The sequence below is a fragment of the Buteo buteo genome, chromosome 19, assembly GCF_964188355.1.
Source record: "Buteo buteo chromosome 19, bButBut1.hap1.1, whole genome shotgun sequence".
Lineage (NCBI taxonomy): Eukaryota > Metazoa > Chordata > Aves > Accipitriformes > Accipitridae > Buteo > Buteo buteo.
Window position 1 is genome coordinate 8,100,181 of NC_134189.1, and position 144,179 is coordinate 8,244,359.

At 41.8% G+C, this 144,179-nt stretch overlaps 2 protein-coding genes and 1 long non-coding RNA gene across 6 annotated transcripts; 1 reads left to right on the forward strand and 2 right to left on the reverse strand.

The window, feature by feature from the left end:
• The first annotated feature begins 5,292 nt into the window (after nt 1-5,292).
• On the forward strand, nt 5,293-18,096 carry SVOPL (SVOP like). Its single transcript, XM_075051859.1, has 11 exons — nt 5,293-5,364; nt 5,470-5,594; nt 7,028-7,091; nt 8,568-8,693; nt 10,107-10,235; nt 11,916-11,989; nt 13,524-13,726; nt 14,882-14,993; nt 15,875-15,956; nt 17,485-17,574; nt 17,944-18,096. Exons 1-11 carry the CDS (start codon nt 5,293-5,295, stop codon nt 18,094-18,096), a joined length of 1,230 nt encoding a protein of 409 aa, XP_074907960.1.
• A 2,420-nt stretch (nt 18,097-20,516) lies between these two features.
• Nucleotides 20,517-86,221, reverse strand: TRIM24 (tripartite motif containing 24). 3 transcript variants are annotated; one of them, XM_075051829.1, is made up of 19 exons: nt 85,757-86,221; nt 58,904-59,022; nt 50,797-50,944; nt 48,314-48,446; nt 46,880-46,996; nt 45,607-45,721; nt 44,760-44,906; nt 41,889-42,006; nt 38,919-39,184; nt 38,105-38,269; nt 36,366-36,545; nt 34,390-34,525; nt 32,526-32,598; nt 31,069-31,237; nt 30,281-30,594; nt 27,399-27,531; nt 25,923-25,997; nt 24,472-24,621; nt 20,517-22,841 (listed from the first exon to the last, which is right to left on the reverse strand). In XM_075051829.1, the coding sequence occupies exons 1-19, from the start codon at nt 86,151-86,153 to the stop codon at nt 22,632-22,634; spliced, it is 3,165 nt and encodes a 1,054-aa protein (XP_074907930.1). In that variant the 5' UTR covers nt 86,154-86,221; the 3' UTR covers nt 20,517-22,631. The 3 variants fall into 3 exon arrangements, with proteins under 3 accessions (XP_074907930.1, XP_074907929.1, XP_074907931.1); XM_075051828.1 differs by having other exon boundaries at nt 38,105-38,272; nt 85,757-86,218; XM_075051830.1 differs by lacking the exon at nt 58,904-59,022 and adding an exon at nt 52,136-52,340 and having other exon boundaries at nt 38,105-38,272; nt 85,757-85,886.
• Nucleotides 86,222-96,997: 10,776 nt separating this feature from the next.
• Nucleotides 96,998-123,102, reverse strand: LOC142041783 (uncharacterized). Of its 2 annotated transcripts, XR_012653549.1 has the most exons (8): nt 118,833-123,102; nt 118,533-118,730; nt 114,518-114,655; nt 109,106-109,226; nt 108,843-108,955; nt 106,063-106,216; nt 103,287-103,360; nt 96,998-102,504 (listed from the first exon to the last, which is right to left on the reverse strand). It is a non-coding gene; the product is annotated as an uncharacterized LOC142041783 (long non-coding RNA). The 2 variants fall into 2 exon arrangements; XR_012653548.1 differs by having other exon boundaries at nt 103,287-106,216.
• Between the last annotated feature and the right edge of the window lie 21,077 nt (nt 123,103-144,179).

The following is a 144,179-nucleotide window of genomic DNA, read 5'->3' on the forward strand; positions in this document are numbered from 1 at the left end:
ACAAATAGCGGGAAACTCGTGCCTCCCAGAAGAGGCATGATAGACACTAGCTACTCCATCAAGGCAAACAGGGCTGCAAAGATCTGGGATGAGCAAACCGTGGGTTCCATAGGAACCGTTAGGAGGTTTACTGAAGCGTTGCATCTAAATCTTTGTCTTTTGGACATAAATGCTAAGGCAAAGCGTACAGTGCCAGGGACTTATCTGAACAATGGCTTCTTGTCTGTGTATGGGTGAATGAATTTTGCTCCAGCTGCCCCAGTACCTGGACAGAGGGGGATGCAGGTGCCTGCACAGATTTCTGGTGTTATTTGAGATGCTAGAGAAGGTATCCCACCTGCTCACCTGCTGCTATTTGAGAGTAGTCTGGGTCTCCCATAGGTGCCACCTGCCATCCTGAGGCCTCTGGGGATGTCTTGGCTACTGTGGGGTGTTGGAAGTGGCACTGCACCCTTCTGCTTGAGCACCTGAGCCTCACTGGGGGTTCCGCATAGCAACACCAGGGACTGGGGTTTCATCCCCTTTTCTGGAAGAGCTGCAGCACTTCCCAGAATGATGGCATGTGGCCCAGAGCAGGTGAGCACCAGTGAAATGTTCCAACACCTCTCAGCAAAAATTAACGGAGTATTCCAGCATCAGGATGGGTGGGCAAGGGCCCAGGGCTTGATCCTTGTCCTGGGCATGCCCCAGCCTGGCCTGCCAGCGCCCTGGGCTTTGCCCACCACAGGCTTCGGAGGACAGCAGATGTTTAACCAGACACAGGCGTGATGTGGCAGCTTAGGGCAGAATGTGTTTGCAGGTCCCTAATCATAAAGGAACAGAAAAGGAGAAAGACAGGTCCCCAGATTCTGTTATTGCAAAGCTCTCTGTGATTCAGCCACACAGTAAAGCTTTACCTCTTCTTGCGGGCTCTTCCAAGCATCTTGTGTGGTTGCTCTTGAGCTGGTTCCACTTGGAAATGGTCCCTTAGCTGGTGGCCCGCATGGTCAGCTGGTGGCACCGTGCGCTGCTGGCAACTATTGCTGCCTTCAGGGACACCGCTGAGAGACAGTTGTAAGCAACGTCCTACGCATCCTCTGGGATGCTGGACCGTAACGATCTGTAACGGCAAGGTCAGTGTCTGTGATCTGACCGACTAATCTGCCGTTAGCCCTTGATGACCTCCTTAGAGCTGTACCTCAGTATAATGCTTTTAAGGTATCCAGCCTGGGATTACTGTAACTCTGTGCTTCCCGTGTTCGTGCTGCCCTCTATCTCAGCTGGGATTTTGTATCTTTCATTAGATGCTCTTGGTCATTAATTCCCTCAAGCAGTCACCCTACTGCAGCCTCCCTGATTGCTGCTGCGTGGCCGTGAATGCTGCGTGGGCCAAGCCCAGCACCCCTGAAAGGAGATGATCAAAGGAGAGTGTGTCATCAAATTGAAGACGGGTTGAGCCCCCCCACCCCGGTGTCTGAGCATGCACTCGGCAGGAAAGCTTGTGGGTTAAAGCAAGCAGCGTGCTTAATCTGTGCCCTGGGATTAAGATGAGCTTTTCTAATGAGAAAAGTGGCTGCGATCAGGCCGAGGGATCTAGCATTGGAAACCAGAAACATCGGCGGAGGAAGCCAGCTCTCCCCTGTTGCAGCCTGGAACGCGTGGCTGTGTTTTTGGCTGACCTGAGTGGACGGGGATTAGCACGGCAGGGGGGGGGAGGCAGAAAATCAGGTTTGCAGCGGGAAGCACTATGCTGGCAAGGTGTAGGCTGGGTGAGGAGGAGTTTGGTGCTTGTCTCTCGCTAGCCATGCCATCCCAGGGCAGCGGGGATTAGGGGAGCAGGCTGGGCCACCCTGCTCCTCGGCACGGCTGTTCCTACCCAGCGGGTGCTCCTGTAGGGGTGAGCAGTTACAGAGTGCAGCACCTCGACCGCTCGCGCAACCCCAGCTCCCGAGGGGCACCAATTTCTGCCTCCGACAGGGACAACCTGCTGCTGGTCATGTCTTGGTCCTCTGGGGGGGAGGTAGAGAAAATCGGGAGTGGGGTTGAGCCAGGAAGGAGGGAGGGCTGGGGGGAAGGTGTGCTAAGGTTTGGTTTTACTTCCTAATATCCTTGTTTTGATTTGATTGGTAGTAAATTAAATTGCTTTTGTTTCTTTCCCAACTTAAGCCTGTCTTTTGCCCATGACCATAAGTGGGGAGTGATCCCTCCCAGACCTTATCTCGACCCACCAACCTCCGTTTATATTTTCCTCTCATCCCACCATGGCCAGGGGAGGGGAGTGAGCAAGCGGTTACGTGGCACTTTTTGTTACCAGCTGGGCTGAAACCACGACAGTGGCTTATTCCTCAGAAGGCTTTTTAACTGTCCAGAGGTTTCATAGTTAAATCCCAGCCTTGCCTGACAGCGACGGTGGTTCCCAGCAGGAGCTGAAATGGCCATTGCACCTAAAGCGGCAGAAAACGCCATTGGCTTGGAGGAAATCCACACAGAGAGACAAGAACACCCAAAAGGTGGGTTTGTATTGGCAGGACTAGAAATTTGGGTCATCATTTAGCCAGGGCAGAGAGAGGGTCCCCAGTCCTGGCACTCCAGCTGCCTAAAACCTCCGTTCATGGGGTCACAAGCATCAGCTTCATACTGCCCCTCTCCCATCACAGCTACCCAACTGGTGGCTGCTGCCTATGGTGGGGGGAGGAGCTGGCTGGCTTGGTTTTTCTCAGGCCTCTGCTTTGTGTAAACTTTTTATTATACCTGTAATTCAAAGATTCTTTAATTTTGGATAATTCAGTTTCTAAAAGAAAAATTTATTCTATTTCAAAAGCATTTTAAATTGAAAGAAAATGTAGAAAAGCATAAAAAGAGAAGTTCTGCATCTGAAAAAAAAAAAAATTTCTCCCAAATTTCTGCAGTAAGTTCTGTTCCATTTCAGAGTTCATGTTGATGGGTTTGAGATGACTTAGCTGGGAGATAAACGGCCTGACAGAAAAATTTATGCAGCTATGACTTTACTTAAATAAGAGCTTAAAAGTATACATATATACTGAAAGCTTTCTGCCAGGTCTGTTTATAAAGCCAGCCCAGCTCTGATCTTGAGATGCTTTGTTTGGTCCTGAAATGCGGGGGGAAAGCCAGGAATAAAGGCTTAGGAGATGAAACTGAGCCCAGGGTCCCTGGCTGTGCTCATCATGCGGGGCTCGGACCCGGGGCAGCCCCCAGCTCACACCACCCGTGCTGGGAGCAGACCTGTACCCCAGGGGTGCAGAGGGACTGAGCCTCACGGCAGTTTGGGCAGGGAAAGCGAGTAGACCAGTGCCCAGATGCAGTCCCAACCATGGGTTTCTGAAGCAGCTGGGGTAACTCAGTACAAGGCTGTCCTTCCCCCATGCCCAGCCTGCCTCTTCCTTGCTGGCTGCTGTTCCAGCAACCCCCCGACACGCCTGGCCACCAGTGTGCCCAGTAGCTGGTCAGTGGACACACAACTGGTAGATGTTTCCAGCCTTTTTCCTGGTGTGGTCGCACAGTAGCGTGAAAAAATGTTGACATTTCATAAAAAGGAGGTACAATTTGACTGCTGAGGGGTTTTTTTTGCCTCTGTCTGTCTTTCCCTTTGGTGTTCAGGGCAGAAGACGTTTACAGTGGAAGAAGCGGTGGAAACCATTGGGTTTGGGAGGTTCCACATCATGCTTTTCCTGATCATGGGCAGCACTGGGGTAGGTGTCTGCAGCCATCTGCACCGGCCTGAAAAAACACTTTTCTCATTTTCCTTATTACTGTGTAATAACAACCATAAGCACCATGGGCACATATTGCAACCCATTTTTTTTCACTCATACCTTCTCAAGCACAATTTCTGCTGTTGTCGTCTTTGGCCAAAATCAATATGGGCTACAATTGATTTCAGACCTATTTCAGGCCAAAGCTGAGCAGATTGGCCCAGAGCATCCTGGCCTGGCCCCTGCCCTGGAGCACCGTCCCACTGGGCAGCACTGATGGGGCACGTCTTCGATAGTGCCTGAGGGTTACGTTCAGCCTCCTGACTCCATTTTCCATGCCATCCCCAGGGCACACAAACCCTGTGCAATCTGGCATGGGAAGGCTACCCTCCTCTCACCCTTGGCTCCCTGAAAAATTTCCTAACTAACTGGCAGGATCTTGTGTTAATGGTGTATCTGGTTTGGGAACTGGGGCAAAAGCCTGAGGCCAGGCTGGGGTAAAGATGGGATGGGGCCATATCCATGAGGATCACTGCAGCTGAGGTGTAAGAGCCTTTAGCTGTGTGTGATAGGTTCATTTCTTAACTGAAGCCAGCTGCTGGGGCAAACAGCCAATGGAGCAATGAAGTGTTTAATCAAAACCAGTTTTACGACGTCATCTTTGTGTTAGATGCCCAAATTCACAGCAGGGTACCTAACCAAGCAGCTTGGTTTCCAGAGATAGTTGAAGACCTTCCACTAGCACAGCTGGGCAAGAGTGTCCTCTGCAAAGGCTGAGTCTTTCCAGCCTTCCTAGATACACAGTCTACCCAGATACCTGCTTTCTAGGTGCACTTTCTCGCCTTCCCTCCCTGTTTCCAAGCACCCACGTCTTCTAGATCAGGCACAGGGCTCAGACCACTGTGGAGGCCCCATGGCTTCACCGCGCTGTTTTGTCACGGTGGGACTGCCGTGGCTGCAGGTTTGGTAGGACTGAGGGACTTTCCCCCGTGGGCTCCTTGTGGCTTCCCGTCTTGCTTAACGTGCACATTCGTTCCCAAAGGTGGCTGAAGCCATGGAGATCATGCTAATAGCCGTTGTGTCCCCTCTCATCCGATGCGAGTGGCAGCTTCAAGACTGGCAGGTGGCTTTAGTGACAACGGTGAGTGACTTTGTGTTCCCCTGACGCAGGTTATCCGCTACGTGGTCGTTGTCAGCGGCACCACGATGGGCTTGCTTTGTAAAGTACATTTCCCAGTGGGTCAAATGAATTCCTAGGGCCTCCTCTCAGGTGCAAGAACACCACCGCAACTGTAGAAAACCAGAAAGCGAGCTGACATGAGCACACGTCTGTGCCCAGAGCTGTAATGCCAAAACAAGCCCCCAGTTCCGTATTCTTATTTTGAAGTCCTTGCCATCCAAACCCCCAGCTTTGAGGGTTGAAGCGCTGAGCGCCTACATGGAGGAAGTCAACCCCTGAAAGGCGCCTCGCTCACGGTTCTGGGCGCTGCAGTTCATCCTGCTGTTTGGAAAACACTCGACTCGCCCACAGTTCAAAGGGCAGAGCTGCCCCGTCCTGCTGGGAGCGGGGTCTCCGCAGCTGTGCTTCAATTCCCCTTAGATGGTGTTTTTTGGCTACATGGTCTTCAGCGTAGCGCTCGGGCTCCTGGCCGACAGGTATGGCCGCTGGAAGGTGAGTGAGCGCCGGGGGCCGCACGTCCTTTTCCTGAGCCCCCCAGGAGCCACGCGCCTGGCTGAGCCCGTGGTTTGGTGACTCTGATTTTCCCCCCTTTTGCAGATTCTGCTGCTCTCGTTCCTCTGGGCAGCCTATTTCTCCCTGCTGACCTCGTTTGCCCCGTCCTACATCTGGTTCGTGTTCCTGCGGGCCATGGTAGGAGGCGGCGTGTCGGGCCACGCGCAAGGGTAAGGCCGCAGGGAGGTTAGCGAAGGCACCCGTGGACCCCAGGCAAGAAAAGCCCTTCGGCTCGTTTTGGCTGACACTGGCGGAGTGCCCGGTTTCCCTCGCGCTGAGCCTGATAAGCCGTGGCTGCGCCGTGACCTGGAGGAGATGGAGGGGAAGGGGCCTCCACGGGGGCTGGAAGTGGAAAGGGGAGCAAATTTCCACAGAGCCTTAAAACAAAACGCCGTGCTGTCACTTTACGGAATCCCGGTCGATCAACCTAAATTGCAGTTCCCAAGGACTCCTGAGCCCTGGAATAGAGGGGGCAGCTGGTTTATGTTAAGCCAGTGACAGAGGGATTATTAAGAACATATATTATAAAAACAATTAGACAGGTAACAGATGAGCAAAGGCTGCTTCCTCATAAAAAAAGTCAGAACAATTCTGCTTAACTAGCAGATTCTTCTTGAACTGATGTAAAACATACCCACTTAAATGAAACTTTTTGCCCTGTTGGGGCGGAAAGGGGACATGGAGGGAGGGGGGAGAAATCCACAATATTAACAACCACTTCACTAGGAGCCTAGCAAAATAAATTATTTCTTTCGACTCTCTCAGGGAAACAAATGCAACATTTCAGCATCTTCCATGGTTCCTCGAAGCCTGGTTGCTGCCTACACAGGAAAGCCCAAAAGCGGTTGTGCTGACCCTTTGCCGAAGTGAAGGACAGGAGGGAGATGGGTGCTGTTGGGAGGAGAAGGCACCCTGTGCCTGGGTCATGCATCTGCCAAGCTCCGGGCATTGCCTCCCTCACGGGAGAGCCCCCATTGCCTGGCCATGGAGGCTGCTAATGAACCTAATGAGGATGGAGGGAAACTGCACATTTTATAAAACACTTCAATAGCTGAGATAGAAGGAGCCAACGTGGGTGTCTCCCCACCCTTCTCTCTTTCCAGCCAAGGAAGCACAAGTCATACCTGTGAGCTTGGGAGATGCCAGGGCCAGGCCCTCCCCCAAGGGCTATCGAACCATTTGATAAAAAGTGGAACAGACTGTTTTCTTTATTTAACAACAACAAAAAAAGATTCACTAAAAATTGTTCATTTCTACAAACACACTCTATGCCTGTGCTAATGCCTCAGTCAACCCACAGGACCTTCCCGTAGGTTTCCTGATGCACAGACTGCAGCGTTTGCCTGCCTGTATCCTACAGCCGTGGCCTGGAGAGGATTCATGCCGTGTATCTCCCTTGCATGTAATTTGGGCTTGCCTGAGTGGAAGGCATATTGAGCAGGGATCCCCTGTCTCGGGGTGCTCAGTGGTGGAAGAGGGATGGTACTCTGCCTACGGGCAGCAACGTCCAGCACTGACTGAGCTGAGCTGAACTGCTACTTGATTAGTATAGAAATTCTCATTGTTGCTGTATTTCTGCATTTTTTTCCCCCTTTTTTGCTAGGCTTATCATAAAAACGGAATTTTTGCCCACCAAATACCGAGGATACATGTTGCCCTTATCTCAGGTAAGAGTGAGCACGTTACTGTTCCTTCTAGCCCTGAGTCCTGGGAGACTTGTCCCACTGCTGTTTGGAAGCTGGGTCTCCAGCACATCAGCCTTTCTCCCAGATTATTCACACTTATCTGGGTCTGAGCAAGTGCTGCCTCCTGCACCCCGAAGCACGGCACCTGTGTTATTAAAGGTGTACACAGGCAGCTGCCTGCAGAAGAGAGGCAATATCTTCTCAAATAATTGGATGCTCTGAACATCGCATGGGGACTGCGATTGATGGCTGGCACTCAGCCTCTCAGATGCCCTCTCGATAACGGTGCTGCCTGCTCTAACGGGGCCAGTGCCGATGGCCCTTTCCAGCCAGCCCTGGGGCTAGCAGCACCACTGGCCCCCTCCGGGCCTGGGCTCATCCCTCCTCTCTTTGGACTTGTTTAATAACAATGTATTAATAAGGTGATTCCCAGATGAGATCCTAGTCTGCGCCTCTCCCTGTCTCTGCTCAGGGATGGCACAGAGCTTTGTGTAGGATAGGGTAGCGTAGATAGTCCGAAATTCAGCCTGAGATGTGCTGGGAGGGTTGCGCCCACTTGCTGGGCAAAGACCACAGCAAGCGTGACTCGGGTTGTTGCTTACTTCTGCAACGGGCACTTGCTGCATGTGCAAATGATCTGCGGAGGCCTCCTTGAGCACACAAATTCATCTGACTGTTGAACCAAAAGTGTTTGTATATGGTCTTGGTGGCAGGGCTAATTTGCTTTTCATTACTGCCTGTTTGATCCCAGGGCTTCATTACCAAAGTATCATCAGAAACACAAAGAAGGTTTATAAAAAAGAATGATCGTGTATTTCTCCCCAGAAATTTGTTATTTCTGCCCACAGATTACTCATAAACTTGCTGCAGCTTTTATATATTTGTTTGTGCTTTGTGTTGGCTGAGCTCCCTTGGGTGGTCCCCTGGAAAGGGATGCGGCCCCTAATGGCAACAAGTGAACTTTGGGGAGGAATGTACTTGGAGATCAGGGGGCCAGATTCTCCATTGGTATAACTTGGCATTGAGTTTACTGGAGATCCACCAACTTCCAGCAGTGGAAATCTGGCCTGTTTTTGCCTTCGGTGCTTGTAAATCTGGCGCTCCCCTGCAGAGATTTAGACAAGAGGAAAATTAATGGGCATGAGCATTAGCAGAGAAGAGACTGGAAGGACAAAAGAAGTGGCTTTATGTACAATGGTAGCCACAGCAAGTTATCTGTTTTCATGTGGAGCTAATTAAGACTATCTTCAGCCGTCCCTCCCCAAATCCTTGTCTGTCTTTCCCTCTTTCCTTCAACCCAAGCTCAGCTTTTCAGACACCCGTGGGATGGCTCAGTTTGAACCACAGTGCTCCCCAACACAGATCCCCACCTATCCATGGAACCAGACCAGAAAGGGAGAAAATAAACAAATTGTTGCCATGTGTTCATGTTTTAACCCCTTCCTTTCCCTCGGAAAGGTGTTTTGGTTGGCAGGTTCCTTGTTAATCATTGGCCTGGCATCGGTGGTGAACCCAACCATCGGCTGGCGGTGGCTGATCAGAATTGCCTCCATCCCTGGGATCCTTCTCATCTTGGTGTTCAAGGTAGGAAGAGCTCGTCTGCCCCCTCCCCGCCACACCGCCACGGACCTGGCATCTCTGCAGGCACCAAGAGGCATTGCCCTCCACCCCCTGCAAGCCTGGGGCTGTCCTTGTGTCTTCCTTTCACCACCGCAGCCCTCTCACCCAGGGGGCTTGGGAAGGTCCTGATGGCCTGGGGGGGCTGCAGACCAGCTGCTGGGGAGACGTCACCCTGCGGGAGATGGTTTGGCTTGGCTTTGCTTTTGCAGAGCCTCTGGCTTTGCTGCCCTGCTGTATCCCTCCAGCACCCCAGGGACAAGGTGATTGGCCAGGCATCGAGAGGAAGACAGGCTAGGCAGAGTATAGAAAAAATCACAAGTAAAATATCTTTGGTCTAGTGCTGGCCACAGCGTACCCTCTTCGGTCTTTACATTTGCTAGGGCTGAGGAAAGAAGCCTCAGTATAATATTCACAAAGCAAATGGGTGTCAGGGTCAACTGCTGCTTCCCCAGGTTTGCTCATGCTTCAGAAATATCAGCCTTGGACATGAGGGTCGTCTTATTTGTGGAGAGTGATGTGGAAAAGCCCTATTACAGTGCTCATGGGCACTGCAGTGCTGAGCTGTGGCGGGTGCAAGCCATGCAGATGCGAAAGCTCTTCCTGCAGCTGAATGAATGCACAGGTCCATTTGGGGTGCTACCCGGGCAGTCAAATCCAAGGTTGCTGTGAACATCCACTTGTATAACTTTGACGTTTGGTTTCCCTGATCATTTTTGCCAGAAAAAAATGGGTAGCACAAGTTTTTAGTCCAGAAGAAAAAAAAGACACAGTCAGCATACATACCTTTAAAAAAAAGAGTCTTTAATTCATATTTCAGTGATAAAGATGAAATTGTTTATAATTTAATAGAGCCATCATTTAATGAAAAGTGATTTTATTTTGGAAAGAGCACAGGTGTGGGTGAACATTGCAAATGCTAATGATGTGTGAGTTTGCTCCTAAAGTTCATCCATGCCTTCCTTTTTTTTTCAATGGCCTTGTTAAGTCTTCCAAGACTTTTGCTTAAGTGACATGTGCCTCATCCCTTTTTAGACTTTCAATTAATTAAGGGTTGTTTTTGTTAAACCTGTTACTTTCTTTGGCTTCCACCTCTCATGAGTGCTTGCCACAGATGGCTCAGTAGCAGACCCCTGGGAGTTGGACCAAGAAATGGGTTTGTTGGGCAGGGTGAGCCCCCTGACATGGGGTACAGGGAGCTGGGTCATGCAGGGGTGCCCCAGGGCACGGCTAGGGAGGAGAACAGCCAAAAAGCTGCTCCACCTTGGGCAGTGCCCTGTGCTAACCTGGCCGGGCTCCTGGGCACGACGGGAAGCTGTGAGTAGGGTTTGCGTGGACAGAGAGGGGCAGAAAGGCTTTCTGACACCGCTCCGCTTTCAGTTCATCCCAGAGTCAGCGCGGTACAACCTCTCCACGGGAAACGTGGCGGCTGCCCTGGCCACGCTGCAGAGGATAGCCGAGATGAACGGGGCGGTGATGCCCGAGGGGGTGCTGAGGGAGCCCGCCAAGGTAAACCAAACCCCGGCGCTGCCAGGCCCCTCCATCCCAGGCAGGGCTGCGGCATCAGGGGGTTGGGGTGGGAGCGGGACCACCAAGCACATCTCGCTCTGCCTCTTTCCCCCTCCTCACCTGTTTTTTCTCCAAACAGCTATTGAGTGTGATTATGAAGATGTCATTTTTCTTTTATTTTTCTTTTGGAGGGACAGTAATATTGGCCTTCAAAAGGAAACCGAGTTTTCCGTTGGTTTTTTTTTTTTTATTCTTTGCGTTTGCTCAGAAAAATACCATGCTGAGAAAAGATTTGCTTCCTTTACCACAAAAAGGGCTCCCTGCAAAGCGCGTTCTTCCTTATTGCCCATCCATCCCCCAGGGGTGTCCCCTGGGCCATAAGACCTGGGACCTTCCCCTCGGGGTCCCTCTCGGGGCTGTGGCCGGTCAGGCTACAAGGGTCCCTGCCATCAGGTCAACCCACTGCTCCCAGAGGCTTCTCCCAGCCCCTGGTCGGGCTCGTCCGTGGGGTCCCAGCACCCTACGTGTGGAGTGTGGAGCCATGGACTAGCAGAAAAAGGTCAAAGCAGGAGAGGCCGTTTCACAGCTTCCACCATTTCCACCTGTAAGCAGCTGAGCAGCTCAGGAGTTGATCACTACTGGACCGAAATGCCCAAAAGCATGTGTGGGTGTTGCTGGTGGGGCAGGAGAGGATCTGGGGGCCAGGCCCACCCCCAGGCTGCTCCCCCTTACCCCCAGTCTGGGCCCTGCTGGCTGCAGGGTGGGAGGACTTATTCAGGTGGCTCCTTTCCCCAGGAGAGGAAGATTGGGTGAAACTATTGTCCAGGGCTTCAAAACTATTATCCAGCTCTTTTAAGTCCCTTTCCTGGACCTCTTTGCTGCTTATTCAATCCCACAGGCACCAAGCATTGTCCTTAGCAATTCATGCAAGATGGTGCTATTGTATTGGAATTAATTAGGATTAAAGCTTCCCTGTAGTTTAATTGAATTTATGTAATGGACCCGCATTGGCTGTGGGAAGGCTTTTTGTTAGTTGTGCACCCTCTCAGGCTTAACCAATGATGAGGAAAATAAAAATAAAGGCAACCCAAACCATCCATGTGAACTTGTGTCCCCTCAGCAGTGGGATGCTGGGGCAGCTGCTGGCTCTTGGGGAGCAGTGGGGCAGGCAGGGCCCCCCGGTGCCTGCTCGCCTCTCTGCTCGCTGGCATTTCAGGCCTCCTGGCAAGACGTATATGGCCACAAACTTGCTTCACAGGCAGAGCAGCGGATGCTGGTCGTCTGTCCCCAGCACGTGGGCAATGGGAACTGCCAGCAGCTCTGGCAGTGCTGGCCCCCCCAGCAGCCACCAAGTCCCCCTCCAGCGCCATGATGTTCATGCTGGGGCCAGATTACAGGGAGCCGGGAGGTCGTGTGTGGGCTGGGAGGGCTCGGGGTGTTCTCTTCTCCTCCCCTCCATCCTTTGCAGCACGTCCTCTTGTGGGCATCCTTTGGGAAGAGGGGCTTTCCTCTCCGGAGGGCTGATGGGGTGCTGTGTTGCACCATCTGTCAGTCTGTCCGTCATCGGCAGCCTGGGGTGAGGGCAGGGGGGCCTGGGGTGCCAGCTGCTGCTGCAGAACACTGGGCCCTATATAAAAGATGCCTTTTTGAAACCTTCTATTTCTCTCAAACAATTTGCAGGAAAGGAGAGGAAGATTCAAGGACCTCATCCACCCCAAATACTTCAGAACCACTTTGCAGATATGGATCATATGGTAAAAAAAAGCTTGCTTTTTTTTTTTTTTTTTCCTTTTGCCTATCACCTCATTCTCTCAGTTGAATGTGTGCAGAGAGCAGAAGTCTCCCGTTGACTTTGCCATTACAAGGCAGCACTTCTGCCTCAGGAGGTGGCTGCAGATCCTTGGCAGCTGGAGGGGGAGTATGTGGGCATGGGGCACGCTCGGCTTCTCCTGATCTCAGACCATGCCTCAGGCACCCTGCGTCGGTCGGTGTTAACATAGGCAGAAAAAGGCTGGACATCCAGGATGGGACAGGGCGCCGTGAGTCCTTCCTTGGGACAGGGCAGCTCAGGGGACGTGGGGTGGGAGCCAGGCAAGAGCCGCAGGAGGAATCCCACAGCTACCTGCAGTGCGCACCAGCGACTCCGCTACCCTTCTTGGTGTGGACTTGTTCTTCCAGAGAGGAGCAGAAATGCGTCACCTTTGCAGGCCAGCCAATATGTCAGTGAAATAGGGCTCCAACAGAAACTCATTAACGGTTACCAGTGCCACTGGCCGGGGAAAATTAAGATTGAAGAGAGACAGGTTTCATATGCAATGTTCCTGGTAGCTGTATGCAAAGGTAATATAAGTTTCATTGACTTTGCTGTCTGGAATGGAAATGTATAAATAATGGCTCCGTGGGAACTCATTGACCCAAAATGTTGCTAGGCAAGTCAGGCCTTGAATTTTTAATGTTTTTTTTCCCCCTCAACTTGTATGAGTATTATGAAATATCTTTCTTTTTGTTTTTTAATCCTCCTTTCTCCCTTAGTCCTCCCAGGAGTTGCTGGCCTGTTCTTGGGTTTGCATTCTCCCCCCCCCACCCCGTGCCCTAAGCATCCCCCACCTCCCCAGGCAGCTCGTTTCCTAGCACAGATTCTGCTGCTCGTTTCTGAAACTGCCAGGGGGGGATGAAAAAGTGAAAATTACTTCCCGGCCTGCTTATGATTAGGTGTGTGCTGAATTACTTGATAATGACACAGCCAGGCTGCCATCACCAACGCTGTGCTCTGGACAGCCAGCCAGGGTGCGACGTGAGCCTCTCCAGCCAGTTAATGAAAACTCCTTTTGAAAATCCCTGGGCAGAAAGGAGAAGGACTGAAAAAAATCTGGACAGTTGCTTCATGAAAGCTGCAAGCATCGGGGCCTGATGTCGAGAATCCCTGGTCCACAGGGAAGGGGCGGTTTGGAAATGTCTCCGCTTACAGCCCTGCGTGAGGGAAGGGGCACGCTCTCCCCTGCTGCAGAGCGAGAACCAGCACGAAGGGACAAGCAAAAAGACAAATTAAGAGAATTAAGAGCTGAGGTGGGGTCCCCTGAGGAAGAGCGGTGCACGGACACAGGTGGTAGTGGGGTGACCAGTGACCTGGTGGGTACCCGAGTCCCTGCTAGGCTCAGGCTAAGGGGGTCCATCGCGCAGAGCTGGTGCACACAGCGGGGGGCCCAGCGCACCCCAAACCTGCTGCATTTCAGTTTCCTCGCTTTCTCCGTCCTTGCTGCCGCTCACTGCAGCGTTTCCCCCCCACAGGCTTGGCATAGCATTTGCTTATTACGGCGTCATCTTGGCCAGCGCCGAGTTACTGGAGCGGGACCTCGTCTGCGGCTCCGCGGCACCGCCGGCGCAGGACTCCGGCGATGACTCCGAGGAGAGCCGCAGCCCCTGCCGCTGCCGCTTGTTTGGGCCGGCCGCCTACCAGACCATGATCATCAGCACAGTCGGAGAGATCGCACGTAACCTCTTCTCCCCTCCCTGCCCTGCCTTCCCCTTCTTGCAGCCAGCCAATGCTCCCTGCAAAGCTTTTAGCTGTGCGTGCGCTTCGTGATGTGCCAGGGGTCCAAATGTCCTCAGCGTTGCTGGCAAGTGCCAGGCGCAGGCTCTTCAAATGAAGGTCCAGGGCACAAGCCATGAGCTGGTGGTAAGGTAGGGCATTGCTCCCCAGGTGAATAATTCAGCTTCTGATGACAGCATGGGTCCTTCCAACAGCAGAGCCAAGGACCTCCTTTGCAGTTAGTACATACTAAGAGTCTTGGTTAAACTCCAGGGGAAATTGCTCCTAACTTACCCAGAACTGAGCCTGGCTTCCCAAATTCCCAGATGTGTAGTTTTTGGAAAGTAAGTCATAAACAAGCAAGGATTGCAAATAGTCAGATTGATGTAGTTGAATGCACCACGCAAGTGCCCTATTTTCCAAGAGATGGTGGCCTCAGGAGCAGGTCCTGTGCTGAGTACTACGGTGAAGGACAGGTAGGTGCCCAGGGAAGCTGCAGCTAACCAAAATGCTTCCCAGTGCAGCCTGCCTGGGAGTGAAAGAACCTGGCACTGCGTGTGGGTCTAGCATTGCAACACCCCTGGGAGGTGAAACGTTTTTCCCTGGTTCACAGCTCAGCAACTGAGCTACAAAGCGACCGGTTGTTGGATCCTGCAGGCGCAGCCGGGCTGGGACCAGTCCAGGGATGTGCTCAGGGGTCTGCTTGGCTCCCGGCTCATGGGGGGACTCAACGGGGCAGACGCTGCGTCCTGGTGTTTGGCTGGGCTGTGGCCAAAGGGGGCAAAACCACCCAGGTCTGCGGTGTTCACCCAGTGGGTGCCTTCCTTGCACGGCTCAGGACAGGCGTTGGTGTCCTGCCGGAGTACAGCAGGGAAATTTCCGGGAAGGACAGGCTCCAGCTTCTGAGGGGAAGGACTAACAAAAAAAGGGCGTAGGGGCAAATTATAGGGTTTGGGTACAGGAAGAGAATTACAGCGTTTGTCCATTTTATAGAGCATTTCATAGGTGCTGGACCTGCAGAGAGGTATTTTTGAGGCACACTGCATAAGGTCTGTCAAGACAGACAATCGTTGCAGTTAGGTCATCTAACGTTTTACGTTTTCCTTTTTATCTCCAGTAAATCCTTTGAACATTCTCGGCATCAATTTCCTCGGAAGACGACTGAGCCTGTGTATCACCATGGGATGTACGGCCCTATTCTTTCTTCTCCTTAATATCTGCACCTCGAGGTAGTCTGGATCAGCACGCGGGTCTTGTTGGGGGGTGTGCAGTGCCAAGGGCAGTACCTAGAGTATTCTCAGGTCACCGGTAATTCTTGTACATCCGAAAAAACCCTCTGACTGGTTCCCTCCTCTTCCTGGGAAAGCTGTGGGCACTTCAAGAGGAGCTCAAGGCATCAAGAGAAACGGTGCCACGAGTGCTGTAATTATCAGGTTGATTTGCGAGGATGTGTAAGAAAGACCCCTCTCAAGCTGGCAGAGCTTAATGGTTACTGAAAATCAGGATGGTTTCAAGCTGAAGATTCCTCTGAACTGGCTGGTAGCCTGATGGCTGGTCACCAGTGGTGTCCCCCCTGCCACCTGCCCCGTGGGCTACTGGCCCTGGCGGCTGGCTAACTACTTGGGAGCTGAAGTGGGAGGCTGCAAATAGGCGTTAAGCTAAATAAGACCCTATCAGGAAGCTTACAGTCGTTCAGTAAGGCATTGGCCTCTGTACTGCTATTATTATTATTTTCAGTTTTCCCTGAAACTGAGCCTGGCCATCATATTTGCTTGCAACAGTTTTACAGCGGACCAGAAAGCGAGGGCTAGGCTGGAAGTCAGACTTGACCGTAACGCTGAAGGCACCAGCTGAGCCACTACGGTCCTGTTCAGATAATTCCCTCCAGCCTCTAACACCAGCCTAAAGGAAACCTAACATCCAATAACAGCCCATTGTCAAACATGTCACTGGACTAGAGAAAGATTACACTTGTCAGCAACCATCTTTTCCTTATGCTTTCCCTTACAGTAAGTTGGTAAAAGTCTTAGCACAGTGAATATATTAGGCTGTGTCTCTGCTGATCGTCGTTCAGTGATACTAACTCTGCTCCACATGGCTCTCTCTCTAGCACAGGCACGATTGGGTTTCTCTTCATGCTGCGTGCCTTGGTTTCAGCAAACTTCAACACCATCTACATTTACACAGCAGAGGTAGGTCCTTCTGAAAGTACGTTAAGCTGCTCTGGGGCATGAAAGCCCGTTTGCCTATACCTAGCAATGCTGCCGTATTTATTTTAGAGTCATCTTTCTTGAACAAAGTGTCTCTGGCTTCCCTGCCGTGCTGTTTTCGTATGCAAGATCAGAGAAGAAATCAGATCATTAGTAGGAGAGATGACAAAAGGAGGTGGAAGAGGAATGCCCTACTGAGCCACCTCTTGGTCAGCTACTACAAAATGTTATTTTTTGAGGATGTTGTGCACCACTATCTTCCAAACCCCACAATCTTTCCCCTCACCAACCCCTGCAAAGTTAGAAAATAGGCTACCGCTGAAAGGCACTTTTTCCAGCACTTACATAAGGGACTGATATCATAGTATAAGGTAGTATATGAGGTTATAAATATATTATTTATTTCACTTACTTAATGGAAATTACTGTGTTTTGTCTGTAAATAGTTTTAATCCTTCAGAGAGCTTGTCCTTCATAAAACGTTGGAGCTGTGAGTTCTGGGAGTGAAGTATGCATTGTTGGGGTTTTTTTTTGTTCTTTTTTAAACAATTGTGTAGAGTTAAATGTATTACCCTTCAGATTGAGCAAAGTGATAAAAAGCAAACTGAAGTAGCTCCCTGTGTTGGCCTGATACTTCCTTTGATAGTACACTATATTATTTAAGCATGCACCAGCTTTCTAATAGTCCTGGACTGGATGCTGTTGACGTAAAGACCATTGCTGCAACGGCCATATCATAAACCAATACTACTCAGAATTTAATCAATGACCAAAACCAAACCTGGAAATCCCCTTTCGGGCCACATGCCTGGACTCTTCTTGAATTACCTCCATTGGCTTGGCCCAGTTAAAGTATTTAAACAAAGGCTTACAGGGGTGTACTTGCTAAAATCTATTGATATTAACAGGACTTAACTAAAGTTAAGCAAAACACATCCTTAAGTGGTTTATTGGCACAGGTGTTTGGGAGACATGAAAAAGAAAATACACAAAAGACATTCTTCTAAGCCTGGAGGTTTCTTACTGGGATCTGTTTTTCTTTTTCCTCCTAAACAAAAGTGCTGTTGATACAAATAAATAGGCAGTCTTGAAGGCTGCAGACAATATCCTTTCTTCCTGCTTCCCAGATACAGGGCCTGGTAATATAAATTGAATTCTTCCTTTAGCACCCAGCCTATCTTCTGTGACTTTGATGTGCGCTGCCCAGCCCAACTGGGAGAAAGGGGGGTGGTGGTGGTGGGGAACAGACACAGGACAGGGAGCAAACAGCAGGGGAATCACATCCAGCTTTGACTGACTTGTCCTAAAACTTTACTTGGGGCAAAAAATGGCAGATTTGTAATGGCACAAAAGAGACCCAGAGGAGCCTTTCTTTCTTTTTATATCTTAGCCCACTAGCTGCCCTTGATAATATAATGGGTGTCTCTGAAGAAAAATAATAATAAAAAAAAAAAGACACATATCACAGATCATTATTGCATTAATCCGATTTCTTTCTGGTCTGTTTTAGGTTTATCCCACCACAATGCGAGCCCTGGGGATGGGAACAAGTGGGTCATTGTGCCGTGTTGGAGCTATGGTGGCCCCATTTATATCACAAGTAAGAGCACGCTTGATAATGTTGGTAAACACTGTGCTGATCATTGCTATCAAATACACAGAGAAATGTCCCTGAAGTTCACCAAAAAAAAAAAGTATTCAGTTCCCTCTCCAACTCATTAGTTCTTTATCTGATGTTTTATACAGAGTACTTGTACTTACGTGGTCTTTGGCAGATGCAGATCTGCAAAATTCCCTTCCCAGAGCTTAGGCTTGCTAGTAAGTTCCTTTCTGAAAGCTCATAGATACACAATTTTCTACTGTTGAGGCTCACAGGTGTTTGTGACCCTTTGTCCACTCTTTAATTACTAATTAACTGCCAGCAGCCCCATACACTGAGCTGATGGTTGAACTGTTCATTTCCCTGCAGGTTCTTATGAGTGCTTCTTTCCTTGGGGCCCTGTGTCTTTTCTCATCCGTGTGTGTCGTGTGTGCCATCTCTGCGTTCACGCTGCCCATCGAGACCAAGGGCAGGGCACTGCAGGTTTGTATCACCCCTCTTGGGTATCTAAATGCTCTTTAGAAACGAGTAGGTTATGATTCAGCCAGAACCCAAACCAAATCCTCCCGAGGGTTCATAACCCAAAAGAAGGCCTGACAGGCAAGCACAGGAATGTGCTGCTGCAGCAGCTTAAAGCACTGTCATCGCAGTTGCCTAAAGCTCATTTCTCATAAAAGAACAAAGGAGAAGGCCTGCCCTAACCCCAGCTCCCTCAGGCCAGCACGTTAGCTTCAGCTAGCGCAAGCCCCTCTTTACTGGTGTCTCCAGTCCTGACTTGAAGTTGCTGCTTCACAGGCACATATTCTGTTCTGCCTGTGCTGTAAGGAGAGAGGACAGCAGATGGAAGTAATACCTTGAACTAATAAAGCCTTTTCTCCATCAAATTCAAGTCAAAAGCCCCAACTGCATCAGCCTGTTAGCTAAGCCATTGTGGCTAGTGTTTCCTATAAAGCAATCAGCCCAAACACTAAGCACAAAGATTGAGGGGGAAGTTTAAATTCAGACATTCTCCCATGCCCAAGTTGCACTAGTTTAATTACAGGAGGTGGTGAGCAGTTCTGTGATTCTAGTCGATTCAGCTATACCAGCACGGTACTTCTCATGTCATGCATGCAGCGTGCCCACATCGCCCTGCATATTATTCTGCAGTCTTACCTGTATAAACCAGAAGATCATAGGCTCAAATAATCCACATTCTTTAGCAGCCTAGAGCAAGACAGATGTTTGATCAAACTGGTTTAGGTGGGCTTCAGAACCAAACTTTAAAAAAACACATATATACAAACACACACATATTACATACATATAGACACAAACACACACACTTCATTGGGTCACATCATTTAAAGTTTCCACAAGGTGCACGGAACAGTTAACCCTAGGGTTTTCAGAAAAGCAACATATTAATCATTACCTGCTTCTTTAAATGCTTATGTCTTTATGCCATTTAAAATATCTATATGATATTCTGTAAAAGACTGGGGAAAAAAAATAACCGAAGTTTAATAAGGAAGTGGACAAAGCAACTTACTTACTTAATCTTCCCTTGTCGGTGAAGTTCAATCCCTTGCACAGAGGCCAGAGAGCCACTTAGGCCTTCAAATGGTCAGATTTACAACAATTACTAAGCAAAACACTTCACTGAAACTGCTTTAGACTTAAAAGGAAAACTCAGATTCAGCTACAGTTGGATTAACTTTGGCTAACAGTGGTCAAGAAAATGGGAGTGTAATGATTCCTTAATGGTGTCCCCCCCTTTTCCTGGGGACTTAATAGCATTATTATCCTCCTTGCTACAAGTAAGAGTTATAAGGTCCAGCTGCTGGCCTTTACATGCACAAGTCAAAAGGACAGAAAAACAAAACTCTGCAGAACTAGCTGTGTAGTTGGAGAAGCCACCATTAGATCTACAATTCAACTTGCTAACTCTTATCTCGTGGTCGTTTCAGAGATTACATTTGTGTACATAGTCATTCAGGGATTGCTGAATCATGACTGTTGAACATACTGTCCGAGGCTCTCAGACAGTACAGTCATCCAATCCGTGCAAGAATTTAAATACATGACATAAAAGCTCTTTTAACATGGCAATATTTAGTTCTAAGGCTCCAGGCAATAGCTGTGCTCCTTAAAGCTAGGTCTAAATGGACCAACTAAATAAAGAATATGTAAGTAACTTTTTGTGAAATCTAGACAATGCATTTAAAAAGCATATCTACTCATTTCAGTTTATTAGGACAGCATCAGTCCACTCTCAAAGCAGTCATGGGGATTGCCTGTCAGAGGCAAGATCTTTTGGACATATCCAAATGCATATTATTTTCCCCTGTATCCATTTCTGTTGGTTTTCATGTGCCTTTTATTAATTTTATGTACTTTTTTTTTTCTCCCCTTTTTAGCAAGTAAAATGAAAGCAAGTGTTTGATGTTGGATTGGGTAGGAAAGAAAAATAAACCTTTGGAATCTGTCATTTCCTGTGAGCTGCATTTGATGTTGATTGTTTCTCCATATCATTTCCATTATTAAAAACTGCAACTGAACAGTGTAAGAGCTATGATTTGTATAGACAAATGGCAAATTTCTCAAGGACGTTCCCTTTCTTATCATTCAATAAATAGATGCTTTGTGCCTGTCCTGTGAAGTGAGATGAAGACTCTTTACTACTAGTGCTGTTAGTGTACACACACCCCCACCCCCCAAACCAGCCACCACTCTGTGGATTGAGGCAAAGGGGGGAAAATACACAAAGTAGATATGGTCTTTGCCATAGCAGCTTGAAAGAATATAGTACTTTCCTTTATAAATAAAACAGCATTCCTCAACTATTTGTGCATATTACCATGTGCATTAAAGTAGTTAAATTTAACACCTCAAACCTCATTGGAGTGACAATTTCTGAAGATTCTTAGGGTGACATTCAAGACCACAAAATCAAAGTCGAGTCAGATTTTTCCAGTGGATTGTTTAAACAGAGACATTTTCAAACATTTTACAGCAGACAGATAAGTAACTGGACACACTCCTCTCCCCAGTATTTTACACTGGGAGAACAACTTTAGTCTGAAGATGTATAGGTGTTTAACTTCACCTCTAAATGCACTAAGCCTCCTAATAAATCTGTGCTTGCAACTTACGGTCTGGAGAACCACAGAGCACCTTCCTCTGGAAGCACTGTTAAACTTGGTGACAAGGTATCTAGGACTTCTAAGCATTGCTAGATCTTTAAGACTTCAAATGTTGCAATGGCAGTGCCTCTTATTTCTTAAGTCTGTGCTACTGTAGTGTGCACTGATCACACCCGTTTTGTTAGAATGGTCTCCCTCACCATCTTGTTCTGCTCCTTCACCTCTCTTCCTTTTTTTCTGGTACTCTGGGATAGCAAAACTCCTGCTACAAGCAACTCTCTTCAGGTGATAAAAACCTTTGCACAAAACCCCAAACAACCCCTCCCCCCAAGCCCAAAACAAAACAAAAAAGAAAATAAGGAAAAAGGGAAAAGAAATGCATTACTCTGGGCAGCTTAAAAATCAACCACGTGACCATGGCATTTCAAAAGCTATGTCAAAGGCCTGCTGCAAACACAACTGAGTGTTCTTTTGAAGTGTCCACTACGTTTAAGTGGGCAGTACCACCCTATGACAAAGACAGGTGGGTAGTATCTCATCTGCTGAGAGGCAAAAAAAGGGCCTTTTTCTGACTGTGTATGTACACAGCAGGGAGGCACAAGCAGCACTTGTATCTGGTCTCTTCAATGATCTATCCACAGCACCACATCAGTGCTACAAAGCAAGTCAAAAGCAGGCCTGCGTACACTCGCACGTCTTCACAATTCCATCTGCAAAATTCTGGCACAATCAGAGCTCAATTAATACAAAAGACTGCCTGCTCACCCAAAAACTCAGTTTTCATTTAAGGTGACATAGATGAAGAGCGTAAACCAACAGCTCCAGCAACCATAGACAAATACTTCTCTAACTTTGCAATCTCTGAGGGCAGAAACAACCATCTATATTGTTGTCAGTGCTTCTGGAAAGTCGACAGAACAAAAAAGGTAATTTGTCCTCACCTTCTGGTGATTTTAACAGGGGCAGATGAAGAGTTGAAGAACACTATCTTTTCTTTTTTCCCCCCACCTCTTCAAACTTGTGTACTTCCAAGTGAATAACAATACCAGTTGCATTCTGACAACAATATATTTAGAAATTTGGAAAAACAGCAAGAGCTGCTTGTGGACAGAAAGGATACTCTATCTCCTCTCTAAACACACACAAAGACTGAGTGATAGTTGCAAGCAAACATTTTTCCCCTTGAGACTTTGTCATCAACTCCATTAAACAGAGGTACATCAAACTTGAGACGCCTGTTAAACAAAATAGTACAGGAATACCACTGTTTCTTGCTGGTGGTGAGAAAAATGGCACAAACCAAAGTATTCTGTCTTTAACTTCCTCCATTAAAAACTCTCAAATTCCTTTTTTGTTTTTGGTTGGGTTTGTTTGGTTTTTTTAAGTTATTTTTAATACACTCTCCTTTACATTTTAAAATTACCAGCAACTTCTTTGGGGGCAACTACACTTTAATTATACCAGTCAGTATTGCAGGACAATAATATTACACCATCTGTTTTCATGGCTTGTGTTAAATACAGTACAAAGAAATCAAATTATGGCCAGCCACATGCCTTTGGTAAAATTAAAAGTCTGGTGAGATCACATTTTCTTCAAACTCAGGAAGCCACATGTTGAACCCATGTAATGTTTTAAAGTTCAATTCTATACAAACTTCTTTTCTTCCTCAAAGTAAAGTTAAACAGCTGTCACCCCACGCAAATGGCAATTTCTGTGCTGCTCCAGAAGTACAATGAAAGTTTGGAACTTCAGAGAAGCTCTCCATATGCCTTGATCTCCATTAGATTTGTGTTTCAGACAAGGGGTAGAAAGTCTAGCAAATATCCACAAACCTACAAGTCAAAGCAGTCATGATTCTTCCCCTTTTTGCAACTAACAGTGATAAATATTCTTAGTTTTTAAAAAACGTTCCATTGTAACACATGCAGCTCATTTAAGCAACTGACGGTCTTCTCCTTTGAGGCGTTTTTTCCGGGGCTGTACAAAGTCATCATCTGACTCATCAGTAAGTTCTGGATTATCTTTTTCACTCTGGCAGTTGGGTTGTACAGGGAACTTTCTCTCAGGATAAAGGTTGCTTAGAAGTTCTTCAAAGTACGCTTCAAGTTTCATGCCAGCATCGGCCACTTCTGAATCAGGCTGTTGGGTGAATTAACAACATCAGTGCATCACAAAACAGCTTTATACTTAAATCACATTAGGTCTTTTAGGTGCTCTTACAAACTACAAAAAAAAATCAATCAGCAGTAAGAACGGCACCTGTGGAACACATGGTCCCAAAGACAAGCCTGCAAAACAGAGGGCAAGGATAGATCTTTTGGCCAACACCCCCAATGACTTTTTTCTCCCATGGATTATCAGAGAAGCCAACTGCAAAAGCCATACTGCCTGGGTTCTGAAAGCTATATAAAGAGATTCTAAAAACTCTTAAATTCTGACACAAAAAAGTTGGGTTATGCTGTGAAATATATAAGTATGCCTGTAGGAAGTTAAACATGTTTTGGAACAACTGCTTGAAACGCTAGAATTTCTCTAGCTTATAGACCTTTTTTAATTACGGTGAAACTAGGATAGATGATGATTGTAACGTGGAAGACGAGGCAGTCCTAAAGCCCGTCATAGCCACCACGGCTGATTGGTGTCCTGAAGCAGAGGTCACCATGGCAGGAAGTATTCCCAGCTATCAAGGGTGACTGGATGAGAACCCCATTGAGGCCACTTAGTGTCGTGGTTTAACCCCAGCCAGCAACTAAGCACCACGCAGCCGCTCACTCACTCCCCCCCCACCCAGTGGGATGGGGGAGAAAATCAGGAAAAGAAGTAAAACTCCTGGGTTGAGATAAGAACGGTTTAATAGAACAGAAAAGAAGAAACTAATAATGATAATGATAACACTAATAAAATGACAGCAGTAGTAATAAAAGGATTGAAATGTACAAATGATGCGCAGGGCAATTGCTCACCACCCGCCGACCAACACCCAGCCAGTCCCCGAGCGGCGAAATCCCTGCTCCCCCCTTCCCAGTTCCTAAACTAGATGGGACGTCCCATGGTATGGAATACACCGTTGGCCAGTTTGGGTCAGGTGCCCTGGCTGGGCATGAGAAGCTGAAAAATCCTTGACTATAGTCTAAACACTACTGAGCAACAACTGAAAACATCAGTGTTATCAGCATTCTTCACATACTGAACTCAAAACATAGCACTGTACCAGCTACTAGGAAGACAGTTAATTCTATCCCAGCTGAAACCAGGACACTTAGAGACGTCTTTATTCCCAATGTAATTCTCTCTCATTTCGTGGTCCACTCACTACCTGCATCCCTTTTTCAGCAGTGTTCCCTTAAGTGCTGTGAGGGATAACAACAATCACTCAACATGCAACTAGAAATCATAAGGGTGAGTACAGACCTCCCAGAATGAAAATTTCACTGAATTTAAGATTTGAGGCAAGGGGAATTAAACCCAATTTTTAAATCAAATGCTCACAATTAACCTCTATGATAAACAATTGTCCTATTCTTTACCTGCTGTCCTGCCATTCAGCTGGCATGTTTGTTACAATCCTCCTTCCTTCTATGGAAGGATCTACACTTCACAGTCATCTAACACCACAGTAGTTTCAAATGTGATCTATGTTTTCACTGCAGTCTCATCATCAAAATAAGTTTAATACAATAAATTCTTGTGTTGTAAGTTCTACCTCCGCTACATTTTTCCTGAAAGGAACTAAGCCTACAAAATCAGATAAATTATCTACATTTCTAACCTCATTAAATTCAGCACAGTTTTGGAAGATCAGTCTGAAATCAGCCACAAAATCTTCCGGCTTTGTGTAGAATGAATTGGTCTCTTCAAGTCTTTTCTTGATGGTTGACAAGTCCATAGGCTTTTTGATTATTTTGTAGTAATCAGGAACCTACATGGAGAATACATTTTTTTTTTTACTGAATGCAGTCATGTACATCACTTACTGTACAAACCTTTAGCTCTGAGGGAGAGGGCAAGATTTAGTCTCATCTTCAAAGTAAGATTCTAAGATGTAAGAACTGTACTTTTAACTTACATGCAGACAGTTTCTGGAATAACAGTGATGTATGCTAGTTTTGCTAGCTAAAATATACTCCTCCCAATGCTTATTTTAAAATAAAAGAAAAACAAATAAAAAACCCACCTACATTGACTACATATGATAGAGCAAACAATTTAGACATTATTTTTGGATGTAATCAAATGATCCATGTATTAAATTTCACTCTCAAGACCACCATACGATAACTTTGGCAACCCACTCAAATGGAGATAGTACATGGGTTGCTCAAAAGGAATTTTGGTCATGGAGTATGTCCTTGGAAACAGTGGAACATTCCAGAGTTATCAATGATTTTGGCATCTCAAACTGTGGTTGTAGAATTAAGATTTATTCTTTCTTTAGAAAGAATTAGAAATTAGAAAATAAGATATGAAATCCAATGATAATATTTTTATACTTTCTTTCTAACTAGATTCACATTTTAAGAGAAATGCTATAATACCTGAATTTAGTAATACATGACCATCATATGATTAATCAATTAATCTCTTGTGCCCTTTCTTATTATTGAATTCTATGAAATGTTCTTCAAAAGAAGAATTCTTATTCAAATGGAATAAAAAGGGTGCATAGGAGCATATTACTTATTCATGAATTCTTTTCCCATTGACTTGTCTTGAAGAACATGAGAGGTACTTTTCATCTGATCACGCTGGTAACTCTTCTGTGTATCCTTGGACTTCTAATGCACCCAGGTATTGTTTACCATTTTAAACTAATAAACTTCAAGCTAATAATAAGACATTCAATTTCATATTAGTACTACAGAGTACTCTCAAAATCAGGTAATTTTTAAAAAACCCAAACATATCCCAATTTACCTTTTTAGTGGTATTACTCAGCATTATGAAATCAGCAGACAGTGTTAGAACTTACTTTCTGTGTGTATTTTTGAAGTATTAAGCCAAATCAGTTCTTGGGGAATTTTACTAGCAAATCTCCTTCCAACCCAATGCTTCATCTTTTAACTCCCCTTCAGACAGTTTTAATAAAATTAAACATGTTTAATATGCTCAATGTCTGAGAACCTTAACTTCTGATAATGGACCGTGATGGGACATAAAAAATCCATTAGAAACATGCCAATTATGCTACTAACATAAAATGGAAGGAAGTGAGGTACATACTGTGGGAGGAACTGGATCTTGAAAAGCAAGACTCATTTCATGACAGTAGAGGTACAGCAGCAGCCTTTCACACTTCTGTGTCAAGAAAAGTTGATAGCCAAGTAATTACAGAATCCTACATGATCTGTTCTAAAATAACAAACTACAGAAAATACCAAACAGATGCTCAGTACTCCCTCAGTCCCCAAGCAGGACAGTGAGCACGGAAACTCTATTTGGAAGCAAGATTAACTGTCATAAATAGTGGCCTACAGTATTCCTTCTCTGCAATAGATATATCATTATCAACTCTCAAATGCATGCTATGAAACCTCATACAGTAACTAACAGTGTTATTTGGCATTTGCTGAGCCCAGCAGACATTCCAGGGAATAAAAGAGCATGCATGGCTCTCACTGCTTTACAAATATTCAGAGATAGCAGTCATATTATTCCTCATCTGGGTATAACTGCTCTGTAACTGCAAAGGCTACGGTGCTTTTTGTTAGCAGTGGGAAGTGGTATCTTTTCTTTGTGTATCCAAATACACTAAACCGGATCTTGATCCTTGAAAGAGATTCTAATAATAGTTTTGTGTGATTTCATGCTTGCTGATCGTTTATCAGAATATTTACAGCACTTATAACTTACATTTAAAGCAAAATACAAACAGAGCTACCTTTTTTCCTTTTAGATAGCAGCACATGTAAATAATGGTTCTACAGGTAGACTAAGACTGCCAATAAATTACTAATTTCAGTGTATTTACAGCAGTTGTCAGGTGAAACCAAGTACAACACTGCTGAAAGTTTCCAATACAGCTCAAAATTGCTTAAAAAAAGTTTTAAATAATAATAGAACAACTACAAAGAAAAAAGAACAATAAACAGAAAAACCCCAAGAATCCAAAAGTTTCTGTCAAGCAGTTCAACTGTCTGCTCAAAGGCACAATTTTTTCTTTTAACTCTGAGGTTTAAGGGAAAAACAAAAGTTGGAGACCCACTGCTTGCTTTGTAGCTTTTCCACCAGACTATTCAAAGCTGCAAAAGGATAGCTGTTATTTCCAGAGACTTGTGTTAATCTCTGCAGGATCAGTATTGTATCTCTGTATATCTTCATTGTGAAAGAACCACCTTAATTTTTTAAAAGGATGTTGACAAAGTGCTTTAAAGACCAAAACCATTAGTTGATAACGTCAATCTATGCCAAATTTGGAAAGCACAAAGAAAAAAAATTCTCAGTGCAAGCTCACTGTGTACAAAAGCTCTGTTAGAAACAGCACTTGGTAATTCCTAGAACACAGTCCCAGTTCAGAGCACCAGATCACAATCACTTCTCAGACATTCATCACGTGTTGTTCAGCATGTTTACATGAAGGCTGTTATCATCTCAGAGCTTATTTAAGAAGTTAATTCTTCTTTTCTACCACCACTTTTTAAAAGACACGTACGTTTCAGAACACAAGCAGCAAGATGACAGTACTCGTTTTATCCTTACCCTGCGGTCTATTGGCGCCAAACCCACACTGTCTTCCAATTTTCTTTTTTCAGAGCTGTGAGCGGGTTTATCACAGTCATATTCAACTTCTGGCTTGGACAAATCCCGACAGAATGTACAAATCCACTCTCCACTAAAGAAGACAAACAGACACATTGACCTCAGTGATGTAGCACACTCTTGACAAAAGGCTTTCCACATTTTTCTGGATAAGTTACTCATCTGTGGGGTGTTTTTTCCTGCATTGTGTGTTGTTTTGTTGTTGTTGGTTTTTCAAACCCTACAAAAGGCAGAGACTGCTGGTAAAAATGCTTTATTAGAACTAACAGCATTGGTGTCATAACAGAAAAATGGTTTGTCATAACAGACAAACAGTGTCTCTTGTTGTTAGTACTGAAATTTTTCACTTGAACTTATAGGATTCAAGCAAAGCACTGTTAGGAGTTCTGTTTTCTAACTACAGAGAGACTGAAGGAATCGTATAGGCCGAACAGAAGGAAAATTGTTAGTGTTACATGGTGAGAACTATATATTCTTTCTACAAGCTTGATCTACAACACATTACTACTCTACATAGATTACCCTTGAGAAAATTTTTTGGAAAACTGGAAATTCGTCACTCCCTAAAACTTTCAGATGTTCCCAATTTTATCAGTTAGTCTAAGAAAACCCTATAGATTTAAATGACAGCATAAGATTATGACAAAATTGGTTCTGCAAGCTATGTTCACTGGTGCTCTGATACAATTTGTGAACCTCCAAGTTTTTAAAAAACCTATGAAGAGTCTATGGTTTTAATATAGTTCTCCACAAATGAAGAAACTTGCATGCTTGCAGATAACCACAAGAGGGCTGAATTGTACTTCTTAGGTAGCAGACAGAATTCAGCAATAACCCGTTATGAGATCTAACTGTGTGTATTTACTCAGAGGTATGTTATTATTATAAGATCTTTGTAAATAGGAAATAGTTTCTGCAGCGCCTTTTAGTTCATTTCAACAGTAAGGCACAAGACCTTCCAAGTTAAAAAAAAAAATCTTACTGGTTTTTATTCAGAGTAATCCAAAGATTTCCATCATCTGCTAGTTGTAGCATACAGTAGTGAATAATGGGTATTTTCCTTCAAAGAGACTTTTACCTTCTACTGTCTTAACTTGATGGAGTTATTTATATGACAGTGTGACCTCTGTGCTTGGACTAGCATCAGAGAAATGATCTGGCAGATACACAAAAATAGATACAAGCCACGATCTAAAAATCTTATGATACAAGAAAACAGGAAACACATGAAAGATGGAAGGAACAATGCATTTAAATATCCAAGAATCCAGAAGAGTGTGGTGGGTTAGATTGAAGGAAAAAAAGATGCAGTGACCTTGTAAATCTATAGGGGAAATTGTTCTATCCACCTGAAGCAAGAACAAAAAGCAATCATTAAAGAAGTAGACTGACACTGCTGACATAATAATAAAGGAATTATTTTGTGTGTTTGAAGGAACAAGAGACCAAAGTTTGTTAAGGAGACTGTTACAGCTGTAAAAAAAACCCACACAGATGAGAACACAAACCTGATACATCTGAAACCAGGAGGGAAATTAAGCTAACTATGGTTCTGAAGTCCAGGAACACAGTGCACTTGTATTAATATGCACCTTTACAAATCTGAACACTTGTCAGAAAAGTTGTTTTTAGCTCCCTTGCCCCTGGACATCATCTCAGTTTCCACAGAATGATCCAGTAAAAAAGAGAAATGTTAAAGACTTGTTCTTGAAACTTTAATTTTAATAGGAACAAAGCCTTGTAAATACATAGTTATCTACCTGCTTAAAGATTTTTTTTTTTTCTTGTCAGAAAGGCACAAATGTTTATTAGTTTAAGTGCTCACTGTAACTTTACTGGGGTTTTTCTTATGACACAAAGATGTAACATAGCATCATTTTATTAAAAAACCCAAGGAAAAAACCCAAACCCCCCTGTAATTTGTAGTTTCAAAAGGTAAAACAAATATTTTTATGTGACATTTCTAGTGACATTTAAAAGAGTAGATATGCTTACAGAAGTATGCTTGTTCAGAGTAGCGCAGAGATAATCAATGTACTAAACTAAGTTGCTATCCCAATGTTTTACACAAGCAAACTATGCTGATATTTAATAAGAAAACTTAGTATTTATAAAAGCATTAAACAACGTGCGTGTTATGACAGATGTTTTTATCCTGTAATACTAATAAGCTTACTGCATGGCATTTCCACGTTGGAACACTGCAAAATGCCATTTCTTTTAATCAAAGACACTAATTCCAGAAGCAAACGCCAGTAATTCTTATAACAACAACCTATTAAGAGTGCATTTTGAAACTCAAGAAACTGAGTAGTTGTTTTGTAACAGCCAATCAAGAAAGCCTACTGCTTGTTTCAACATTGAACGAGATGTCACTAGAAGACGCCAGTTGCTACATCCCATGCTTGGACTGTAGCCATGTTTAGCAGTACAGATAATAATATATTTAATACTATATTAGCTTAGATTTTTCTTTAAGTTTTGTATTATTATTATTAAAGAGATGTAAATCTTTTATGTCATCCTTAAAACACTTTATGACAGATTGGTAACTCTGTAGACCAATTTTAATAATAGATGCCCTAGATGTAAGCAATCTTGCTTAATTGCCAAATAAGCAAAGAGTTTTATCATTGTGACTGCCAATCTGAAAGTGAAACTGGAGTTTCAAAGCAAATTCCAATTTTCACCAATTAATAAAATTTCTGGATTCAAGAACACACTGCTTCCTTTGAGGCTGAAGCTTCTCATACTGGGCTTCACAATACAAAGCTTATGCCTTTTAATGCAAGTTTAGATGGAATTGAAGGGCTCATAATTACCTTGGAAAGCTCATCAATGTAGGAACATGACAAGAAAGATGGAATACTTTGGGACACTTCTCACAGCAAAGGAGCTCCCCTCCATTTTGACATACTGCACACCAGTCTTCATTGGGATCATCCTCTTTTCTGCCCTCCCCCATGTGGGAGGAACCTATCCATCCTGTCTTCCCACTGGATGTGTTCTCCTGCAGTATCCCTGGCTGATCATCTGTGCTGTCCGGTGCATCTGTTCTTAAGACAGCTTCATCAGAAGTGGAATTATGATTGCTATCTAACAGCAACGAAGTAAGTATGCTTCTTGAAAAGGTCGCCTGTAAGAAGAAACAAAGGAAGCCAGATTATAATATTTATGCGAATTTGCACGAACCTAACAAGTAAACTGACCAAAATTACAAACTTATATGCAAGCAGCCGTACAACTTGCAACATAAATAAACCCCAAAACTTATCTTTGATACTCCCAAACTCTAGCAACCTTATTTGTGTATATTACTGCACTATAATTAGAAACACTTCCTCGCACCACATGAAAATTTGATGCTTGCAAGCTATTTCCTGTCTTCCCAGGTTTTCAATGGGTAAAAGCAGTCTGATCACACCAGTTAATTAATTGAATTGGCATTAGAGCTAGTCTGATTTTGAATTTCACCTCTTCCTTTTATTTAGCTTTTTAGTTTTCCCCTAAAAAAGTCCCCAACAGAATATTAATAAAATATTTTATTCCCCATAAGTGCAAAATACCCTCCACCAAAGAGAAAGGAGATCTTTATAAATGTTAATATTACATTCCGAGGCCGGGATTCCTCATCCGTTTCTTGCTTCACTATAACAATTGGGAAATCAAAGTTCTCATTTGGTGCACTTGACTCCTGTTTAATTCTGATCGGCTCCAACATAACAACTGGGACTTTGTGTGTAGAATCAGCTCCTGGTGGTCTGCTGGAGGAGCCAGAACTGTAAATGACAGGCAGAAGAAGGAAAAAAGAAAATTAAGAGTCAGAACTGGACACCTTTTGTACAGTGATGCTTTCTGAGACCTCAGGATGCTAATCCATTTTGCTTCTTTGAATCCTGAGCAATACAGTATTACTTTTATAGAATACGACATCCAATTTTATTTCCTTTCGTGTATGTTGAAAAGGCATTACAAAAAGGGAAAATTTAATGGTGCAGTTCCAGAACTAGAGAATTGCTCATGGTCTGACCTCCCATTAGTGTAAGACTTGCAAATAATCTCCATTTCTTTTAGGTCATACAAAAAAAAGTGCTTCGACTGAACGTTATTCCACTTTGGAGGAGACACAGCTGTATTTTGGGGAAGGCCAGTGTTTCTCCAGAGCTGAACTGATCTTTGTAAACCACACAAGCAAAGAAGCCAGATAAAACACATATTTACATTTCTTGGAAGAGTTTTACAGCCTTACAGCTCTACCAAAACTGGGCCCCTACTTTTAGAACTAGATCTGTCCTTTTAAATCTAACAAAATGAATTCAAGCAGCAGCAGATAGAATCACAGTTTTTAAATGCAAATAAAAAACTCTTCAAACATTTAAACAGTTCATAAGAGTCCTTCACAGAATTTACCATGTAAATGGAATAGAGTAAAAGGTATTCTATATTAAAAAGCATCTGCATTTCCAATTTGAGTAGGATGAATGTCATCTGATTTTTCTCTGCGTGAAAAATTAATCTCATGTCAGATGTATGCTCTAATTTATTGGAACACATTAATGGATCTGCACTCTTCAAATAACATTGTGTAAACCTATTTGTTCATTAATATTCCATCACTAAGGGATAAAAACATTTGTGTAGACACTCTGTAGGTATCTAGTACTCACTTAACTAACTGTATTATGGCAGAAAATTTGTAATAACCCTCTTTGTAACATCAGTTCCTTAATCTGATGTCATTTATAGTTTCACGAGGACTTTCAATATGCAACTTTTTCCTTTGGCTGATTTTTCTGAATTTAAAACCTAATTTAGAATTGGCATTCTTTTAATAATGCCAACCTAGCCATCATTTACAGAGCTAATACATTTTTAGATGTGCTATTAATACATTACAAATTAAATCACTACTTTTAGAATGCAAAGAGCACTGTAATAACCATCAGGCCTGGCCTGTTAACAGAGAAGGTGAGGCAGTGACTTCTGTATGCATTAATGAGAGAAGAGACTGAGGCATGTTCTATAGAGGTGGAAGTTACATTTTCTTCTCTCCCACTCTTTCCTTACCTCTCTCTGCTCCCAACACTGGAGGCACTGGGTGAACGAATTGGAGGGTGTATATTTGTCACACTGACTCCTCCTGGGATAGAAAAATCGGGTTAGAACAAAACACAGGTCAGTGCCAAGTCCGAGATGTGACTCAGAAGTACACAGGTTTTTGGGAAAATTCTCCTGCAGTGTCATTTATTTAACTCTTATCTCATTTAATACAAATTCATGAGAGGATGAGAAGCATGGGATAATAGAGGGAAGGAGTGGAAAAATGGGCCCATTGCATGTAAGCAGGCTGATAGGTCAGTACCTTCGCCTGGCTGACCCCTCCACTTGATCACTGCAGTTTGTTTGGTCTTACCTGATTAAATTCTAGCAGATCTCTTAGGAGATCTGCTAGGAAGCTTTAAGCCAGACGAGCTAATGAGTAGAAAGAGGTCTGGGGACCAGATATGAAAGAGACCAAAGGTCTGGGGACCAGACAGCCAAAAGGCTTGCGAAGGAATTTTCACTGAGCATTGGTTCTGAGAAACCAGAGCGGGCTCTGTGTGCTGCCCGTGAACGCATTATCCAACTGTCTCAGCTCATCTGCACGAGTGCGTGAATGCCACGCGAGTGCACAAACATTGCACGAGTGCTTACTGGGAACTCGCGCTCACATAGCTTCATTACAGGCCAGACTGGGAAATGGGAGTAAGGAGTAGCTACTGATTGCCACCAGGCATGGTGACAGGAATGCCCTGGCTCCTTCAGGTCCCCTACACTTGGCCACTGTCGTGGTTTAACCCCAGCCAGCAACTAAGGACCAAGCAGCCACTTGCTCACTCCTCCGCCCTCCCAGTGGGAAGGGGAGGAGAACAGAAAAAAATGAAGTAAAACTTGTGGGTTGAGATAAGAACAGTTTAATAACTAAAGTAAAATAAAATATAATAATAACTATAATAATAATAATAAAATATAATTAATAATGATGATGATTATGATGAAGAAGGAATTTAACAAAAAATACAACCAAACAAAAAAGACAGAGTAATAAAACCCAAGAAAATACAAGTGATGCACAATGCAATTGCTCACCACCCGCTGACTGATGCTCAAACAGCGATCCACCCCTCCCAGCCAACTCCCCCCGGTTTATATACTAAGCATGACGTTCTATGGTACGGAATATCCCTTTGGCTAGTTCGGGTCAACTGTCCTGGCCATGCTCCCTCCCAGCTTCTTGTACAACTGCTTGCTGGCAGAGCACGGGAAACTGAACAATCCTTAACTTAGAATAAGCACCACTTAGCAGCAACTAAAACATCAGTGTGTTATCAACATTATTCTCACACTAAATCCGAAATACACTGTACCAGCTACTAAGAAGGAAATTATCTCTATCCCAGCCGAAAGCAGGACAGCTACCCATAACAATAACTTCTGTGGTCAACCTGTGTCAGGGCTGCACTACCCTTCCCGTGAAAAAGATTTTCTAATATCCAACTGAACTTCCCAAGTCACCATTTGTAGTCACTGTCTCCTGTAACATCCTATCTTGCTTTTTCAAATACTTGCCTCTTACCACAGCTTCTAGGTTTTAATTTGGCATACCTCTAAGAATGCCATTCTTCTATGGATTTCTGTGCAATTTGCTAAAATCTACTATGTTTTTCCCTCCAGGTTTTTAAGATCTGGCCACTTACTTTTGTTCACAGTGCTAAAATACTGTCTCAACTTTACCTTCTACTAGGGTTTCCTACAACTTTGTCTTCATTTTTATGTTTCTCATCTTTGATATAAACCAGAAGTAATTAATTCTGATATCAGTGTTAACATTGCCACATTAGATTTTTCCATTACACCACTTAAACAGATAATTGCACCACATTCAAATTACCTGAGAGGCCTGGTGATGGTACTGATGAATTTGGTGACTGCACAGTTCTGTTCGAAGGGGGTTTTGGCTGATTCTGTTCTGCAGTGCCATCCTTCCTTACAACATTATCCAGTGTGATGTTTCCTGAACAATCAATCTGAAAGGTGTGTAAGAGAGGGGAAGCACTTAGTGTTGGGAGGGGAAAAAACCCCCACAACAAACCCCCTCAAGAACAACAACAACCACCCACTCCATGCCTCTGCCATACTCTTATTTTGAAGGTGAAGACCAAAATGCATTTCACCTAACTTTAGCCATCCAAAAAGTGAGGTGGTTAATTTAAAACAGGTCATCTTGCTTTCTCTAAAAAGAAAAGAAATGGCCAAATCCAGACAGTGCTTCATTTTTAGATCAGATGATTCTGTAAGGGCCAATTTTTCTCCCTCAGCTACAGAGGAGACTTACATCAGACAGGGAGCTTTCACACACTGAAGCAGGAGATGAATTTTACCTCTATACCTTCTTTTGACATGCTCATGTTATATACTCTAAAAAAGATAGTAAGCAATACACAAACCACCCATTAATCCACTAGTGTTGAACAGAACTGGAAGAACCTCAAAGGACACTGAATTCTATCTATACTACATAACTTCTGGGCAGGGTCTATGCATATGGGACTCAAAATGCAAACAGAAAACCAACACTTGCTCTTTCCACCCACAGCCCAGGCCAGACAACTGCACTCTGTTTTAGGGGCTCCCAAATTACCATTCTAACTTTCTGTAAAAATTAGACATTTTGGTTTGATAAAAAGAGAAATGACCTTTTGAAATGTTAGGGGGTTTGCAATACATAAGATCATGTTTGATAAGAAAACAGGTCACCTTGGTATCAGTTTTCTCAATTATCCAGACACCTCACAAATCCACTGCTATCAACTGCATTGACCACTGAAAATTCTATTTATAAGCTAGGCTTATCTGAAGTGGATGCAGAAGCCTCTGCTAGGTCAGCATATTTACAGTGATTTGGGCCATATATCTTAATAGCATAAACTTAACCAAATACAAGTAGAAGAGTTCATAACACTGTGCACAAAAATCAGTATGCTGAAATGTCTCACAGACTCAGTAGTTTTATGATCGTGTTGTGCAGTTCACCTTAAGCCTGACAGATACTGTGATTCTGTACTCTATGTACTCTATTTAAAAAATAGAACACTTTAATCTGATATTTTATTGGTGAGAACAAAAGACAGGTGGGAGAAACAGGGAGTAACAGCAAGATATGACTAGAAAACCATGATGTTTCAGATATCTACAAACCTTAGATCACAAAAATAGGCTTGGCAGTTATTTGGAAGAATAAAGTCAACTGACTAAAACTCAACAGCTCTAACATGGACTCTGACAAACACGTACCAATCAGAAGAAGCTACAAAGAAGAAGTTTAGGAGCTTAAGAAAAGATTTTATGATTCTCCCTCCATCACTGGCTCACAGGCATGTTAGAGGATATATAAAGAAGTACCAAAAGGAAATTATATAAGGAATATAGCCAGTATACCAACAATTATTACCTAAGATAGCCCTTTCAGTGAGTTAAAAATATATTTAAAAAAAAAGTTAAATATTTACCAGAAATACCATCAGCAAACCAGTGCTATCTATGGACATCAGTGAACGAAAACTAAGCTAACTCGTTTTTGTTAGTATCATCATGGGGCCTGGGAAAAAATACACAGCATCCAAATAAACAAGTCCAATTACAATTACAACCTGCAATGTTATTTTTCTTAGTTGCCCTGGCTGGCTCCCAGAACAGTTCTGAATATTGCCAGCAACACGTAGGCAATCCTGCATTGTTGTTTTCTAGAACTGTCTCATTTTGACAAACAGAGCAAGAATTTCAGTCTAAAAGGTTTCTACTTCTCACAAACATTAAGACTTACTTCAAAATAGAATCCATAAACCATTGCTCTTATGTTACACTTACATCAGGAAGAGATGGTAGATTGTAGGAGCTACCCACTGGAGAACTCAAATCTATCACAGGGGGACCGTATGTCTTCCCATCACATCCTACAGCACTAGTGACTGTGGGGCTGGATGGAGTAGATGTTGTGCTGCTTGCGGTGGAAAGGGCAGTTGAAGTTTGTCCACTACCGATCTGCCACTAAAAAGAAAAGACGATAATCCACAATTCAGCATTATTTTTTTTCAAGAGATCACATCTACTGCATATACTGGTTCTAACTCAGCAGTTAAACAAGCAGCTTAGTTCAGGAAGCTGAATTCAAACATAAAATCCTGATTTACTCTGAAGTTATCTAATTTCAAGAACCAATCTTAGAAGACAAGGGAAGATGACAAGTAGTTGAAAACTACAGGTAGAAGAAATAAATGTGAATTCTTCAATTCAAAGCTGTATCTCAATGTTAAGTATCTATTAATATTTCATGCTGCATTGACAGTGTTGTGGGAGAAACGTAACAGTTTTAGCACAATAAAAGTATTACAGATAATAGGCTGAATGCACAACTGCTCCAGTGCTTTATTAAGTAAATAGCTATAGTGTCACTTGGACACCATCAAGTATTTGATGTTGTGCTTCCCTTAACAACTTAAAGTGATTAAGAATTTGAAACGCTGACTGGATCTCCACCCACGTATACGTTTAACACCATGATATGAAGTGCACAGTCAAGTCAGACAAAATTTCTTTCTCATTTAGACATATGCAGTTTTCAGTGACTTTAATGGAATTTCATGGCAACTGTAGGTGAAATTTGACTCTGCTCAATTCCTTTTAGTCAGTTGTTCTATTTACTGTTTCGAGGTTCAGAAAGACATTATTAGATAATGAAAATACTTGAAGGAAATGCTTTCAGACAGCTGAATATTCCTTTTCAGAGGCACAGACTAGAAGTGACTTTGGTTTTTGTTACTACAGGTTCTCTTAGATATTGTACAGCTTGCTTCAATTTAGTTGGAATTAGTTCTCTGACATCATAAGCATTGCTAACATGAATGGTATTACTTCACTTCTCAGGTCACAGATCAGATTCATTTGATTCTTCCCTGCTTACCTCTAGGGACAAGATTTTCTCCTTCCTTCTACATACCTAACAACTCATGGGTTAATATGCTTTTTAATAAAGATTTGCCTTCCTGAACATCCAGAAAACACGTTGTGTTTGCTTCTGCCCCAGTTCAGCTGCTGATTAGCTGGGTACTGATCAGTCTAACTCAGCAGAGGTCTCAACTGTGCACTTTGTTTTCTCTCCTGATCTGTAAAAGTTCAGATTTGGCATACTCTGGAGAATGGTGGCAGGTATAGCTTTTTAGTCAAGCTTTTACCTGGTTCCTAGTGAAGTCACTAACATCAAGCTAAATAGTGGGATTTTCTATTTTGCTTTTCACTGATTGTAGTGTGCAGATCATGGCCATGTTAAGTTTTGCATGTGGCTAGAAATCACAGTAATAACAAACAAGAGAATGAAACACCTACATAGCACACACAGTGGCTCACTCCTGTAATGCTTCAGCTGTTTAGAACTGTCAAAATTAAAGAAATTTGACAGTTATCTCATTAAGAAAACTGTGGGCATCTTGTCATAGAGAAAAATGCAGTCTCTGTTCTACCTGAAAAGCACTTTAGAAATGTAAGATGATATAAAAAGCATTTGATGTTTTATTTCTATATGGCCAGTAAAAAGGAAAAGAAACTCTTACCTGTTTTATCGCTTGCTGTGCCAAAAATGCCATTTGCAATGGGCTGGGCTTTATTGCTTGCCTTGGTAGGTTCTGATTTTGGGGAAATCTCATCTGTTGTGCAGGAAGAGCCGAACCATTGGACTTGGAACTATGATTTTGAAAATGAATCAAGCGCGGAGGTGCCTGCTTGAAAACAAACAAACAATTCTGCAAGTTAGCCGATATCTATTCAATGTTCCAGAAATTTTTACCAAGTGGTCCTTTTAAACTTCTGAAATTCTTAACTAGTTAGACGCAAACAAATAGTACCCCACCATTTATCTGATTGGTCAAACAACACATTGATTTTCAATGTTAAAACCAAAACCTAGTAGATGAGTTTGAATTATTCTGATACAGTAAATACAGATACATCACAAAAGCCAGTGAGAGTATTTCCAACTTTGAAAGATATATGGTACAATCACAGAGTTTTATGCAAAAAAGCCTTGGAAAAAAATTAATGACAGATTCACTTTTTAATCATTTGACAAAAATACAAAATATATAGCTCAGCACTATATATGGTTGGATACCATATGATTTTTTTTTTTTAATGAATAAAAACAGGCTGAGTGCTATCACACATTTTGCCAGACAAGTTTAAAATGCCCATTCAATTCTCACTAAAGAAAATGTTCCCTAACCCATTTACATAGCTGTGTGCTGAAGGTGAAGCTATCTGAAGTTATGTATCTAGACTTAATTTCTTTCCTTTTTCTTATCTTTCTATACTTTCTCCTTCAGTACCATGGGAGAAAGACAGTCTTCTCTGGAAACAGTCATCACTTACCTGATGAGAAGCAGGAGGCTGCTGCATGGCTCCTGGCATTCTTGGATTTGGTAAACCTACTGGACCTGCTCTGCGTTGAGCTTGCTGTCTCTGAGCCATGACCTGTTGCTGCATGTGCTGAAGTCGGAGCTGAGCTAAGCTTATCTGTGTTGGAAACTTAGACAGCTGGTTTGAGGGTAAGCTGCCTGGTGGCTGCAAGTTTGTTTCCATCACAGGGCTCTTGGGCATATGTGGTGGGGTTTCTTTATCTTCAATTACCAAAGAACCTAGTTTAAACAAAACATAAAATTAATATCAAAATATTGCAGTTAGCAGAAATGCTATTTTTCACAATGAGTTCCTTTTATACCATGTGGTCATCATTCATTATTGTAATGTAAAGAATGGATGAATATAAGATAGAGGATTCCATTTTTTTTGTTTGTTTCCCTGAAAAAAAAAGGTTCCATTTTATAGCAAATTGTCTTGTGCTGCAGCCTCCTCTATACAGTGGATTCTCCTAGGAAGGTGTCCTGGCCTCTCCAGAAGAGCAAGGGAGCAAAGTTTCAAAGGGAAAGAATATCCTGATCCAATCACCTGATTAAAAGATTCAACTGTATCATAAAACTTAAAGGTATTGTGATCCTTTCTGGCCGCTGAGTCAACATCATGGAATACTCAAATGATACTCTCAGTTGCTACACACCACCAATTCTAGGATGTGATGAGCACCTCCAGGAGATGGTTTATTTCTCTCCACTGACTCAGAAATTTGACTAGACAGGTAACTTTTAGAGATTAATGCTGGGTGAGAGATTTTATCTGAAGAGACATATAGTGTGATCACATGAAACTGTCATGTAAAATTCTGGCTACCTCATCCAAGACACATGAATTCCAACTACAACAGAGTTTGATTTGATTCAAGGAAATAGCACACAGTACAGGAAAAGACAAAGATACATTCTTTGTTTAAAATAGAGTGAAGTAGGGGAAGTTATGGTCCAAGACCAAGAGTTAAAAAATTTCAATGATCTGTGGAAGGTTGCACAACAGCTTTTTAATACAAGCGGGAGATAGACACCTCATACTCTCTTCTCTCCCAGAGATTTAAGGCTGCTTCCCAGGAGAGTTCACCTCAAGGTAGGCACACCACATGGCACTTTGACGATCCCTGTTACAGCAGAACTTGAAATCACCCTCTGCCACTTTTCATATCCATCAGTCTCTGTGGATCCTGTGCAGTCTAGTCCGGCTCATTTTGGGGTAGATTATCTGAAGGAGGAGGAAACTTCTTGTGTTTTATATTCCTCTTTTTCATCTCAAGAGCCGAGAAGCTATGCAAGTAGCATCATTCTAGTCTCCTATCTAGACGTAGGGACAGAGGGAGTCTAGGCCAGCCAACATACTGTAGTGCAGAGTAGGGCAGAAAGCTAACAACAATACTATTTTCATATTGACACTTGGTAATTTTGGTGTTGCATACATTTTAATTATGATTCTACCACATCAGTCATTAATAAAAATATTAAATATGCCAAACAAAATGGAAAAAAACCTACCAACCTATTGCCTAATACCCTTTATTAAGCCTGTAACAGGTCTAGTCAGAGCAGAGAAAAATGCAGATGAATAATACTGCTTCACATATACAGCTGTATGAAATATTTCACTACAGTCAAAATAGATCTGTTTTATTTTCTTTCTCTAGAATAGGAATTACCTTGACAAAGAATGCTATTGACTGTTCTACAGTCCACTGTCAAACCCATACCACACTTTCATTCTGTTCTCTCCAAGTCTAATTACATCTTCAAAAATCTTTCCAGCCTTAACATCTGTGGTATAGCTACTTACCCAAAGGAACTATAGAGAATGATTCCCTTCTCTTATTCTAGAAAACTATGGGTTATCATACAATTTGTGGAATTAAAACACTTTAAATGTTGTATTTTTTTTTCTTAAAATACATTCCGAAATCCATAAGAGAGCTATCCTATTAGTGTACAGATGCTATCACCTTGTCAGCAACATGCAGCCTGACTAGAATTCAAGCCATTCCCAAAGTAACTTGTTTCTTTACTCAGACCTTGTTTTAGTTTTCCTTCAGTGGTTCTTAAATCTGTTTTATCTACAGAAATTGAACAATGTCTGATCACAGACCTAACAGCCTAAAGGTTGCGATTTCTGAAACCAGATAGATAAACGTGATCTGTTTTTCTCTATCACTTAAATAGATAAACTGTTACAAGGACTCCTATGCTGATCTACAGAGGTGCCATTTCTATCGTAGCAATTTTCAGAATTTAAGGGAACGTATTTCAGCAGCTCATTAAATAAACAAATTAAAATAAAAAAAAGGAGCCCCAAAACCAAACACAAGAAAAAGCTCCCTCTTGACAAGCATCATCTCAATTTAGCAGCAGTTCACACTTATCACCACACAGCTTGACAGTTGGTTTCTGGAAACAAGAGATTCACTTTTGATTTCTTTCCCAAAAAAAATTATTTACAAAGAAGGAACTTGGAGAATTTCCCTGCTACCATCCAATGTCCTGGTGTGTGGGGAAAGGAGCTTGTTCACTTTAAAGCACTGCCGTAACACTTTCTTTCTCCGCCTTTGTAGAGAAACATACACTTGCACCTCTCTGTACATTGGTAGAGCTGCTACAGATTGTAGCGGGTTAGAGATTGTGTTCCTTGTTTCAGAAGGCAGAAGGCATGTGTATTGTCCATGAAACTGAAAGCTGCTATTGTCACCATCACACCTACCATTCAAGCAAGGTGAGTTTGTTAATACTTTATCGTAAGTATTCATAAATAATACTTCTTCCCATATGATACACTTTAAATGTCTTCTACAGGTAAGGAAATAAATCTAACAAAGTAAACCAAGAAATTAATAGTGTGGAGGTCATTTATCTTCACAGAAAGCAAGCTGCTTTCAAAATAGGATGAAGATGCCAAAGGGCTAATAAAACCTTATCATACCTAGATTGAAAATGTTTTGAGCCCAGAAGCTAGGATCACAGTGAAACTGGATGGTATTGTTAGTCACCGGTGAAGCATCACACCTTGCTCGGAGAAGATACCGTAGTCGATATGTAATCTGAAACAGGAACAAAACAAGATTAACTTTTTCTCTGGGGCCAGAGCCACGTATCCGAACGGCATAAAATGTCTTGGAAAAAAACCCAAAACCCAGAACAAACAAAAAACCCCACACCACAAACCACACCAAAAAACAGCAGCAACAAAAAACCCCTGAACAAGCACCTAGAGAATTGAGGTGAAAGACAGAGAAATTTGTCCAAGCTACAAATAAGAGAGATATTCTTAACATCTTTCCCTTATTCCTAAAGTACTTTTAAAAAGCAATCAACTACAACCTAAAAAAAAAAAAAATGAATTATTCTCCCCTGTAGAAATACATATCCTTCCACAAACTTGGTCATTACATTCAATGACTTGAACTACTTGCAAGTGAAGTACAGATTCACATAACCATTGTTGGGTTCCCCCCCAAACAACTATGTTAGCCCATTCAGTTTTCTTCCAAAGAAAGGAAACTCATCCTTTTGGCAACAAGTATCATCACAGGGAATTGCCCTTTGTAATAAATTTAAGTTTTCTTCAGAAACCCAAAGAAGAGATTTTATAAACTTTATCTTTGAAAACTCTCAGGTTCACAGGTATTTTCAGACTCTTCCAACTTCTTGGTTCCAAAGGACTGCACTATGATTACATTACACAAGCAGAATACTCTATCAAATGCTCAGTATTTATCTAGTTCCTAGAAAGAAAATATTTTCTTGCAGTTGTTTCAGTAGAAATATCTAACACAGGCACTAATTTTAGAATAACACACAGCAGATACAGAAAAAACTTAAGAGTTAAACAGGTTTTTTTCTTGACTAATAGATTATTTCCTGGAAAAGTTCAAAAGACATACTTGGCAAAATCATCTGTTTAAAATGATACTAGTTATCTTTTACACAGGAATTTTAGAAGAGCTTCAAGTTTTTTCTTTCAATTTTAGGCAGGTCAGTTTTAGACCAAATACAAAAAACATTTAGCAAGACTTAAATCTTTTTAATGACCATGGAAAATTTTATATGCACTATTTTGAATATAGATTTCCTAGGATTTCTGTGTACGCTACCAAAAATCAAGTATACTACACTATAGAAATTCTAGTCTTTTGTCCTGTCAACAATACTGGTTGCACACAATTCTTGTCATAGTTTGCTCCATATATTCCTCCTACTGTGCACACACGTATATTGTAAACAAACTCATGAGTAGACTAGTTACCTCCTGTCAGTAATAGCAGTAGCTACCAGTGTTTTGTTCATACTAGAGGACTAGGCTGGGAAACTGATGTCTTCCAGACATTGCCTCCTAGCTCTGACTCTGCATTTAAGCCTGCTGGGCATTCCTCCCTCCTACTTTCACGTCGTTGGATGTGCTGGAGCAGAAGTCTCACATGCTCCTCTATGCATCACTGTTCAGGAACAGATATTCCAGATATCCACAGACAGGTTAGCTACTCAATGCCCAAATAACACCAACTTTCAGCAAAAAATTAGGAGCCTAAAGCTCATCTGTTCTTTTGAAAAATATTTCTCATTTGCTGAGGCTTTATGGGCTGGATGGTCTTTTTCTTCAACTGCATAATGTTTGTAAGATTAAGATGCCTGTAATAGAACCTGTTTTCTTACACACATAGCAGAAGTCTTTGCGGCAACACTAAGCAATTACAAACTACATGACGCAGTTCGATGCCCTTTTTCTCTATTGTGGTGGCGCATTCCTCCCCCCTCTCTGGGCTGACCTACGAACTCGGGACGTCTCGCTAGGCCTTAGCGTCACTGTAACGAGTTGGGCGGTTAAGCGTCCCTTGACCGTACCAGGAACTCTTACATGGCTAAGACAGGGAGTTGTACTGACCGTTCCAAGGACTCCTGCTGCCCAGCGGAGGCGGGGAACGGGAGCAGAGATAACTTGTTCTCTCCTGACAACCTTGGGACATATCTCAGTCCTCTTCTAACCGCCTTGGAGCAGCCCCTATCTGAATCTTAACTCATTCTCCGACAGCCCTGGAGCCGTCCTTATCTGAAGCGTAACTCATGCAAAATGGTACCAGCACAGCTGGAATCCCAGTAATTTGCTGATGACTAAAGCCAATCTAGTAACCTCTGGACAAATCATGGTCAACTCTTTGTTTGTCTTTTAATTCAAGTCTTTTAGGATTTCTGTTCATCATGAGCAGTCAGCTTAGTGAGTCCACATGCACTCAGATCTTAAGTCTCCTTATTGCATTGAAATATTTAGCTTTATAACTCTGCACAGACAAGCAAAAGCCTCAATTCAGTTTTATCAATTTTTTAAGACTTTTAGTGGAAGATGAGTCTGAGAGAACAAAGCAATACATTGATTTTTACATTAAAATGCTAGATATCAGACTCTATAATTTAGAAATACCATCTTTCTCTGAACTCAGAAGCTGTAACAAGTACTGAAAAGAACCTCAGTGATGATGTAGGACATGCAACATTTTTCCCAGTGTTTCACGGCCTCATGGTGTTCACTCCAGAGAAAAGGAGTTGTCCCTACTTCTGCAGATCTACAACAATTCTATGGCAGTGTCACAGGAGAGAATCATGACCAGAGAGCTACATTATTAGAAACATTCTTTATTTATGTTTGAGAGAAACCATGAAAAATGATATACAAATATTCCAATTAGTAGAAAGTCATTAAAAAATCTAATTCCTTAGTGTTACTGACAAGCGTGTGCGTGCGTATCTGCCTTGACTATAGTCTCTAATTAAATGGAGAGAGGTATCGTCCTAACCTTACCAAGCGTTTGCTGTACAGTAGTGCTGTGCTGCTCCCACTGGAAACTGCCCATTTGGAAAAGTTCATGACATGTTCCAGCTGTTTAGAGAGACCTGCCACTTCCTGTTGTTGCTGCAGAAGTTTCATCCGATGCTCTTTTGCCAGAGTCTGCAAGTAGAAAGGCAGTTCCAGTCAAAGGGTTCAATTTACAGTTAACAGGCATTAGCTTTCACATTTGTAACTCACAATGATCAAGTGGTTTCACACAGCTCTCCTAAAAAGCACTCCTGCCCTCTGACTGCAGCTATCAAACAGAAAAGTCAGTATACATTTATTCAAGATATCAGGAGTTTCTGTGCAGAATCCCATTTTCTGTTATGACACATTTTCATATGTGTATATGTATGTGCCATTCTATACACACCCACTTTCTAAAACACAATTAAAGGTAATATTTTTCCAGGTATCCATTCTAGACAATTCTCTTTCCTTTGATTTGCTATTGGATTGCTGAATTTATGAAAAATTCTGACTGCAACAGCTTCGTGCATGATGCATACAATTATGACTTGCAAAAGCATGGAGAAAGAAATAGGGCTCAGAGACAGCCCTGATTCACAAAGCAGGGAACACAGATAATAATTACAAACAAAACAACAACCACCCCCCAAAAACCAAACCCTCCTCCCTTTCCCCACCAAACCCCCACTTGCTCAGATGCCTTGTGTGGGACATCTCTCCACTTTGGAATTACTATAGAACACGCACAGGTGGCTAATGCTAGATATGGATTTTATTTTAATGTGAAACTACACAAAAAAAATATTAAGACTGACATTTTTGTTTCTTACGATAGAAACAAAATTACCTCCAACTGATGCAGTAGAGCTTTTCCCTTTTTATTTATTTCTACCATCAGTGTAAATATGGCAACTTTTATATCCTGTTCCACCTGCTTTTGATTCTGATTCACTTCAAGAATTCTGTAAGTAGACAGTATAGAAAATAATGTTCTTTAGCTCACAAACCCACCCTCCAAACAGTATAACCACCCCCCTCCCCATTGCTGCGACTGCAATATTTCTTGGTCATATGCACCAATTAATACATATACCATCAGATACTTATAGTCAGGAAAATTACTGGGAGAATTAGAAAGAGCAAGTAACAGTGCCCTATAATAAAATTAATAAACTGGTGGAAAATTCTAATGCCATCAGTCTGTAAAATTACTGACATCTGTCACTGAGAAAAATTAAATGCTCATTGTAATTGAAATTCTTGATTTTTAATTGGCCAGCACATTTCTGGAATGGTCCATGCCAATCAAAACTGTTTAAGTCTAATTTCCATCTAAGGTAGAATGGCACTCCAGAAACAAAAACAATAAACAGATTTCCTAATTTAGCTATTTCACCAATAGTACTCAAACTCGTAACAGCAAAGTATATTCTTATATTGTGAAAATCACTTCTGCTAAGATGCAAGGGAGAATAACCACTTAGATGCAGCAAAAGAAGAAAAGGGTCTCTGCTGGTTTTTTCCATCTCCACCATCCTCAAAGACAGGCAAAGAGAGAGGAAAAGTTCAAGTTGCACTCAGCATCCCGTACTGTGTTGAATCTTCCTGGGTACTGCCTTTGAACTCTGCTGAAGGAGCAGTTACAAAGGCCTATTGCAGTGCACATTTTACAGATTTATTTTTCTCCTAGGTTTGTAGTACCGAGTGAATACAGCCCCAAGCATAAAAGTATTACATAAGTCTTCAAATATGTGTCACAAGCATTATAATGACATGAGTCATAACCTTTCACTTTCTAAGAGGGATCTACACTAAGAAAATAAGTATGTTGATGGTGGGGAAGAATATAAGACTGCCTTCTACAGTCTTTATTGCATAAGTTGTCTTGCTGCACCCAAGCTATTGCTGCCCATTAAGTCCACAGGCTGAACAGAAGAGTTACCCAACACAATCAAGCACATTAAACAGTCACTACGGCAAACTGAAGATTTTAGAGTTTCTCATTCTGGAAGGGTAAAAGGAGAGAGGTACAAAATGCACTAATCTAAACATTTCAAGAAATCACGGTGTATGTAAAGTTGTCCTCTGTGTCAGTTTTAACCTCAAATTCCGATAGATACCTGTTTTGGATCTGCTTCCCTGTATATTTTATGTACTTAGTCTTCTCCATCAATTTGGTGATTAGTGTCTCAATGATCACTTTCTGGTTCTGAAAAGCTTCTTCTATAAACTGGTACCTGTAGTAAAAAACAGTGAGTATTCACACATGCAAAAGGTGTGATATACTTGCTAAAAAACAGAGTGCCTTACAAAAGAGTTCTTTAATTGAATAAAGATGCTGCTCAAGTCCATGATTTAACTGTCATCATAGAAACATATATCAGCAAATGCTGATATATTTTATTTATAATATAGCTGAATCTATAGTATATACTTCCTGACTTTTTTTTTTGAGAATTTACGATTTTCATAAATATGAAGGGATATTGCATGACCATAGCCCAATTTTAGCAAAAGGAAAATCAATGTTGTGCTGTAGTCATCACTTTGTAAGTGAAAGTGCATGTAAGCTATTACTTCATACAAGATAAGGTTGTAAAAACAGAAGAAAGAAGAGAGATTGCAGAGTCAGTAGAAGTCAGCAACATTTTAAATCAAGGAACTGAAATCATCAACAATTTGAGGAAAAAAAAGAGGTGGCACATTCTGAAAGGGATATAAATCCTAAGAAAAGAAGAACTGAAGAGAAAGACTGCAACTCTGCAAGAGCAAGGTTTAGCCTGTTCCAGGGAGAAAAAGTGGCCACCACCTCTCCACCTATTGATGTTCACCTGGTCAGGCAAGCAAGTTCTTTGGGTAGCTGCATCAGGTATAGTGAGCATATTAATATTTAACCTAAGAGTACATCTGTCCCAGACCACTACTGTATGCATTAGCCAGCAAGATTATTGTCTTGTACCCAGAAGTTGTTTATAATCCTGCTTTCCAGCTTCTGTGGCCGATAAGAGATGACCAAAGAACAAGCAATCAGAAGATTTCACTGTTATAAATAGTGTTGTCAAAGTACAGTATAGCCAAACTTTAGGTTTACTCTTCCTTTTAAAGGGCTCTTCACAGAAAAAATATGTCCATTTGCTCCATTCTGAAATTGTTTGGTAATGTTCGGTTATATAATCATCTTGTTGAAGAACAAATGGAGAAGTTACAAAGAAGTGTACAGTTGCATAACACAGCCCCTGTGCTTTCTAAGGACTCTCTGATGAGCTGCACAGCACAAATTCTATCCAAATAACTTGACAGTTAAGAAAGCTCGTGTGCTTAAATCACCAGATTAAAACCTGGAAAAATTAGGTTTTATTCTAAACTATCACACACCCATCAGCCACACTCTTTTTGCATACAATCTCTGTTTATGTGTGGGCTTCATTTCTGAGCAGAAAATTTTATTTTGCACTTTTTTCACCTGACTGTAGTCCATACAGCTAGAGCTACAATCAACTTCAAGCTATCTTCCTGTATGTGAGTTGCAGAAAAGATACTCTGTGTTTCGATACCTGTGCTCTTTGTGCTCTAGTAACTGACAGTCTCTGCAGGTCAACTTGTCACAGGTTTCACAATACAACTTCAACTGCTCCTTTTTGTGATAAGGGCAAAACACAGGTCGCTGACTGGTCACACCAACTGCCTCTGTGAATAAAGGAAGATGTCAGTCCAGTCTCCTGAAATTATTAAAGATTTGCATTCTCCTGTTTTTCCTTACCACATTCCTCACCTAGATGCTAGAAGTGTGGATCAGGCCACCTAATCAAGAATATAACAGCTGTAAGCTCAAACTGCAACGTCTTACTCTTGATCAAGCATGGAGCCAACACCTTCTCTCATGGAAAATGCCTAGAACCTATTTTACCATAACTTATTATGGTCGCACAAAACTATTTACAAAAGGAGTAGCCAGTACTGCTGCAGTTGCAAAAGACATTGCACAACCAGCAAGTTCCCTTCTTACATGGAAAAGATGATATTGCAGACTTAATTCATTGCTCTGTCTTCTTAGTCAAGTGGGTGAAAAGGGGTTTGAAGATACCAAGACACAGGCATTCAAAAGCATAAAACACACAGAATATAATAACCAGAAGTTACTAACGTCCCTTCAGGATCCCATTCTAAATGGGTGCAAGGTCTCACTTCAGTTTCTAGTAAGCATATGCCAAAGAGCACAGGAAACACCTCCAGATGATAGAACTGAAAACTGTTCTTCAAACAATTTGACTGACAAAGCCTAATTTCTTGTTGGGTTGGACACTGAGTTCATGAGGATTATATTGCCTGTAATGAAAACTGGCTTCACACCGCAGCCCATCCTTCACTGCAGATCAATAAGGTCCCTTTTCCATACCTATTCATTTACTTATTTTCATGAAACCTGGAAGAAGTTATTTTCCAATCTGTATCCTTCAGTCAAAATTCTTTGAAATTGTCCAGCAGACTCAGAGGAGGCCTGAATGCACAGAGAGCATTCCTACCACCAAGTCATGTTCAGCCTAACAGTCAGACAGTTTTGCCTACTGCTTTTGTCCTCTCCTGAAAGTACACTCAGTACTCACTTTTGATAAACCCCATCTGAAAGTGGGATACACAATATAGTGCATATCTCTAAAGTATCATACTGGAAGTTACCCTTTGAGCAATAAAGATTACAGAAGTGAAAGCCCACATTATATACAAAATTCACAGGACTAGATATGATGGAATGAAAATAAATATATATTATAATACATATTTTATAACAATACATAATAATTTATAAAAATATATATATATATATATTTACAAGATAAATCATGCAAGTCCAATGGACTTTTTAGAACCAGTAGAATGTTTATCAGCATCCTATTATGTTTATGATTGTCCTAAATGTCACTAAAAGACAAGACGCAATGGGCATAAACTGAAACAAAAGAGGTTCTCAATGAATAAAAGTACAACCTTTACCATAAGACTATTCAAGATTTCTCAGAGAGGCTGTACTGTACGCCACATCCATCCTTGTTGGTTCTCAAGTCCCAAATGGACAAAGCCCTGAGCAACTCAATCTGATCTTATAGCTGACTGCTTTAAGCAGGAGGCTGGACTAGACCATCTCCTGAGGTCCCTTCCAACCTGAATTATCATAGATCCTACTGAGGAAAAACACTCCAATTCATAAGATAATTTCCTTAAACATTAATGAAGTGTTTAAGGCAAAACATTTCAAACTTAAAATATACTTGGCTAAAACATGAATTCTGGCACACTTTATTGCTAACAGCGCATGCTTTATTATCAGAGTGCTGAAAAAGTATAGTCTATTAGTGCTTCTTTTGCAGCAGCATACAACAATCAAGTTCATATAAACCATTTGGTAGACGTCTAGAAAAACTAGGGGAGCCAAATGCATAAAGAAGTATTTTCTGCAGCTGATCTCTAAAGTCTAGACAATAATTTGCAATCATACCAGGTGAAAGATAAAAATCTATGTGTATTTATTGTTTTAAAACACTTCGCACAAAAATCACATGAAATACCAATCTGTAGGGTTTCTTACCACCACACAGCATATCTGACAGAAAAATGGCTGTCATACACCTAGCCATGACAAAGTCTCCCCTTTCAGTAGCTACATTCTAATGCATCTAATACTTAAAATAATTTTCTCTTTTGTTAGCTGGATCTTAAGAGATCCACTTAGATGGAAAGCAGCCAAAAAACCACCAGAATTCATTCAAATGGTTGCAGCCTTCAGCAATGAAATTGAAGTAAGTGACTGGGAGGCAGGAAACTATTAAAACATATCCATTACCAACCAGAAAAATAACATGGTTCCACTAATTCATATGCACCAAAGGGTTATATCATAATGAATCTCTCCTTCTACATTTACTAGGATTAAGGAACACAATTTTTGAAATTTATCACTTTAAAAAGAAATGTGGTGGCCTAATACAGTATTCCAATGTAGACACACATTCTCTGTGAAATTATAAATCAAGCGTGTTACCTGGAGATACTTCCTCTTTCTGTCTTACGGTATGATCCTTTGTGAATTTAACCCTCTGGTGAGCTCTGATGCAGGTCTTGCACAACCATTCTACACATTCCACACAAAACCCGTTAGCTTCTGCATTATCTTCACAGCTTGTGCAGACCTGACATGAGGAAGAAAAGGTAGCTGTTAAAATAAATACAAAATATACATACGAGCTATTGTTCATATATCATCAGTGCACTTTTACAGTTTTCTGAAAACAGTGAAATGAGAACGGAAAACTGCCTGAGGTACAGGAACACTATAAATAACTGCATAAAAGTAATTGAACGTGACTTTTCAAAGAAAGTGGCCATTTTGTCAGTGTTACTCTAACACTTTTACCTGACATGATAAAAGTCAAACCATTACTTTCTGCCCGACACTGCACACTTAGAAGCTATATAATGTTTACTATATACTATATGCTCTTGTGAAATGTTTACTAAAAGACACAACGCGATCAGCACTGCTCTGATTTTAGAAGCTTCCCTCATTTTACACAGATGCTTTAATTTTAGTTTCTGTTCACCTGTTTAGAGTTTCAGAAGTATACACAGTATTGAATAGCAGCGTTCTTCCCAAGAATCTCTGCATCACCACTTAAAGACAGCACTCCAGTTAAGCTTATCAGTAAAGCTATCCTAGAAGAGATTTGCAAACAACGCATACTAATTTTCAAACTCTGGTCTGTTAATTCCAGGGGCTCTTTGGACTATACCCAAGAGATCTAGAGAAAAAATTTAATTAAAGAAAACAAATCTGAGAGCAGACCAAAACCTCTCTGCACAGAGTCAATAGGCACACAAGAAAAAATTCCTATGGATCCACAATTTGAACAACAGGTTGAAAACTATGAATGATGGACAACACCACTTCACATGTTCATAACATTATGTCATTTTTAACTCCTTCTTTACAATGCCTCTGTAGTCATACTTTCAAGGGGGTTTTGGTGGTAAAAAAAGTGAACATGCTTATGCAGGTACTCGTTTAGGTAACTACCATCCATTTCTATCAATGTTTAGCACTGCTGCAAACAAAAGCTTCAAGATGTCTGAAGATTGCTATATCCTACAGATGACAGTGATAGAATTCTGCTAGCAGAAGCAACAAGGAGAAAATTTTAGATTTCAGTTTAGTTTTCAGTTTCATTAAAAAAAAAAATCCACCTTCTGCACCTGCACAAGATAAATGTACATTAAGTTACAAAGGAAGCAAATATTTACATCCTATGCAGAGAAATAATATATATGTAGAACTATGTCCCAGTTTCCCCTTCAAGAAAGAGGAAAATTAGCACAAAACTTGCCTTAGGCCACATAGCAAGTTACTGACAGAACTGGAATTTGAACATAGATAGGAGTTCCAGATTCCCAATGTTGTACTTATTCTTCTGGATCATGTTGCCTCTCAAAGCAAATATCTTCTGAGAAATGAAGTTACAACACAAGGGTTGTTGACCCCTCTTTGTTGTCACTTGGAGTTTGAAGCAGTTCGTTTTCATTACAGGTGACCTGCAAAGGAGAAAAAATTGGGCTTGTGCCCCTTTTTCTGTTTCTTTACAAAAAGGAGGCCTGAAAATTTTATTTTTAAAAATAATCTTAAAATTTTTTTATCTTGTGCTTGTTTTTTCTTTTTCTTCCCCCTCTTCTCTTAACAATAAAAATTCTAGTCCTAACCAGACTAGTTGACTAGGGAGAAATATCAAGGTAAGGACATCATAAAAAAGGTCAAGAAAATGGAAGTAAAGTAATTAAAGGAAGTGAATTGAAATCAGGACATTGAAAATTTTTACCTGCTCTTAACCCTTAATTTCAATACTATTTTGACAAAAAAAAAAAAAAAAAAAGGGAGAGAGAGAGAAGTATTCTCAAGGACTCAGCACAGCTTCTTAAAAAAAAAAAATTTAGAACAAGCAAGTATCACTGAGACATTACTTCAATATTACATGTTCTCTGGCAGAAACTCCCATGAAAGAAATTCCCTCCTTTCTCCTTTGCCAGTTGTCTCCTCCACAGGTGTGCCAATGCAAACCTCTGCAAGACTGTGGTGTAAAACCAGATTGATTACATCATTTTAGCCCAAGGATCAGTTACCTCAGCACTGTTGACTGGGCAGTGAACTACTGCAGGACAAGAAAAGTTTTAATATCAGTCTTGCTGCCAGAGAGGTACAATCATGCTATGCCCCCAGATACCCAGAGGTGTTTTTGCAAGTTAGAGTGGAGAATAAGAGATTGGATATTTGTTTTTCTAGTGTAAAAAACCCAACAGTGAAAACAAAATAAGCAAAGCAAAAAACAACAACAAAAAAGTCTTTCAGGCATTCTTTAAGTCAAAGAAGCAAAACAAAGACCAAAAAAAAAGAGGCAGGAACCCAATTAAAACAAAAACAAAACCAAAACCAACCAAAAAACAGAAACCACCCCCATCACACACACAGAACAGGAAAAAAAACATCACAACAGCCTTTCCAGGTCACCTTTAGCAAACTTAGGCAGATAAACTTGCTGCATGCCAGGGTATTTAAGTAAGTTCAAAGGATTTCTGAAGTTACTCATTCCTCCTAGATTCCAAGATCTTTGTCTATTTTCTTTTTTCAGTACATTTTAGGTTTTTTTTCAACTGGTTTGACCTGCTATACTTGGAATGAGATGAAGATTGTGATTCAATAACCAATAATCAGGTACTGCCAAATGAACTGGAACTCCTCCTTTGTAGTCCCAAAAGCATATATTCCAGCTTTATACACTTCAAAGCCACCAAGTAGGAGAAAGAGACAGATTTCTAAAATTTTTCAGAGTCATCATAACTCATGCTGTCAAAATAGCTATGCCTTCTAGGTAGAAACTAGATTTGCTTATACCCACTTCTTATCCGAAATACAAATTTCCAAATACAGCTTGGGTTTTGCTAGAACTCCTAGTTATTAGAATAAGCCACATAGCTAAAGTACATGGCAGTACAATTACTTTAAGTATTTGCTATACTCTTACAAAACCTAAAACTTATTTCACTTTTATTTTTGTGACTCATACAAGCAGTGCTTCAGTGATCTCAAAGAAAACTCTCCCTAAGTTAACCTGTAAGGCTTTATTCTGGTTAGACAGATAGTTATTTTTAATTGAGTCTTCCTTGTAATTATATTTAACTCAGTTACTAGTTTTAATATGTATAACCGCAGGAAGTGTTCATTCAGCCTTCATTCAAATTTAATGAAAGCTGAAATTACTCAGCATGTTGCAGGTAAGTACTATTTTTTCAGTTGTAAAAGCTTGTATATTTACTTAAAAACAGATTTACATGCAAGAGTTGAGGTAATAGAGCTGTATTCACAGCTACTGTAGTAACTAACCACTCTTCCAATTAAATATACTTTGAGTATTAATGAGATTAAATAAGCAAGCTAAGGTTTCCGAGTTTCAAAGGAAGAGAGCAAAGTAGTCCAGAGGAATATTCAGTGAACTAACATTACAAACTTCACCAGTGTAAATTAGATGCAATGGTTTCCCCTATTGGATCCAAACCCAATTGATGCTAATACTGACATAACTATCTCTTGGCACATATAAAAATCACTAAAAGACAGCGCCTGTCTTCTGGGACAGTCTCGCCTATATGTAACTCTAAATATGAACCATGTGCTGGTATCTCAAAATGCACGAACCCTGATCAACATATCCTCCTTTCTCCAAAATCCCATCAACACCTGCCGCTCTTCAAAGCACAACAAAACCATACTGGGACTCTTCTTGAGTCTATTACCCACTGCCCTAAACCAGTGGCTTTCAAAGACATTTTGGCCTCTGCTACAGCTTTGATAAGCTATTTAGCATACTAGTTCTTTGGAAGAATACATAGTGGCTACTCTGGCACCATACAAAAACCAGAGAAACTTTTTGTTCTAAATTATCCTCATTAATTGTTCTATTATGCCAGTCAGACTTGCCATCTTAGTATCCAGATCTAGTATCAGGTCTAAACTTGTACCTTGTTTTGTTACTACATTCCCAACATCTTACATAAAGTCCAACTGTTCTTCATTCCTACTACAACATATAAAACTCTCAGGACAGTAACTGGTAAAAAATACAGAAAGTGTTCTTACTATCAAAAATATTTTTACACATGTTCTCTTTTGGTCACAGAAGCTATGAGAATCAGGACCTAGACTAAATACACCGTAGGCTCAATATGCTGCAGCAAGACCAATGTTATCACCCTGATGATCTCTTCTGCATCAATCTCACACTTCTCTTACTTTCATGGCTTTGCACATAGGTTAAATAATTTTCTTCTGTTAAGTTCCTGAATTTCCCTTACTTGTCTACCCTTTACTCTTACCCAAATTTAGCATTTGCTTCAGTAACCTCTCTTGGGTTTGAAGCTCCTTTCTGCTCACTCTTACGAATAAAGTACAATTATTTTTTTTTTTCAAACTTCCCTTTAGCATCCAATAATTTCGCCAAGTCTTTCAATAAATCATAATGTGAAAAAAAATTATAAAGGATCTGTTCTTTCGAAGTATTTATGTCCTAGTTGCCCAAAACCTACAATGATTACTTTCAGGAAGACCACAACTGCATTTCCCGTTAGTCTCTTTTCTTCTGGAAAGCTTCCTCTGCTAACAGCCAGCACAAAATCCTTAATGTTCTCTTTAATGCTAGCCAGGAAAGCCCTTGTGGAACATATACTAGGGACTTTTACACTTTCTTTATGCTTACTTCTTTTGCTCCTGAAGTTTTCAGTAGTCAACGCTAGAAAGCACAGCTATGTAAGTAGGGTACTGAACTGCCAAAATCAGGCTCAGATAAGGTGAACTTGATTTTAGATAGATGTATGGCACTTTAATGGGTTCCAGTTATTTTTCTCACCCCACGATGCCAGGCTCCATGATATGCCATTCACTCCTACAGTTTTAATTCAATATGCTAAAAACTATTTTAGCATTATTACCATTTTTAAATCTAAAACAAACAGACACTGAGTTTGAAAGGTTTTTTTTGCAGTCTCTCCTGAATTGAAATAAACCAGTCCTTCCTGACAACACACATACACAGGCTAGTCAAATATGGACCAGTGGTTCTAAGCCACAACATCCCTTGCACAGAACCCACGGCTTTGCTCTAATTCTAATTTCTTAAACATCCTGCTAAAGCTGCTGAACTATCAAAGCCAAACTAACCATCTCAGTAGAAAATTTCTGTAAGATAGCCAAAGTTTTTGACAGAATTTGGATGATCTCTGATCCAGTATTTCCTGCAAGTCTTAGTATCTTTTCCACTTTAATTCCTCCGATCTGTTGCCTATCTTGCTACTGGCATTTCTTCTTTCTTTCTTTTCTCTTTGCTCCTTTAAAGGTAAAACAAGACAGGCCAATTAGAAGTATGTATCATCCTTAAACCTCATTATGTTCCCCCTTGAACAGGACACTGACCTGTTTAACTATTATTGAGTTAACTTTGCTATTCCACAACAGACAGCTTTATAGAATGGTGTAGGTTTTTTTTACGGTTCCAATGTCAAAGTACAAAGGAATGTCCAAAAAGCTTCATTATCATACCAAAATAAATCTATTCAAACAAGACAGAACTGCACATCGTTCATTTCCAAGAGGTAAGGTACATGGTCACTTAGCAGGCATCTAACAAAACATCTAGCTCATTTTTAAAAAAAGTCAGCAGAAAAGCACATGAATGTACCACTCTGCTGGTTCAGCAAAGTCTGCTGCTTTGCCTTGAACTGCTGCAGAAACTACGCTGAGTTCAGCCGGGGAACTTAGCTTAAGAACAGACTTGCTTTCTCAACTGCAAGCCTGCTGGTTTTTGTTAGGGAGAGAGAGAAACAAATATGGAATGGAAGAGTAAGACAGAAGTCCGAGAAGTGAACTTCAGGTAACACCAATACTTTGCTTTGAAGAACCTCCCTGAAACCTGCTCACACCACTCAACAACAGATAATTCCAAACCAGCTGTTGAAGTATGTGGAATTTCTCTGTATCTCTCTCCAGCAGATCAAGATCCAAGGGGAAATAAAAAAAGACATCTCCCTCAATTCCAAGGAAGTGCCTGACTTATGCTGACGTCACTGAGTTTGGTGGATACCCTATGACCCATTGAAGTACACCCAATTTTACATTATGATGATTAACCTCAAGAATATGAAGAGCTCTTCTTGAATTTTCAGTTCCTTATCCAGGTCTCGAAGGACTCAATTCCCCACTTAACTTTCACAGAAAGCGGGGCGGGGGGGGGCGGGACGGGACCAACAACAAAAAACTTTGTCACTAAACCAAGGAAAAATAATTCTACTTCTGTCCCCAAAGCAGTATCTTAGAGGACTTGTTACATAACTAGGCAGAGGTTATAGCACAGCCCACCTGCCCCCACCCCGCCAAAAAAATTCAGGACTGCTTCTGCATAACAAAGTTGTGTTATCTTGCTTCTCTTCCTAATTTTAAAGTCACTAAAAAAGCTATGATCAAATTTTCAATGCAACAGGTACTATTCCTTTTCTCAATCTTACTGGTAGAGTATTGAGAGACTTTGTGCAAATCTCACAACCATCTCCAAAACTCAGATGTTTCCCTGCAACACCAGGGGAAAAAAAAACCCAAACAAACCAACCAAAAAACCACCACACACAAACACAAAAAAAGCAAAGTTTAAACTGTCCTACATTAAGAGAACACTGCTCATGCTTCCAGAGACTCCCAACTAAATTTCAGTTTCTGGTAAGGTCTATAATTTCTCAGAAATCCAGTTGCAAAATTCCTTATAAGCTGAACACAGTTTAATGGTTTTCAAGACATAAGTAAATTAATTACTCTTCCTCAGAGATGACGACAACATTTATGCTTTTAATAGTCAGTGAGCTGGTATCACAAACCTGACTGGGTCCTTTCATCTGTTACTGAGACACATATCCATTCATATATGTAAGCACAAATTTCAGCTAAGCTTTGGAACAAGGAGAATACACAATAAAGTACATCTGAGAAGCTGCCCCCGAAACAAATAGATCAAGAGCCAATGATACTGGTTCCGAAAACAGGAAAGTGAAAAAGAGGCATTTTCAAAATAAAAGGAGACCACCATCCAAATGTTAGGGTATGAGTTGAAATGCAAGCCACATTGACATAGTAACCTTTTTGTACTGTTATTATGAAGAATGTAGTAACAAATAAAGAGGCTGAATTATTTACAATAAGTTCCCGGAGTTGAATAAAAAGTTTATGAGTAAAGAGATGTTTGAGATACTCTCTTACTAGCTAAAAAAAGACATGCAATATTTTGATATCGGAGACTGCTAAACTCTGTTCCTACACAGGTGCAATTATTCATTTGGTACTGCTTCCGTACTAGTACTTTCCTCCTGAAAAAACATCAGGAGGAAAAAAACCCACCAGTATTACCCAGTATTACTATTCTTCCAGATAAGCAGGGTTTGGTTTTATGAGATGGCTATTATTTGATTGCAAAAGGAAGAAGAGGCAGCTTACATAAGAGAAACAAACAAAAAACCCTACAACATAGCATCTTCCCCCGTTAGAATTTTGAGCCTCTTGCTTGGTAACTGCACTCCAGCTATTTAGTGCCATATTTTGTCAGTGCTGAGATAAGAAAAAACAGTTGATTTAACTACAGGATTCCATTTTACATTGAGATCTCTTGATGTAGCATTGTTCAGGTCTCTGCTTCAAAGAGTGGTTCAAGTACCCTGTCCAAAGTATAGAAATTCCGATTCGAATGCCTATTTCTTACTTTTATCTTTTGCTATCATGATGCAATTTTACACCAACAATTAAAAATAGTTTAGAATAAGATAACCACCTTCTTCAAAATAGTTTAGAATAAGATAACCACCTTCTTCAAAATAGTTTAGAATAAGATAACCACCTTCTTCACATACATTTTCACCGATTTTAACTGATGTTCTAGACTAGCTACCCCATGTGATGACTAAGTACTTGAAGTCTTTTTCTGCATATGAAAAGCAAAAAGGCCAAACAGCAAGAAGCCAAGGATATGCATACACATCCAAAAGGTGTTAACTTGATTACATCTTAATGCACTTACCTGATTTGATTTCTCTACTGTGCTACTGGGAACCTCTGTGGTATCCTTCACAAAAAAGTTATCTATGATGTGTCTCTCTGCACATTCCTGACCACAAATTGGACAGCGGATAACACCGACTGGGGGGAAAAAAATAAAAAAAAAAATCTTATTATGCTTTCACAACTTAAGATATATCAAAACAACTTCAAAGACAGCTTCTAAGGACAAATACTTTGACAGGATGTTTTAATACTTTCCTGTCAATAAGGTGTGAGTAGAAAGAAGCTAATTCTCATTTATCACTGAAATAACCTTCAACTGTTATTCCCTGATGGTATATTCTTTCAACCAAGGTCAAGTGCCTATCCTATAAAGAATTTGCCTTAATCTTATAGAAAATGAATTTCTTTTCTCTAAAGGGAATGTATTCCCATTGACAATTTGTTGTTATAGGATGGATTAAAGTAAACATTTATTAGTGTGGAGTATTAATTAGTGACGTTGAGTGGTATTACATACACACCAACAGTGACATGATTGACTTCTAACTATGTAATAAGAAACTGAAATGTAGTAAATTCAAAATTAATGAGGCAAGTTGTATAGAGGAAGAACAGACCTGTATTAATATTGTCACTACCTTCACACTAAGCAAGGGAAAGCAAGCAAGAAAGACATAGGAATAAATAAGCAAAGTCCTCTCCCTCCTCTCCTCTGTACTGGACACACTGAGGAACAATTCTAAGACAATAACATACTTAGACTCCTGTTTGAAGAAAGAGTGGAGAATTGATAATGCAAAGGTTTAAACAATTAACAGTTTTCTCAAGAGAATAAAAAGGACAAAGTCAAGTTCAAAACTTGGGGTTCAACAGTAAGCAGACTAGACTGAAATGGAAAAAAATCTATATAAACATGTCAAAGTAGACACCTTTCCTAGGTGCAGAAAACAGAATGTTTTATCAGCACTGAGGCTTGTTTATCATCCAAGAAAAATCTTTAAAATGCTAGGCATTAACATCTTGCTTTAAGAAAATTATCACAGTCATTACCACCAAAAAAGAAAAGAATAAAATAACTAAGTTAGGGTGAAACAATCACTTAGGATGTGGAAATCATCATGCAAAGCCTACAGTAGAATAGTCAGTCATGTGAGTCCATGCTGAGACAGATTCTAGACCTACAGCTGCCATTTGAGAGGAGGCATGATTTTAGGACCTTAAAGAAGATCAGAAGCACCATTTAACCCAATGAATTTAACACCAGTATATAATTCAGCACTTGCATATTTAACTAAACCAGCATGGGCTTAATTCTGTTCCTGTTTCACTTTTAGAATAAAATGGAGAAGTACAGAAACTGTTAAATATTTCACTTTCTGCAGAAGAACTTCATGCCTTATTGTAAGTGCTTCATACAAGATTTAGGTAACTTTTTCATAATGTTCTTCCAATATACGCTAGAGATTTAACTGGCCAACACATTATAAAGCAGTTATCTAACAGAAGTCCACCAGTTTTACTAAATTAACTCTTCATTCTGGAAATTTAGCCAGCAGTTTTCCACTTGTGTGCAAGGCATTTCACTTTCATCTGAAAGGTTATGATGTTAAGCCTGGTTTTATTGTAACTGCCATTTTGCCAGTCTGCATTTCAGTACAAATTCTGTATTTTGGCTAAAGACTTTTGTAACTTTTTTTATACCATTATCATGAAGGATAATTAAGAAATCCAATTCTGGTATGTCAGGTAGTTAATAGAACTCCAAGTGCTGAATTTCCCCTTTTATTAAGCAAATCAATTTACCACAGTCAAGAGTAAACAAATTTCCTAATACTCAAGCTACGTACTTGCTGAAAGAGACTATTTTTTACGTTTTTCAACAGTGCTGATTACAAACTGCTCTCTGTTCCCTCACTGCTCATTCTTCACCCTGACAAAGTGCACCGCTCCGGGCCATCACAAGTGCCTGAGTCAGTCTTTGCATGTGTGTGGGAGTGGGGTATAGACAGAGAATGAGACTGGCAGACTGATTCAGACATGGACGTCCTTCTCCTGCTCTCCCAAGCTTTACCTTCAGTCCCCGATCTGCTCCACAGACCAAATGCACTACTGTTTACACTGCAGCAACATGAGAAGCAGCACAAGGATGGGAAGCGGCCAACACCACCACCGAAGATTAAACATGGAACCACTAAAACAGATCAGTTGTATTAAGTCGAGTTTATAAATCAGCTTGAATTGAAAACATGGCGGGCAACGAAGTGGCAGGGGATGAGTTTGGAAACTTACTAATGTAAACCAAACGTTTCATTTGCATTTTCACCAAGGCAATACTGCCAAGTACCTGTTCAAGTGATCACTTACAGATTCTAGACTGAGATGGGAAAAGGAGAAAAGAAAAACTGCCCAAACCTCTCAAAATCTTCCTGAAGCTTTTCTAGAATACCTTATGCTGTCTAGCCTTTAGTCAAAGTTTTCTTCTGCAACTATGTGTAAGTTTGCTTTTGTTATAATCCTGGATTGATGACTGATAAACAAATCAGTTTTAACCCAGGTGTCGCATCCCAAGGTTGGAGTGACTGAGGTTCATGGATTTCCTGTGTCAGAATTGAGGTGAAACGACATCAGGGAAGTTCAACAACAATCAACTTTTATTCAACCAAGCTAATCTTGCCCCAGTACAAGTGAACTTATCAATATGAACCTTGCATCATGTCATTAAGCCGCTATTTGAAAAGAGAAAGGAGGTATAGAAAAGGAAACAGAAAGCAAGAACAGCGTGAGCTCAGGAGCGTTCCAGAAACGAGTTGGAGTTCTCGACATGCGCAGTTCACATTCCTGGGATTCTCTGGAAATGGGGAGTTGCTTCTCCCTCCCTGCAGGCATGACCACTGTCTGATCTTTCCTTCTGGCGCATACAGTTGTGCTTCTTCTCATGGTCACTCAAGATAAGGATTCGTGGCTTTGGAGAGGCGCGGTCCCACCCTCCGTGGGGCCGCCTTCTCCAGCTGCATTTGCCTGTTCACACAACTCCAGCGCTTTTACAGAGGCCGTCTTCTTCCACTAAAGTTCTTTAATGAATGTTTGAGACATTGGCTATGATTTGTCAGACTGTGACACCAGGTTTAATCAACTTCAGGACTGTGGATTTAAGTGAAAATACCTAATACCATGATCTCAGTGTAACTGCTATAACCAAGTTACACTGTTACGCACACAGCTGGCAACATAGGCCTTTTTGGCACAAAATGTAAAGCACAAATTAGCCAGGCAGCATTCCTCTCAGGTCCTTATCTACTATCCTTCATGTATCCAAGGCTTTTTCAGTAACTGAACAATATAAACCACGTGTGGTCTTTTCCTCTCCATGTTCGAAATGGAAGGTGCAAGCAGAGTTCTCTGTACATGTTTTTTCCATGCGTGTTGCATATGAAACAAAAGGGTCATGGCAAATAAAAGTACCTAATGAATTCATACAGGTTCATTTCAGAACTTCAATCTAACCACCTCAAAGAGACACTCTCATACAGATATGCTGCACATCAGCACTGGAATTGCTACCCGCACTCCTTATCAGTAAACAAATACTACAGTGGAGCACACCATATAATCCCCACACAGTCCTACAGAACATGGTGAAGAACTGGCACTTTGCCAGAACCCACGTAATTAAGAGAGACACTAAGTTACAGGGAAGGAAAAATAGGGTTTACAATGAACCCAGAATTCAGAGCTTCCTATGGGAAAACAGAGGCAGTAGAGGAAAGACAATGACTATTTTGGAATTAAATGGAAAACATGGATAAATACAAACCCAATGTATTCAAAATTAAAAAAAAGAACACTGACTGTATTCAAGACACTCTAATTCAGCAAAGCTTATGGACAAACAGATCTATTTCACCAGCAGCATTTCTACTGATGTCATCAGGGCTACCTGTCCTAATTAAGTAAAGTTTTATTTGGAAATAGTAATTTTCAAGTAAATTCTTATTTTGCAATACTAGTTACAGAATGCAGCTTTTTGTATAAAATCATAAAACTACACATAGGCCAAGCAAAGTTTTCAGCCATTCATCCAATACGAATTGTACAGTTGCAGCTATCACAGATCTGATGGGATTTAAGTCAGTTCATGTTATTTATGTTGCTTACAGCCCAAAACGCATCAGCGCAACCCTAAGAGCACACACCTGTAAACACCAGGCTGCAGAGTTATAAACAAGAAATATTGGGAAGAGGAGCAGGAAAGTTACTGGATTTGTTCAATATCTTTTTCTGAAGATGACACAGAACATTAAATTTTTTCATATGCAGAGTCCTCTTTTAGAGTAAGATTTGGTCCCATAACATGGTCCATTGTGTTTACATGTCCAGGTTTTGGTAAGAGGGGGCGAGAGGGAGCTGCAGTGGTTTTCTCTGTGAGAACACACTGGGGGCTGCCCTCATGTCAGAGCCAATTCCAGCCAGCTCCAAGATATATTCCAAGCTCAGCTAGAACTCAATCTGGCCACTATTGTAAGGGACAACAAAAAATGTTTTTACAAATATGTTAACAGTAAAAAGAAACCCAAGGAGAATATCTATCCTGTAATGGATACAGAAGGGAACGTTGCCACCAGAGATGAGGAAAAGGCTGAGGTACTTAATGCCTTTTTTTCCTCAGTCTTTTAATAGGGAGACCAGTTATCTATCCTCAGGGTACTCTGCCCCCTCAATGGAAGGTTTTTTGTTTGGTTGATTTGGGGGTTTTGTTTGTGTTTTGTTTGGGTTTTTTTGTTGTTTTTTTTTTTAAAGCTAAATGCTTTAAACTAGAATTCTGTCTTAGTTGATAAGAGAAGTGGACCTGAAAGAGATGCATGTAACTTTGCAGGATCTATATGGAGAAGACACTGCTCTGCCATGTTGCAACCTTAGAGAGATGCTGAGAAGACATAACCTCATGCCATTTACAATATCTGTACCACTTTGGAGGCCTAATCCAGTTTAGAACACTGCTAACCATAGAGATCTTATGCTTTTTCCGTTTCTTAAGTAAAAAGGGCTCTGAAGAGTACTGAGACAGTGTCACTGTCCTCAAACTAATCTACTAGATGACACCATATACTACCGTAGCTTAAGAGAAATTTTATTTAAAAGATAGGAGGAAAAACTCGGATAGATGCACACTACAGTAGAGTCTTTTGGTATTAACAACAAAAATAGAAACTGTACAATAAGTATCAGCATATTAATTACTTGACAGTTTTAATAGATTATTCCTACTATCTCAAATCATATTATTTATAATTTATTTTCTATGTACAGTTATGATTTGATAAAGGAATCACAGACATGATTTCAAACCCTTTTTTCCTCATCCAGCTTTCCAGTACAAAGGCTTAACTCAGACCATGGACAAGTATCCCCTCCTAGGTCCTGTGACAGTAACAAAACACAACACCGCACACTAAGGATTACTGCTCTCCCCAGCCTACTAATAGACCTGACAGAGGAGTTCGACTTCTTTTGGTGCATAAAGAGGCAGCTTGGTTTAAAGTCATAACTGACAAATAATATTAAGACAGATGGCTGAGGCAAGCATCAAAGCACACATACAAGCTTTTTGCTAACAAGCCAACAGGTGATGTAGTAAGCAATTAACTGTAACTTTTTTTAACAACCAAAAGGACAGCGATATTTTCCAAAGACATTTCTGCGCATATTTCAGAGTTACAGTAACATACAGGAAGAAGGAATGCAATACAAAGGCAACTTAATATAGCCCCAGCATGTTCTTACTACATTCCATGTATGTATTTGCTTTTAATGTTCATCGGTACACCTTATTTCCTCGTAAACATTTAATTACATTTTAAACTGTTCCTTAAGCATGCAAAGAATGCAATTCCTAAATTAACCTCTGAATTAATTAACGTTTCCTCCATCAAGTCACTCCTAAGGCTACAATGAATTAAACTTTTTTTTTTTAAGCGTTAAGGTTTGGAAGCAATCGTGCAATAGCTTTCTAACCATGCTTAATCTTATTGCCAACACTTCCTTCCTCTTGTTTCAAGACACCTGCTTCCTGAATTGTGCCACAATTTACTTCAGCTTTCAAGGCTGGTAACTCTAGCTATCATGCTATGGTCTGTTCAAGAAGATTCAAATTCTGAGCAGCAGATATTAAAAGCCATTTAGTTGATTTCCTTGTACAAATTGGTAAGGAAAATAATTAATCCTCTAATGAACCTACAGGAGAAGCATACTATGTCAACAAGAACTACATTATTGCTTTCAAGGTGGGAAAAAAAAATGCCCAAACTATTTTGCTGTTCATTCCCCACCTCCCCCCAAATACCCACCATTTTGTTAAAAGGAATGAGGGCAAAAGAGAAGAAAAATCTGGAAAGCTGCAGCACAGAACATTACTAACCTACACACTGTGGGGTAATATAATGAAAATTCACCTATACAAAAATTATTTTTGCAACTGATATTTGCTATAGCAAGTATATATTCTTCAAGTACATTAACAAGTCAGCCCAAACCTAGTATTTTCACAAGAAAGACAAAACCCCAGTATCTTTAAAAAAAAACATTGTCAGAGCAATTACAATGCAGCAGCATCAGAAACAGCATCAGATTCAGTTTAGCATTTTGGCTAACACTGTTCAGGTTAAACACATTCCTGGATGGTGAGGCTCTACTGTTTATCCTGATTAAATTAGGGGCAAGGAGGACCTCTAATTCCACTTTAATTCTGATGCTCAGTTCTGATGCTCAACTAATTCTTGAACCAATCAACTCTACAGAGCTTTGAGATATTTGTGTGTGAATTGAACAATATAGTTAGCTGGCTTCCAAGACCATTATTTTTTAGTGAACAAAGTAATTTTCCTTCCTAAAGATTCTCTCAAAGAAAACTTGCTACGATACCAAATTGCCAGAAATAAAAGAGTTGACACTTGATATTTTTAATGTCATTTCCTTTCAGAATGCCTGATATTACACTACACTCAAGAGACACAGGGAATATCCAAGAAAACCAGTTCTAGTATTACTTAGAAAAGGCAAAAAGTTGAGATCAAGCTACCTTTCCTATTCCTCCTTAGAGTATGGAGGGATGGGAAATTGGGCAAGGGTGACCTTACATTTTCCTAAAATTGCCTGAAGTAGCATCACCTACCATCACCTAACATCCTGCAGTTTAAAGGAAACAAACACCAAAGAGGATCCCGCAGTGACCAGCACACCAGAGCAGCTACAGGAGTAGTTAACCAGGGACCTTCAGCCAGTTGTACCATTTTTGGCTGGACTTACCCTTACTTGGTTGCCTGTTTGTTTCAAACCCTATGTTTCCCCCTCAAACTGTTGTCAAGCTTCAGTCAGCTGCCAGCTGATTTGCCATCCTCCCTCCATTTTCTCTACTGATAACAAGAAGCCTGTTCTCTGGTTCTAATCATCATCTGTACTATTCACATCAAAAGCAATCTACTGCTTCCAGCCCTGTAGTGCCCACTACAATAGGGCAAATGCGGGGGGCGGGAAGAACCAAAAAACCCCACAGGATTCATCTATAAAATAATTGAAATTTTCAGTGTGTTTGGGCCTGAGACACTGCAAGGTTTAGCGGATATGAGCCAAAAAAAGAAAAACATCTGAAAAGTAGAGAGCACAAAAAACACCCATGTATTGTTAGAAATAGGTAAGGTTTCTCTGTAGTCTTAGCACTTACTAAATCTTCAAAAGGGCCACATTGCAAGGGATAAGACAACACACATTAGAATGCCTTTCACTGAGAACAGTCACATTTTACATGGGCTTAAACTTCCAGATTTTAGAGTCCTAACAAGAATTGCACAATTTGTTCTCTTTTAATAACCTATTATAACATAAGTATCTTCATTCAAAGCTGTAAAACAAAGAAATCCATTGTCTATCAAAAAGGAAGAGAGGCTGTGGTGGCGCATTCCTCCCCCCTCTCTGGGCTGACCTACGAACTCGGGGCGTCTCGCTACGCCTTAGCGTAACTGTAACGAGTTGGGCGGTTAAGCGTCCCTTGACCGTACCAGGAACTCTTACATGGCTAAGACAGGGAGTTGTACTGACCGTTCCAAGGACTCCTGCTGCCCAGCGGAGGCGGGAACGGGAGCAGAGATAACTTGTTCTCTCTTAACGACCTTGGGACATATCTCAGTCCGCTCCGAACCACCTTGGAGCAGCCCCTATCTGAATCTTAACTCATTCTCCGACAGCCCTGGAGCCATCCTTATCTGAAGCGTAACTCATGCAAAATGGTACCAGCACAGCTGGAATCCCAGTAATTTGCTGATGACTAAAGCCAATCATCTCCCAAACCGATAAAGCACGGTACTGAGTGAGACCCTTTGAGCTCTCCTGGACCGCAATGGGCTCCCTCTGAGCAGGACGCCTCTCAGAGCTCACAAACTTTTCTGTTTGCAAAGATCGGAGGTCTGTCACCAAAAGCCAGCAAGGCTTGGGCTGATACCCGCCACTCCTTGAGGCTCGACCCTTTGCCCGTTGAGAAAGATGACAAAGCATTTGCTGTGAATATTTTCACTGAGCTCAAGGGGAATTTTTAACAGGTATACCTCTTGAACTCACTCAGGTATATCTCTTAGTGTCTTCATGCATGTGTATGTGCTCACCTGAATATTCTATAGCAAGTATATTACAAACATTGCTTTTCAAATCTACACCTAAATTACTGTCACGAACTTTATTCGACTGTGAATGAATCCCAGGCTGCTACTATACTCATAATCCTTTTAGATATAAACCATTGCCCAAGTCTGAGACTAGGAGTTGATCCAGCTGCACCTAGACTCCAACAGGAGTTCAGAAAGCAAAGGGGGCTTCTCTGAACCTCATGGCTCAACAGGAGGGTCTCCCCTACCTTTCTACATTCCCAATCTCTGTAAAAATCATGAAAAATAATTCTAACCCAATTTTTCTTTGTATGTTTCTCTTTTACCCTATTGTGTCTTTGGTCTCTGTATACATAATTTTAGTTTGATTCTGACTTAATTTTCTTGTGTGCATTTCATCCATGCAGTAATAGACTTCTGTGAAGTCACTCTTTTATATAAATTCCTATTAAATCGTTTTTACTAATACCATTGGAGGTGATTCTTTAAGCAGTCCAAACCACTCCATTTCAGAACACAGGCTTGAAACTTTCTCCTCCTGCCTCTGTGCACTGATGTGAGCTGAGGGAGAACCTAAATCTAGGTAGGCAGTCCACCAAGCTTTTTAAAGTATTTCCAATGTGTCAATTTGTAAATGTTAATGTCTAACTTGAAAGAACTGCAGGAAGTTAGATTTTTAAAAGCATACTTACCTGCTTGTTCTTGATCAGAAGAATGACGTTCTCAAGTGTCAGGGTTTATTTTTGTCAAAATAATCCTATAAGATTTATTTTTTTTTAAATGGAGCAAGCATTCCAGACTGCTCCAGAGGGCAGGTGAAAACATATTACTTAACGTGGGAGGAGTTCCATAATCACCATCATGCTTACTGTGAGGATGGTAAGTGGTAAGAACCCACATTTTCATCTACACCTTTGTGCCAGGACAGTTGTTTATGCAGTTGTATCAAGAGCATGTGCCTCTTAAGTAGGAGGAGCAGAGGGGAAGACCTCCACCCTTTTTCGCAGCAGTATTTATTTGTATAAAAATCAAGCAGCTGTGGAACCTTACATTCAGACTTTGCTTGAACCAGGCCCAGACACCCCATTGCTAACAAAAGTAACAATGCTGGCTCCCCTGCCCATTCGTTTCTATCCCATGCTAACACAAAGATTTATGCTGCCATGCAATGAGCTGGATTAGGGAATACAATGAGGATTAAAGGGGGTTGTGCCAGGAGAGAAGAGTTTCTGTTTGCGCCATAACAGTTCTCACTGGCTCCAGGCTCACAATGCATATACCTCTTCAAGGAACGCTAGCCTGCGTTTTAGACACGTAGGGGAAACAACGGCACATTCTCACTCTTCTTCACAAGGTACACACTGCATCCACAGCAATGCCATCTCAAGCCATTCAGCAGAATGGATTTAAGGCATATACTATATTATTCCCAACTCTGTTCTCAATTTCCTGGGACTACATTCCACACTACTGAAGCATCCTGAGACAATAGGAGGAGACGGCTCTGGTCTGCCCCAGTTTCGGCTCATTTGCGTCTTCACTGTAGCGAACAGGTTTCAGCGCCAATTTGCTAAAGCCACCAGATAATAATTTGTAGATCCAAAAGGGTATTCTTGTTTGTAGATGCAAAGTGCTGTACTAAAAAAGGAGGGCTTAACGGTTCCCTTTCTTCAGCACAGATTAGTAAAAACAAAACACTAGTTTTGTGAAAAAGCGCTCTCAAACAGAATGCTTGGAAGCAATTGGTAACTAATTTTCCCCTAAAACAACACAGTCATTACGGAATAAATTAATTAGGCTTGCATAAGGCAATTTTCCTTGGTTTTACCAAAGTCTTGTCTGAAATTTTAACTACAGAGATTTCAGAACAGAAAATATTAACAGCAAGTCACACATAGAGTTAATTTTTTTAAAAAAATGGACAGGCTAGTTAACATTAATAGAAGGTATGTCAGAGACTGAAGACAGTGCCAGCTATAAGATTTTTTAGCTTAACTACACAGAAGATTAAGGCATTTCAATCGTGACCTCCAGAATCTTTTCTCCTCTTGCTGTGTATATAGACACCATTAATATTTGCAAGGTTTTTCATTAAAATGCATGGGGTTGGGGCTAAACTGGTTATATTTACACAGGTCATGTTCTTCTGTTAAAAACAAACACTTAGAGAACTTAATTTGAGAGACGATATCATGTGCAATAACGCCTGAATCAATTTTTAAAATAATTACTGCTTTCCTCTTGTTTCTCATTAAGTCAATACTGCTGCTGCAAAATTGGCAACTTCTTCAAACCAGTTTGTTCCAGAAAAAGCTGCTCCTATCTAGTTCTGACAGCCTGCTGCTGCTAGTGGAGGGGAGACAGGTTAAACCAACAAGAAAGCACATCTCAAGGGGAAACTGGCACTTACTGCCAAAATATAAACATTCAAAGCAACCACCAATCTAGCAGGTAAGTTTATTAAAACCCAAATGCTTTATTTACCACCCTTTAAAATGTAAATAGACAAAAACCAGACAAAGACTACTAGCTGTAATCCCCCCTCTGGAAGAGTGTTACAGGCCAGTTTTTATGCTGCAGTGCATTGACTTTCTTGGAAAGCACTGCAGAGCTGAATTAAAATATTTCAGCTGCTCTGTGAAATGGTTCATTGTTTTTGCTATACTTGCCCAATCTTCAAACATTTCAAATATTGCATATTAGACTTCATAAACTGTAAATTTTGCAAGGGCTGACTCTCCAGCCACTTCTGAATACCTTAAGAAATTCTGAAGGGAGAGTTTACGTTCACATCCAAGGCTGTCCAATGCATTTCCTTTGACAATTATAACAAGTGTCATAATGGTAACAAAGGGAAATACTGCTATTGTGGGATAGACAATATTTAAGCACAAGATGATGAATAAAAAACCTCACTGCCTTGCAATGAACACACTTAAACAACGATGCAGAAGCTGCCAATAATTATGCCAATTGTCACTGCTGACTGATGAGCATTTCTTTCATCAAAATTAAAATACATTCTTTCAAGTCCTGAAATTGTCAAGTATTTCCAACTTATATGTAATGAATTCAAGTATACAAGACGCAAGGATTTTTAAGATTCAGCGACATCCTTGCATCGTTTTCTCTGAGCAGCCTAGTATTTAATTTTTCAAGTTGCTAACATTTTGAAAATGGGTTTAATGCTGTCTAGATTCATACATTCTACTGAAATACCATTTTGCAGACACTCTAGGTTCCTACCAACAGTGCTCAAGTCCATTGTATATCCATGTGCTTCAGGAACAAGGAAATTAACACCTTTGTCCCTGAATAGCAACATGTTAGCATGTTGTTATTACTACTTAATAAAAGATCACTGGGGCAAAAAATTTCTGTTGCCAGAAACTCTGGTAAGGAGATGGACCCCACCTTAGAGTTGTGAGCACGACACAGCTGGTAGTCATTTCTTTGTAACAAGAAATTTCATACTCTGGTCTTCATCTTTTAGAGTTCTCATCTACTACCAGCTGACAGTTCAGCAGTTGCAGTACAACACATCTATTACCAGAAATGACAGTTACTGAAAAGTAGGTATGCAGATTACCATTTGGGCAGTTGGACACAGTCACACACCAAAGAACCAAGCCTTTCTGGAAGACACTGAAGGAGTTGGTTCTTTTTAAACCTCTTTTGAAAAGATGAAAACTGTACTCCAACACATGACACTTTTCACTGGTTCACCCACTTCCTCTATTTAGCCCCAGATACCATAATGTTCCCATCAACAGTGAGCAGATGTGAAGGTAAAAAAAGCCTCGAAAAATAACTTCCAAGAATCCGGACCGCATTAAGGGAACCAAGTTTGAAGCAGTACTGGGAACTACAGTAGGTAACAGGCTTTAGTCAGAGTACTTCAGGAGAAATGTCATCCAGAACAGGAACACTAATGCAATTCAAGGCCTTTGGCTAGCTCCTGTCACTCCCTCTCTTGAGTGCTCAGATGCACCCTTGCAATCTGTTCTTTCACAGGTCTCCTCCCATTCTCAAATTGATCACTGCTCCGTAACTGGAAACTACCTATCAGAACTTGGGAAACTTGCCTCTTGGCCCTAATTTTTCAAGCCACTAGCCTCAGGGGAGCAATTCAGGTGCCTAAACAGACATACCTAATTTGAGGAGGATATCCTGCCTGGCTTCCAGCTACTATTCCAGAAGGAAATAGGTCTCCTGTGAATTGTGCAGTATATTTGCCAGTTCTTTTGTTTTTTTGAACATCAGAGGCATCCCAGAAATTCAGAAGTGGCAGAAGATATTCCAGTTTGGACAGTGAATCTCAACCTACCTGTCTACTCTATTCCACATATCTTTGCTACGGTGATTTCAAATTCTTCATGGAAAATACAACTGAGGCACACACAGATCTCTCATGTAGTACCCCAACAAACTGCAGTCTGTAGCTCCAAAGGAAAACTTGGTTAAAATCACTTAAGTGTCAATATTCAGAGCCATAAACTTGTTAACCTCAGTGTTTGCTGCACCCATCTGTATTCTGCTATATAGATATCTATTTTGAAGTTCTCATCAAGGACAGACTTATAGTTCAGACAGAAGCCATCAATATCTCTATTATGTTTCCTTCAAATGATCTCAAAATATAAATTACAGTGATATAACAAATATAATGAAAGACTCAAACAAACAACTGTATCCATAAACTGTATATGCAGGGAATGGATGTTCCAAAGTACATAGAAACAGTATGTTAATTTAGAATAATAGGTTCTGCCTTTGTTTACATTATTTTGTTTGGTGAGGGGGTGGAAAGAAGAAAAAGAAAGGGCAGGCTGTTATTAAAAAAAATAGATTTTTTGCTAATTAGAATCCTAGAATTATTTAGGTTGGAAAAGACCCTTAAGATCATAGAGTCCAACCATAAACCTAACGCTGCCAAGTTCACCACTAAACCATGTCCCTAAGCACCATATACATGTCTTTTAACTACCTCCAGGGATGGCGACTCCACCACTTCCCTGGGCAGCCTGTTCCAATGCTTGACAACCCTATCGGTGAAGAAATTTTTCTTAATATCCAATCTAAACCTCCTCTGGCACAACTTGAGGCCATTTCCACCTGTCCTACTGCTTGTTACTTGGAGAAGAGACTGACACCCACCTCGCTACAACCTCCTTTCAGGTAGTTGTAGAGAGCAATAAGGTCTCCCCTCAGCCTCCTTTTCCCCAGGCTAAACAACCCCAATTCCCTCTGCCACTCCTCACAAGACTTGTGCTCTAGACCCTCCACCAGCTTCATTGCTCTTCTTAGTATTTCTTCAATATATTCTTCAATGATAATATGATAATAGCATATTTACCAGACAAGTACAATACCCAGGACTTAGATCCCCAACAGTAAGAAGAATTTAATATATATTTATCAATAAATTCTGAATATTTATAAAGGCACACTTTAAGTCTGTGCTGAAATTAAGTCTGTTGTATAATAAACACTTTCATTATTAAGCTGGTAATATATTAAGGTTTTCTAGATTTTTTTTTATTTTTTTTTTTAAAGCTTGCTGTTGGCAGGGCAGAGACAATGAAAGGCACAAACAATATTTGATGAAAATTCACACTCTGGTAAATGTAGTCAATAAGACCAAAAAATAAAGATACTTCTTATTTCCTGCAGTTTCCATTACATAGGTTTAAGTGCTCTGTAAGACATTATTATTGGAATAAAAAAGTAAAGATTCAAGCCATTCAACTTATTTGAGAAAAACAAGCCCAAGATTCCCAAATCCAGTCTATTCTGACTACTTGTTATACTCAAAAGCTGTTTAATACGAAAGCTTGTCACATGCAGAATTTTTGCATCTATGAAAAAGTAACTCTTAGCAGCAGCACAGAAATAATAACCGATTTACTATGCCAAAGTGACTCCATAAAGTTAAACTTTGCACTTCAAAGGTGGATAAAGTTTCTTTGCAGTGTTGCCGAATTTTAATACCTTGGGTGGGATTCATCTAAGTGTTGATTTACATGAAGTTCCCTTCATAGTCAATACAGACCTAGGTAATATAGTTAGGTCATGAGTTGTCTCATCCTTAAAGCAGATGCCTACACTTGGTCAGATGAATCATACCTTAAAAACATTCACTTCTTCCCAGTAACTACACTAATACTCTTATCCACTATTGGCCATCCAGTTCAATTGCAGGAATCCCTCCAATATTCTAAGCCCAGTAATTAGAGAGGAGAATATCCTCCAAGTTATGTGCAAGGTACAAGCATTGCACTTTTGGGTGTACATGTACAGGAATAAAAAGCCTTTATATTCCTCTGTTATGTGCCCAGTATCCCACAGCATTGCCATAAGGGTTTAAAAAGCAAGGTGACCAGCTTTTTCCAGTTCCCACATACAAAGCTGGAGCAATATGTGCATTGGGAGATCCACACAGACTGTAAAGCATACAAGAACCAGCATTAATTAAGAAGCAGCATTGTTCCTTCTACTCTGATAATGCATTAATATGAAAATTACCAAATGTAACTAATAAAACGTACTCCTCCTGGGTTGAAGAGATGTGCTGTTTGATCAAGTAAGAACAACAGTGATTTAAAATACCCTACAGCTCTCAGAAAACAGCAGGTTACAAAGGCAGCAGTGATACTACTTGTGTTCCCACTCCATATCTCCTGATATTCTCTCTTGTAATCTGCAGTAGATAACTGAACCATGAACTAGACCCTGTTGGCTGATGTGAACATCTACATCCACTGAAGAAATCTAAATCTTCCTACGGTTTCCTCCATTTTCCCCAAACCAGTGAAGAGCTCCTTCAAAGGTCCTTTCCCAGCATGACACTCTCTGTACTAAGAAAGAAGCTTAGGGAAATGAATCTTCTACCAAAACTGGTCTTCATAAATGCCATTTACCTGTCCTTTAGATTCACCTGATCTATTTCCACCTTCTTGTGCCATACTGCCTGAAAGGATTGATCATATATTAGTTCAGATAACAGAGTTCTGAGAACGTTACACTTTGCCTCCAATACCAGTTTGGGAATGAACTAGGATTATAGTTCTATTCCTCTTTATTTTTAAGAAACATTCACAATGGTTCAACCATGGCATTGTGGTTCTTAACCTACTTGGCTGGCATAATGACAAATGAAAAAAAAACCAAACAATCACAACTTTAAGGCAGAACAACAGCTATTCTGGCAAAGGTTTGAAGTCAGACATCCTGCAGCTCATAGCACCTATACTATATTCTCAATAATTTAAATCAGTCAAAAGGCAGCCAAAGAAAACCTCATTAAATCTGATCTCATCCCAATGGAACTGGAAGCAGGGAAAATTTAAAAAAACCCACACGATAAATACAATCAGATTGGAACACAATACAATACTACTGCTACTAAATGGATTTTAAAAGGATGCAAGATTAGCATTTAGCTTCTTAAAGAATCCAGACTACATTCAGCTCTTGCACAAAGGGTGGAACGCAGGGAAGAGTACTGTCAGTTCAATCCATTTTGGATACCCATATAGAAAGTCTTCCTCATTTTGCCAAAACAGTTTCTAGAATGATTATTTTGAGAAGCGATCTTTAGCCTAGTTGAATTTAAACAGCAGTGATAATCTAGAAGACATGTGAGCTACCATAAACTGTGGCTTTGCTTCCAAGTTGTATCTGATTCCAGTTACAAGGCCATTTCTAAGAATAAAAAGGCAACAGAGGACTGTCTCCCAAGCTGCAGCTGAACCTGCTTAGTCCATCAAGATACACAGAATCTTACTGATGGTGCCAGTCCCAACAGTGCATACAACAAATACTTATTTATCGAGTGGTAAGAACAATTCTGGCAGGTCATTCTTATGATACAGAATAAGGCCCTACTGCTAGTTTTTTTTATTTAATCTTCACTGCTAGAAGATGTGGGAAGACCACAGGCCCATCCATACATTCCATCCCAGGCTCTTCTGAACACTTTTTCACATCATTGGACTCTGTCTTTGCTATGAAGGAGGGAATAACCATTCTATTTTACAGCATGGAGTGTAATATTTGAAGAAAGGGCTGCTAGCATCTCTGGACTCACATTCAGGTAGACTATGGGAGGCAAGCTACACCTATGTTTAACCCAGGAAAGAATTCTATGTATCTATATTTTGAGATAATACTTCCTCAGGCATGGTTTAAACTGTGAGCTCTGCATCCACATTTGAGTTTCTTGCATAAAGAAGAGACTGAGGAAAACTCAAGTAGAGCTTCTCGAAGGAGATCAATTTCCTTTATGTATGATTAAATTAAACAATTGAAGTATTCTAAATTATTTTGGGAGTTTCAAAGAAAGATTTGCTAGCCAGCAGGTTATACCCTCCTAGTCCCCGCTTGCTACCAGCAATGGGAAGAGAACTGAAGGCTAAGTAGTCTGTAGTTGGTAAGCTCAACAATTCCTAGGCTAAAACAACTGAGAACAATAGCTGCTAATGTGTGATGAAAGACCCCCGAACAAGACAAAAGCAACTAAGGAACAGAACTACTGAGGGCTGAAAACCAGCTGCTCAAGCAAGCAAAAGGTACTACTGGAACTGGGAAGCTGTAAACACTCAAAAGAGCTAAATCTAACCCTGAAGCATGCTACCTCCAAGATTTCAACGTTCCCAGGACATTTACCCATTACTGAGGCGCTGTTATCAGAAACAGCACATCATTACACAGCTCTATATTCATTCACCAAAGCTTGTCTGCTAAATAAACTGTCTTTATCTCAGCTTGTGACTGATCAGTTGCCCACTACCCTAATTTATCCCTTTGGGGCTAGGGAACGCCATGAATTTCAACTTTTGCTTGAAAACTATTGAAATAATAGTTACAAGTCACAGAGGTTTTCCAAAAGGCAAAGATTATTCAAAGCTACTTCCACTTCTCTTTAAACCAACTGACTAGGAAGGCATGTAATTCACACTCCTACATTCCTTTAGCAAGTAGTTTACTCATTTTAAAGCAGAGTCGAGGTTGAAAAAAAAAAAGTATGTTTCAATTCACACTTTTGCTGTTCAGGCTAGTCTTGCATACTACTCATTTCTAGTAACAGGCCTATTGGTGCTGGGCTGTTTTGTCAAAGCACTGTACTGTGCATTTAAAATTAGAAGCTTGCTCCCATTTTAAAATGTCTTTTTCTCCAGCCCCAGCAGAGCGCTGCAGCCCTCTGCCTCTCTTTCTTCCCACCTACTCATTCCCTGCCCAGCTACCAGTGTTCCCTCCCCTAACCAGCATCACTGTTACAAGTATCCTGACACAGCAAGTTCAGCAGCAGCCTAAGCCTATCCTGAACTTCTGTTAGGCTGGCTTATAGCATTAGTTCAACACACTTCAACTCTGCACATCCTTAACGATGTTGTAACTCTATAGCAGATGCCTAGAAATGAATGAAGCAGATTAAGTGAACTTTTAAATTTATTACAAGCTTTCTGAACTCAGGTAGACATCCCAGAAAATACATGGTGCTTTTCCAAGTCAACATTTACGTAAAAATAGTCTTGTTTCTTTTTTACTACATACAGTACAGACAAATGTGTCAGCTCACTGGAAAAATATACGGTCACTTTTCAAATTAGGTAATCATTCTAGTTCAAAGGGTATTTCAGCTATAGTCTTGTTTTATTCAAATAGCACTATATTCACTTGAGGAACTACAGTAGAAAGGGGAACTCACCACTTTAAAAAAAAGTTGCCTGTGGCAACTTACTTATTAATCAGAAGCAGGAATCTTTCTACAGTCAGAAAGCAAATGGCTCGGTTCTCTTGTCCATGTACTCCCACACTTATGGAGAGCACTGGAGCTGCAGATTTCTTTTTTGAAATGAGGATGTGCCCGTGACCCAAATCTACTTTAGAAACAAAGGCACTCAAAACCCATGAGTGCAGTTCAAACAGCTGAGCCTTGCTTACTGTCTTCCTTTTTCCCATAGCCTGCTGATAAACTTCAAAAATAACTAGAAAGCTTGTTTAACATCAATCCTCTATCATAAGTTAGCAATGTATTCAAGGTAATACACAGTTTTCTCCCACATAAAAGCTTCAAATAAGCATTTACTTGAAGCACTGGACAGACAGTATCAAGTAATTAGGAACATTCTTTTGCTCTGCCTCTGGTTTCATACCTGACTTTACAAGACTCTTTCTTGTTAAGAATGGTGTAATTTTCTTAGTTATTCACACAACTGTTTCATGCTTTCTTTGATGGTAAACATTTATGTTTTTATACATTCTCCCTGGCCACTAGAGAAAAAAAAGTAGGTATTTAGTCAGTTCAACTATGACACTGACATCTTCAAAGCACGTCTGAGCTGCAAGTTCATAGTTTAAACAGTAAATGACTCCATAGCTACATAATTGCAGAGGTAAATTTTAACAGCATCACTGGAATTTTTCTATGAAAACAATTTTTCTGCAACTTTTAAATTAGCCAAAGAAAAAAGAATGCATCATTAAACTGTTATAGCAGATAGAAGTTAAATAAGAGATAGTAAGCCCAGTAGGAGATTTTGCCACTATTCACAATTCAGCCAGATCATCTGCCTAAGTCCACAATGCAAGCTACAGGGCCATATTCACCTGAACAACCCTGACTGACCAGCATATTATTGTTAGGAAATCAGTGAAAACTACTCTATTAAAGTATTTCATCTTATTGTAAAAATCTTTTTTTAAAAGTCTAAATTTCCAATTTCAGAAATAACAGGTTTTTCACAAACAGTCAGTTATTCATATTGAAATACAGTCACATTAAAATTTGCTTTAAATTCTTTTTGGTTTTCCCCTGTCTTGTTCTTAGATTAGATATAATAGGCAAAATACCAGCTTCAAAAGCTTACTGTTACTGGGAAATTCCAGTAAATAATATGGAAATTCCACCTACAGCATCTTAACACAAACTCACACAACCCTGGCATAGAGCTTTTCTTGTACAAAAGACCAGCTTCTTTAACAACACCACATTCAGAATCAAGAGTTGCAACAAAATTCCTTTCTTAAATTGAACAAACTGAGTGAAGCTGAGTGAACATGGCTACTTCGTAGTACTCGGGTAAGCCAGCAGGCCAACCTAAAAACTTGCTGCATGGCCTACTAGCTCTTCAGTACATTTCTCCTACGAATGAGCTAGCCCACAAAGAGCACACTCCTTCCTCGACTTGGCTCTTAATGAATTTATGCACCATTATTTTCCCTTGCTCTTCAGGCAAGTCATTTTCTCAAAAGGTATCTCTATCATATGCATTAAAACAACCCAATGGACTTTCAACTAGATACACATCTGAGAATTTTTAATACATTAGTATATATTTCCTCTCCTGTTACCTTATGATCTAGGATACCTTTCCATTATTGAAAGTCCTAATTGCTTACCGGAGACATTATAAACTGATTTTATATCAGAACAGAGCTAGGTTGGCCTCCAAGGATTTAAATCTTTGCTTAAAAAAAAAAGTTTCACACAACGGTTCAGCTATTGATAACTTCTACAGCCTAACTTCTAAAAGGCTTTAATTCAAATGAAGCTGGCTATATCACTGCAGTTGTTTTAACATTCATCTGAAGTTTCTGATGGCTTCAGCTTTTCAATCTCCCACTTTCTACTGGTGAAAGAAGCAAGAATGTCAATGCATCTGCTGTGGTTTAAGCCCAGCAGCAAAAGCATCATGAAGCCACTTGCTCACTCCTGTCCCCCCTGGCCCCAGTAGGATGAGGAAGAGAAAAATACAAAGAAGCACTCATGGGTCAAGACAAGGACAGGGAAGGATCACTCACCACTTATGGTCATGGGCAAAAAACAGACTCAACTTGGGGAAAAACCAAAATCAATTTAATTTACTAGCAATCAAATCAAAACAAGGGTAATGAGAAGTAAAACCAAATCTTAAAACGCCTTCCCCCCACCCCTCCCTTCTTCCTGGGCTTAACTTCACTCCTGATTTTCTCTACCTCCCCACCAGCGGCGCAGGGGGACGGGGAATGGTGGTTGGGGTCAGTTCCTCACACGTTGTCTCTGCCGCTCCTTCCTCCTCAGGGGGAGGACTCCTCACGCGTCCCCTGCTCCACCGTGGGGTCCCTCCCACAGGAGACAGCTCTCCACGAACTCCTCTCCTTCCCACAGGCTGCAGTTCTTCACGAACTGCCCCAGCGTGGGTCCTTTCCGCAGGCCGCAGTCCTCCAGTCCCAGCCTGCTCCAGCGCGGGCTTCCCCGTGGAGCGGCGGCCATCTTGGGGGGCTTCCATCCCCCTGCCCCGGCGTGGGCTCCTCTCTCCCCGGGCTGCAGGTGGGCATCCGCTCCCCCGCTCCCCTCCGTGGGCTGGGGGGGACAGCCTGCCGCCTCACCACGGGCTGCGGGGGCATCAAAACCTCCTCCGGCACACCTCCTCCCCTCCTTCCTCACTGACCTCGGGATCTGCAGAGGGGTTCCTCTCACATTCCAATACCCCTACTCACTGCAGGTTCCCCTCTTAAATCTGTTCTCCCACAGGTGTTACCACCATCACTGATGGGCTCGGCCTTGACCAGAGGTGGGTCCAGCTTGGAGCTGTGGAAGCTTCTAGCAGCTTCTCACAGGAGCCACCCCTGCAGCCCCTCCTCTGCTACCAAAACCCTGCCACACAAACCCAAAACAGGATCTAACCTACCCTCAAAATACTGTTCTGTAGACATACATAAGATAATAAACATATATTATATGCTTACATTAATCATATATTGGAGCAAGCATGATTTAAAGCTTCTTTCAGCATCATGTAGTTGTCCACCTTAATAAAGGCTGCATAGGTATGTCTCCAGATTTTTGTGGAATTCCTGGTAGAAAAGAATGCAGGAATTTTTGGCAAATATATCCTCTACTTCAAATTATACCTGTACAATTAATATCATATCCCATCACATATATTGAGAGCATACCTTTTTCTAAAGGAAGGGCATTGTAATTAGAAAAATAAGAACCTTCTCTAAATAGTTCACTCAATATTTTAAGTTTTTACTAGTTTCATTACTTTTTAGCCAAGAGGTTTGTCCATTACAGGCTATCAAAACAATAACATTATATTTCACCTGTAACAATGCTAAATGCTTTCCACATATGCAATCACTGGGGCTTCAGGAGTTTTCAATTCAAAGTGAGCACAAATCAAAAACAGTACCTAAACTAGGCATATCTTTCCTATACATAGTCCTATAACGTATATTATTTTGAAATATCAGCAGTCCTAAATCTTCTTAAGTTTGTTACAGGTTAAACAATTCAGTTCTTGATGGCACCACAGGAGAACAAGACTTGTGAAAGGATGCATAGGTGCAACTATATATGTGCAAGTGTGAGTATATACCCACACAAATGAAACATGGACTCTTTGTAATGGTAGAGATGGAGAGAACTCGCTTTAAGCAAGTGGCAATATGAAAGATGAAAGGGAAATAATCGTACAGAGCAGGCAGATTTAAAAAAAATCTTAAGTCTTCTTAGACTACCAACACCTGGAATAAAAATTGATCTTCACCATAAGAAAGCTCAAATGAAGCTATTATATCCTTCAAACTAACTAATAAGGTTCCTAATCATTATCAAACTGAAAGAGGGAAAGAACACGTTACATACAGAGAAATAAGAAAATTTAAGTTAATTTCAAAAGCTGTATTTTCAAGGTCAAATGAAGTGATGACATGGGAAAGTCCAGTTATCAAGATAAGATTAGTCTGAAAGAGTTTAAAGCTATCTGGATAAGGGCTGACTGTGGGACATAATAAAATAGCAGATGCCATCTGCATAGATGAGGGGATCTCAAGGGTTAGGTCTTCATTCCATGCCTTACATACCTCCAAAATTGTGTTGGTAAACAAATATTTCTGGGCCTTAATAAGCTGAAATATGAAACATGAACACCACTGAAATCCTTGTTTAGTAACTCTGAAGTATTTATTCCTTAATTAACAGCAAGTATCGAATGTATTTGAGTTGTTAGTCTGGACACTCCCCAAGAATTTATATCCTGGGAGTGTCCAAACATTACGTGCTTTTAACAGCTTCATATGGATTTGTTTGCTAGTAGGTCTCTCTACAGATAAAAAAGAAAAAAAAATTTCCCTCTACTTTTGGTATTGACACTAGTAAGATTTAATCATGATACCTGCATAAACTTTGCTATGCATTTCCATTCACAAGTTTTTCCTCACACCAGTTCCCAATCTATATCATGCACAGATTGATGATAAAGAACAAACAAGGATGTTTGCAACTTAAATAGTTCTGAAAAGGAAGAGACTCTCAATCTATAACTTCGCAGTTTTCATGTACCTCTTTCACATTTAAAAATTCCACAAGAGTACTATCATGTCCAGATATCCCCACATTACCAATGCTGTCCTTTAATTAAAGTACAGACTACTACTCAAGTAGTCATCGAAGCACCACCCAGCACAAAATTTGGGCAAATGGCAGATTTCTAATAACAGCCTTCTTGTATGCACCAGTTATAACTGGCACAAATAGTGAAGAATGGCCATTTGAGAAACAAAAAGAAAACACACCTTAAGTTAACCAAGATAGTTAGTAGCAGTGTCTGTAGACATTTGCTCACAAGCTAGCATCACATTTACAGACCCACTCTTGCAGCATTGCCCACAGTCTGCAACGCTCTGTGTGTGGCAACCCATTTTTTGGCAATGCAACAACAAAAATATTACCTACATCAAATAAGCTGCCATTGGACATTCAGAAAACAAGCAGGGAGTTCTCCAGTGCCAAGACCGTTGAAGTTTGACACACAGATGATTCTGCAACACCTTAAACTTCAGCAACGGTACAGAGATCAGAAACCACAGGTTTTCTTCTCTATAGAAATTTTTATTTTAAAACTGAAAGCATGTAGCAGTATAGAGTATATCCATGCTAATTGGCCTTGCCACCAGCCTACCTTTGCAGAAAGAATACTGATTAACATCCACCACAGGAAACTCCTCCGCATGTCTTGACACTTGTCTTCGCCATTATCCATGCTGAACCTCGTATTCAAGTGAGCAACACTAGAATACTTAATTCACTCTAGATCCTTGAGTTTGAAATTTTTTTTCACAGCACTCCTTTATTAGCTGTTCGTATTGTTACAGAAAGAGAGCCAACATTCTCCCAAGTAAACTTGTCTATATGTTGGAAGTTGAAGGTACATGTTATTCTAGAAAAGTGAAGGACTGTTTCCGCTTGGTAACAGTTTACTGAAGACAAAAAGCACATCCAGATTATACTTGAAACTCGGTTCCTCTTTAACTACCTGTTTCTCAACTAATTTGGATATTAGCACAACATTCCATCTCAAGGCTGGCTCAGCGAAGCACTTTTCAAATCATATCCTCTCCTTTGTTCAGGACAGACTCCCTTCTACCCATCTTTCTTTGGGCTTCTTTTTGTGCAACATCTTAGCGCTCAGCACACGTGCGTAAGCAGTAAGTCTGCTTATCTTTCAGGAGCTTTTCATAGTTTGTACTTCTATTGTGTTCCTTACCTAGGACATTCCTTCCAGCACAGATAGCTTCCTTGCTGTTTATTTCTTCAGTTTACTCACGGTAATCTCAATGTACATCAGGAGAGGCATTTACCATCCAACTTTCTAAGCTTATACTCTTTGGTTTATTTCTTCAGGTCACTCCTCAAACATTTTGTACAACATATTACCAGAAGAGGTGACAGATTTGCACTATTTTGTCCTTCCTCCCATCTTCCGAGAATTTAAGAACTCCTCCAACCATAACATTTTTCCTTAAGCTAATCAGCTTTAGACACTGACACTATTTTTTTTTTTCAATCCTAACTTAAGTTTACAATTTTATTTTTTTTTATATCGGTTGGAAAACAGAAAGCAGCCAATGCACATCATCAAGTCAGGTCTTAGGTAGGTAGCTAGTGTACAGCCATTGTCATTTTCACTGGGCCAAAACCATGACAAGAAAAGATGTAAAGAATGCATCAAGGAGAGTGCAAGTTCTATACAAGTTTCTTCTTCCTATCGGACAACGAATGGTAGTGTGGAAGCATGAAAATAACTTGAAAGAAAAGTCGACAGGGTAAAAATAACGTCACCAAAAAATAGTGTGTGTGTAAATTTGTAGAACAAGGAGGAATATATGCTGTATCATCCATTCATACAGAACCAACTCACATAGTCAAAAGGAGGGAATAGAGCTACACATTTGCTGTTGCTAAGATTCATTATTTCATTTACCATTTGTCCACTCAAGCAGATGTTTGAATAGCACTAATCTTTTCATTCTTAAGATGCATCTCACTTCTTACTCAACTACAGACCCCTTCTTCTGCTATGTTTAAATAGAACATCTGGGAATTAAGCTATGCTGTTCATGACCTCAAAACTCATAAGATGATGATTATATTGTCTCTCAGCCTATGTTGCAACCCCTGAGCGAGTTGCGTCTCTGCCCTCTTTCTCGTTTCCAAGTATCTCATCTTGAAATACCTCATCATACACCAAAAGCGTGTGCTTTTTCTGTTCCTCCCATGCAGAACTTCACGGTTCTACTCATAAGACTTATGAGCAATACCAGGTTCTGGATCAACCAAGCTTAAATATACTGGCTTTGGGTCTCACTGATTTTCCCATTCTGCAACTTCTGACTAGGCAGTCTGACTACTACACCAATTACATGCTAAAATTAAAGACTGAATGAATACACTAACACAGACATCCATGTAGATGAAGAGGCTGAGCATATCCTGTTAATAACATACTCAGGACTTCCTCAGATATTCTGAAGCAAGGCTGTCTCTCCAATTGTCACAAATATTTCTTTCTCTCATGAGGGTGTTCCACTACAAGTTCCAATATGAGTTGCTGCAAACATTTTGCATATTCAAGTTGTAATCTTTCTGGTCAGAACCACCGGCAGCATGGTAACGGTTTCCTGAACGCGCTTAAAGGACAATGGCCCATACTTGCTTAAGAACGGCCAATCTGGAGTTCGTGTACAACTTTCCACTTGAGCCCCCGCTACACATCCCAATAAGCACAACCTCCACTAACACCTATAGAAAGGCTCAGTTTCCATCACACTTCCTCTTTTGTATTCAAGCTTCTCCAGGATCTTTACTCATTTCCACTAGAGGATGCTTGTTTGCGCCTTTTTCTAAGACGAAGTTGCCTTTAACAAAATTAAGTGACCCACTGGACCTAAGAGGGCCAGGAAAAAAGAAAAAACATTAGGAAAGCACTTTCAGATCACAGGAGTTCGTTCCCCACCTTCTGCAGCAAGATGCATTTTTTAAACACGTTGACATAAGCTACTATGTCAGTACGTGAGCTTACCAGAACTTCCTCGTGGCATTCTCCCTTCAGCCCGACAATTACACAAGTAAGTTTTCCATCAATGCATTACCAGATCCATCCAGGCTGCCTATCACGTGGACAAGTGTTATTATTGCCTGTCCGCACTTGTTACCGCCCGGGTGCTCGCACCCTGCCCGGCTGAAACGATGACACCTGCGGGCTTCCCTCCAGGTGAGCGCCAGCCTGCCAGCCTACAAACATCACTCAAAAAAAAAAAAAAAAAAAAAGTCCTCTTTTCTCACTACCTTTTTCTGCCTTCCTATCACTCCGTATTAAGGTTTCCCGCCGGCAAGAGGCAAAAGCATGCCCCTCTGGGCGCAAACTGCCCGCTCCAGTGCCCACCGAGGGAAGCTGCCCGGGCCGGCTGCGGCCCCCGAGGTGGGTCCGGCCCCGGCCCCGGCCCCCACACCTCCCGGCCCGGCGGCTGGGAGGAGGGGGACGGCTCCCGCCGCTCCTCTCCATCGGCACAGAGAGGTCCTGGGAAAGTAAAATTACTGCCTTCCCTTCCGAGGTGGGAAATTTAAAAAAAAAAAATTAAATAATAATAATTAAAAAAAAAAAAAAAACAAACCAAAGCAAACCCGAACACAATCCCGCCGGCAGCCCCGGCGCTGGCGAGCAGCGACCGCCCCGACAGGTCCGTGCCCCCGGCAGCCCCGCGGCCGGGCACCTGCCCCCCGCCCGCGGCAGCCGGTGCTTCCCAAGTTCCCCTCGCGACAGCTCCCCGCCCCCCACGTCTGTCGCGACACACCGGCCTCGGGGAGCGGAGGGGACTGCACCCCCAACCCCGGGGGCCGCGGGCCAGGCGGAGGGAGGGAAGGGGCGGCCGGCAGAAGGGCCACTTACCGGGCGTGCAGTGCAGGGGTGAGGCCGGCGAAGAGACGGGCGAGGAGGGGGGCGCCGGCGGCTGCAGCTCCTTCGGGGTGCCGGCGGCCGAGGAGGGGATGGCGGGGGGCAGCATGAGGTAGCGGTCGGGCTGCGGCAGGCAGCGGAGGCAGACCGAGTGGAGGCAGGGCAGCAGCTTGGGCCGCCGGCTCTGGATGGGCTGCCCGCACACGCCGCAAGTGTCCAACAGGTTGAGCGGGGCCACCTCCCCGCCGCGCTCCGCCGGGCCCTGCCGGCTCTCGGCCTCGTTCTCCCCGCTCAGCGCCGCCGCCCCCGTTCGATCCGCCGGGCAGGGCCCCCCCGCCGCCGCCGCCGCTGCCGCTGCCGCCGCTACTACCGCCGCTGCCGCCTCTTCCATTGTCCTGCGCCGGCCGCCGCCGGAGCGCCGAAGGGAGGGGAGGCGGGGCGGCCCCGCTGCCCCCGCCGCTTCCCGCCCGCCCGCGCCGCCGCCGCCGCGCCGACCCCCGCCCCGCGCGGGCCGCGGTGTTTGTGTGCCTGCCCCGGGAGGAGGCTGCCCCGCCGCGCCACACGGCCAACGGCCGCCCGCGGCCCCGCCCCTCGCCACGCCGGGCCCCGCCCCTCCCCTCCCCTCCTCCCGCCGCGCCCGCCGCCTCGGCCCCGCTGCCCCGCCCCGCCCCGCCACTCCCCCCCTCCGGGGCCACGCCCCCCGGCCTACGTGCGGCGAGCGCTTCTCCCGCCCCGCCCCCACAGGAACCAGCCCGACCGCCGGAGGAAGCCCCGCCCCCGCGGGGCCCCGCCCCCGCGAGGCCCCGCCTTCTCCCCAGGCGGTGGGCGGGGCTCTTCCCGCCGCCGCCGCCGGCCGCTCCGGGGCGGCCGTGGCACGGCGGGGCAGCCCCGCCGCCTCCCCGGGGTCCGGCGCCGCGGCAGGCCGCACACGCTGTGTTGAGGGCTTCCTACGGGCCCCGCTGGAGCCCGTGGTCCTCTCAGCCCCTGCCCAAATGGCCGCCCTCTCGTCTGGGTGGAAGGCCCGGGCCGTGGCAGCGGCGCGTGGGCAGCCTGGCGCTGGCTGCGTGCGAGGCCTTCGCCCCTCTGAGGGGTCGTTGAGGAGGGGGCCCTTCTCCCCCGCTCTAAGCGTGGGTGTCTGTAAGGTTTGGCCCGCGTTTGGATCGGCGGATCACGTCTACGCTGCCACGCGCCGGCGCGTTACCTGACAGAAGCTAATTGGCGATTGTAATAAACTTTGCATAACCAATTTGTTAATCAGACCTGTTGGTTGTTAAAATATATTGATCTCTACAACTTAGTAACTAAGCTGCTTTTAACCGTAATAACCACAGTAACAAGTGCAGAAACTAGATATTGAGCTAAGTAAGCAGGATGTACCAGTCTTGATTACCTTATCATATAGCTCCTCAAGAGCAGTTTTCTGAGAAAATATGGAACTGGTCCCAGAAACACGTTACCACATCAAGTGTGTGCTGTTGGTGGAGTGGAGACTCCCCGGTCACCCAGCGCTGTTTTGCCTGCTTGTTGCTTGCTACAATAAACCTTGATTGGATTATCCCCAGGCTGGCGTACAAATTTTCGTCGGAACTTATCACAGCGATCGGTAAAATTAAAAAAGTACGATGAAAAAGTACAGTTCTGGCTTGGATGCGACATTTTATTGAGTCATATGCTTCAACTTAAGTACACGGGCAGAGGTGAAACGCTGCTTACGCATTGGTCACAGGTCCATTGTAAACTGATCCAGCCTCCTCAGAATATTCTAGATGACTGCGCTTAAAGTCCCAGAGCAGCTCCTCAGAATATTCTAGATGACTGCACTTAAAGTCCCAGAGCGGCCAGCACGCATCCTGCTTCCTTGCAATCCCAGCAAGACCCTAACATCAGACCCGTAATAAATAGGAGCATGACAAAAGACAAATTTCTTAAGCACATAGAACAACTGCCTACAGGAGCATTGTCATGATTCAGCATGTCTCACATCCATAATTTACCATGATAACAGAACAATGCTACAGGTTGTTTCAGGGGGTTAAAAAAAAAGCAGATTTGGCTTTACAATGAGGAACTGTTAAGAGATAAATGTCATTCCCTGCTTAAGAAGATCAAGAGAGGGGACAAACCATACCTTCTCAACCCTTGACCTGCCATGCATAGGGGAAAAATGTCACCTGGAGCACACCTTCTGCCTCCCAGTCCAGCTGCCTCTCTCCCTTTGCTGAGACTCAACAAGTGGTAGGGTAGAGCCCTGTCATCCTCTTTCTCTGATCACACACAACAGCTTCGCCATCCAACACCCTACAATGATGTTCTAACAATTCCTTGTGACGGGAGCTAACACGCTAACAGCGTGTAAGTGCTAATGATTAAATGGGTTTGGGAATTAAAGCTAAGGATGATGGTACAGGTTCCAGATAGTGAAAAAGTATCAAAAATGCCATTAGAATGGGTCTGTTGGGAAGCAGGCAATAACTGAATTATGTTTGATTAGTTTTAATAGCAAACATGATTGGAAAGTCAATTAATAATATATTTGTGGGGAATGATAGCAAGTCATAAGATAGTCAAACTAGATGGTTTCTGTAACTAGTATAAACTCTTTCTCCAATAGGTGTCAACACGGGAAAATAGAGATATTATCAAACAGTACGAAGATAACTCTGCAAAGGATCTGAGCAGACACTTTGTTGAAAATGATGATCCCCATGAGCCAGTATCCCACAGATTAGTAAAATATGATTATGTTTTCTGCAAAGTTTGTTTGCTTGAAATGTTTGCAAAGCTCATGCAAACTGTGCTGTAAAATCTGTAGTCGCATGGCATCTGAACAACATCTGATTTAAAATAAATGTTTGAACTTGTATGATTTGTGTTTGAATGTAGAGCCCTGCCCTCATCCTGTTATTGGTGGCATCAGATTAGGAGTACTCGGGACAGGAGCAAAAAGCGTTAGGGAGAACAGAAATAACCATCCCAGCCATGCAGTATGAGAAGATGAGAGTGAATGAAAAAGCTTTTAAGTGTAACTGCATTCCTCAGACAAAATGTGGAAAAAAAATCAGTGAAAGATGCTGCACCCCATTATACTCACCTAGGTGCACTGCTTTTGGACCAGAGCTACACTGCATCTGGCCAACAGGGAACCAAGGCAGAGCTGGCTTGGGGTTGCTTGTAAAAGGTGTAGACAAACCCACCACAGGGCAATATGTGCTGTACGGTCTTCAGTCTGAAAACAGCTGCCAGTTTTGTCTAATTTCTGTCAGAAACAGGCTATGACTTGTTGGGTCCTCCAGTGTTTCACTGGGATGAGACAAACCAATGGAGAAAAAATGAAGATGGTGACAAGCTGATAGAGTCAGCTTAGAAAGCATGGAAATAATGTTGACTAGCTGCAGGAAACAACCAGCAGCTGAGATGATTACTTCATCCCTCCTCCCTCTTCCGTGCTCGCAGAGGAGCTTAAGAGCTTGCTATGGTACTTGTTACTTCTGTCCATAATATGTGAGTTTCATTAAATCCTCTGCTTCTTCTGCACATCCCAGTTAAAGCAAACTCCAGAACCAGTATTCCTCCAGCATTTTGCCTTCTGTTTAGGTATACACTTTGTGACCACAATCTAGACCTTTGCCATTTGTAATCAAGACTTTTGCCATTTGTAATCTAGATTCCTGCAACATACTCCACAAAAAGTTACCATTCAGAAGCTTCAGCTGCAGAAGGAAATGGCTGCTGACTACCCAGCAGATCTTCTCAGTGGAGGGCTCGTAACTAGGAGTTCCTTGCACTCAGAATTTACTTGCTGGCTCTGATTTCTTCCTTTTGTCTCTGGTTCAGTTTGTCTCCTCCCTGTATTTCTAGATTTTCTAGTAGTCAGTCACTTGGCCTTACAAAACGCAACCCTTCCCAGATTATCTCTAAACATTGGCATGTACGTTTCCTCCTCCTCAGACAGCCATATGACACTAAACAGTCTCTTTCCAAAGTCTTTTCATAGACCAAAATAAAGCCATGGGGCTTGCAGTGTGATCTGGACAGCTCAGTTTTATCCTTTATGTGGCAACATTGAAGGAAGTGGTGGAGGAGACTCAGCGCTCCATCTGTATCATTAAAAAATGCTTTTGCCACTGTGGTCATCCAAGAGGTGGATATAGTAGCTTTTCGGCCAGACTCCACTACCAGCAACACGAAGCAGTCACTGGGAGGATCCGCCCCAGAATATACAGCATTTTCTAGTCTGACTTCTCTTGACAAATGAATGTCTTAATATATGGTTGGTTTTGCTGTTGAGTGAAATCCATAAAATATAAAAGATGTTCACGGGGCAAGATGAGTCCATTAGAAATTCACAGTTAGGGAGATGTAATATATTAACCTTTCCAGCAACAGTGAAGAAGGAGAACTTTACGTACCAGAACAGCTGGAATAAGCAGTGAATGAACAGAGTGCCTCCCTAGCTATGAAGGCTGAATTAGGAACGAATCTAGAATATGGCTTAGGCCTGTAGGCTGCCTTTTTGAACTCTGCAATCAAGAACCTATAAAGCTATAATAAACTACCTGCTTGTCCTCTCAGCCAGGAGAGAGCGAGAGGAACCTGGTTCGGGTAATTTTCTTAGGATTTTCAACTTTCTGTTTTCTATACTTCACTCACCCAAGATACACACACACACAAAAAATATTTTCTTCCAAACTGAGCGATGGTTTCTTAGAAACCTTTTTTGTATCCTATTATACATGCTATTTACCCAAGTCAAATATTTCTTTGGCACCTGGCAAATAACCACTGGCACTCTTCTTTCACAATTGAGAAGAGATTCACTTGACCAGCTTGGTCTCAGCTGGAAGCTCACCACAGACGAGGCTGGGTCCAACACCCTGGAGTGGGCCAGCTGCCCTGTAGTGTTTCCAGTGCTCCACCCAACATGCCTCCACTGTAAACTATGGAATAACACCACCGCTGCGCAGCTTCGCATTAGTTTCACATTCAGAGAAGTCACTGTGCTTTTGTAAATTAACCCTGGGGTCACCCCATTAGGTTCCCTTCCATGAAAAAGGGGCTTGCCTAAGGGGAGAGGCAACATGCCAGTTCTGAATGCCCAGTATTAGATAAAAACTGCTGAAAATGACCGTGGTAATCACAAACCTTTTTAATTCCACAATGTATTTTTTAGGGTTAACCTTCACTTCCACAGAAAATTCCACAAACACATGGAATCGGTATGGCTAAACACGAACACATCCCAGTTAATGTCCTCTAACAATGCAATGTTTTATCAGTTACAGGTCCCATCTCTAATCCCCAATGGACCTTTGGAGACCTACGTCTCTCCTAGGGATGAGCAGGATGCTAGGACTGCCCGTGCAGAGGTGCTGTGGTTCAAAACTGCACCTCTTCCCCCTTCCAAAACTGCGTCTCTTCCCTGGCTGTGCAGCCTCAATGGAAGTGGGGCATCCCAGGGTTGCAAGTACAGCCCAGCCCAGCAATAATTTAAGAGTGCAGTTGCAAGCCAGCCCCTGATGAGTTAAACTCAGCCATTCAACCAAATAATCAGGCCAACAGACCATATTCCTAAATTATCACAGGGCAGCTCCAAATCTGTCACATCCAGTTTCTTTTCTGACACGTAGAAGGCCAGAAATATCTTTCTGCAGCAGCACAAGTAACCCTGTTGGGTATTAGACTCATTTCAAGGAACTCGGGAATTATCCAGTGGGGGCCACAGCTTCTGTTGATAAATCTCAGTAATCTCAGGAATTATAAGGTAGGGGGTATAGCTGTAGTGCCTGTGGATTTGAAATTCAGTAATAATTGAGTGCTTAGCTCCCTACCTGCCTAAGCACTTCTCTTGCCCCTGTCTCTTTATCTGATGAGGGTTTCCTACTCGGGTTCTTGTTAGCATTAATGCTGTTAGAAAAAATGAAGCATTGCAAACTCCTGTTAATGTATGTTTCTGGGAAGGTCCAAAGAGAATTTGGACCAACAGAACAGTGTTTCTCAAGTCACCTGGCTCCATTGGGAGACTGTAACCCACCAGGATGAGATTCAGCCCTGACTTCATTTGTGAAAAGGGACTTTCTAAACTACTTTTTATTTTTCAGAGAGGGTGGGGGAGGAAAAAAAAAATGTTGCTTTAACAGCCGCTTTCAGCATCAGTAGCGATGGTAGTAGGTGAATGCACATGGAAAGGAAGTCCCTTGTGACATCTTTTTTCACTTCCCTAGTGTGAGTCTTCAACTGTAAGGAGAATCAAAATTTCATTTAACAAAAGATTCCCAGGTTTCAGAATGTGGTCCTGTTCAGATTAGGAAAAAGTTTCCCCAATTTTAAAAAGTACTTTGTAAAGAAAAGCTTTTGAGACATAGTCTGGATTTGATTAAAAACTATGTTTTCAATAACAATATTTTGTTTGGATTTTGGTCTTTCATTTATCACTATGTCAAATACATGTTATACTGCAACATAAAGTATTTGGAATCTTTTTTTTTTTCCCAAAAGATATCTAAAAGACATCTACCAAATGACCAATAACTTTTAGTCCAATTTCACAATTTTCTGAAGCATTTTTATTAAAAAAACAAAAACTAAAAAAAAAATCCCCAAACCTCTGCAGACTGCAAAAGAAAATGGTCATTATCTCATTACTGGTATTCCTACTGTCACCTCACTTGCTGACCCCACCTGGTTTTCAGTAATGCCTTCACAGGCTGTGCCCTTTTTTGCCCATAGATCTTTGGCTGAATACCCACAGTAAGGTACATTTTGTTCTCTTCTTATTCTTACTGAGTGTCAGAGGTTTATTTTCCCTCTTGTTGACAACAGATCACATTAAATTACTAAGAACAGGCCAGGACCAAAAATACATTCATTTTCACTTCTGTTCTGAAAAGTAACCGTAAAATGGAGTTATGCAATCACTTATTTATTTTCCCAATGATTTTAAGGTCAAATATGCTCAGTTTAAGCATAAAGGGTATTAATCTATCTGTAAAGCTACTGCAACTTGCAATCTAAAGGTCATGATATTCCTTCATGATCAACGGTATTCTTAATGAACCCTTATTTTTGACCAGAAAGTCCCTTTCTTTCAACTTAGGCTTTCAGGGGCATCTATATGAATCACATTAAGGAATCAGCTGGGAATAATAGAATCTCTCTCACTTCATTTTTAATATTGTGTATATTCAGAAATGCCCTACTTTGCACATAGGCATTACATCTGTATGAGGGATTTGCATCAGTGTGACTAAATTGATTTTGCTGCATCATTGCACATTTGCTTAATGTAAACAAGGCCTTTACTGTTGGCTATGCTGAACTAACAAGAAAAAAAAAAGCAACAAAAACTTTCTCTAAGGTTGTTTGGAGATAGGATTCTGAATACACATACAGGGAAAATAAGAAGGGTTGGTTTGCTTTTACACTTTGCTACTTCTACAGAGTTGGTTTTTCAATGAAGCAAAGCTTATTAGAAAATTCAGAATCCATCAATTTAGGCCAAAGGAGCTTGCTATAAATTTCCTAGCAGAAAGATATAACTAACCTTATCTTGGTTACTGAAATTTTTATTTGCAGTAGCAATTAGCTAGTAAATAAAATGTTCACCTCTTAAAAAGCCTCTGAGCTATTTAGAGTTTCCCTCTCATTGTGTCCCAAGTCTCGTCCATACAACTAAACCAAACCCACATTGGACAACAGGCACCAGGACCAGCTGGAGTCAAACCAACTCCTTTGTTTTATTATGCAGCTTCTCTGAACAGCCCTGAATAGAGGGTGGGACAATGAAATAGAGGATAAAAAATTCACAATCCTGGCCAAAAGCCACAGTGGATAGACACAGGACTGTATTACCTGGAATAACACCTTCCGAGCACTCCAGCCATCTCTGTCTGGACAGACATCAAGGCTGTTGCACACAAAGTTCAAGGCTTTCACCTGACCTCTCAGCTCTGAAAGCCTTCCTTGTGATGGGACACAGACACTCTGACTTGTTTAAGCCCCAAGACTGAAGGCATGAGATACCATAAGCCTCTCTCCAATTTTTTCATTCTGTCGTCACTATTTATGATATTAATTCTTAGGGGATTATATGATAATGAAAATAAAGAGAGTAGATTATACATTTAAGAACTTTAGATAGACAATATCTAAACCCCCCACATTTTACTCTCAGTAAGCACAAGGCATTTATGGATCTAGGCAAATACTGAACATCTAAGAGCATTTCCTTCTCAAAGTCTTTGTGTTTGGTTAGCACCTGGGGAAGAAGGGTGTGAGATAGGCAAAGTTCATTTTGCCTTTGCTTTTCCACATGCAATTTCCAGCTTGTCGCTTCTCAAGGTTGGAGAGACTCAGATTCATGGATTTCCTTTGTCAGAATTGAGGTAAAACGACATCAGGGGAGTTCAACAACAATCAACATTTATTCAACCAAGCTAACCTTGCCCCAGTACAAGAGAACTTATCAATATGAACCTTGCATCATGTCATTAAGCCACTGTTTGAAAGGAGAAGGGAGATATAGAAAAAGAAATGGAAAAAGGAACATGAAACTATGTCAGTAAACTGTATGACATGTGCTAACCATGTGTAAGCCTTACTTATTTGGGGATCAATTCAGAGAAGAAAATAAGGAGAGCCCTCCCTGTGAGTCATGAGGTTCAGAACGGACCCCCTTGCTTTCTAGACTCCTTCTCAAGGAGGAGCCTGGGGCAGCTGGATCCACTCCTAGTCCCAGACTTGGTCAACGGTTTCTGTTTAAAAGTATGAGGTGTAGGGACTGTGGGGAGGAGAGAGGGGAGTGGGGGGAGAAGGAGAGAGGAAGAAAGAGGGAAGAAAAGGATTTCACCAGTCCTGGGTCTAGCATTGGTCCAGCCAGTCTGGGGATACAGTTCCAGAGGGTGCCCCAAGAACTCGTCCTCCCTTCTTTTACACCTAAAGGGTCCGCCCCCGTAGGTGGGGATTTGCCATCATTGAGCAAGAACAGTGTGAGCTCAGGAGCGTTCCAGAAATGAGTTGGTCTCGACATGTGCAGTTCACGTTCCTGGGATTCTCTGGAAATGGGCCGGTGGGCTTGGGGGGTCATTGGGGAGTTGCTTCTCCCTCCCTGCAGGCATGACCACTGTCTGATCTTTCCTTCTGGCGCATACAGTTGTGCTTCTTCTCATGGTCACTCAAGATAAGGATTTGTGGCTTTGGAGAAGCGCGGTCCCACCCTCCGTGGGGCCGCCTTCTCCAGCTGCATTTGCCTGTTCACACAACTCCAGCGCTTTTACAGAGGCCGTCTTCTTCCACTAAAGTTCTTTAATGAATGTTTGAGACATTGGCTATGATTTGTCAGACCATCACACAGCTATGGAGAAATTCCTTCCTGGGTTTACGGTTTGACATACAACTGTTTTGGCAACAGTGCCAGTGACAAAGTCGTGCCACCTTTGCTGTTCAAATGTTCAGTCATGGCCTACAAGAATGTAGCATTGCTAAATGACAAATAAGACTTGTTTGTGTTCCAGTTTTTTGCTGGGGCAGGGGGTTATCTTCCTTCTGATGACCGCTGGAAAGACAATCTTTAAAAGTCAATGACCATGCCAGGAGCAACTCTACTGTCCCATCACAACAGAGTTACAGATCATTGGTACCCTGGTGCCTATGTTTCAGCTTCCCAGGCATACTCTCCTCTTGCTTTAAAATAAAGGGGTGATTGTTAATTATATTTATCATCAGGAACAGTATTTTACAAACGAAAAAAGAATACATAAGGTGACAGAAATATTCCTCTAATTATTCTGAGCTGAGATGCACACCTATGGTTATTGGTCCCATCCATTCTCTCTCTCATAAATACCCCAACAGGGTGGCCATTGCTGGAGGGACCTGCAGCATCCCAACCAACTCCTTCAGTACCAACAGGCTAAAGATAGATCAGCCATAAGATCAGAGGCCTGTGGTTCACATGGATCAATGGATGATGATTGAGTTAGGGTGTTACGTGACTTTGGGGCAGGCCGTTCTCTCTCCCTCTGGCAGATTTGATAGGAAAGTTTACATGCTAAAATTTTTTCTTTCTGCTCCTTTACACTGGTGTAGCAAACAGTAGGACTTGAGATTTGCATAGTCCAAAATACTGCATGCTGGCTTACAGGCAAAATTGAAGAGGTTAAGGCTGATACCAGCTTTTGTATCTGTTGACTTGCTTTATTTAAAATTTATAATATCAATAGAAGAGTCAAAATGAGGCTTCAACTGCATTGGTATGAACCTTCAGAAGTACTGGTAAGGAGAGAAAACCAGCCATATATCAGGATTCAGTTATATTTCCTATGAAACCATGCAAGCGCTGTTACACCTCAGAAATGTTGCTACCAAACACTGTCATATTCTGCCCCTCTTAGATTAGTACCTTAGTGCATATTTTTGTTTCTATTTGGAGCAGTGTCAGAACTGTGCAGCCATATAATACTGTGACAAAACCTGCTCCTTCACTCATGTGTATTTCCATCCTAAATCAAACCTGAGTAAAGCAAGCAGAGTTTGACCCTGAATTGGAGAATTTTATAAGCAGAAGCTATGTATTACAGTCACAGAAATCTGACCTCCAGATCTCTGGAGCTGCATATTTATAATTTTTCAATGCTTGAATAGATTTTAAAATAAACCAGTCTGTAAATACAAGGGAAGATCTAACGGCAGCATTATGAAGTTGTGCAATGCAGCACTCCAGATTTGTTTTTTTCACAACTCTGTAGAACTGTGGGCAATTTGTAACTAACTAAATGCCTAATTTATTTCTTTTACTTCTTCTCAAACAAGCCATACCCCAAAGGAAGATCTTTGTGATCTACAGTATCGTGAATTTTAATGTATTTTTTTAAGGTATCATTTGACTTTTCAGCAAGGATCAAGGGTGATGGTTCATCCGTTAGAGACATACTCTGGGATTAAAGACAACTGGATTGACTTTTTTTTATATATATCACATACTTCCCTGGGAAAATTACCGAGTCTATAGCTCTGTTTGAATTTGCACAAAAATTGCATTTTCCTGTCCCACAAGCATGTTGTGAGGGACCTCGAAGACTGAGATGTTTCACAGATTGTTGTAATTGGAAGTCATATAAAATGTGCATCAAGCAGATATCCTAAATGTTAAAATGAAGTTTGAACTCGGAAGTAATTTCTAATTTTTCATTATTGTCATCCAGTAACAGATTAAAATAAGGAGAATATTGCAAATTGTTTCTTGGTTTCAAGTCATAATTGGGTGCATTTTTGTCTTGGGAGACAACTCACAGCTAATGACATAATTTTCATTTCAGATATCGACCAAAACAAAGTTATTCCAAGTTATTAGTCTTACAGAGATTATACTGTATTAAAAAGAACATAACAAGGATACTCAGCAAGATTATCAGCAAATATGGTTCAGCATAACTCCACTGAAGTAGCTACAACTAGACCAAATTGGACTTCCTGACAGTCTGTCATGGTGTCCCTACTCACAGTTTTGCAGTGACTGAAATCTTAGTTCATCTTTACAAAATACATAGTTTTATTTCTTAGCTTCTGCTTGATTAATCACAGGTGAGTGACAAACTGAGAAGGATTAATGTAAAACCAGATCTGAATAGTATCAGTATCAAGCAATGAACAAGACAACTGTTTTTCCCTTGAGAAAATTAAACAACCAAAATAGGAGTTGTTAAAAAAAAATGTACATTAGCTTAAAAACCCCCACCATTTTCTGGTAAAAGGAGATAGCTATGATAAAACTACATAACAGCATAGTAAGTTGTCCACTGAATTGTAGAAGACAAGATAGAAGATGCTTTAAATTATTTATGGTTATACAATAGGCCAGTGCAGAATTTTTCTGTTCTGTAATTTTCTACAGATTTGCCCAGATACGAATGCTAAATAGCTCAAGTTAACGATTCCCACTTTTGCCACTGGAATATGATGCCACAGTCCAACACCTTTCACAGTTTCAGGTGCATTTTTTGCTTCCTCATTTTTCCTACATACACTCTTTTCTATCAAAAAAAAGAAAAAAAAAAAGTAAATCATCTCTTCTCATTGTCAGTATCTCCATTTCCAGTATCTGCAGACAGTAGGAGTCTTCACGCTCCAATATTTTTTCCCTGAATTTATTTACAGTTAATATTCCCTTCCATTTCAGTCTTTCCATTCCTTTGCTCACATTTTGCCACACTTGACTGCCTTCTTCCCAATTTTGCTGCATTTCTGTTGCAGCCTGTACTTTTTCCCAGCAGCGCTGTGCCAGCTCCGTGCTGACTGCAATATAGCAATCACGTCCCAACAGCATTACGATGAGATTGTGTCAGATCAGAGCCATGCAGTAGTCATATCAGATATACCTCACTCTTCTTATATGATTACCTATAATGCACTGTAGCCGAGGCACAGGGTTATATTAAGAAAAATGCCTAAGGACTTTCAGAGGAAATATAGGAAGAAAACCAATGTTTCAAATAAAAGGGAAGGGCCTCTTCCACTTCAACAAGGTAGAGGAAAAAAGAAACGCTGTTGGTGATATTGCAAGCCACTAAAAATTGGGTGATTCAGATTTAGAAGCAACCAATGATTACGTCTCACACGTCGGTCTTGATAAAAGCAGTATTTCAGTCTTTCCCCCTTCAAGCTGCAGTCCTGTGGCCGTCACCAGCTTGGTGATAGAAGCCTGGAAATGCTGTAATTGGGCAGCGTGAGGGAAACGAGGCAGATGTCCAACCATGCTTTGGGTACCGTAAGAGCTGATGTGTTGGAACCCGAGAATATTGATAGCTATTGGGCTCGCTCTGTAACCTGCGCAGTCAAGGACGTTGCTGTATGTCGGGTTACAAGTCCTTCCTCTTGGGTTACATGGGGAGCGTGGTTTAGCTCAACAGGAAGAAGAGGAAAAGAAAATAATAACCCAGGTAGAAAGATCTCGATCTGTTTGGCGAGACCAGGAGCCTGGAAATCAAAACACTAGACACATTTCAAGTATATTTCCCTGAAATGGGGAAAGAACTTTTTTATGGCTTACGGTCATAGGCTGTTTTGCCCAGATTCTAATGTTTAACACAAAATGGGGGAGAAGGGAAACAAAAAAAAAAGAAAAGAAAAGCCTTATTTGACCAACCTTAATTCTTTTCTAGTGGACTTACAATATTTCAGTGAAAAAAGGTATCCTCTGGCTAGACTTCCATAGCCTGAACATGGAAATAAATATAATTTTCCTATAGTGGTTCACTCCAGCACATCCTTAAACAGCTGATTTCTCTGTTTTACTTGTTAACATATAAAATTACAAAAAATAAAACAAAGACACAATAAAATCTGCACACAAGACTATATAGCAAGATGGAAGAGCAAACCATGTTGACGGGATAATATGGAGTAATTGGAGAGTAAGATGTTTCCATAATTTTCTTACTTGCAATCATATGGTGAAACCTTTCAAACACGGAAAATACCCTGTCTGTTAGATTTTGTTCCAGAGCTTGTCATTACAGACAGTTTCCCAAATACCAAGTAAAAACAAGCTAAAAAAAAGGGTTACTTCATGGTATCCAGTCAAAAATTTTGCTTAATACAATGAGAGTAGGCTGCCATCCCCTTACACAAAAATATTACGTAAGCCAAGGAGAAAGAATGTCGGTAGACATAGTAGTCAATACACCGTTTATTGTTCTGATACTCACCGAGCATCCCATAGAAATTAAGTGCATTTCTGGAAAGCCATCACAATTTCTTTTTCCATTCAACTGCACTAGTGCTAACTGGCATGTTAGGGTGGGAGTTGATTATGCGGCTTAGGAGGTGAATTGGTTTGTATCCAGACATAAAATGAGTTGTCTTGCAGAATGATATAAGGGGATTTAACTTTGCTGAGTCAAATTTCAGTAAAATAAATAGACCCAGAGGGTCAAATGTATTAAAGGTACTGTGTCACTGTAACAAAACTATATTGCTAAACATGTTTTGGGATAGGGTTTGAGGTTCCAGATGCATAAATCTTAGCATTGTTTATTCCCGTGGCAACATGAACCACACCAAATCTTTTAAACCCTTTATTAAAGATAGAAAAAATAAGCGGGGTGGAAGGGGGGAATTTGCAATGCAGAAAAGTAAGGCTTTCATTTTAAAACTCTCCAATTTCCATTTGCTGCTAAGAATCTCTATGAGGAAAACCACCATTGTTTAACAGGGTTAAAGAGACAGTAAGAAACAGGATTTATTGTTGGTTTTATTTTAGAAAAGAGAGTTATTCGGTTCACTGAGATGGGCTGGATCTGCTACTGGAGCTGTTGTCAGAGCCCCATCCTTCCCCAGAGAGACAGGCAATAGGAACAAGGGACAAAGATGGCACAAGAGCTGCAGGGGAAGGGAACTCAGCCTCTCACTCTGGTGTTGGCTCTGAATAGCAAGTTCACGGCTAGGAAAACTCCAGCACAGCATATTGTTAGTTGGTCACACGGAAACATGGACATGGCAGCCATGCCCTGCTGTCTCTAACACGGCTTTTTGGAAGCTGTCTATTAACAACATCGTGGCAGCTCTACAAAGGACGTAGCTTTAACATCTCAAGGAGATTCTTCTTAAACAGAAAACAAAGGAAAACACATATGGAAAAGGAAAGAACAAAGGAGGGAAGGAAAAGCACAAACCAGGGGGCTATGACAGTCTCGTTCAGGTGTTGTTCAGGATTTAGGCGATGCAAGTAGAGTGCGAGGTCACCTGGATTCCTCCTTCACAAAGTTAGGGGCACCAGAGAGGCAGAACAGCCCATCCACTCATAATTTTGTTCATCAGCGAGGCTTACTCTACAGTATATCAATTTTGTCCCACTGAGTCTAGTCTTGCACTTTCCTTCTTTACTAGACATGCTTTCAGCATAGTCCTTGGGGCTTATCACTGGGTCTTTTTTTCTTGAAAAAACTGTCATTTTCTCTTTAATTTTTACTGACCTTTGCAAATTATTTTATGTAACAGGCTGAGCTGTACACTGGTCACCTTGAACTATTTAGAGCATAGGCCTTGGCACAGCAGGATCTAATTTTTCTTATTTGCAAGGGCATTGCTTATCTTCTCTAAGGAATGAAAGTCTGTATAGTGGTCATTAAAGATATTAGAATGCTTTTTATGAGATTAAATGTATCAACCCTGTTGTCCTATCTAAACAATATGAAATTGTATAATTCAGGAGTTTTTACTTGACACACATTCTCAAGGGGAACTAGTGTAAAACAATCCAGACATGTCTGATGTGTCTGACAGGCTGTAGGGGAAAATGTGCTGTGCTTAAAAATTCTGGTGTCTTCTGTGACAAAGCCTACATCTCACGAGTTTGGTGCAAGGACTTAGAAGATAGTGTTTGCGTCAGGGATGTGTTGTTTTTATCCTCATTGTCAAGGTTTAACCCCAGCCAGCAACTAAGCCCCATGCAGCCGCTCACTTACTCCCCCCCACCCAGTGGGATGGGGGAGAATCGGGAAAAGAAGTAAAACTGATGGGTTGAGATAAAGACAGTTTAATAGGACAGAAAGGAAGAAAATAATAATGATAATGATAACACTAATAAAATGACAATAGTAATAATAAATGGATTGGAATATACAAGTGATGCACAATGCAATTGCTCACCACCCGCTGACCGATGCCGAGTCAGACCCCCAGCGGTGATCCCCCCACCCCCCCAGTTTATACACTAGACATGATGTCCCATGGTATGGAATACCCCTTTGGCCAGTTGGGGTCAGCTGTCCTGGCTGTGTCCCCTCCCAACTCCTTGTGCCCCTCCAGCCTTCTTGCTGGCTGGGCATGAGAGGCTGAAAAATCCTTGACTTCAGAATAAACATTACTTAGCAACAACTGAAAACATCAGTGTTATCAACATTCTTCTCATACCAAACTCAAAAACATAGCAGCTACTAGGAAGATGATTAACTCTACCTCAGCTGAAACTAGGACACTCATGAAATAAGTGTATGAAAAGTCATGGTGCACTTTTGATGAAGATGACTTTGATTTTGACAGCAAACTTTCCTAAGGTCCCATTTGCTATGGATAGGCATCTGCTAGCATGAGCCGTAAGAGGTCTAGGCACCCAAATGGAAAGCAGGGCTCTGCCTTCCTCTGGTTCCAGCAGGCCTGTTGTTCAGCTCAAGAGTACAGAGGATGGAGTTGTTCAAATGCACCATGGAGAAAATCTCAGACAGATATACTGGATCCCAGAGCTGTGCTAGATGAGGAACGCGGTCAGGAGGAGTGGTTGGGGAGTTAGGGTGGTCCAGCCAAGTAGAATGGGAGCAAAGAATGTCATACTGGGAATGAGCAAAGAGGTAATCAGATTGGGAGATCAGGAGCTGGGATCCACAGTGACTTGCTGTAGGAGGAGACCGACTCTGGGATGAAGTGGGAAAGGCAAAGGACAAGGATGGCGAGCAGCCGAAGGAGACACAGCAGGTTAACTTACATCTGGAGTACACATCTACCTGATTACTTGTCACCCTAGCTGAGAAGCAAATCCTCACTTCATGTTTCTCATCAGTGCCCATCAGCGAGCCTCTTCTGGGAGTGTTTTACTCAGAGGATGACAACCCGTGACTGGTAGCGGCACTCCATTAGCTCAAGTAGCAGAAATCTGTGCTAATTCTGCAGTTCTCAGTCTGCTGAGGAAAATGAGGTATATCGTGGTGAAATTCATCTCTTTCCAGCTTGTTTTCATTTTTCTATCCTTTTTTCTGTTTAAGAAAATAAACAAATAATTTGTTAAAGAACACTACTGAGATTGCTAAATCAAGAAACGGAAACAGGAAATAGTAGAATCAAATAAATTATGTTTATTCTCTTTAATTAATTTTTCTTAATGTGATATTAGGAGCTTATATTCCCCTCTTACCCCGGTGTGGCGTGCTAAGTAATTAGCCCAAACTCATTTAGAGCAGAGAGTATGCTAATACAACATAAATATTTCTTCCAGTATGTCTTTTTTTGTATGTCTTTGCTACACAGGCTTATTTTGTGCTCTCTGTGAGTTAGTACAGTGGAAAAACAAGAATGCAACTATGCAGTCATCCTGATTTATCTGTTTTGTACATTGTGCCTGCTGCCCTCACATTTAATCTCGGTTGTTTCTAGGCTGCGCGCTCTGGTCACAGACTGTCTTTCCATCCCTGTGTGGTATCTAGAATATTTTGAAAGTGACTTATGGAACAATAATGCCAAGGTAATTTCCCTAAATATCTACAAAATATGAAGGACCCTTTGCTCACTCAGGGGAGTAGCCTAACGCTGCCTAAGAGGAAAATGACAAGCTAATCATACTTTCCAAAGGAAAATAGGGGCCCATGTTTGTACCTTGGCTCACATTCCCTCTCTCTTCGAAACAAGCCTTAATGTTCCAGCTTATGTGAGCTATGGCTGAACCTGCCAGATCAGCCTAGAGAGGCAAAGTCTCGTATCAAAAGTCATTGTTTTCCTAGAGATGAAAATAATCCAATATTAATCCAAGAAAATTACTGACCTTGTGGATGAGTCTTAGCTGTTCTTAAGGCTTGCGGCTGCTCCACCCAACCGATAGCCTGCACAAGAGCAGAGCTGCAGCGGGAACGCAAAGGAGAAATCGTTTATGAGCAGCTAATAGCAAAAAGCGTACGTCGCCCCGTTGTTCTGGGTGCGGAGCCAGCGGTCATGGCCGTGGGATCAGGGCAGGGAGCTGGCAGGGCAGGCAAGCATGGCACTGGTTTAATTTTGTCCCCCGCCAGTGCTGGGAGCTTATCTCCACCTCTTACCGCTGCCTGGCCTGTTAGGGAATTAGCCCAACCTCATTCACAGCAGAGAATATTCTAATACGGTGTAAGCATGTCTTCCAGTCTATAATTGAATGCTCTAATTATATAACAAAATTGAATGTCATAACGTAGCTATTGCTTCGTCATGGCTGTGTTCTGGGACCCATGGCCTTCATCTTGATGCTTCCACTGCATAAAGGCAGGATACTTTACAGCGTGATCTCACCTGAGGAACTGTTGCATGATTACATACAATGTGTGCAGTGCATGCTTATATTACTGGTGAGGCAAGCGTGAGCTGTGGTTTATATCCCCTTGCTGCTGTCAGCCTTGCCAGCAGCAAGTAATCCAGGCAGTGACATTTCAGTCAAGGTTTTGATTCCGGAAAACAAACCTGTTCTTCAATGCACCCCCATTCAGAAAAGCATGTAAATGCATACCAAACTTATCTTCAGTAAGTGCTTAAAAAGAAGGCACACATTAAGAGCCTGTCCTGAATAAGGCTCTTAACTTCAACTGCTATATACATATAAATACATATGGGCTTTGGTGGGCAGACTCCCAAATTAAAAAAACAAAAACAAAAACAAAATATATGTATATATATTTTTAGTTGTTTAACTTGGAGAATAAGAACAATCTCATTTTGGAAATGAGGTTAAACCTCTGTGATCTGTACTCAAGACACAGACACATGCTGCTGCTCAGGACACAGGAATATATATAGCACGAGAAGGTGGAAAAATTTCACCAGATACCATTGAGGAATCTGGGCTATGTGTGGGTCTGATCTGATGAGAAAAGTAGAAGAAAGCTGAGAACAGACTGCAGAGTTTTTACTTTTTTAAAAAGCATAGAAATAGTGGGTTTGTGTTAAAACTTGGCTAAGAAAATGGCTGGGAATTGTAGCGAAGATGATATATTCTGAACGTCCTCAATGTAACAGGAGTCTGTGGCCCCTCTTACATCAATGGCATCACCTCAAAAAGCACACTCAGATCTAAGCTCAAACTTAACAAGCTGAAGCTGAAACAACTTTGTAGATCAATCAAATAAAAAGGACTACTTAGTTTATAGATATTAGTAACCTTGCAGATCAACGCCAGATTGCACACCCAAATATTCATGGTTAAAGAGCAGAACTGTCTCTAATGCAACACAGTTTGATTAAAGATCTCTCATTCAGTCTAGGTAATAAAAAATAAACCATCGTTGCTTATGACGCCAGTAGGCTCCAGATACCTTTGAAGATACATGAAAGGCAAAACCCCTTTAATCAGGGATCTTGTAATTTCCACTGTGGCATGACTACCTGAGTCCCACACCTGCCAACTCTTCTTGGCGTGGACTTTCTCCCCAGTCTATCATGACTGCAGCAATCACACGGCAGTGCCTGGCAACAGGCCCCCGGCTCCTTGAAGCATTTGGCAGAGTGCTGTAGTCTGGACATCAGCTACTTTCTGCATCTCTGGAGCAAGAGCTTTATTTTCCTCCCCTTCGTAAGGTTCACGATTATTACCCTCAGTGGCAGCTAATAAAATAAGCTAGCTAACACAAGTTTTGCTTTACAGAGAAAACAAAGCAATTATGGGGAAGATATTTGATTCTCTAGTAGCCCTTACATTATTCTTACTGTCTCCTTCCAATAGCAAGGCTGGGACATGAAGTGGAAGCTAGTGTCTTCCATTCCTCTCTGTCATTCATCAGTGTTTCTAGTGGACATGGTTGGGATCGATCACTGTCATTCCTGTGAGGTGGGTCTTCTTAAGATCTCTAATGAGCATCCTCTTCTTCACACACGCTGGTCTCCACTGGATCATTTTGTGGAGGATTGGAGGATTCTTGGGAGCTCCCATTCAGCAAACACACACCAAACACATCCTGTGCTCCCTGCTAGTTCTAGTGAAAGATGAGCTGGTGAGCTCTTCAACTCGATGCTGAGGATAGAGCCCAAAATTCAGACTTTTTCATAGGCACTTTTTCTTTCAGGGCATCTAGTTTTCTAGCACCTTTGATGTCTCTACTTTCCAGGGTCTATTTTAGCATTGTAATTACATGGTTATAATAATTTTTAAAAAACTTCTTTTCATTCTGGGACTGAATATCTTGGATTTCCATATGCTGAAATGAGTATGAATGGTGGAAGTCTCTCCCAGCCTTGCTGTCATTTCCTTCCTAATTACTCAGAAGTGGGATTTGGACAGGACAGGCAAGCTGTTCTACTTTCCCAGAATTTGTGTTTTCTAACATGACTTTGATGCTTGGTATTAAGCTTTCAAGGGATGTTTGCTTTGATAGCTGATTTTGAATCCCGTTTGGCTTACTTTTTTTGCTAGGTTATGTATCTTCACAGCTTTTTTTCAGGTCTATGTCTCAGTAACACAATGCTACTAGCACAATATACGCTTCCAAGATATGTGTAATCCACCCCATGGTATGCTGCTACTTTTGTTGCCTACCCAGTAGCTATGTATGATAATGCAAAACAGCAACAGAAAGCAAGCGTACACTTGTTTTACACCAGGGTTCAAAGTGAACCGGTCTATTACTCAGATGCGCTCCCAGATGCAGCCGTCCATCCCTCTCTGCAAGGCCGTAATGATGGAGGACGAGCTGAGTGCTGTAGTTCCACAAGGCGTTCCCGAGGCCGCTGTCAAGTAGCCTTAAAAAAAATCAATGAAACCGATGATGAGCAAAGCCTGTCATTGCATGTGTTCTTTCAGGATGCTCTTTTGTATGAATATCCCATTTTCTGGGCCTGAGTCCAAATGCTGTTCTCCTCCAATTCTACATCCATCATCTGTCATGTGCGGCATTCCACTGCAAATGAACTCCCCTATAGCATAGGGCAGAGAGACACTTTTGCAGTCTCATTTTTAAATATTTTAACAACTCCATGTTCCCCCTCATCAAAAGTTGTATTTTTCCCAGATTTTATTCAACAACTTATTAAATTTTACTTCTGCAGTGACATTGTGGGCTCTTAGCATTTCTGCTATGATCACGTTGTCTTTCATTGCATTGTTGCTGCTACCTACTGGACTACAACTTGCTTTTCTGATATCATTACTGAGCCAGTGGCAATCTCCTGCTGTTTGAAGTCACATCATCTGGTGTCACAGAATCTCATGTCAAGGTAGGGCTGAGTTTTTGCCACTGACTTCTTTGAAATGCTTTGCCCATCTATTTTATCTCTGTTGTATGCATTTCTCTATCTTTGCTCCTGATCAGCCCATTTCCTGTTTAAACTAGCCACACAGGATTTTTGTAACTCGGCAAACAAGATCTGTGGTTTCCTACCATGGCAGCAGCTTCAGTTTCAAGTGTTAGGTCTTTAATATATCTCTGTTCATCTGTCATTGAACATTATTTTTCATTGATTTGTCAGCTTTCATGTTCCTTTCTGTAATTCCACACTTTTCATCAGTCTTAACACTGAAGAATTTTTATTTCTGAGTTTTTATTTTCTTTACGATGCCTCCTTTTTGGGCTTACCCAATTTGTTGTCATGCCCATACTGAAGCTGCTGCAGATTATCACATTGTTTCATGAGCCAGCAAGGCAACTTTAATGGCTCACTCCCACTGAGAGGGCCCTGCCCAACCTTAACTCCTTCCAATCTTAACCACATGTTCCCACCTCCTCCTCATGCTGTGGTGCTCATCTGTCTCTTCGTGAAATAGTTCAGCTAACTAAATCAGCAGAAAGCCAACCAGTTTAAAAAAACTCATCCGCTTCTGCCAGGTCGGTGAGTTGAAACAGCTCACAGCGATGTTGGACGAGGGCCAGCACTAGCTCAAGAGAGAGAGCCTGGGAACACCAGGACAGGACCTGGAGGGAGATGGGATCACCTTGCACAGATGGCAGCAGCTAAGTTTTACAGAGACTCAGTCATACTGGGAAATACCGTGCTGAGCATTCTCCCTTTGTAACACCGTTTCTCCACCTCACCTACCCTTGGCTCCAACAGTAACTGAAATCACAGAATCATCAAATGGTCCAAGCTGGAAGGGGATTCAGAAGTTCCCTGGCCCATCCACCTCGCTCAATGCAGGGTCAATGCTGAGCTCAGCCCAGGCTGCTCAGGGTTTTATCCAGTCATGTCTGGGAAAACTCCAAGGATGGAGACTGCCAAACCTCTCTGAGCAACCTGTGCCAGTGATTAATTATCCTCACAGTGATGGGGTTTTTTTCTTATAAATCTGTGCATGGTTAAAGTCAGAATATCATGCAGCACTGTTTCATTTTCAGCTTCATATCACTGACTTCGAAGTCATTTTCCCTTTGAAAGTCCATCCTTCCCAGACTTTTCTGCTTGGCATTACAAAGACCATCACTGATACCACCAGTTATGTAGCACATCTGGCCCCAGGTGGTGTTCGTGTCAGTATCTATTTCTTGGAGTCTTTTTGCCATCTGGCAAGATCCACATTTTTAAGCCAGCAAGGTGCTTAGAAATATGTCAGACAACAAGCACAGATCAGTCTCTCTCCCACATTTTGGTAGATCTTTCACACACTCTTACTATTTTAAGACAAGGCCTAGGGCGGCCATATGACCCCAGCTCAGCTTTACAAATAAAAAAAAAGTTGCTAAGCTATGAGTGACAGCACATAAACTTAAGCCAAGCAAGATATATAAAAAAAGCAGAAATGAGGACAGAAGTGAAATTGTTGAGTCGGTAGCAGTCACTCAAGAACTGAAGGAAAAAACATGGACTGGAAAAGCTCTAAAACCCTGAGGAAAAAAAAAAATCAAAATAGAAGATAGCAACTTGGCGAAACTGAGGATCAGCCCATTGCAAGGAGCAATGGAGACTGGCACTTCCCCATGTGATTACCATCTGCCTGACCAGCAGAAACCCAGTGGGTACCTGCATCAGAGGCGGTGAGGACATTAGTGCTTAGGCTAATAGCACGTTAGCCCCAGCTATTTATTGCGCGTACAATCCAACAAATAGCATAATTGTTGCGTACTCATAAATTGTGTTTGTGACCCTGCTTTTAAGCCTAAGTGCACAGGAAAAGACACCCAAATAAAAGTGACCGAAAATGCTGAAAGGGTTATACAATACCACTGCTCTATCCATTGCTTGATTTTTTTATTCACCTTCAGTATTAAAGTGGTCCATGAAAGAAATAGGCTGAGTTTTGGTATTTCTTTAATTCCTACTTTGAAGGCCATTTTGGAAATGCATGCTTGTGCTCTTCTCCACATTTCTCTGTCGTAGCACAGCATTGTGCAATATCCAATTTGGCATGTGGGGTGCAATGCATTGCTCAGCTCACCTGTTTTGCTGGCACGCTTTCTTCTTCTCCATCCTAATTGCCAGCTGACGGTCTGCCTTCCTGGAGTGACTCAGCCTGCAGGCTGGCTGGCTCACCCATCGTTCCCCCGTCATCTGCACACGGATGTGTGTCAAGGCAGGATATGGGTGGAGATGGAAGCGCAGCCCAATTACAGAATCAAGAATGCAAGAGGGAATGCGTGAAATTAATATTGGTAGAGTGCAAACACTGGCTTTCTTCCTAAAATCTTAAACTCCACCCACCTCTTAGGATAGCTTCCAGCAGAGCCAAAGAATTGGGCTGGTGTTACAATCTAGGGAAATGGTATTCACGGACATGTCATAGATTCAGGCAATTCACTGTATCATCCATTGGCCAAAGAAGCTAGCCACCAAAGCCGAAGAAAAGGAAAAAGAAAAAAAAAAAAAAGGAACAAATGCAAAGAAAAGTAATTTTTCAAAGTTGAAATAAACTATTGGTTTATTTCAGATAAACAAGATTATTAAAAAAAATTAAACAGTAGTGGCAATGTCAAGGTTTGGGAGGAGACGCTGAAGAAGTTGGAGGGATGAGAAAAAGTGGCAATTTGTCTTATGAAGCCCCATGCTGTCCTGTAGTGAGGTCAGCTATAATCCTACGGCCTCATCAAGGAGACAGTTGTCTTGAGTTTGGAGAAGGAAGGAAGGGTGAGTCTGCCGTCCCGTAGGTTTTTGCTGTGTGAGCAGCTGGTAATGGAGCAGTAGCTGTCAGTGACGGGCCAACACCTGGTGATCTGCCCAGCAACAGGACCCCGGCAGCTTGCCAGCATTTGGTGATTTAGTCCAACAGCAGCTCTGAAAATTTTTTTTTCTACTGATGGATCATTACAGATGTGTGGCCTCAGTAGGCTCAACGCAGTCAACAACATTTTTTTTGGTGTATGCGCAGTTGTTTATCAGTGCATGCAAACATGCAGTGCTGCTATCGCCTCAAATCAGTGGGGTTAATGTTAACATACACTGAAGTTTCCTGGAAGCCAAAGGAAATAGAGTTCCAACTGAAAACTGGGAATATGCATAAATGTCTGCCGAACTGCAGCCTGTATACATGACCGGATGCCTGGTGTTATATGTTTTCTGGTTTACAAATGTTAAAAAAATCCTTCAGATCTGAAACTACCCAAACTCTCTTGTAACACTAAAAGGACCTTTTTCTTTTGAGATGTAAAGAAAAATATTTGAAAGAAAATGCACAGGCTATGAATAGGTGACTACATATAGCTTTTCAGAATTCAAAAAAGATGACTTTTCCATGCTCATCGTTAACCTTAATTAACCTCATTAATTCCCATCATTAATCATTGATGCAAATGAGCAGCTGCCTAGAGGAGAGCGGGTCCCAAATCACTGTCGGAGCTGAGGGAATGGCAGGTGCATCTCACATTCATCTCCAGCCTGAGAGCTGCCCGGACACTGAGCAGCAAACACTGTCCCACTGACCACAAAGCCCACGGGCAGCCCAGACAACCTGCCCTTTCTCCTGCTGAACTGGCTGGAGCTTGAGAAGGAGCTGGGACTACCAGGAGGATGTTGTAGACACAAGGCGTGAACCCAAGGAAACCGTGCTGCAATGGTTCTGATACTCCACTACGAATAAATGTGTTAACTACCACTGGTGTCACCTTACGGGAGCATATCAAATCAATATTTAAGAAACAGAAATAATTCAATCACTTACAAGCTAGTAAATCCTACTGGCATCACATGTAGAGTTTTAGAACGCATTTTGAAGGAAGTAATAATTGATAGCTGGATAAAAGGAAAAAGGGATTAAAATGCATTGATGACTTGAAAAGAATAGATCATGCTAGAAATAGTTTTCTTCAATAAAAATGGAGACAAACGTGCTTTCAGGCTGCTGGAAAAAAAACAGCATTTGGTATAAATCAAGCCTCAACAAAAGTGTTAAGTGATGCCACATTGGACATGCTGTGCACGCAGTACACACTATGGTGATATGCAACATCATTTAGGAATGCGTAACATAGATAATCGGCAAAAAATAGAGCAGTGAGTAAGGCTGACCACGATCCCTCTTTCTGCTTACACCCTCAAGTCTTTAGAACATGTTGTCTGAGTATGATAAGTTTTACAGTTACGTTTTGCAGCTAAATTGTAATTACAGTGTGTGATATACACAAAGTCGCATGTGGTGGGACTCCATAAGCCCGTGAAAAATATGGGGCCAGTTAAGCTGAGGACTCTGGAGAGAGAACACCTGAGAAGTCAGGATATGACCCCAGGAGATGAGTGAAGGATATGAAAGAGAAGAGCAGAATGTTCCTACTAAAGGAACTTGAAAGGGAATTCAAACATGAGAAAAACGCAATAATGTAGGCCTGAGTGGATCCTCAGCAGCAAGGACTTCACATCCAGCTCAAGTGCTCTAGTTCATCATCACTGCAGCCCTCGTTATTAACATCGCAGTTCAAAGTGAATTGTCAGTAAATGGTGACAACTCTCACTAAACTGAGCTGCCACTCAGTTGCACACCACTGTTTTGTATGTAAGGGTGAGAGGGTGTTACATCCTCTGGTAAGAACAGAACAACTTGTGGTTTGTGCAGCACACCCCAAATGCAGAGAGATTGAGTGAACACGGAAAACAAAGTCCTCTCAGCCCTAAAAGATTACCAATTGTCCTGGTTTAACCCCCGCCAGCAACTAAGCCCCACACAGCCACTCGCTCACCTCCCTCACAGTGGGATGGGGGTGAGAATCAGAAGGGTAAAAGCAAGAAAACTCGTGGGCTGAGATAAAGACAGGTTAACAGGTAAAGCAAAAGCCATGCACAGAAGAAAAGCAAACCAGGAATCCATTCCCCACTTCCCACGGGCAGGCAGGTGTTCAGCCATCTCCAGGACAGCAGGGCTCCAGCACACCTAACGGTGACTTGGGAAGACAAACGCCATCGCTCCGAACGTCCCCCTTTCCTTCTTCTTCCCCAGCTTTATATGCTGAGCATGACGTCCTATGGTCTGCGATATCCCTTGGGTCAGTTTGGGTCAGCTGTCCAGGCTGTGTCCCCTCCCAGCTCCTTGTGCCCCCCCAGCCTCCTCGCTGGTGGGGTGGGGTGAGGAGCAGAACAGCCCTTGGCTCTGGGTGAGCACTGCTCAGCAGGAACAAAAACATCCCTGAATGACCAACACTGTTTTCAGCACAAATCCAAAACACAGGCCCATACTAGCTACTGGGAAGAAAATTAACTCTACCGCAGCCAAAACCAGCACACCCATGTAGGAAGACACATTTGCCCATTTCTCTGGACAGCTGTCCCCAGAATTCCTCCTCCTCCCTCCTTTCTGAAACCTCAAAATGCCAGGAAATGCGATGCGGATTTGGTGCTCTGTATTCCTTCTTCTGAACAATGCTAGCCCATCTGGTTTCCCGCTTTTGTAGATGATAATCTAATGGCTGCCACTGGTACTTTCTGGGATTATGCAGTTGGGTTTTTTCCACAATGCTTCTGTCAACTCATGCCCTTCTCTTGAGAAAAAAAAGTTCTAGATTTAGGTTAAACCACAATGATACAAATGAACGGTTGCCCCCAGCACAGTTCTGTGGTCTGAATAGGCTGAATCGAGACATGTTTTATTTACAAAAGTATATCACTGCAATAAGAGCACTCCACTAATCTCTTTAGGAAGAATTAATTAGAGAGGAAATAGATACTGAAAGAGCCTGAGCAAAATGGGTGAAAATAGAAAAAAAGAGAAGGAGGTGGCTGGGGCAGGGAAGTAGCTACAGAAGAGGAGGAACAAGGAGAGAAAGTATACTTTTCATTATTATAGACAACGTCATTGCTACAATACGTCAATACCAGTTGTTTGCCTTTGCGCAAACTCCTGGCCAGACCCGTGGCGACCCCTCAGCTCCTTCCTTCCAGCCGATGGCGAGGAGCTGCAGCGCGCTGCGTTTCACTCGCCTGGCGAGGAGCAGCATCGCGGGGCCCTTGTTAAAATCCTAGAGCAGTTTAAGCGGCTTAAACCGCTTTATAAGCTTAAAGTGTCTAAGTCTTCAAAGCTGCTTAAAGCTATTTAAGCTGCTTAAGACACTTGAGGCTGTTGGCGTGTGCCGTGGGGCTGTACGCAACACCCTGCCCTACAAACCAGAGTCCACCTTTGGGTTTACGGGTCCCAGCAACGGAACGACCTCACTGGGGCTGCCCTAAGCAAGCTCAGCTGACCTGAGATTTGTTCGCTTGGGTCTAATTGTCCCTCTGCACTTTGCAACTGAGGCTGTCCTTGACACCCATTTGCACAGCAAAATTCACAAGCTCCAGCATTTGTTTATAAGAGAGAAGGTTCTCGTGCAGTACGGAGTCATTATTCTCGTGTCTAAAAGTCATGTATATTTTCAAAAGAACAAAAGGACCAGCAGACATTCACTGAAGTATGGACTGATCAATAAACACCAAACGTAAATGTTTCTGAATTTCTGGAAAGTCACATTTGGGCCAGACCCTGATCTTATCTTTGAGGTTTATGACCATCTTTTACTAGACTAAAATAACAGTGGTGACTGCAAACACTTCCAGTGTTTACAGTCATATTTTGATCAACACCACGGTGCACTGTGATGAGCACATATTTCTATAGAAAACATTTTTGAGACAGTTTTTTTTAATATTAAGTAGTGACTAGAGTTTGCCAGAATTTTTACACAAGTTTGAATTTCTAACAAAGAGCACATTTTCTGAAAAACTTAGTTTTGCTCAGTTTTCCTTTGGGAATATGATTTTAAAAAGATTTATTTTGAGCTAACACTAAAAATAGCCTATTGCAGAATGCTACATTATTTGCACTGTAATTCTGGTTGGCATTTTCTTGTGTATACTACGGTCCCTGGAGGACTGTGGCTCCTCTAATGTTCACTTTGCTTCCCTACCTAAGATGTACATGTGGTACACCATGACTGCAACATTTTGGTTTTTGAATGTTGAAATGTTTAGTTGTAATTCAAGCCCTCAAGACTTTCCAACCTTTCCAAAACACTTACATTTTTTCTCATTCCCATTCTTCTCATTTTCCAAATTAGAAAAAATCCTAAAATTTTGAATAAAAACAATTACTAAAATTCAGAATTTCTCAGATTGAGAAATCCTGACTTGTTAGTTTTACTGAAGTCTGTATCTATGCTGCTGTTTTGCAGACCCACTGGCATGAAAACAAGATTTCGTCCTTTTCCATTGGCAAAGATGATTTGATCTATGTTTATTTTGGATATGTTTGTTTAATTCCTCATTTGCACACTATCATAAATGATTAGGTCATTACTGCCCGGGGAAAAGAACTAGTTTAATTATTAACTTGTGCTTGCAAAGCTCTTCAACAACTCAGAAAAAATACTCTAGATTGCACATGAATCGTAGAAATGTAGACTTGGATGGAATCTCAAGGGGTCACGTAGTCTGTTACTCCTCAATATTTTTAATCAAAGATGTACTTAACCTTCCAGAGGTAAAATAAAAACAAACCAAAAAAAAACCCCACAACACAAAATCAAAGGAAAACAACATTTTTGGAAAAAGAAGTCCAGAGAACAAACTGTGCAATCTTCTATAATGGTTAATGAATATGGCCAGGACCACACGTGGAATTTTCAAATGTTTTCTTACCGAAAACCTGTTATAGATTACCTTGTAATAATTTGTATGCTCTGTCATGGTTCCAGGGATCTCAGCCACCTACTACAAATCATTCATCTGGTCCATCTCGTAACTTTGAAGACCACAATTGTCTTGATAACTGTATATGGCAGTCCCTCTGACTTGTATCTAAAAACATTAATGACAGGGATTATACAACCTTCTTGAGTAATACATTCCAGTGATAATCTTTTCTTCTAGTTACAAGGTGTTACTGTAATGCCTATTATAGTATAGCTAAAAAAGTTTCCTTCCCATTCTGCCCATATCTCTAGTAGGCATGAAAAAACATATCACTATCCTCTTTATAATAACCTTTTATGTACTTGAAGACTGTTGAACCCCATATAGCCTTATATTTTCTAGATTAAAACAAAAGCAAAACTTGCAGCCTTGCTTTATGGATCCGATTTTCCAAACTTCTTGTCCTTGTTGATCTTCTCTGGATTGTTTCCAGCTTATCTACATCTTTTTTAAATTATGGTGCTTCAGAGTAAAGTACAGTATTTTAGCTGAGGCCTCACCAGTGCCAAGAAGAGCATGCTAATTATCTCATCTTACACATACTGTTTCGAACAGACAATTCAAAGAGAATCTAGAATTACATTTATCTCTTTTCCTCAACAGCATCACACATTGACTCATTCATGGCCCTCATTAATCACTAGATCTTTATCTGCAGTGGCATTTTGTGGTTGTGCTTTTGATTTTGTCCTCCCAAGTGTAGTCCTCTGCGATTGTCTCTGTTGAAATTTTTAATGTTGGATTTCAGAACCTTTCAGAACCTATTGAAATACTTTCAAATTCTAATTCTGTCCTTGAGCACATTTTGCAAATCTTAACATGGTGTCATCTACCAAGCTTATGATTATTTCTAATTGTGTCATCTAAGTCTTTATTGAAATGTTGAACAGAAGCCTATCCATTAGGAGCTGTGCAAGACTCCTCTTCAACATTTTCCTAGTGCAGCTACCAACAATCATGTGTTAGGTTTACATTTAACAGTGGATTGAATTAGGAGTGTGTGGTGGCGCATTCCTCCCCCCTCTCTGGGCTGACCTACGAACTCGGGACGTCTCGCTACGCCTTAGCGTAACTGTAACGAGTTGGGCGGTTAAGCGTCCCTTGACCGTACCAGGAACTCTTACATGGCTAAGACAGGGAGTTGTACTGACCGTTCCAAGGACTCCTGCTGCCCAGCGGAGGCGGGAACGGGAGCAGAGATAACTTGTTCTCTCGTAACGACCTTGGGACATATCTCAGTCCGCTCCGAACCACCTTGGAGCAGCCCCTATCTGAATCTTAACTCATTCTCCGACAGCCCTGGAGCCATCCTTATCTGAAGCGTAACTCATGCAAAATGGTACCAGCACAGCTGGAATCCCAGTAATTTGCTGATGACTAAAGCCAATCATCTCCCAAACCGATAAAGCGTGGTACTGAGTGAGACCCTTTGAGCTCTCCTGGACCGCAATGGGCTCCCTCTGAGCAGGACGCCTCTCAGAGCTCACAAACTTTTCTGTTTGCAAAGATCAGAGGTCTGTCACCAAAAGCCAGCAAGGCTTGGGCTGATACCCGCCACTCCTTGAGGCTCGACCCTTTGCCCGTTGAGAAAGATGACAAAGCATTTGCTGTGAATATTTTCACTGAGCTCAAGGGGAATTTTTAACAGGTATACCTCTTGAACTCACTCAGGTATATCTCTTAGTGTCTTCATGCATGTGTATGTGCTCACCTGAATATTCTGTAGCAAGTATATTACAAACATTGCTTTTCAAACCTACACCTAAATTGCTGTCGTGAACTTTATTTGACTGTGAATGAATCCCAGGCTGCTATTATACTCATAATCCCTTTAGATATAAACCATCGCCCAAGTCTGAGACTAGGAGTTGATCCAGCTGCACCTAGACTCCAACAGGAGTTCAGAAAGCAAAGGGGGCTTCTCTGAACCTCATGGCTCAACAGGAGGGTCTCCCCTACCTTTCTACATTCCCAATCTCTGTAAAAATCATGAAAAATCAATTCTAACTCAATTTTTCTTTGTATGTTTCTCTTTTAACCTATTGCGTCTTTGTTCTCTGTATACATAATTTTAGTTTGATTCTGACTTCACTTTCTTGTGTGCATTTCATCCATGTATTAAGTAATAAAGTGAACCTTGCCATTGAATTCTGTGAAGTCGCGCTTTTATATAAATTCCTATTAAATCGTTTTTACTAATACCATTGGAGGTGATTCTTTAAGCGGTCCAAACCACTCCATTTCACAACAGAGTGATTTCAAATGGGACAGCTTTCCTCAGTTCATTTATGAGCACTCAGGACAGTGTCAAAAGCCTTACTTAGGTTATGATACATCTTGGGTCAAAATACGGTCATTTCTACTGCTTTTCCTTATCTATTGGACCAGTTGGCTTGTTCAAGAAGGAAATTAGATTAGTTTGACAAATTCACGCTGGCTGTTTCTTATCACCTTATTATTCTCATGGTGTGTATGCATTTACTTCTGAATAATTTGTCCCACTATCTTTCTCTGTTTTGAAGTTAGACAGAGTACTCTGAATTCCCTAGGTTCTTCATTTCCCATTTTTAAAAGCAGACATGGTTATCACTCTGCAAACCAGGGCTGCAGCCAACAACTTCTTAATAGTGCCCAAATCTGAGCCTGCTGTGAATGCCATGTTTGAGAAAGCTTATTCATTTTTTTTTTCTTTTTTCTTTTTTTTTTTTAAACCGTGTGCCATGATGGCAAGAATTAAGGAAGAGCAAGTCTTTAAACCGACTGGGTGTTTTGTTTAAAATAATTTACAAAATGTATATTGTAATGTCAGATCTCTGATCATTGCCAAAAATCGGAAGCATGATTCCAACTGTATTTCCATCTTAGGCTATGTAGTTGCTTCAGGCCCCAGTGACTTATCTGCTCTTCCAGGAACTCTCAGAGATAAGTTGAGAGCCCAGTATGTATTAAGTGAATTTCAGCGAGCTCTAGAGACTTGCATACATCTAATTTATTCAAACATTCTTTTACTTGTTTTTTCCCTATTCTGGCATATGTCCTTCCCGTTGTTAAAAAAAAGTGTTGTTAAATACATATCATTAATGTTTATACGCACATGAAGAAAGTAGCAAAATAAATAAAACATTTCACTCTACTCTGGGTATCTGTTATTTGTGTCTCTGCCCTTCTCTTCCTCTAACTTCTTGGTATTTATAGAACCTCTTTTTCTTCCCTTTTATGCTCCAGGAAAGTTGTAACTCATTTTGTGACTTAGTCTTCCTAGTTTTATCCCTAGATGTTTATGCTGCTTCTTTATTACTCATCTCACTTACTTACATGCCCTTGCTTCGTAGAATTTCCTTTTTGATATTCAGGTCACTGAAGAATTCCTGATGCAGCTATACTGGTCTCTTACTGCTTATCTGTCTTCCACATCAGGATGGTTTGCTGGTGCACCTACAGCACTGTTTCATTTACTCACAGGTTTATTTTCCTTAAAATTTCTTCACATGGGACAACTCCTAGCAGCACCCTGAATTGCTGTGGTATATAGTGGTCATTTTTTTAACTAGCTTCACTTAAAACAAAATGGGTGTGTTTCATCTGACATTTTTCATGTGAGAAAAATAACGGGTTTAAAATAGATAATATGTGGCTCTAAGCAACTTAATTATATCCCATTTCAAAGAACTACTTTGCCAGTGAAAAAAAGGCATGTCAGTATTTCAGCGCGGTGATTTATGATTCTGTCATAGTGACAGATGTTCTTCATGTATCTCTGACATTGTAATCTGGAATCAATGTGCTTTTTTTCATGTTTGCTGGTAAAAAGAAATGCACTATATAAATACATTGTTATTTGTCTTCAAGGTCTTGCCCTGCATTAGATTGGAAAACTGGTCTGGTTTTGAGATGAGTTCTGTAGTAAAACCACTTTAGTAGGGACACTGTACTGCAAAACCAGCACTGCAGACCCAGTTGGGCCCCCTTACTGGACACTTACCAGGCTGATACGCGCCGATCCAGTGAGGATCTGGCACGTTGCTGCGCTCCTCTGAATCTTGGCAGACTTCAGCCATCATCTCCATCTTCGGCTTCTCCGTTCATCCTGTGGGCTGAGATTCCTGATCTTAAGCACCCTTTGTCTGCATTCAGGATTTATTACCCATACCTCTTGGCTGCTGAGATGCAGAATTTAAGCCTAGTGGGAGAGAGAATCACTGAAGCATGAACAAAGGCATTGACTCCTGGAGGAAGAGAGGCATCAAACTGTACCATTAAGGAGCTTCTTTCTGCCACTCACCGCCTCACTCACCGCAGTTCAATAGCCCTCCATCTTTAGCCCTTTCTTAGGTACAAGAATTCTTCTTGGCATCCTTGTTTCTGCTTAAAGGACTGCTGAGAGAAGCTGAAGGACCAAGACTTTGGTTTAATAAAGTGGTGGAGTGTGTCGTGGTTTAATCCCAGCCAGCAACCAAGCACCACGCAGCTGCTCGCTCACTCCTCCCCACTCCCAGTGGGATGGGGAGGAGAATAGAAAAAAAGAAGTAAAACTCATGGGTTGAGATAAGAACAGTTTAATAACTAAAGTAAAAATAAAAAATAATAACAACAACAATAATAAAATATTACAAAAATAATAATAACAGTAAATAGTAATTGTAATTAAAAGGAATATAACAAAAAGAGAGAGAAATAAACCCCAAGAAAATACAAGTGATGCATGATGCAATTGCTCACCACCCACTGACTGATGCCCAAACAGCGATCCACCCCTCCCGGCCAACTCCCCCCGGTTTATATATTGAGCATGACGTTCTATGGTATGGAATGTCCCCTTGGCTAGTTCGGGTCAGCTGTCCTGGCCATGCTCCCTCCCAGCTTCTTGTGCACCTGCTTGCTTGCAGGGCACGGGAAACTGAAAAATCCTTAACTTAGGATAACTGCTACTTAGCAGCAACTAAAACATCAGTGTGTTATCAACATTATTCTCACACTAAATCCAAAACACACTGTACCATCTACTAAGAAGAAAATTAACTCTATCCCAGCAGAAACCAGGACAGAGTGACACAGACACATGAATATCTATATACATCCTTCTTGAAGTTTTGCTGATGCAGCGGAATTACACTAAAGGTTTCTACCAGCACAGCTCTATCAACCAGGGATTGCACTTTTTCACAGCACGGCCATGTTGGTGACAACTTGTGGGATCAACATAGCTATGGTTCAAAGGTTCCCCAAAACACATCTCATCTTGCTGTAACAGGGAGCTTCCTAACAAAACTTCTGCTCCTATCAATTTCTTATTATGAGGGCATTGCTCTCCAGTCCAGACCTGTGCTACCATTAGTTTACTGGTTAGTCTTGTTCAGCTCTGAGTACTCAGAAAAAGTTGCGGAGAACCATGATACCACAAAAGGAAGAAGTTATAGGAAAACCACTTTTGCCAGATACACGACTTTATAACCTATCTTTACTAGGGAAAAAAAGTGTGACCAGCTATAGATTCACCTGTAAAAATGTAGTGAAATATTGCAACAAAGAATACTTGTTAACAGTGAACCCTCCAGACTGGCGCTATTTTTTAGGAACATTTTGATAAGCTGGGCTTAGCATTTTGATAAACAAGGCTAGGGTAATATTCAAATTGAACAGTTCTGCACTGAGGGAGCAAAAGATGTTAATGCATCTTTCTCATCTCTGCTTTCTGCGAATGAGCTAGCAAATAGGTGCAATCAATCGGCATTCCAAATTCTGAATTTAAAGACTGACTTCCTGATTATTATCGACAGAGGATGACATTGCTACATTCTGGGGTTTCCTGAATATTGCATCACAGACTGAACTAAACCAAGTCTGCCCTGCTTATTTCTACCACATGACTAATAGTAAGATGCCTGATAAGTAAAAGGAGATCTTCTACTGTAGAAGATGTCTGAAGCCTTCATGAAGATGGAGTTTCATTAACAAAAGGCACAGCTACATGGATGAGGGCCCAACGGAACACACTGAACTGTGGGTGCTCAGGGATGCTGGGATTCAGGCCAGTCTGGGAGCTAGAGAGGCACAAGACTGGCTCTCCACCGCTGCTGCTATCTCCTGACCCTCATCTAAAACAGCTTCCAGACCAGGCCTGGTGCGCAAGACGCATGTGCAGAGCAAGGGCAGAGAAAGTTCTAGACATAACTGTCCACGTGGCCATGGTTTGAGATACTCAACCACAAAATAAGCTTAGCAAAACTAGAACACGAAAGAAGATTACTTACATGAAAGCTACAAAAGGGCTTATTTTCAAGATGGTAGAGCTTATCAATGTCAGTTCTGCAGAGCTTCAGACATCTGCAATGTTGAAGGCTCAGACTCTATTCTTTAGGGTTTAGGAAATCAACAGAAGTTAACCTTTAGGCAATAGACATGCAAATAATTCACTATTGTGGTGTAAATGCAGAAATCAAGTTTCACAGACAGTTACTATTTCCTCCCTTCCTCAGGGCTGCAGATTTTTCAGTTTATTTGGTCTTTTTAAAATAAATGCATGTGACATTGTTCAAAGATTTATACTTGCAAAATCAATATATCTGTCAGCTGCTACACAAACTTATTTGGGTTTGAAATATTTACAACATGGCAGAAAAGCAAAGTATGAGTTGAGTTCTTTGTGTTATTGCAAAGCTGTCCTGTTCTGAAAATGTTCCTTTTAGTTTTCTCTATTTTGCAGAAAGCCAGAAACAATAAGGAGTAATCATATTATTTCTTCTTAAATATATACCATTAAAGAGAACCCTTAAGGAAAAAATAATAATAATAATACAGCATCTGATAAAAATTCTTGATCATGGTCATGAACAGACATATTCACGTACTTCTCAGTCACAACCATTCTGTCTACCTTAGTAATTTGTTTGATAGCAATAGGGTAGCTTTGAAGCAAATCCCCAGACTGTCCCCACTTGTCACATGTTAGTTGTTTTCTCAAAGTGATGCTGGTGTGCACAAAATAGATTCCTGTTGGATGAAACCAAACCAGGAGTGCTGCTCCACAGCACTCCAGCGCTCAGCGGAGTAATGGGTCCTAAATCCTTGTGTGGACTCTCCACTACAAGGACCTCCAGCATGTAGCTAAGGCACATGCATTCACAGAAGGCTCGCAGACCCTGAAGGGTGGCCTCAAAACCTGAAGAAGGTTGCAGGGTCAAGTACTGCATATATCTTCCTACTTGCTGTCAGCCACCAGTCCTCAACCGCTTTAGTGGTGTCTGCCTATCCACTGCTTTATCCTCATTCATCCAGACTTCAGACCTGAAACCTTCTCATTTTTCCTGCCTTCTGTTGTTGAACTCCCTTGCTGAACCTGTCTTTTGTTATCCTCCTTTTTGTATTATCTCTTCTCCAGACTTCTACTCTCCTCTACCACACTGGAAGCTCCCTCTTCCATCTGCCAAAAAATTCAGATAACTACAGCCTGCTGCCCTGAAGTCTTGACATTTCCCATGAACCTGTGCCATGAGAGAAAGAGAAGTTTCTCAAGTGGCAAGATAACCCAGTGGCAACCTCAGAAGGTTGAGAAACTCCCACCAGCTGCCACCTACAAGAGAAGTGGTGAACAAGGCTGCCTTAAAAAGTCAAAGGTGAAGATGGTCTGCTTGCAGGCCAGTAACTCTAATCAGCAGTCAGTCCTGCACCTAGTACAGGGAATTTGAGAAAGTCTTTGGGAGGGAGCACACAACTGAGCCAGCATCTGCCTTGGATTTCTACACCGTGAATCTCAGCGTCCCCACGTAGGAAAGTCTGGAGGATTGTGAGCCCTTGGACATCATTCTTGGCACCCTGGCCCGGAGTCCCACAGCAGATTCCTGAGAGGGCACATCCAGGGATGACCCTTCAGCCTCCTCCCCTACAGAGCAGGTACCAGCCACCTCCTCTGCCATCAGCCCGAGTTCTGACCCCAGCAGGTGTGTAGCCCTTTTTTACAATGTCTCTGAAGTAGAGGGATGGCAATGGGGGAGCTGTAAGAATTCTGGTGGGATTACAGCACTGGTCTTGAAGCTGTGGAGAAGGGATGGGTTTTACCAGGCTGCCCATGGGGACCACTGTGTTTCGAAACGCACTGGAGCCATAACCTGTAGGAAAAGTCTCCTGCAGAGGAGCTGCACACATCAGAAACCTCATGCCCCATCCCCATCCCGTACAAGTGCCTGGTGCATTGCCAGGGCCTTGGTGAGCTGCACGCGGGGACGTGTCACGATAACGCAGTTATCTGAGGGCAGACAGCGAGGCCCTACCCGTTTCCTCCTCGCTGAGCGGAGCCGGCTGTAGGCTCGTGACAGTCACACGTTTCGTCACTTGAATGCTTTTGCCAGTCCGTTTCTGTTAGCCGCACCTCTTCTTCTCATACCTATCCTGGGCCTTTCCCCTTCAAGCCTTGCCTAATGTCCACTTTGCTGCTGTCCCCCTTGGGTAGGGGCATGGCAGGAGCCTGTGACCCATTGCAAGGGGGGAGCAGGGGAGAAGCTCTTGTCCCCCACTAGGGAAAAGGGAGGAGGAAAGTTCTCTTGCTGAAAGAGTCCTTTCCCTTCCTTCAGGACCTAATCAGCCCAGCCCCCTGTTTCCTTATCAAGCATAGTTCAGCCTTTATTGAGCTTCCCCACCCCTGCTGTTTTTTCTCCCCACTGCTTCTTGCAGCTCTGATAGCAGGCAAACCCTCCTCCACACCATCACCCTTCCTGCGGGGCTGCGGCTGCTGCCTGGCTCTCCCCAACGTGGAGAGGACAACGTGTCCAGGACGCCACTGTTTTCCTAGTCCCCCAGTGCCCCCCGAGAGTAGGAGGGGGCCATGGATGCAGCCACCTGGGAACTGGTCCCCGTTGGTCAACCTAGATGGAAGGGCTCACCTGTATCCCCACAGAGTTTGTGCAGGGCTCAGAAAACACCCGTAACTGGAGATCGTTGGGAGTGCCGAATCCAGGTCCATGTGCTGCGCAAAGCTCATCATCTGGTAGCGAGATGACTGAAACCTCATCGTACTTCCAGCCTACGTGCAGAAAAGGCATAGTTAAGCCTTGCAGGTGCACTCTTGCTGTCAGGATATGGCCTTATGATCAAACAGCATAGGGTATATGGCATTTCCCACAAAACCTAAACACCATGAACCTTTCCTTTATTGGAATGAAGGTAGCCATATCCCCACCAAGCCCAAGGCTGGAGTTGTTGAAAATGCCACATCATGAGTCCCTGCACCAAAATATGCTGAGAAATCCATAAATCTCCTTTAGAGGTTGAGCAAAGCCTTACAATATATGTAGTTGTAGCTGCAGCAGGCTGGGAACAGAAGGAGAAAATTAATCTTGTCAAAGCTCCCCTCCCAGTTTAGGAAGTCATGGAGACCAAAGGTTTGGAGAGCTTCTCAGCTGTCACCCACAGCACTAGTGGAGTAAAGGTTTGGAGGATGAAATATCCACAACCTGTCTGCTCGTGGTGGACCTGCCACCCCAAAGGGATTGTTGACCAAGGAGTAATGGACGGAGACTGCGAGACTCTAAAGGATGGCAGCCACTGACTTGGGCATGGCTATGGGCTCTGAAATCTCATGTGAGGATGGTGAAAGTACGGTAGCGACTCACAGAAGAAGGCCTTGATAATGCCCTTCATCATCCAAAAGTCTTGCACCTGCCACTCATTATCCTATCTACCTAACATGGTCAATATAGTCCCATTCGCTAAATTTATTTTAAGATTTGTATCCTACATTCAAAAAACACTGCAATATTTGAGCATCACCAATGTATTATGGAAGGACAGCAGCATTTTTATACTCTTCCAGACCAAAGATATCCAACAGCTCAAACAAGATCTTCTCAGTGCATTGCAAACACTCCTAGAAAAACAGAGCTTAAAACATTTCCATTACAATACTGGGTCAGACCCTTGACTGATCTAGTCCAATAGGTACTGTCAGATGGAGAGTAATACCAAATATCCATGAGTAAGTCTTGTGACTCAACTGCTACTTGAATAATTGGAGGTGGCTGAATATACATGGTTGGAAATTTGTCAGGTAGTGATGATCTTTTAGCACATCTCCATAAAGTTTTTAGCTCCGACAGAGTTAAAAATGTTAACCATGTTACATCAAATCATTCTTTCAGCTACAACAGCTCAAATCTGCTACTTCACTGAAGTCCTGCTGTCTTCCTTTTTAATTACGTTTAACCTACCAACAGCTTTCTGATAACAAAACCTGAGAAAATGGCTAAAAATAATTTTTTTTTGTTTTATCTTTTGAACTCAGAGGATGCTAACTTAAGAAGATAGCAGCCAGCAGCTTACCTACCATCTTCTTCAATCACTTCTGTGTTTGCTTGTTGTATGGAGAAGTGGATGTAAACACTCAGTGGAAATGCTACAGCCTAGTCCAGTCCTGTTGTAAAAGCATCTTCCAGTGTGACTTTGCTACAAATGCAAACAACCCAGACAGAAGACTTGTAACTGTGAGGCAATATTGTGATTTTTGTTTTACTCCGGATTGATGAGGAATCAGGTGCCTTTTATTTTCAGTTAGATCTAAATCTGAGATATGGGAAAAGGGAGAAGAGTTGTTATAATTTCTGTCATTTTAAGAATATTAATATGGGCCTCGGCTCTCTTTTTTTCACCTTCATCATTTTGTAATTGTGAAGAATAGCTCATCCTATACTACTAGAAATATAAACACTTCATTTTGAGATAATTGGTGTCATTTTCCAGACCGGCTTCCTTTTCAGGTCTCTTCGCTCCCCATTAGCCGCAGCCAGCCTCTGCACGTCCTGTGCCCCTCATCAAAATGCATTTTTTTCTGCTTACAACCCCGCACCTACAGCGCATTCACCCTTCGATTGGGGTATTATGCATTGCCTCAGCAACCTCTTCTGTATGCACTGCCCATATCTACACCAAGTCCTCCGCTCCCTCTGTACCCTTTTCTTTCTCATCTTTTGTTGAAGCCTGCATTTATTTTCAAAGACTCCTCTACTCAGCCTTTTATGTGCCATGCTTTAAACCCTTTTATTCCCCTGAGCATTCCCAGCTATCCATTCTTTCCCTGAGAGGGAGGTGGATCTTCCTTGAAGTCATTATTCAGGGAAAGGAGACTAGGCCCCATTATTTGATTGATTTCACAAGTCATTTAAATGAATGGTATGTATGCGCAACTAGCAAATGCTTGTTAAAATGGTTAATTTGATCATTTCTTTTTAGTGATAGTGGGAGAACATAAAAATCACAAAATGAGTAACTGAGCAAAATGGCAAGAACTATGTTTTGTCCTGCTTTCTTTGAAATAATATTAAATGACAACATAAATCCTATAGAAATATTCATGGGGTATTACTATATCTACCAAGAGTTCATTATGTCTTACATTACTAGAATGAAAGGCAAAGAAATGAGTGATTAGATTATGATGTTAAAGCTGCACCATTTTTATTTAAGCAATTGCATTACTCACAGTGTAGCATGCCAGAAAAATGACTGGTTCAGTGACAAATCTCCTTGTCTATAACAAAGCCCCTTTTAAAATAATTAGCAACAGGACAGAAAGTAACATACAAAATACCTTTAAATGTAGGAAAAATGAGAAATTATTCTGATGTCCTAAATTAACCTAAAGCACTCGCTTGTATGACAAAATCACTGCAATAATTTTTCTAACTTAGTGGTCTTCATGCAGGGGAGGTTGAACACTTAAATAGGGTAGCGGTTAGGACAGGAAGGACAGTGACAAAGCTTTGCAAACAAAATCTTGCCACAATCCACCTCACATGCATTCCTTCGGTCAATACCAGAAATTTTTTACTTTACTGAGGGAAAAAAAAATTAAAAAAAAAAAAAAAAAAGAGAGTTTTTTCTTAAAAATAAGACTGTCTACTGTCAACGTACTATAAACATAAACAACATATTCCTGATTATAGTTAATTAAAAGACCTTAGAAAAATACTACATTGGCTTCAAGTCAACAGGCTAAGTTTCTATTGCCAAACATTTGGGTATGATTTCCACCAGCTTTATCAGGAATTGCACCTGTAATCAGTTAACGGAGAGACTTAATGGCCATGGAAATAAAAGATTCCAAAGTCATGTCTAACAGTGTGTCCAAATAAGCCTGGGACAATTGCTGGAAGTATGGTTGGAAACCACACCACTTTATTTTGCCAGACAGGTGTACTGATGACAGGCATCCTATGTTCGGAGAGCTCATTTAGGCATAAACGTATTCCTTAATAGCAGAGCCTTAGTCTTGTGAGAGACTGAATTGTTATCTTGAGCTATTTGTCTGAAAGATTGTTTGTTGTGAGACTGGACTATCATCTCAAGCCATTCGTCTCAAGGATTGTTTGCTGTGAGGAGTCACTTATCCCAGAGATGGCTTGTTTAAGCAGGGCACTCCTCTGTCCAAAAGGACGATTACCAGGTCACTGAGGCATCCAGGGGAGGAGACAGCCCGGAGCCAGCAAAGAATGTGGAGACTACCATTCTCATGGAAACTGTAGTCTGAGATAAGATACTGGTTTCTGGTGTTGGTCACACGAAGGTCGTGTGATAGACGAAACCCACAGTGCGTGACTAGTGCATGAACAGTACGTATGTGCATGCATCATCGGAGTACGTCCTATAAAAAACCATGGAGACAAGCCGTGGTGTGCACCCATCACCGAAGAATTGAAGACTGAGGACCAACAAGATGCCGCTGGATCCATGGTGGTGACTATCCTTGCAACTCTATCGCGTCTGCTTCCTTGATTTCTGCATTTTCTTACATTCTATCCTATCACTACTATTTTCTACTTTTGATGCTTTTGATAATAATAGTTCTTTTGCGTATATGGCATTTGACCTTGTTTGTGTCTTAATCTCGCTCTTGGGATCATATGAAAACCCTCCCCGATATTGGATGGGAACAAGTCTTAATGCTGGAATTTCCTAGGGGCTCAGCATTTGTTAACCTCCAGCCCTGGTCCCAAGTTTGCCTCCCTTTGCTCAAATAGAGGAAAGGAGCTGCAGTGACTCACCACTTGTCCCTGGCCAAGGACTTCTCTCCAGCACGTCCCCAGAAGCATTACAGCTAGCGCAGTGCCAAACCCTTTGCCATCACCTTCCGCAGCTCTGGTCCTAGGCGTGTCTCAGGGATGGCTTCTGCGCAGAAATCCCCAGCTGCCAAAAGCCCCCTAGAAGCCATGGGCAAAAGGTACAATGTTACTTTAAGGACTGTATTAAAAAGTTTCTGCAGTCATATCGCAGTTGCCCATTGGACTAAATTGCCGTAAGGCACTCCCTTTGCTAGTGTAAGCTTGATTCCCATGAGGGACTGTTTCTTCCTGGAGGTTAATCCTTCGATTGTGTATTCTCTATGTCAGTAACTTTATTATACTCTTAACAAGAACAGAGTCATTTTTCATGCATCTCTTTACAGCAGTGATTAGGAAGCACCTTCAAACTGGTTATTATTAAGTTTGCCTATGCTTATGTGCAGTTCGCTACCACTTCCCAGGCCACACAGCAATGAATGACCCTTTGTTCCATGTTAAGCCCTAAGCTTGTCAGAGCTGTGCCAGTAGGTCCATCTTTATCAGGGATGTACTCGTTTCTTGGTCGAAATTCCTTATCTCTGTCTGAAGTCAGCTGAAAATAGTGTCTAAAATGCAAGGTCACTCTTACTGAAGCCTATGGAAAGCAGTGATCCCAGCAAAGCAAGTATCCTTCAGGACGTATAGTGCCTTCCATACACTGAAAAACACCGGTCTCTCATATGCATGCAGAGATATGCTTGTATAACTTGTATTATTTATGCTCTAGACTTCATCAGTTTTCCATATTAAAATGGGATGATTTCATATTCACTCTGTGGCAGCATATGCTGATCATCCTGGAAAATATTAATCATTTTTCTACGGTTTCAATTCTACAGAGTTATTGTTCTGCCATTTCTGTCTTCACACTGGATGAAGACTTACCCACTGGTGTCATTGTAAGATGATAGACTGTTACCGGGTCCTTACTAGAGGCATAAAGCATGTGTTTAAGGAATTAAGTTAATAAAGAAATAGGAACTCGGTGGCAGGAAATAGCATTACAGACTTTAAGAACACCAGGCGCGTAATTAGTACTGTGGCATAATGATGAAAGAAGGTAATAAAATAATTTTGCTTCATTCTGTAATTCTTAGAGCAATGCAAATTAGCTTGTCAGCAGGGAAGGGTTGGTTTCTTTTCTTTAAATTTCATCTGTATGCTGTCTTAATGTTATTTTCTTTTTAAAAGATTTTGCAGAACACAGTGAATACCATACAACTGAAATTTGAATTCACATGGTACATGAATGATTGTCCTTTTTCAGGTTGAGAATCTCATCTACAGCACAATTAGAAGAGTCTGTAGTGGCTGGAGGATCAGTGGTTCTCTAGTCCCAGGAAAAAACGCAGGATGTGAGCATTTGATCTGTGATCTCTGCAAAGCCATGGAGGCTCAGGAGGGTGGAGATAACAACATCACTGTACCAGCCTTATTCAAAGCAAAGATGCTGCAAATACTCTGATAAAGAAATTAAAATTCAATTATATAAAAGATTTAGGTTTGATTAAGAAGTAGAAAATTGTGAAGCATAATGTATAGGAGTGTTAAGTTTGAAATATAGTCATAGAACCTTTAGGAACTGTGTTATGTGTGACCATAGGAACCTCAGTATTGTTAAGTTTGAAATAGCTAACCACAGAAACCTCACCAGGAACTTACTGGTTTTCTTATGTTTTGTTTCAAGAAACTAAGGAACCTGTCATGGACACCAGTTTGCTGCTTGGAAAGCCCCTTACCCTTCCCATCTCGATACGAGTATCGAAGATTCCAATCAGTAGAGCTAAGTGAAATTGACCAATGATTGTTTTTAAATAAGACTATTGATAAGGTGATATCATCAAAAGACCAATCGTTATAACGGTTAAATTTAAGAGCGAGCATAGTATGCATTTTTATGTAAAGAGCTCATGTAACAATGACTTGACAGAAAAGTCCATAAAAACTGATGGATTTTGTTCCTAAGCTGGACACGCCTTCGGAGGAGCAATCCCCCGTGTCCCCAGCGCTGCAAGAAATGAAGTGCCTGCTTCTTAATGTCACATCGGTGTTAAGGAGTTTTATTCCGGATTTCGGTAACAGAGAGAAATCATGTTGGTGGCAATTTGAAAAATTCAGAGTGACGAGAAGAACCAACATGCTTGATTTATTTAAATTTTGTGGAAAACAAAACCAAATATTATCTCATAAAATAATGGTGAAGAAAAGTTGTAAAGCAATAAACCACTAGTGCCATCTCCACTTCCTGCTGATGCCCATGTCAAAACTTCCCCTGCACTACTTGTTATTTCTTCCATATATTAAAAAACGATTATTTAAAGTACTGATCAGAGAGAACATTGTGCCACTCTCCTATTCCAAATCCTTACATTTTTTGTTTCACACACAGAACATGTTAAACAACTGCAGAGGCACTGAAATCAATGCTCTTCCAGTATCAGTACTGCATTTGCTCTGTAACCATTTTACTGTTGGATATATATTTCCTGTTGACTGTATTTATAATATATTTGCAATACAAAACTGAAACTTATTAATTTGCTTTTTATTTCTGGACGATAATGGAATGTGATCCAATTCTCTGCTTTTTATTTACCTTTACTATTTTCAGCAGGATACTGGAGTTCAAATTTCTTTAGAAAGATAACAGTTAGTCTGAGTTTCCATATATAGTAAGTCAGTCTGCTGCTATTTCATTAAAACCTAATTTAGACTGAACTAAACACTTCTCTGAACTAATTAATCTGACATGGAAAACTTCAGAGCACTAAATCACTAATGGTCTCATTTTATGTTAATAAATGTAGGCAGATATATTGATATCTTGTAGATTCATGTCTATATGGTATAAAAACACAGAAGAAAAGAGAAGGAAAAGCAAGACCTGACAGGGACATAAGTTTAATGGAGCCAAGCTTGGTCAAGAAATGGGACTGGGTTCTTTTATGAGAAAGGTGGACAGGAATTATAGGCCCAGAAGGTGGGAGCTGGTGATGGGATGTAAGGCAACTCAGGAAGCCACTCAGTCCATTCCAGATGGCGAAGGCAGCATGGGAGAAGGAGCTCACTGCCAGCTGTGGTGAGACAAGCAGGGGAAACACAACATTTAAATGATTCCTATTGAATTACATAAAAAGCCTGCATTCAAAGACTGTTAGGGTTTCAAAGTTGGGTACTCAGAGGATAGGAAATGCCTGATTTAAATTTTCCTAGACAAATTAAACTTGTAACTCTTGTACACACTGTAAAATCTTTAATTACAGGATAACATATAGCTTTTTACACAGGACCTTTGGCCTTTCTGTGCACATGGAGGGCATACATTTAATGAGCAACTATTCATTAGTTTGTTTTATCCTCTTTGTTAAGTGCGTGGCCTCATGCCTTATTTGCTATATCCTATTCCAAGTCTGCCTTGAATACACCATTAGTAATATCATCATAGGATCTCCCACGTAATTTATTGCTATAGTACTTCGTGCTTCACAAACATTAATTAATGTCTCCAACCTCCTTGTAAGGACAGGCCATTTTTCTTATTTTTATGGTTGGGAATAGAGTGAGATGACAAAGGACTGATTTTTTATTTTTTTTTTCAGGAAACTGGCATCCCTGTGCCTCTTCTTGAAGAAACAACCTGGTGTTTCCATCCTGGTGTGAAGCCAGGGCCCCTTCCCCTCCTCCTCCAGTAACACCGTGCCAGCCATTTGATGTACGATGAGAGTTTGAGCGGCGGCTCCACTTGGCTGTGGCACACAACAGTCCTGACAAAGTGAGTTCCCACACCGATACGCTCACTGGGACATTGCTCCTGGCCTGGGGGAGGTACAGGTGGTCCAGCTGATTCTCCCACACTTCTAGAAGGATGGACAGCTGTACAGTGGGCAAAGTTTGACCTCATCCACGGCTTCCTCCTAAACACCCATGGCCACTCCAGTGCCTGTAGACACGAGCTCATGGGAATTATAAAGCTGCCCTGGATCTTACAGAAGTGTCCACCTCTAAAGTTGCTCTGGTGGACTCCTCAGTACAAATCCCAGGGAAATCACCCTACAGGACACCGGCGTACTGAGCTTCTCATCATGGTCCTGCACATTCACATGGGCTACCTTTAATTTTAGAAGTTTACATTTGCATTGCTCCCTGTGTTGTAAATACTCTGATAAAGTAATCAACATTTGATCTCATAGAAGAGTTAGGTTTGATTAAGAAGCAGAAAATAGTGAAACACAATGTATAAGATTGTTAAGTTTAAAAATAGCTAACCGTAGAAATCTCACCAGGAAGTTGCTGGGTTTTTCTGTTTTGTTTTAAGAAACTAAGGAGATCGTCATGGACACCAGTTATGTTGCTTAGAAATCCCTTACCCTTCCCATCTTGATTTGAATAACAAGAATTCCCATCAATAGAGTTAGGTAGAACTGACCAATGATTGTTTTGGGGTAAGAATATTGATAAGGTTATATAACTAATGAAACCAATCATTATAAAGGTTAAATTTAACAGCGAACATATTATGCATTTTTATGTAAAAGAACTTATGTAACAATGACTTGACAGAAAAAGTATATAAAAACTGATGGATTTCAAAACTAAGTTGGGCACGTTGGGCAGAGCTATCCCCCGTGTCCCCAGCACTGCAAGAAAGAAATGCCTGCTTATCTACTTTGTGTAGATGAGTTTTTCTTCCCATTGCTAACATCTGTGCAGTTGAAACAAGCCTGAGTTACTGCCATAGCCAGCAGGAAATTTTTCCAGTAGGAAATGGCATCAAGCACATTCCTCAGTCCTCTGCCTTCCCAGACCCATTAGATCCCAGCCTAGCAGACGCAGAAGTGCTGCACAGAATTCTGTGAAGAGCTATAGCAGAAGTGTCAGCCTTGGTATGGATGGAGCACAAGTGGGAAATGTCTGGGTGTGGGAGAAGAAGTGGAAGAAGAAGGGATGAAAGAATAGCATGTGTTAATGGCACCTAAATTTGTAGGTCGTCAGGTCCCCAGCACAACTATCTGCAGTTTCTCTAAACACCCAGATTAAAAAATAAAAAAGAGCAACCTAAATACAACAGCCTACACCCAGAAGGAGAGACAAAAGAACAATGAACTAATCAGCAATTTTGCCTCGTGACTCACAGAGGTGGGACAGCAGGAGAGACAAAGGATTCACAGTCACTGTCAACTTTTAAAAGGGAAAAGACACATTCAAAAACCAACCACGTGGTTGCCAGTAATAAGAACAGCCCAGAAGACACAATGAGAACTAAACAACCAGCTTCCCTCATACTGTCATTGCAAATAATCCTGGACAGACCATGTGCAGACACATCTTCAAGCTTCTGCGTATGAAAGAATGAGTGAGTCAAATCTATCAGAGAATGACCGTGCATGAGTGGTACCTGGTTTGTACAAAACACAATGACCTTTCCTTCTTATGCTGTCTCTTGTTGAGGGTTGCTCCATTAGCTGAGCTTTGCAGAACAATTCTGGATGCCAGATGCTGCTCCATGGCTCCCCTCCCTTCTGCCAGGACTCTGCGTCGGCTTGGCCTCAACGTGCAAATCATCTGCCCTGGCTAAGAAGCAGGACGTGCTCCCAGGTGTGATTTCCCGGTGGAAATCAGGTCAGATGATGAGGGAGAACCAGCACACAGCGAAGGGCTTCGGGTGGGCACGGGCTTACGGCTCTGGCTCTCGTGCAGGCACAGAGCGTACCTGGCTTCCCGCAAGCCAGCATCTGAGTGTTGCACCGGGAATGCTACGCAGATGGCAAAAAAATATCTCACCCATTCACCATCATGCCCTGGCCCTTCGTTATGTCCTCTCTAACTGCTGGCGAGCTGTGTCAATCACCTCTACTGCCTGCAGAAAGGCAACGTTCATCTCCTCTCCCAGGTGCTCGCCTGTTACAACAGTTTTAGGTCACCAGTCTGCTAAGGCACCCACCAAACTTCAGAGGTTCGGGAGGGGATCTTAAATACCAAAGCCTACACAGTCTTTACAAGCAAGTCACTCCTCCCTTGGCTATTAATAGCTTTGCAAACTCCTGTAGCATGTAGCTAAAGTACACATCTTTAAATATTTTATGAGCTTGTGACAGTCACCCATTCATCATTTATGGTTGAGCGCTAAAATATTTTGCAGACAACTGTATCTAACACCAGAAAGTGTTAATAAATATCGGTAACATAGTGAGAATCAGCATAATTAACATTTTAATTTTCAAAACACTTTAAACAAGAATGAATCCATAGAGGATCCTCATGGCAGAGGTAGGCGCTGAAGAGAAATTCAAACTTTTTAATTTCCATGCAGCACTGGGAATGTGAGCCTGGGTTATAGTCTTATGCCATCAGGTCTGGTAGCTCCGTTTACATGTGAATAAGTAGCACATACTGTAGTTGTATTTTCTTGTGTACCGTACTCTGCTTTCCTTACAGTTGAGCTTTTAGCTTGGGCCCCATGAAGTTACTGCTGAACAGGCTGCATTTAGACACGGCAGCGTTTTGGTTCTTGCCAGGCAAAATAAACTGCTTCAGTGCGTGGCTATCTACAAATATCATGCTTGGTCATAGTCAACATTCACATAGAATTAAGTTACTTTCTATATCTAAAAGCTAATCCTTTATTGTAAAACAGATCCACGCCATAATAAGCAAAGAGAAAATAATGGTAAAGTAATAATAAAGGACTAGTTTGTCTCTGCATCACTTCAGCAGTGCAAAGGGACGCCAGTGAGAATGATAATCATGGCCAAAGCCATTATACAGCCCAGCTGTAAAATTAGTCTAACAGTCTGAGGCAACAGCTACATATTACGTTCAGCACTCCTTAAATAGTTATTTTCCAGCCCAAGCAACTCCCTGATCTGGTTCATGGCACAAACACCCATGCTGGCACAGAGGGCAGAAAAGAGCAGCAGAAAAGAGGGTGCCAAAAGAGCTGAAGGATGAAGCGCTTCTTAAGCCCTCATCGCCAGGAGGTGAAGATGCCCAGAGCTACAGCCTTATGCAAACAGTCCCATGAGTTCATCATCATGTCTTTCAGGGACATGGTTTAGTGGTGGACTTGGCAGTGTTAGCTTTACAGTTGGACTCCATGATCTTAAAGGTCTTTTCCAACCTAAATGATTCCATGATCTTTCCATAGCAATTTGTGGTGTCCTTCCTCATGGTCATTAGGATGCAATATTTTTAGAACTAAGCAGTCAAGGGCCTCTGGTAGTACGTTCAGGAGAAAGTCCAATCTTATGAAATGTTGACAAAATGTAAACATTAGGTGACAGCTGATCAAATAATGAGTCTACACAAATCTAGCAGCAATTTAGCTGCAACATGATAAAATAATACAGAAACAGCTTTATAGCAGTATATAGCCACAGTCATCAACTAATTTCTACCTATGTATAATAAATGCATACAAAATCCCCAAACTGCTCATGTTATTCACACTTGAAGTGAAAACTCAGAGCTGGTTTTTCCAATCCTGGATGTGGCTATAGTAACAATGACTTCAAAAAGGACTTTGATCTGATCAGGTATTGCAAAACTGTGGCTATCATTTTTCCAGACAGAATTTTGGTCTGGCTGGAAGAGAGGGAATTATCCTCTTTGCTTCCAAAACCAGCTGAAACCCAGTTGATGGTTTTCTCAGAGTTTGGGACTCACCAACGTGATGATACCTGGCAAAGTTTAATATTAACCGTTGTGACTGTTCACTCAAGTCCTGCCCAGATTTTTGGCTAACACAGCTCATGTTAAGGCCTGATGTTTATTGGGAGTGGTGCCATTAGGTCAAAGACAGAGCACTGCAGAGGCAGGACAGGAGGGACAGGAGGAGATAAAGCCCCATTATGCAGCCGTTACCACCTGCAGATTGCTGTCTCCTGCAGCCATCAACTTTGCATGTTGATTGTCTGGCAGGTTCATCAGAATCCACTAACTCACGGAAAGGGCACAAGCTGGAAGGTATAAAAATGCCAGCTTAACCAAAAAGTTCTGGAAGCTGATCCAACAGCAGTTGGACTGCTGAGGCTTTTGTGCTTCCTGGTGTGATACCGGGGATGCCCGCGCCGAGACCGAGGAGGAAGGATGAGCACTCTCACCGCCAGCTGGGTAACTATTTTGTTCATAGTTGCACGAGTTGAGTTACAAGTTGTGAGTTGCAAATTATGCATTAGAGAGCTTGCAAGCAAGAAACCTCATGACTTACATGATGAATTGGTGAATTCACGTGATAGACTAGTCTGTGCAAAGGGGATTGAGCCCTTGTTTGTTGTGTTTGTTTCTTGCTTAATGAGCTTATAAAATAAAGTTTAATTTACGGAGTACAATGTCTTGTAGATTTGAGAGATCCAAATGGACTGTGACAACAGTCTTCAAAAGTTCAGTGTATTTCAACATGGCTTGGTCTATTCCAGCATAGAACAGTGCATGAAAAGTTGAATTAATTTACTTCAGCTTATTTTGAAAAAGCAAATAATTAAAAAAACCCCACAGCCTAGGCCTGATACATATGAAAGTTTGCCCACAGCTAGCCAGGCTGGTGAGCCTAGGAATCCATATTCACTATTTTGATTACATAATATGCCTGCAAAGCCAGAGAGATACAGACCACAAATAAATTTATTTAAAACCAGATTGGACTAGCTACTTTGTTTTCTTCCAATCTACTATACATCTGCCTCTGAAGTCTGGAACTTTATGATTTCTGCCCTAAGTTTCACTATAGGGTTTCCTACGTGACATTAGCAAACTTCTATCACGTATTTCTAGAGATGTCAAAACTTCATACAACACAGCACTGACACTAGTAGAGGCTCTAAATTTAATTATGCCACTTTACACTTTACACAATTTCACCAGGGTGAACCATCTCGATTAAACTCACCAGCCTTTCTAGACTGCTTCATTTGCCTGTAACAGCTTCCCCTATCATCGCAATAATTATCACTGCAACACCCTAGGAGTGCTTTTTTAACGAGACTCAGTTCCTCATCTGTGATTTATTTACAAGCATGGTCTCATGCCAAGAATTTGTAGATAATTGTACAGTCTCTGTTTAGGCATATAGCCTGTGAGTGTTATTAATTCCCTGTAAAATGCTTAAGAAAAAACTGCTGAGTTTGAGACAGTTCAGTGAACTTTTACCAACACAGTAAAGGAAAGGGAAGAAACAGAACTGGGATCTGCCTCACTGGTATTCTGTCATGGAACAGGCAACTTTTACACCAAACGGTCCCTGAGAGCTACCAGCAAGCGTGCAGATGCTGGGTTGGGATGCTTTTCTTTTCAACACCGTGTCAATATCTCTGATTGTTTATGACGTGCCTTGTGACAGTTCTCGGCAGTGGACCAAGACAGTATGGTGCTGTGTTGTCAGAGGAGAAAAAGGTCCTGGCCCTCAAAGCTCCCTGTATCCCTACGCAATGCAGTAGGGTGAGGTGGAAATCCCAGCCGGGCGTATCGGTGCCAATAACCACAGACATGGATCCGTGGCTTGACTGTGGGTTGTCTGCTGTGCACCCGGTCTGCCTTGGGGTGGAAGAGTGTTGTCAGGCCTGGTGAAGTAAGACAGCCAAGACAGTGGGAGCTAACGTGGTACCGTACGGCACAGGGGACAGCCCTTCTCCCCTGGCCGAGGGACGGAGCCGCGGCGCGGAGGTGGTCACTCACACGGAAGGCACAGGGCATGGCAACCGTACTGGTTGCAGACACGCTGCCTGGCTGCGCATAAATGGAGCTGAAGAAATGTGGCAAGAGAAAACTAAACAGAAGGTCTGTCACGTGACTTGTAATAATAAATATCACGTTGTACAACCCCATCCCAGGTCTCCTTCTTGTGGGTAACAGAAGCAAATAGTCACTGGCAAGGTAAGGCAGACATAGACAGACACACCAAAGAGGGAGCAGAAGCAGCCAGCCCCCTGTCTATAGCTAGTAATGACCTTTTTCCTGGATGGACAAGAAGCAAATCTGTGCATATTCACACACACGGGTGCGCATATTACCATGCCCACGCTCTTACAATGCTCCACCTCTGAAAACAACTTTGTTTTTATGCAAACTTTTGTTTAAAACAAGCAGAACGGGCAACTCAAACACAGCCTGCTGACCCAGCACACACGCTCCTGTTTAGATAGGACGTGCCACGCCACTCACCCAGAGCAGCGCTCAGACATGGGATGGGTCCTAGGGGTTTCCCGGCACCACCACATCAGAGGTTGGCCAACACTTGTCTTCCCACACTTCTCATGTAATATTTCCTGCTCTGCAGACTAATATAAGATCTTCCCTAATTTAGCAGCATTTTTATAGAGGTTCTGCTATTACATTTCCTGTCTGGGGGGGGTATGGCTATTTTTGTATTTCCAAGACAGCAAGTCAACAGCAAATGTTGCCTCTTCAGACAAAAGTCACTTACCAGGCATCTCTAGCTCTCGGTTGCTATTCTGTTTTTGCTTGGACTGTAATATTCTTTCCTCTGTTGCAACATTTATTATTACATTCTCCACTATAGGTACCTTACATATCCCTAGCAGCCAAAAATCAAAGGATGCATTTCCCAAATAGGTGGCAGGTCTCGTGCATCTGTTGAGACTGAGTCCATTCCTCACCAGAGAAAATTAGTCCAAATTTATGTTCTTTGAGCAAAGTCTCACATCACCATGAAATCCCAAAGCAATTTGTCTAACAACTGTCTGCTACATTCAGCTTTTATTACTGGCCGGCTTGCAACCCTCAAAGGAAGAGGTTTCTGAAATGTGTAGTAGGAGGGCTCTTTCCACATCCCCCAGGCAACACAAAACCTCTGCCACAGACTCAGCTGGGAGCCCTTTCTCTGCAGTGGGCCTCTGCCATCTCAGGGGCCAGAATTTACTGACCAGCCAAAGCTTGTGATGTGGTTCCACCTAATTTCAGCTCTAATCTGCATGCAGTCCTGGCCAACACGTCCCAGCTTCTGAAATTGCCCACTGGCCACAGCATTTTCAAATTTCATATAATCCTCAGTAATCCATGTCAAACCTTGGTCAGGACATCGCTCTGACCCTTCTAACCAAAAAAAGCTGCACAACTCATCCCAACACCCCTGGTTGCAGAGGAGCTGCCGTTCCTGTGAAAGCCCCCCCTGCACCCAGCTGGCACTTTCCCCACCTCCTGCAGCCTTTTAATTACGCTCATTCCTCCTTCCTTGCATTGCTGCTCCTGAGCTCCCCAGCTCAGGATCTGCCACCTTCCGACGATGGATTTGTTCTGGTTGACATCCAGCGCAACGCTCTGCACTGCTGACATGCTCTGCGTAGCCAGGGGGCTCGGCCAGCCTGTCCCATATGGCTGCTTATATCCCCGGAGAAGCTTTTGCTGCTAATCAGGCTGACCTGATTCCCACGGTCTCCACTTCTCCGGTGGTGTTTCTGCCTGAGGCCAATTGCCAAGGCTGCGAGAGCTCACGCTGCGGCTCCGGGGCACCTATTAGGGCACTCTCATCCATTGGTAGCAGACAGGCACACACAAGCCCCAAATCCCTCCCTTTGAAGAGCAATAGCCCCAAATCTGCCTTCTGTCCTTCAAACAAGACTCCTCCTTGCAGCTTAATAAGGGTGCATTATCTAGGAGCTTTTACTCCCTCAACCACTAAAAGCATTTCAGGTGTAGGAAGCGAGCAGACGTCTGCAGCTTCCCCATCCCTCGACCTTGCGGCAGATGAGCGCACGCAGGCGCAGGCCCACCCTCAGCCTGGGATGGAGACAGCGCTGCTGGAAGTCCAAGCGAAGGTGGACGAGGCAGCCGACTCCCAGAGACACGGTCTTTCTCCCTGTGTGAAGTGTTTTCCTGGGCCCGGGCGAAGACTGAGTTACAATGACTGGTCCTGAGCTCTCACTGGCTGTGGGAACCCCCATCTGTCAAATCTGAAGTCTACAGAAGTAGCCAAGTGGAAATAATAATTTTTAAAGAAAGCAAGAAAGTAAGAAGGTTTTGATGACCTAAGATGCCAGGAGACAACTTGTTGCCTGGCTCGCTCTCGCCCTTTTGCAACATGATCCCAAATGATTTGAATCAAAAGTTCAAAGATTCTTTGGGAATTTGGGTTTTAAAGATGCCTGAGAAACCTGCAACAGGTTGCTCAGTAAGAGGATCTGCAAGAAGTGGCTCTGCCAGTCCATCCTGAGGGACCAGATTGAGCTCTACAGGAGGCCTGCTGAGGGATGCTGACATGTTTATCCTGGACATAAACACAGACAGAAGGAAATTGCTGTTAAAAAAAAAAAATCTAAAACATGAAAAGCCATAAAGGATATAGCTACACCTAAAAAACATCAGAGATGAGGCAAGCTTTAAGTTTGTTAAGCTACAGAGGAAGATTTCATACAACCAAAAGCCTGCTGTACTTGGCCAAGTGACCGAGTTCAGAGAGGTCTAGCAGGCTGTCCCAGGCCAGCCTCATGGGACAACCCATCCTGGCCCCCTTTTTCTTCTGCCGAGCCACCAGGGATGGGCCGAGCCAGCAGGCACAAACGGAGATCCCCAGCCCAGTGGGAGGTTTCATCCCCAGCAGCAGCGAGGGTTCGGCGGTGGGCTCAAGTCTCAGCGCCACATCAATACCCAGTGGTGGCCACCAGCATGACATGGCAGCCGTGACTCGTGTTCCTCTGAGAAGCGCGGTCCAAGCAGAAATAGGGTTGTTGGGGACAGTCTCCCCATTAGAAGGAAAGCACAGAAATGTGGAATGAGCCTATAAAAGAATCTTGCTATCGAGGGAACCATCTGGCTCTCACCAGCAAGCATTTGCATGGCTCCCAAGCATTTAAAAGCAGAATTAATAAGAATCTTTTTCTTTCATCCGGTCTAGGCAGTAGGAGGAACAGTTGATTAGTTTGCTTGTTAAAGTATTACTGACATACCATACTGTAGTTTTCAAACAATCAGATCTTGATTAATTTTGGTCATATAAATAAAATTCTTACAAGGATTATTTTCAAGCCTACTTAACTCTCTATATAAATGCAGCATTATTTTCAAACCTCAACTTCCCTTGCCCCAACAAACTAAAGAGTATGTTTTCATGCACATGGCACAGGAAATGAAGAGTTTTTATGGGAATATTTAAAACTCACTTTTGCAGACAAAGCAGACTTAGAAAACCTCATTCAAAAGGGTCACTTTTTCAAGGTTGGAAGGGGCAAATTATGAGCCTTGGAAACAGCATTCATCCTCCCCAAATAATTTCATTTAATCACACTGTTTGCCAGATACTTATAATGCACATGCAGAAGGTTAAAGGTGGATAGATGGAAGGATATCAATTGTGCAGACCTTGGGTAATAACCCCAGATTCTGGCTTTGGAGAGAAGTTCATTGGAAATTCTTGGTGAGAATCCTTATTTCCATAATAAAACCAGAAAAAAGACATCTTCCAACTGCACTGGATGCACTACAGTGGCCTATGCCCACAAGTACATGTACTTTGGGAAAAGCCCAGATTACCAAGCTTCTGGGCCAAGGAACAAACAACAGCAACAGAAATGTTTCTGGGCAGAGATGGACTCTTGCCTGGAGGACTGTGGGCTTCCCTGGCAGAGCCAAGCATCCTCAAGGCAAGATGTGTTTCAAGAGAACGCAACGTGCCAATCTAAATGGAAATCTTTGATTCATCTCTCCTTGCAGTTTCACACTTGTGCTTTAACTGAATGTTCCTTAATGAAAAAGGAAAGGGGTTTGGGGGGGGGGGGGGAAGAAAAATCAAAGCAAATCTATGAGGAAAGTGTATTGACAGCAACATCCATGCTACAAAGGCACAGACAGAATTTGCCTCACTCCCTGTTAGCCTGTAACTCTATTACAGAATAAACAGGGGAGGGCAAAGGCACAGCTAATGAAGGATCTTAACAGTGACACAGACCAAATGACAGGAACTTTTAGATCATCAAGGAAAAAAACTGAAATGTTCTTCATCAGAAAAAACAAAGTCAAAAGAAAACCTGTAAAAGGAGGAGAAAAAAATCTCACTGATAGGGCAGGAAGAAAATTCAAGAATCAGTTCAATAGTAAGAGGAAAAGTGCTGGGGGATATTTTCCACAAGCAGCGAATTTGACAAAAAAATTGAAACAATGAATAAATTCAGGTTGAATTCACATAAATTCTTGGCTGAAAGGAGAGTACAGGAATAGATTTTTGAACATGGAAAATCCTTACATTCCAACAGTTTGCAAATAAAATTTTGCAACTTATTCATTCAAAGTGTCATTCAATTAAAAAAAAAAAAAGAATAATCATAACACAAAACATTCAATTTTGGTGGAATGAAACATTTTGGTTCATTCAAGGTTTTGGCATGATGAGTTTTTTGGTTTCATTTTGCCAAAGAAAACCTTAGAAAATTCTGACCCAAGATATTTTTTCCTGCTCTTTTGGTTTGGCATCTGAACAAAAAAAAACCCCAAAGCAGTATTTGCCCGGATCTATTAGAGTCATTGAATGAAATGATGCCAAGGTAACATCATTTTATCATAGCAAAGCATCAGATTAATCCAAAGCAGCTGTGTGCTGTTTTATGCTTGCTGACTGCTGAAGGAAATACAAAAGGAACAAAGTAATGCTACACATGATGAATTCTGGAATATGATCTATGTGTCTAGAACCCAAAGATGGTGCAGGCTTTTTCTCCCTAGGCTTCTGGCCGCGCATACCAATGATATACTGCTAGTGAGGCAGACAGGTGCTCCCCAAAACTTTTTTAAAAATGGACTTCACTGACAAACAGTGGCTGCCTTTTGCTAGCGCGAGTATTGTCTTGGCCTTCACAGGTTATTTATTGGTGCAGTGCTGCAACATACTTCATTTCAAAAGACATAAGTCATTTTAGCTGTAAATTTATCTGAAGTCCTTTCAATTTTTGCGTGCCCTCACTTTTAATGCTGAATGTTCTCCGGTAGGCGAGATGTCATGGTTCATGAGACAGGCACAGCCTCCCGCTTCTCGCGCTGCTCCCATTTGTGCAGCTCCTACGGCCATTCCTGCCACCACTGAGGCCACCGCTGGGATCAGCGAACTGCTGCCGGCATCAGGAAGAGCAGCATGAGTGGAAACATGTTCCAGTCCCTTTCATGTGTATTTGGCAAACCTAAGTTTTTAGAGCTCATTTCTCAGAGGAAAAAAAAAAAATCCCATATTGTCTTCACCAGAAAATAGATGTACACAGAGCACAGATAAAGAATAATGAATGGGAGCTAACAGAACAGTCATTAATGCAGGAGGAGTCTTCACAGCACTTGGCTTCCAGCAACAATGATCTGTCCCCATCCTGATGATGGTCCGTGTCTGGGGCTTGGGGGACTGAGAGCAGCGTTTGCTGCCAGGTAAGGAGCCGTTTCATGCCCCCTCCACGCTCCCTGCCATGGCTCCATCAGAGAATGGCTCTATGTTATGTAGAAATAAATTAATTAATAAATTAAGCCTCAATAAAGAGATCCCAGTCAAACCTGCCAGTTAAGTGTTTCATGAAAACATCAGTAAAATGCAGTGTGTACTACGGCCAAAACAGAAATAGTCTTCCTGACACAACAGTAAACAAGAAAAGCAATGAAGCAGTAACAGAAATGATGAATTAAAGACAGGGAGCATAGCATTTTGATACTCATGCAAGAGCTTAAGAACATATTTTTTGTACTGGCATGAAAACTGTAAGTAGAGTAATGTAATAAGGTGTGATATTTTCAGTGGTTATTACCCCATTGGACAGCACATGTGACAGCCAAGCACTCTGACAATTATATTAAGACTTGCTTAAGACCACCTGGGAGGGGATAAAGTGATTTAGAACGACATTTTATGGTCTGGTAAAGCTCAAATCAGCGTGCTACAGTTTACTAGAAAAGTCCAAAGATGAAGCAGGGAGAAAGAGGACATCTGCTTTTTCATATTTAGGATGGTGGCAGAATAACTTCCAAATGTGTAATGATACATACTGTAAATCTATGCTTAGTCACATTTTATAAAAATATTCCATGTGGTACATAGTAAGGCAGCATTCAGGCAGAAACACTGCTGTCAAAAGGCAAAGATGCGGTAGCCATTGGCTAAAACATGGATAGAGGAGAAGTTACTGGAAGGAAGATTTTACAGGAAACTAGGTAATGTGTGCACACTGGCATCCTTGTGCCCATTCCCACACCACTGTAAGCAGCTGCTCCCCAAAAGAACAAGTTCAGATTTAGAAACATGATGTTATGTCAATTTATTATTCAGCACATGGGACACACAACAGGTGAGGGTTTCACTTCATGTATTTCAGGTTTATAATGAAAACGTAAGTCAAAACTCTATAGCCAGGCTGTATCTCAGATTCACCCACTGTGGGACCAGTACCCTGGGCAGCTGCTTTGCAACAAATACTAAATAAAGGACAGAAAACTATTTTTATATTTATTGAACTTTTGTCTTTTGAAACTGAGGAGTCACAGGTAACATCCCTGATATGGTACCAAAAGAGGAAGACAGTTTCTCATGTTCAGAGAACGTGATACCTGAATATCTATGTTTGAAGACACAT

What these genes read in the sequence shown, in the direction of transcription:
- SVOPL (XM_075051859.1), top strand. Translation starts at nt 5,293, where the DNA reads ATGGTGTTTTTTGGCTACATGGTCTTCAGCGTAGCGCTCGGGCTCCTG. An exon ending in TTCTCATCTTGGTGTTCAAG is followed by an intron (nt 8,694 to 10,106) that starts GTAGGAAGAGCT and finishes CTCCGCTTTCAG; the next exon opens with TTCATCCCAGAGTCAGCGCG. An exon ending in TCTACATTTACACAGCAGAG is followed by an intron (nt 15,957 to 17,484) that starts GTAGGTCCTTCT and finishes GGTCTGTTTTAG; the next exon opens with GTTTATCCCACCACAATGCG.
- TRIM24 (XM_075051828.1), bottom strand. Translation starts at nt 86,153, where the DNA reads ATGGAAGAGGCGGCAGCGGCGGTAGTAGCGGCGGCAGCGGCAGCGGCG. An exon ending in CTAGAGCACAAAGAGCACAG is followed by an intron (nt 46,997 to 48,313) that starts GTATCGAAACAC and finishes TTTTTACTACAG; the next exon opens with GTACCAGTTTATAGAAGAAG. An exon ending in GGGAAGCAGATCCAAAACAG is followed by an intron (nt 45,722 to 46,879) that starts GTATCTATCGGA and finishes GTCTACTTACAG; the next exon opens with AATTCTTGAAGTGAATCAGA.